This window comes from Triturus cristatus, chromosome 10 (genome assembly GCF_964204655.1).
Source record: "Triturus cristatus chromosome 10, aTriCri1.1, whole genome shotgun sequence".
Classification (NCBI taxonomy): domain Eukaryota; kingdom Metazoa; phylum Chordata; class Amphibia; order Caudata; family Salamandridae; genus Triturus; species Triturus cristatus.
Genome location: NC_140593.1, coordinates 1170373558 through 1170511652, shown reverse-complemented (window position 1 = coordinate 1170511652; position 138095 = coordinate 1170373558). Strand labels below are relative to the sequence as shown.

The 138095-nt window shown below is 41.7% G+C and overlaps 2 protein-coding genes across 2 annotated transcripts; both read left to right on the top strand.

The window, feature by feature from the left end:
- Positions 1–59461: 59461 nt before the first annotated feature.
- LOC146796881 (extracellular calcium-sensing receptor-like) lies at positions 59462–123338 on the top strand. Its single transcript, XM_085631415.1, has 6 exons — positions 59462–59691; positions 68213–68504; positions 82982–83818; positions 84036–84263; positions 111621–111744; positions 122428–123338. Exons 1-6 carry the CDS (start codon positions 59462–59464, stop codon positions 123336–123338), a joined length of 2622 nt encoding a protein of 873 aa, XP_085487541.1.
- LOC146796882 (NAD kinase-like) lies at positions 108533–109335 on the top strand (the record flags this gene model as incomplete). Its single annotated transcript, XM_085630069.1, has 1 exon — positions 108533–109335. A coding segment is annotated over one exon (795 nt), but the record flags the coding sequence as incomplete, so codon positions are not given.
- Positions 123339–138095: the final 14757 nt, after the last annotated feature.

Below are 138095 nucleotides of genomic sequence, written 5' to 3'. Positions count from 1 at the left end.
CTTGACTGGAGTATCCATTAGTCAGATAGAACTGATAAAGTTCACTTATTTAAAAAGAAATGTATTTACGATTACGTTTTGGGATATCTATGGGTGGTTAAGATGGATGAAAGAAATCTGAACTAGCAAAACAAAGAAAAGTATGTAATGCAGGAGTGTTGATTTATAAACATAACTGTAAATGTTTTCTAAGAGACCGGTTAGGATGAAGTTGGGAAAATACTCCTCAAAAATAGGCTTTATATGTTCTTGGATCCATGTCTTTGATGGAAGAGGAGTGTATAGAGTTTATCTAAAAAGAGGAATTATATTTCATAAATACTGTTTCTTGTTTGCTGCAACTATAGTCAATATATTCAAAGCTAATCTGACTAACTAGGGAGATGTGGGTGTGTTCAGTTATATAGGATGAATCAACTGTCATTCATGAATTTATCAATCATCTATTTAGCTTTCACATCATTCTGAAGACGGTCAATTCATTTGTATTCATCAAGACATTCTTTTACGGTTTCATTTCTATTGAATAGTTTACAAATGTTTAATAAAACATTTAAACAATACACAATAACAGTATCAAAACATAAAAGTGCACGATTAACAGGACAAGAAGATCTATTTGTCACAATTTGCAGATATAATTTTTCAATCTTGAAAGGATTTTTGTGACACAAACATCCGGGTTTTGTGCCATGCGACCACAAGATCATAATCAAATAGTTATCCATTGTACATTATCCATAACAATTATATATATATTAGAATATCCTTCAGATCAAACAATCTAGTTATTGCCAAGCAAGAATCCCTGATGAAGCAGTACAGGTGAAATGACCATATAAAGCACCCTCTAAAGACAAGCACATTCAGAGATGTTGCGCTGTTCAGTCTCATAACCCCAAACAATCATCAGATGGTAGACTGCATGTACAAAGCCTATTTAGCGAGTCACAATTTTTTTGCCATTCGCTATATTGGTTTTGCGACTTGCTATTTGGAAGGGGCGTTCCCTTCCAAATAGAGAGTCTCAGAACCATGTACACTCGCAATTACCACCTACTTCAAGTAGGTGGCAATGCATTTGCAAATGGGAAGGGGTCATCAGGGCAGTTCCACATATGGTGGTCTGCTGAGCCCAGCAGGCCACCATCCCTGGAAAGGGCTGGCATTCCCAATGGGCTCGCAAATTATGAGAGGCTCATTAATATTCATGAGCCTCGCAATTTGCGACCCCAGTGGGAATTGCAAACAGTGTTAAACACAGTGTTGTACATTTCATTTAGCGCCTCGCAATTTGGGACTCACAATTTGTTGCAAATTGCGAGACGCTAAATGAAATGGTCGTACATCTGGACACCCGGTGTCCTACCTAAATGTTGTGGAGACTACACTTCATTAAATAACAATGACTACAAATGATCACTCTGGACATCCTTGACAACACACGTAAGGGGAGGCATTGGTCGGTCATGTGCTTCAGATTTAGGCAATCACAATGCTGCTGTAGTTCTGTGAGCAGGTAATGATAGTGGTAAAAGAAGAGGTGAAAATGGCTGGGGCACAACATTTTTTTAAAATCTGCAAATTTCTGTTGTTCTTTTCATTCTTCGGATCGTGACTATTGATGGGATGCATATTTCACCAATTAGAAGTGTTCTTGGAAGCTTCTAAGTGCAGAACCCGATGGGAAAAAATAGGGATGTATGGACTAAACAATGCAACTTCATCTATCGTGTTGTGGGCCCTACTAAATATTTTACCCTGTCAAGAACAGCAGAGGGGCTGCATTTTGCAGTTAATGGCATCCAAATCAGTTGTGTTTGTCCACCATCTTTAAGCTAAACCTTTAGAAAACCTGTGACTGAATTTAAAACCCTCAAATGAACTGCAAAAATGTGTGGCTGAGTGACACATGCTACTAATAGAACCAAAAGGAGCCAATGACCGACAATTGCACTGGTTACTACCAAGAGGATATGATAGCCACAAGTCCAGGAAGCGATGTTGTTGGGTTCTCACATCATAACTGATATAACATTAAACCAGCTACATGAGCCTGTGCTACATGGGAGGTGGATAATTAGCATATTAAAAATTGCTTGGACAGGAGTAGGTGGCATCCAATGCATTTTTTTTATTGAAATTGTGACAACCTGCAGGCCATCATTAACTATCCAGATGTTAATGCAATCTTAGAAGAATTTGCTACCAGCGCCAGGACACCTCTGGGTAACCGTGTGCTTTATAAGCTGGATTAACATAACATAACACAACATATTATTGCTCATTGCCTTACGGGGCACTCCTGTTCTCAGCATGTGTACCTGGGAAAGGAAATTTCTTCCCAAGAAGTATGAATAGATTAGGTTAAGTATGGGAAGTTTAAGGTACACCCTATAGAAATAAAAAGTGTAAGAAGTAATAGTACCCTAATGTTATATAACATAGACCACTCTATATTGCCCTGTTATGCCACACTTTTGTTTCATTTTAATGGGTGGTTGTTACTAAAGATCCGGTAGAAGGAATGAAAAGGCCGTGGAAGTTAAGTTCAATTCTAATGCATTCAACATACCAGTAGTTAATGTACAGGGTCTAGTGGTACCCTAATATTGATAAATTCACTTGATACTTACAACAGTCAATTGGAAAGCCCAACAAGCTTGTGTGCTTCAGTGGGATTTGCGATAAATAATCGACATTTCTCGTGGTGGGTAGTTGGGCTAGGTTGCTTCAACACCCCACTTCCTTTAAAGCTGCACTGAACTCTTCCTCCTACCTAACCCAATATATGAACACAGTGCAGCAGTTTTGCCAATTTTGATAGGCCATAGGAGTGAACACTAAGGGGAATAAGCCACAGATTGAGCAGGAAAAAGAAGAGACCATGATGAAAGATAGTGGGAGACAAGAAATGAAGAAGAAGGAAATGGAGAGTGAAGAGAAAAGGAAGAGAAAGAAAAGGAAGGCGTGAAAAGAGGTCATGAGAGAGACAGAGTGAAGATTGAATGAGAGTTGCAGACAATTAAGTAGAGGAAACAATAGCATGAAAACAGAGTGGTGCAAATGAGAGCTGGAAATTGGGAGAGGTAGAAATAAAATTGTCAAATTGGCGTCGTTACTTAACAGAGAATGATACAATAACAAAATGAGGAAAGAGGGGAGAGACATTGTAAAAAATGGTAAAGCTGATACCAGAATAAGTAACAAGGAAGCAAAGAGACAAGTGGGGTAAATGGAAGGAACATCATAAGGTGAATGAGGAAAATAAAACATGGAATGTAAGACAGTGAGACTGGGACACTGAGTGTGGAAGAACTGGCAGACCATGACACCTAGAAGCATAAAAGACTTGGAAAAGGAAAGGTAAAAATGGCAGGAAGGAGAAAATATTTTAATTTTGATTTTCATCCTAGATTATACGTTAGTATCTCTTTCGCTCTTGTATCAAGTGGCATCTTTCAGAATAGAAATGGCAAACAAAGCGATAATAGAAATTAGTTTTCCAAACCACTTCCATCAAAAAGACTCATCTATCCCTGGAGAACACACAACAGTCAATTATAGAAAGTTGATATGGTCAAAATACACACAATTAGGAATAAATATATAGCAGAAACTATAGCAAACAACTGCTTTGGTGAAGATTTATTAAATCCAATAGTAAAATGGTCAAACTTCACCCAAAAAATAACTAACGATCATTAAATTACCAGGACTGTAAGGTTAACCCAGAACACTTTCAACTCGGATGAACAGAGAAAAATTAAAATATCGTCACAATGTTGTGTAATCAAATTTAAGTGTAATCAATTTCTAGAAAATCAAGAGTTTCGCAGAAGTTTTAATGCCATTAATAAAAATTACAGAAAGACGGTGTGGAAAGAAAAATCAGGGGAAAAACTAACTTTTTAGGTGCAGGTTCTATTCCTCTGTAAGAAAAAAAAACCACAAGATTATTCAGGCAATTAATTAACGGCTTAAATCAACCGCCATCCTGAATAACAAGCTGTATCTCAGTGAAGAAAACTGGGAAAAATTTGGGACAGATCATTTTAAACTCACTGCTAAACCAACTATACAGCACCTTAATGAGAAATGAGTACAGTCGTCTTCACAAAATTCGGCTCTTCATCAAGTTTTGGGGGTTCAAAAATAAAGTAATACAAAGAAGTATGAATGATTGGGCCCCTGGCCGACTGGGCTGCCACAAGCTCTTTTTAAATCTAATGTAGTATTCTGGTCAAGTATGTTATCCCAGGTATACAATGATGTACTACAGCAAGAGATAATTCCAGACTCATGGAGGGGATCAATACATGTTTTTTTAAACTTTATTTACCATTTTATCATAAAACAAACAGCATTCTGGTACATGTCTACGATGCATCATTTGTAAAAGACACAGTATAACATATATTATACCTTCTATTCTCCTTAATAATACACTTTGTCAAGCTCCATATACATCTGGACCCCTCCTTTACTCATGTTATCTGTCTTACATTTCTTATTCGGCCAATCACGAGAAATAGGGGAAAACCCTCAACCCACTCCAGGAGGAACTATCCAAGGCAGTGACTGCAAAGAGGAGGTCAGTCCAGTCTCTAACAAATAATTTTTCAAATAACCCCATATATCATTGGGCCTGGATGTCACTGGCAATGTGGTGGCAAATAGGTCACTATTTGTGTTGCAATAAATAGGACTATTTAACCATGCCTTAGTATTAGGAATACACTTGCTCCCCCAAACTAAAGCTATTTCCCTTTTGGCTAATAGTAGTGCAATAGAAGTGTAACAGCGGAGCTGCTTAAGGATGTTCCGAACGTACCCCAGAAGGTCTACCTGCGGGGTGGGATGAAGGTCCAGCCTGGTCATCCGTCCCAGGACCACATAGACTGCCCTCCAATAGTTGACCACTTTCACACTATTCCAGGTCATGTGGACAAAGTCCGCGTAGTGCACCCCACATTTGTGGCACACATGCGGTCTCGAGGGATCTATGGAGTTAAATTTTACCGGCGACATATATGCCCTCCACAGAAACTTAAAGTGAAGCAGCTTATGTCTACTATTCAGAGAGACCTCTTTAATCTGTGAGCAGCAAAAGGACCAATTAGAGTAGCCCCGGGCGTAGTGGGCGTAGTGGGGCTACACAGAGGTCAACAGAGTTGCAAACAAACTCCGTGGAACTCCGCTACGCCACGTGCCGCCCCACCCTCTATATTAACAATGAATTTACAAGACACCGCATGCCAGGTAAGTGGTTTTAATTTAATTTTAAGTCATGTAAATTAATTGTTAATATAGGGGGCGTGGAGGCTGGGGCTGGCCTTCTCCGCTCTGCTCCGGAGTGTGGAGAGATTTGCCTTCTCCGCATTTTCCACGGAATGCGAGGAGGCAAATCTCTGCACACTCCGAGGGTGGAGCGGAGGTCTCCGCCCAGGGTTAAATGAGAGTCCTCGATAGGGTCTCCCAGATGTCGTTCCCATACAGCCTGGATTTTGGCATCCCTAGCCGGCATCAGTGTCAAAGATGTTTTGTACAGTTTAGAAACTAGGTGAGCCCCCTGTGTACTAGTAATCAAAGTTTTCAGAGGCAAATATGACTGGTTCTAGGGGAAATTCGGCAAGTAGCGTTCTCAGTGCACAGCGTAGTCGGTTGAGTTTAAATTTATCCATGAAGGATGCTTCGCTGAACCTCTCATCTTCTGCACTATGAAATATATGTCCACCTGGAAAAAGGTGTCCAGAGAGTATGCAGTGAATGTCTTCTGAACTATCGTTTCTTCAGTGACCCATGTTTTTTTGGCAATTGGGATAGCCATACGATGAATATGATGTTCGCCCCTGGTCACTAGCGCCAACTTCCGCCAAGCCCAGATAGTTGTAGATACAGTTTGTATATCAATAGGGTTCTCTGGGAAATCCCTTGGGTAGCACAGTGTTAAGAGGAGTCGGGCTCACAAGGTCCGCTTCAAGTTTGGAGTAAGGTATGCACGCATCGGGATGATACCAGGAGTACGCAAAACTGCACTGTGCCACTAAATAAAAGATTTGAAAGTTTGGGACCCCCAGACCCCTTCTTTCGTATGGTAAGGTCAAAGTATCTCAGCTTACTCTTGCCCTCTTCCTGCCCCACGCAAGTTTAATAAGAGGGGATCGATAATGAACCCAATTTCTAAGGAAGGAAATAATCAGCAACCAAAAAACTATCGCCTACTTACCCTGCAAGATGTTGAGGCCAAATATTTTGCCAATTTGCTTCTTAGTGAACTGCTGGGATGGTCAAATGATAATAATGCCCCCCCCCCCTCCCATCCAGACAGGATTTTCCAAAGGCCAAGGTACGGAAACCAACCTACTGGCGGTATCATTAATAACGGACAAATTGAAAAACACAAACCAGGCACTATGTTTGTGCTATGTGTATTATAGGATTGCTTTCGACTCAATGAGTCAAAATCTCTTATGGCACAAGTTATCTCTCTGGGGTATCTTTCCCCCTCTTTTAAATGCAATACAGCTGTTATGCGCAGATACTTGGGTGAGGGTAAGAATAGGAGATGGATCTAGGCTGTCAAGGAAAATTGAGACACATCAGGGCCTAAAGCAGAGTTGTATCCTCGCTCCTTACCTATTTAATGTATTTCAACTGACCTCACGACTGAACTGGATAAAGTTAAATCCCACCCTCCAAAACTGGGTTCAAAGCCCATATCAAAACTTCTATATGCTGATGACAATATATTACTTAGCCAAACATGAATTGTCCTGCAGCAACTCATAGATCGACTTTTTATATATTCCGCAATAAACGGTCTGACGGTTAACCGAAAGAAAACTAAGATCATGGAAGTGAGCAGAAAAAAAGAAGCATAAATGGTTCATAGGAAAAAAGCTATTGGAGCAAATTACAACATATAGATACTTGGGAGTACTATTTGATGATTGAGCTACTTTTAAACAGTAATAGATGGACTTTAAGAGAAAAACTTTCTCCTTGACCCAGGCATTGCAGATCCTTAAAAGAAGTATGGATGGTCCCAGCTATGCACCACACCACATACGGTAGTTAAGTACTTCGTGGCAGGTACACAGTTCTTTTCAACCTGATCTCCTCCAAAGTATTTAGATCTCTGCTCCACCTACCCATGAAAACATCACGAGCCCAGATAAGACTGGAGTTTGGACTCATAAATCAAATAATAGCAAAAAAGGGGACATATGTGAAAACCTGGAACGGAATAAGAAAAGCCTATAGGAAAATCACTTATGCCAAGCTTTGTGGCAGGAGGTGCAAAGGAACAAAAAAGCTCCAGCCCATATTAATTTAAATGCAGCAATAAAAGAACTGAGTATTCAATCAATATGGGCAAATACCCTGCCACCAACTGCTTAAAAAAAAAAAATTAATAAAACTGTAAATTCAGTATCTGTTTTAAATATTAAAGAGAAATTTGTCAGCAGAGCCCATGCCTGGTCCTTGATCAATGAATGCAAAATTCTCAAAACCTAACCGTACCTAGAAGCTAGCTGGTCAAGAAAACTGGAATTTGATTTTATGCACATTTGTTTTGGCAGAACCCTAGGTGAATAAGATATCTACAAAAACACTGTAGACTGTGTAACAAGGGGGTGGAGAACATTATTCCCGTTATATGTGTATGCCTGCGACAGACAAATGGAAGAGGAATAATGCTGAAAACCGTTTTAATGAGCGGGGAATCCGCACTTGAAGGCAGGCTGTCATTGCATGTCTAAGATTTACAGATCCAATGATCAACTGTCGATAAACAAACTTTTTAAATAGTGCTGGAAAAAAGCTATTAGATACAGCTGAGCATTGGTCGGCACATGAGATTGTATAAAATATGTGAAGTTTATCCTCCCATATTTTGATTTGTTATAACCTTCTGTCTTATATTTATATAACACTGCTAATAACATTGCACTTTTAATATAGCACAGCAGATATGCACTTCGGGTATACAAAATAGTTACTGCTAGGTATCCGGAACAGTTACAAAATAGGTATTTTCTTCTATATGTAAAGCCGTCCACATTTTACAAACAGTATATGCTTTTATGAAAGCTTCCTTCTTTTTTATATTTTGTAAAATAATATTTGATGAAATATGTCTGATGTATAATCTTTTTTAATTCATTTTTCTTATTTATGAGAAGTGTAAGGTGTATGCTATTGTTTAAAATACCTATGCATAAATAAATAAAACTTGAAAAAAAATGTAGGCCCTTTAAGATAGATAATACGTGAGGATAAATGAAAGGGAAAAACAAACATGAAAGAAATGAAGAGATGGAAATTGTCAAGGAGGGTATGAGAAGTAGGAGGAAAAATGGAGAGAAAAAATGCAGGAGTTAGACAGTGTTGATGTAAGTTGCAGGAGAAAGCATAGAGGACTGGAGGCATAAGTGGAGAGTCATGGGCAAGAGTCATCCCTGGATGTAGAGAAGGAGGAGAGCGAAGGTATTGAAAGGAACAATAGAACTAAGGAAAGAGGTACAGGGAGGGGACATAGGTCAGTGGGGATACTATATTGGAATGAAACAATAGGGAAGGGAAGGGGGAAGGAATGAAGGAAAGCAGAGATGTAGGAGGAATGGATGGACCAGAAAGAGAAGGAAGAGAGCAAGAAATAAAGATAGAATGGATAGCTAAAGATTCATGATGCAGGAAAAAACTGTAAAATACTGACATCTAGATTTTGTTTTTACGTATAATGTACTAATATGATCTTCACTCCTCTTTTTTTGCCTATTCTGATCCAGTGCATTATCTATGGTATATGTACACCCTTATATTGGAGGAAAGCTAGTCAACAGTGTAAATACCAAACCTCCTTGTTTAGGGTGTCTCAAATCCATATATTTAACAGTAAGTATTTTCTAATTAGATGGGAGACTGCTCTAAAAAATTTCAATAAGTAAAGATAAACTTAGCTATACTAGCCAGGTTCCTTGTTTAATAATATACAGGGTGATGTGGGTCTTTATATAACCCCCAATAGCATGTATGAAATATATGGCAACACTGATAGCTTTTGTACAGATGTATTGTCGGTGTTTCTAATTTGTTATAATTGAATGTACATATGCAATTGATCAGATTTTAGAAACTAAAGGTTTAGGAATAAATCTTTAAAATTAGTCTAAATCTGAGTAATGTTTAGAAGGATACTAAAAATAATTGATCTGAAATGTTATATGAATTGGTCTGTCCACACCCCACATTTCTTAATTTTAAACTAATGGTGGGTCGGTATTGACAGCACAATAAAGTACTAGTCATGATTGTGACCATCAGGCGTGCAACGGCCATAGGGCTCAAAGGTTTTCAGCTCCCCCCGTCGTGTGTGTCAGCCCGGCCTGAGAAAATTGCCTCTAGTTGCGCCATTGGGTGACCATCTTGGTGTGGATATCTTTTTCAGCATCATACAGATGGTGGATACAAATTGCATGTGCCTGTCATGGAGACCAGTGCTTACTGCAAAATGATGGAGGTGTAATTTTCAGCTCATACTACCCAGTCATTTAAGGAAGGGGTTGGACAGTCAGATGAAGAGTGGACCACCAAGGGATCAGATCAGGTGATTAGTTAAAATGCATTTCTCCGGACCTATAGAGGGAAATATGGTATACAAGTGGTCATCTGCTGAATGATACTCTTTAAGTCACTGTGCATGCACAGGTCGCCCTTAAAGAAGCTAACACCTGCATCCTTCTCTGACAACTCTGTAGGTGCTTTGACGCAAACATTTTCATTACTCATTTTTCTTATCAATAATTATTATTTACATTACATAAGTCCCAAAATGAAGTAAACTAAACACATCTTGGACATATGTAAGGTCTCTATTTGATATCACAACCCTTGGCTGATTAATGAATTGACTCACAGCTACCAAACTCAGCAAAAATGGCAAATGTATTAGCGAGTTGCTAAAGTAAAAGCTACATATATTCAATCAAAATTGAGCCAGTCTTGTCAAAAGATAGTAGTTGTTCAAATTGTTCAAATTGTTCCTTGGTATGGCAGTATTACATGTGAGGCCTTCATGAACACATACAACTGATTTTTGTGCATGATACAGTCATTTAATATAATGAAAAGTTGATATTTCTGGACAACATATATCTCTTTTCCATGAAAATGGTAAACATTAAAGGCATCTAAGTGGAAGCAAAATGTATGTTCAACAAGTATTGCAGACAGAAGAGGGAAAATTGAAAGCGAAGAAACATGTTCCTTATTATGAAAATCCCTGCAGGACAGATTTTGCACTTGAAATGTTTCCCATTTAACCCCTTGCCTGCTCATGACGGAACCACTCCGTCATGAGCCACGGGCGCCGTGTGCTCATGACGGAGTGGTTCCGTCATGCTGCGGCCGTTGGCGGCCGCTCCGCCCACGCGGCACTGATTCCCCCCGCCTGTGTGGGCGAACAATGCAAGTGGGCGGAGTCGTGACGGAACCACTCCGTCATGAGCACAGCGCGCCCGTGGCTCTTGACGGAGTGGTTCCGTCACGAGCATGGCGGCGCCGCTAACACCCCGAACCCCCCCAGCGCCGCGGCAAAATTTGTGCCGCGGCGAAGGGGTTAAAAAATGTTTGAATGTTTGCGTTATACATCTAATGATGCCACATATGGTGAAAGGTATGTCCTGGGCCACAAGTTCATATGAGACAAGCTCTCCTTCACCAATGCACGTCCCTAGCGCCAAGACACTCGTTTCGAGTAGCCGTGTGCTCTACCAATGCAATCATTAAATAATTCATTCACGTATAACCCATTGATATGCACACATGTTTACATCCCCAAACATATGGCAGCCCTGTCGTAGTGCCCTTAGTCAAAGTGTTTTGCTCAAAGCAAAGTATATGGCTTTATGGACATTAGGTTTTAAGTCAATGCCGCTGGTCAAAACGAATGGACCCGATGCCACTGTACCTATGCTAACTACTTTGCATCACTGCACTTTACACCACTATGCTCTACAACTTTCTACTATATGCTGCTGCACTTTATGCCACTACATGCTACATCACGCTACACTATTGTGCTCTACATTACTGCACTCTATGCCACTCTGTTCTACTCTGCACCACTTTACTCTACATCACTGCTCTCTGACCCCCTTTACTTTACACCACTCTACTCTGCAACACTTCACACAACTGCAGTCTATGCCACTGCACTCTATGCCACTGCATTCTACGACACAGTACTCAATGACACTGCACTCTATGACACTGCACACTGGCACTCTACTCTGCATGACTGACCTCTAGGCTACTACACAACTTTCACTGCACTCTACACCACTGCATTCTACAACACTGTACTTACACGCTAATCTGCATGACTGCACTCTATGGCACTGCTTGCCACTGCGCTCTGCACCACTCTACTGAACTCTATGCCACTCTACTCTATGTCACTGTGCTGCAGATCGGAGCATATAAATTCTCCCTTCTTCCACGGACAGAGTAATTCCACAGTCATACGCACATACACTCATCATACGCTAGGGCCCATCACACTAATATTCATTCTATTACTCTATCCACACTGAATATACAAGAGAAATCCTAAATCAATCTGCATCTAAACTGAGGTCAATGCGACCTAATTGATCAGTCTTGAGTCATGATTTAAACATTAAGAACACATTTGGAAATTCAATAAATGACAAAGAAATAACCACCCGACACTGTAATTCAAACAAAAGGTTATTTTTATCTAATTAGTTCAAAAAGAACGTCAATCAATAGCAAAATCATTATTCTCATATTTACCTATTCTAGCTAAATGTCATATTAGGGTCAGGACAGGTCTCTCAGTAAAGTCTCCCGAGTCGCCGTCCTCTCAATCAGCGTCGATCCTCTCGAGCATAGGTTCAGGAAGAAGTGGCCTTAGACCCTCTCTAGTCTAACAATATTTATAGTAAAACTTACACATTAAAAGTTACAAACCGTTGAGCCGTTGAGCAGAGCTCTCGAATATCACAAAAATAAAAACACGGAAGAAGGAAGCACAAACTAAAAAATGTAACATCCATGAATGCTCTTCCTCGGAATCATAGTGAAGCCACCGCAAGTTTATCAAAGTTCATTGTGGCTTTTATTCTCTCCCAAGGCTAACTGGTGTCATCTGGCGTCAAGCCCGGAGCTGCTGTCCTCACAGAAACTTTTAATACAGACAGAGGTCGAGGTCAGGATTTCAACCATATTCAGCGAGGCCTCTCTTCGTATTTCATCTACTCAAATGCAGGCTGTAAATATCGGCCATATTTGACTAGGCCATAATGGACAATCTTAATCAAAAGAAACACAAAACAACGTTACTACATCGTAATGATTATACAGTGTTAATTCCCACTAATACCCTTATGTGTATGTAATTATCTAGCCATCTGCAACATAAAAAAGCATTAAAAGCGTATTATTTCAAAGCGCAAACACATAACAAATAGCACTTTAGCAAAACATATTTAATCAATTTGCTCACCAACTTAGTTCACGTATTAATAAAGCAACACAAATGCATCCCCACGTGTACTTCTTCATTAGTAAAGTTGATTAGTCAGAAACTTCAACAAAATTAATATCTAGTAATTAATTATTAGTAATTTTAAGTATGACATTTAAAAATATAAGCTGACGTTCGGGTTTTAACAGAAAACCCTGCTCCAGCAATCCCCCCTTTGGTGATATATTATCACCACAAAAACCAACCCAAAAAAAAAAAATTCGTCCCCATTTCTTAGGAGAAATTCAAATGTCTTTTTGAACAACATTACACACCAGTCTCTCTTTCATCATCTCTTTTCGATTCTAGGTAAACACTCTCCCAAAATTCTTCTAATTCTATTTCTTGTGGGTCTCTCTTTGACCTCTTTTGTTTCTTTTCAGTATTTTCTCTTATTATTTTCTTTTTCCCTCCCCTGTTTTTACAACACAAACACCCTAATCTCAGTATCAATAAAGCAACAATCACACATGTCAAAGGAAACAATATCTTACCAAATATGGTACTACCTATCTTAGCAATAAAGTTCTTAACAGCAATCATCTTATTAGCCATTTTAGTCCAGATACTTTCAGCTTCCAGTGGTACTAATTCTTTATGCAAATCAGTAATATTTTTGATATAGATCTTTAGATCTCTGCTTTCGTCCGGAATGTAAGTGCAACAATGTTGAACCTTCAGCATTCCACAGACTCCACCCTCTTTGGCCAATAGAATATCAAGGGCAAGTCGATTTTGCATAGACATGGCGCGTAAGGCAACCATCTCCGTATTTACCAAAAGAAACCCTCCAGCGGTGCTTGTCGATAAGTGATCCACCACTGTTGACAGCTTCCGAATTCCATATGCATTTAATGAAATTCCCACTGCTGGAATTAAAGCTCCAAAAATATCTCCTACAATTTCTGACCAAGTTTCTCTCTTAAAGCGTGTTAGTGGATTAATTTGTTCTGCATCTTCTATCTTATCTATATTAAAAATCTTAGGGAAGACCAGGCCAACATAACATGTGCCATATCAATGGTCAGGCAACCTGTAATAAGCCTTATTCCCACAAATATAATACACTCCCAGGAAAACTGGATCTTCTCCTCCCTTGAATCCCCATCCTGTTGCAATAAAGTATGTATCATGACACTCACTAGTCCCAACAAAATAATTATCATATTGGGATTTCCTCCTGGTAATGCATAGTTTACCCTTCTGTGGTGCATCTAAAACCAAAGTTGGACTGGCCCCTCCTTCAATTCCTTTCCCATCTCAATGTCCCACACTGTCTCACTCATTTTATATTCCCCTGCCTTTTCATGCATGCTCACTCTCCTTTTCTCTACCATGTCTAGGAAAGCCTTTTCTTCTTCTTTCAAACCGCAAGTTAAATTGTTTCTAAAAATATAATCTAATGTTAATTCTTCTGTTTCAATAAAAATCTCACCAAAAATGTTAGCTTCTTTCGCAGGATTCAGTTTTTTATTCATAGGCAATTGCCCAAAAATGTTATCCTTATTAGACATCTCATAATCTATCTTTCCTAACAAATAAAAAACACTACTTAACACACTACATGAAATCCCATACGTAGCTGGAAGATGGTGATAAGTAACTCCCTCTGAAACGGATGCAGGCAATTGCATACAGACGTAGCAATCCCTTACTTCCATTGTCTTTACGTATTCGTACAACAACTTTGAAAAAACATTGCTTGAAAAATCATTAATCGACCTATCCTTATGTATGTATATGTTACTAATTCTAGTTGGCACTATTTTCTGCGAACTCTTCCCTATGTTAGTCATATTCTCAGTGTGTATTCCAAAAGTGTCTATTGTAACCCTAAAAGTAACTAGTAAAGCAAGTACACTCCATAGTAGCATTAATAATCCTGTACAGCAGCAGCACATTCTACACCATCTTTTCAAGAAGGTACATCTACTTTGATTATTTTCTGTGTTAGCCATCTTATTACTCTGGCAGTGTCTTTTGACTTAGCCTCACCTACTCCACTACTGAATTTCTAGAACTCTAGATTATTTCAAACAACTAATTTTAGATTTTCTTCTTTTCACTCTTCTCCAAGTGACTCCTTCAATTCACTCAATTTGGATTTTCATCACTTTTCACTTCTTCTTCAGCAACATCAAACTGTATCAGATCTTCAATATCCTGAGCATCTGACTCTTCTCCAATGTCAGTCAAGATAACCTTCAGGATTCCAACAGTTTTCTCCTCCTCAACCACTTCTCGTAAGTTCCCCTCTGGATTTCCTTGACTTTCTGCCTCTTCTTCTTCAGACAGTGCCACGTACGTCCATTCCGGTGACCTATACTTCTGGTTAGGCTTTCTGATTCTCTTGATCTCCTCTGGTTCCTTTGATACCTTTTGTTTTTTACCCTTTGCTTGATTCTGACTCGACACCTCGTTCACCTGTTCAGCTTTCGATGAATTTGCTCGTGTCAGTCGGTACCTCAGCCTCTTTATCTTGTTAGGCCAAAGATCTCCTTTTACACTCCTTTTCGGTCTCACTTCTTTATTATTTCTTTCTCCGATCCAAGTTCTCTTTCTCAGAACTCGTCCCTCTGATTTGCCATTCTCACTCTCATCTGATTCTGTCTCATTTGCCTCTTGTTCATCAACAATTTTCTTTTGCTCCACAGACTTTTTCTCCACCGATTGAGATTTCCCTACTACTATTCCTCCTCGGGTCTCCGACACGCAATCTTCTTGCTGTCTACTTGTCCCTTCACCTAGCTTATCAGGAATGTTCCCTACACCTCCTCGGGGGTCTTCTGCAATCTGTCCCTCTCTATCTTCTTCTGACCCTACTTCTTCAGGAGTAATCTCAAGTGGATTCTCAATCTCTTCATCTGACTCAGGTGTAGTCTCTGTGGAATTAATCTTTTCTACTCTTTCTTTTTCACCACTTGTTGAAACTTCAGGAACTTTTCCAGAATCTGAACTTTCTCCTGAGGCTCTCAATGTTCCTCTTGAAGCCTCCCTTGGTAAGAAAAAAGAATCGCCTGACTCACTTTCTCCTTCCCCCCTTTCAGGATTCGTTTTTCTTCTCACTGGTTCAGTATCTGCATCATCACTGGAATCTGACTCTTCAAAATACTCTTTACCAGTCCCATCCTTTGGATTCGGAACTCTCAGAGTATGACTTGCATGCACCCAGTTTTTCACACCAGCACACTTTACAGCAGTTGTCGTAGTCAGAATGACTTGTCTTGGCCTTCCCCACCTTGGAACCAAGCAATTTCTTCTTCTGTGCACTTTTATTCTCACCCAGTCCCCTGGACTTAGATCATGGGCTTGCTTCTTTTCAAGTATGGTGGCGTCTTCTCCAACCTGGTGAAACACAGAATGAACTGCGTCAGGCAGGCCTTTACAGTAATCCAAAATCATGTCATCAGTTATTGTCATCAATTTGTTGACAGGCACGAATGCATGTCTCATTGCTCGTCCCATCAATATTTCATGTGGACTCAACCCTGTAGTTCTATCTGGAGTAGATCTAATAGTCATTAGCACTAGAGGCAAAACATCAGGCCATTTCCTTCCAGTGGATAAATACATCTTACCAATTCTGTTTTTGATTGTGCCATTCATCTGCTCAACAACACCAGAAGCCTCTGGTCTGTATGCACAATGTAGCTTCTGCTGTATGCTCAATGCTTCACAAATTAAACCCATGAGCTCATTATAGAAGTGTCCACCTCTATCAGACTCAATTGTCACTGGGAACCCGTACCTAGGAATCAACTCTCTTAACAGTAACTTTGCCACTGTTATTCCATCATTTCTCCTAGTCGGATAGGCTTCCACCCACCTTGAAAACAAACAGACTACCACTAGAACATACCTCAATCTATTGACCTGAGGCATTTCAATGAAATCTATTTGCATTCTGGTAAAAGGACCTCCTTCTCTGCCTATTGTTCCTAGACTCACAACTGTCTTCTTTCCAGTATTGAATTGCTGACAAATCAAACATCTCTGACAGATGCTCTCTGCAATCAGCCTGAACTTTGCATTGTACCAGGTTTGTTTAAAGGACCTAATCATAGCGTCCCTCCCCAGATGTCCCTGGCCATGATACATTCTTGCCATTGTTGACAACATTGAGTTAGGAATAACTGGTCTCTATAGATCCAAACATGATCTTTCTCTCTTGGGGCACATCCTGCCTTGATCCAATCTCTCATTTCCTCATCTCCTGCTTCATCCTGCAACTGTTTCACCTCATCCCATGTTTCCAGGACATTAGTAAACATCACAGAACAAAAAGACATTTCCCTTTCTCTTCCCCGGTTAATCGAATGATTGTTCTTTGCACAATACTGTGCTATGTCATTTGCAAAGTGATTACCAAGAGTAACAAAATCATCTCCTTGTCCATGAGCAGCACATTTTACAACTGCTAGTTCTTTAGGCAGCTGTATCGCCTCAAGCAACTTCCCAATCACTTCGGCATTCTTTATAGGAGTCCCACTCGACGTCAAGAAACCTCTCTGCAGCCAAAGTTGGCCAAAATCATGAACCACTCCAAATCCATACTGACTATCAGTCATCACAGTCACTCTCAAATTCTTCCCAATCTTACAAGCTTTTGTCAATGCCACCAATTACGCTACTTGAGCAGATCTAACTCCCTTCAAAGGCGAAGCTTCCATAACTTCTGAAACCTTGCACACCGCATATGCTGCACTTAGCACACCATCATCAGTTCTCAGACATGATCCATCCACAAACAACACATGATCACTCTCAGGTAGTGGCAGATCTCTTATGTCTGGTCTGGGTTTTGTGCAGTAGTCAAGCACATCCAAACAATCATGGTCAACATCATCTCCCACATTGACATTTTCAGCATCTGGCAACAGAGTTGCTGGATTCACATTCACACATCTCTCAAGGGTTACATTTGATGCTCCCAGAATGATTTTCTCATATTTAGTCAGCCGACTATGTGACATATATTGAGTTCTGTTTCTTGTCAAAAGAATAGCCACATCATGAGGTACGAACACCCTTACAGGATATCCCATTATTATACCCTCACTCTGTTCCAAGCTTCTGCATGTAGCAGCTACTGCTTTCAGGCAACCTGGCAAACCCACAGCTACTAGGTCAAGTGTTGATGAGAAGTACGCAATCGGCCTTCTCAGTCGTCCATGTTTCTGGATTAACACCGAAAGTGCACATCCATTTCTCTCACTGCAGTACAATTCAAACTCCTTCTCATAGTCTGGCATTCCCAAAGCAGGAGCTTCACACATTCTGCTCTTCAATTCTTCAAATGCTGCCATTTGTTCTGCACTCAGTTCCAATGGGTCTCTTACCTCACTTTTAGTCAATTTAATCAATGGCTTTGCTATCAGGGAGAAATTACTTATCCACTGACGACAATAACCCACCATCCCTAGAAACATCCTCACTTCTCTCTGGGTCATTGGGGCTCTCATTCCTCTGATAATTTTGATTCTGTCATTGGTCACTTTTCTCAGACCTTTTTCAATATTGTGTCCAAGATAATGCACCTCTTTCTTGCAAAATTGCAATTTGGCTGGAGATACCTTTAACCCTCCATCTGCCAGATGATTCAGTAAAGCTATGGTATCTACTTCACAAGCTTCACGTGTCTTCGATGCCACAAGTAGGTCATCGATATACTGTACTAATACTGAGCTTTCAGGCATGATCAAACTCTCCAAAGACTTCTTTACCAACTGATTGAATATTGATGGACTCTCTGTATACCCCTGTGGGATACGGCACCATGCCAAAATATGCTGTCCAAACCGAAATGCAAAAATCGGCTGGCTGTCATGATGCAATGGAATTGAAAAGAAAGCATGACACAAATCAATCACCGTGTACCATTCAGCATCATGAGGAATCTGATACAAAATCACTGATGGATTTGGCACAATGGGACAACATGCTACCACAATTTTGTTAATCTTTCTCAAATCTTGTACGATCCTGATCTTCCCATTAGGTTTCTTCAGCCCCATTATCGGTGAATTACATGGGCTACTCAGTAACTCTCTCAAAACACCTTGCTGAATCATCTTATCTATGATAGGTGTTATCCCTTCAATTATTTCTGGTGTCAATCTGTACTGTGGGATATTAGGATAAATGATTCCCTCTTTCACTGTAATCTTTACTGGATCTACATTATTCATCAATCCCACATCTTCTCCAGTAAAATCCCAAACCGCTGCCTTTACTGTATTCCTCAACTCTTGAGGCAAATCATCTGGATTAAATACAGCATATGTTCCAACAATTTCACTCTCTCTATTATCTAGAGTCATCCTGTACAAAACATCCTCATCTGGTGTCTCAAAAGCTATTCCATCAGGAGTACAAAAAATTGTGCAATTCATCTTACACAATAAATCCCTACCTAACAAATTCACTGGACTGGTGTCACAGACTACAAATATGTGCATATCTGAAAATGTTCCTATTCTTACCCTTACTGGTTCGGTAAGACGAGTCTTAATCTGTGTATTAGCTACACCAACCACTTGGATTGCTTCGTCCGAGAGAGGAAGATTTCTTATATCCGCTGACCTGACAGTTGATCTCGTCGCTCCTGTGTCTACCCAAAAAGTAACACTTTCCCCATTTATTTTCCCATCTACAAATGGTCCTGCCTGGTCTATTTCTAGAGTTGCTCCAAGTATGCACTCTTCCTCCTCTCTTCGGCACCGTCAGTAGTCCCCTTCAGACTCACTCCCCTCATTCTTTAACCAGTACTGTTGTACCGGGTTTGAACGTCTCGGTTTGTTTACCTGCTCATCATTGTAGAATCCTGAGTCCTGGTTATATTTCTGGGACCCTCTATTCTGCGGCAAGGGCGGTTTTGGCTCTTGACTCTGCTGTCTGACAACCTTCTGCTGTTGCTGCTGATGATTACACCCCTCGTTCTGCACCTGTTGATTCAATGATTTATTCTCATTAGTCACAAATGGTGCATTCGTACACTCGGATCTCCAATGCCCCAATTGTCCACAGTTGTGACATGGTAACTTCTTTTTGGCCTCTTCTAAATTCCCCTTTCCTTTTCCTGTGCCATATCTGGGCCTATTTCCTGGATTATTTGCCTGTTCCACCATCTGTGCTTCTTGTCTTTCTGCAACTTTCACCTGTGCCCACATTGCTTTCTCTTTCAGCTTTCTCTGTTTTGCCTCAATTTCATCACTGAGGTATTTCGTATGTCTCAAGATTTCATCAATCTTTTTACTCTGCCAATCAACTGTGTGCTCTCGAATCCTTTCACTGATTTCAGGTCTCAAGCCACATACGAATCTGTATACAAAATGACTCAAATCCTTATCACCCAGGTGTTCATCTCCACTAAACTGTTTAAAAGCCAGTATCAGCCTTTCATAGAAAGCATAAACTGATTATTTTGCTTCCTGATGTGTTCGATCTATCTTAACCCAGTCTGTCTCTTTAGGGGGTACCTTATTTTTCAGAAACACAATAACCTGCTTGTACTTCTTCATTACCTCCGGGTCTGGAGCTCCTGTTTTCAGATCTCTTGGGTATTCCTTAGCAGGCCAATCTACAACTATTTTACACTCTGCCCACAAGTCTGCTGGAACAATTATATCAAACAGACTATTTAGGTCAATCCACAGCACTTTTGACAATTTCACAACCTGTCTACCTGCCTATACCACTCGACGGGCTTTTCTCTCAGTCGAGGGAAATCATTCGTAAATGACAAAATATCCTGTCTAGTCCATGGGACATGTACATATCCTCCTCCAGGAATCTCTCTCATAGGATAGGCATCCACTGTTTTTTCCTTTTCTCTCATTGGAAATGCTGAATAAGTCCTGTCCACTGAATCTTCCCTTTTCTTGTACCACCTATCCTTCCACTTTTCCACATCACCCCATTTTCGCAATAAGGAAATCATTTCCTTAATCTGCCCTGTTCTGCCAACATCATTTAGATTCTCGATGTCCTTGTCAGAAAAATACACCCTGTAAGGCTTCTGCCAGGCTTTTACCTTATCCATGTCAACTCCTAGTTCACTCGCTATTCCTTTTAACCTGTCATGTGTACTCTTAGCCCTCCAGGTGATACACATGAATAACAACTCTCCATCATGATGATTTTTCAACATTTCTGTAGGAATTGTTCCCGCAATAAGCTCCTCTAATTCTATGCGCAACCTAGCTACATCAACTGCCTGTGAATCTTTATCCTTCTTTTGAAGAACCTTCAACCAATCATTCAAATCTTCAGCAGTTATTTCTGTAGACCTTTTCACTGCACCCACTTGTTCTGCCATCCTCTGTGGTTCCAATATTGATCCTTCTAAACAACCAGTATTCAATCCTGAATTAAGCTGTACATTTAACTCTCCACTACATGTATCATGTCTCAATTGTCTCAAATTATTTTCTTCTGTCCTTATTCCTGACTCTCCCAAAGAACAAGAACCAACCAAACCATTTCCTACATAGGGAACTGTCAAACCATTTTCACCCATTCTTTGCTTATCAAAAATAGGCATAACCGGACCTATGGTTACAGGCACTGTAACAGCTTCTAGATTCTTTGTTAGCTCTCTAATTTTCTCAGTCAACTCAGATGTCGTTCTGGCTAATTCTCTTGTTTTCTCATCCCCAATTTGATTTTCTCTCTCTCGCTCTTTCTCTCTCTCCCTTTCCGTAAAAGAGCTACCACTTTTCAAATCAGGTGTCGCAATTTCTGTTTTAACAATTCGCAAAGTATCTCTTATGGGAGTAGTAACTGGTGTTCTCTCTTCTGGTTCTGGTCTATATGGAGGTGGTCTCTTGTAAATCATGTCATCCAAGACTTCATCCTCATAATCATTAGCCCCATACCTTCTCAATTCTGCATCAGGCACCTTTTCCGTACCCTTTCTCCCTTCCGTCTCTTCAACAGTTCTCATAGGATATAGTCCCTCTGACATACTAGCATCTCGCCATCTCCTCATTCGATCATGATGAGTTTCACGATCATATTTCCTCCCAAAAATATACCTATAATTACCTCCACTCCTCTGCTTTTCTCGCTCATGCACTTCATCTTCCCATTCTACCAGCGCCTCAAACTGTGTCGGCCTTGGTCTAGGCTCTAGACACATCATCTTTTCCCGTAAATTTCTCAACACGGCCAGATTAAATGAACCATGTTCCGGGAACGCTAAAACACCATCTTCTTTAGTGTACTTAACCCAATTGTCTAACCAAATACAGGTATGATACCCATATTTCGCAACCATAAAGGATGCAGGAGTCCTTGTCGGAGGTAGCAATTCACCTTCTCTAGTTATTATGTTCTTATCCTTGTCGAACCACTTTTTAATTTTACCGAACAAGGATTTTTTCTTCTTTTCCTCCGTTTGGTAATACATTTTTGCGTTTACCACAACCCTCTAGTCCCTTCCGCAACTGTACGATCTTTTGTCCAATAACAGCGCGACTCACACTAACGCACCAATCCTGAAGCGTCTACGTCACCCTGTACTCCTTCCAATCCCTGCGCGGCTCACACCAACGCACCAATCACAGCGCGAGCACTGTTTTAATCCACTGCCCAATCACAGAGCAGTCTTGTCTGACGTCAGTAGTCGCTGCAGTCGCTTCTACTCTGTCTCCTGTCACTCGTCTACCCCTCCTTTACAAAGTCTTCTCAGTAGACTTCGTTTCAGATTCTACAAAATCTATTAGTTACAACATATAAACATCTCCATTGTCTGCTTCGCTAACCAAAGAATAATAAAGAAAGGTCTTCCTCACAAGAATCCCGCTTCTCTCGAGAACAGCGCTTACCTCTGCTCCACTACGGAATTATTACTTTCGTTGACACAGTAGCACATCCCTCTACTCTGCCCTTCTATCATGCATCCATTAACTGCTTCCTCCAGGAATGCTCCAAAGAGTCTCACAATCAACTAAATGCTCATACATTCACGCACTTTCACACCAGAAAATATAGCACATCCTCACAGAATCCTGCCTTTCCCGAGAACAGCGAACAGTCTGTCCCACTACAGAATTATAATACACGTTAACCAAGCTGCGCTTACCTCTGCCCAGTCCTTCAAACAAGCTCAGAGAATACCTATTACTTCTCCGGCAGTAAGCTTTAACGGCAAACCTTACGGATCCCTGGGACTTAAGACCAGAGTTTCAAAGATAACCTTCGCTATCATACACACTCCTTTTATACTGAAAATATATCTCTAATAGTAACACACAGCGATGTCACTGATTCCGAAACCAGACAATGCGACGCGCAACTTCAATTGTCACACGCTTTTCCCTGCATACGTACAGGGCCAACAATCCCGTTTTTCCCGAGAGCAGCACTCACTTCCCTCTGCCCTACTACGGAACCGTCACCAGCTCCCCACGTTCCAGAAGCCGTACACACTACATAAAACTCAATACGACGACCTCAACATATAGTGTTAGTACATATATCAACATCAATCAATAAACCAATGAATCCAAAGCCTATGTACAAGCAATCTATCAGATCAAGACAATAATCAAACCATCATACTGCTACCAGGAAACTGCTGCAGATCGGAGCATATGAATTCTCCCTTCTTCCACGGACAGAGTAATTCCACAGCCATACGCACATACACTCATCATACGCTAGGGCCCATCACACTAATATTCATTCTATTACTCTATCCACACTGAATATACGAGAGAAATCCTAAATCAATCTGCATCTAAACTGAGGTCAATGCGACCTAATTGATCAGTCTTGAGTCATGATTTAAACATTAAGAACACATTTGGAAATTCAATAAATGACAAAGAAATAACCACCCGACACTGTAATTCAAACAAAAGGTTATTTTTATCTAATTAGTTCAAAATGAAAGTCAATCAATAGCAAAATCATTATTCTCATATTTACCTATTCTAGCTAAATGTCATATTAGGGTCAGGACAGGTCTCTCAGTAAAGTCTCCCGAGTCGCCGTCCTCTCAATCAGCGTCGATCCTCTCGAGCATAGGTTCAGGAAGAAGTGGCCTTAGACCCTCTCTAGTCTAACAATATTTATAGTAAAACTTACACATTAAAAGTTACAAACAAACTCTAAACGTCCGTTGAGCCGTTGAGCAGAGCGAGCAGGGAAGGATGTTGACTCGCAACATTTAGAAAAACCCTCCGCTCTCGAATATCTCAAAAATAAAAACACGGAAGAAGGAAGCACAAACTAAAAAATTTAACATCCATGAATGCTCTTCCTCGGAATCATAGTGAAGCCACCGCAAGTTTATCAAAGTTCATTGTGGCTTTTATTCTCTCCCAAGGATAACTGGTGTCATCTGGCGTCAAGCCCGGAGCTGCTGTCCTCACAGAAACTTTTAATACAGACAGAGGTCAGGATTTCAACCATATTCAGCAAGGCATCTCTTCGTATTTCATCTACTCAAATGCAGGCTGTAAATATCGGCCATATTTGACTAGGCCATAATGGACAATCTTAATCAAAAGAAACACAAAACAACGTTACTACATCGTAATGATTATACAGTGTTATTTCCCACTAATACCCTTATGTGTATGTAATTATCTAGCCATCTGCAACATAAAAAAGCATTGAAAGTGTATTATTTCAAAGCGTAAACACATAACACATTAGCCACACATATTTAATTAATTTGCTCACCAACTTAGTTCACGTATTAATAAAGCAACACAAATGCATCCCCACGTGTAATTCTTCATTAGTAAAGTTGATTAGTCAGAAACTTCAACAAAATTAATATCTAGTAATTAATTATTAGTAATTTTAATTATGACATTTAAAAATATAAGCTGACGTTCGGGTTTTAACAGAAAACCCTGCTCCAGCAATTGCACTACTTTACTCTATGCCAATGTACTTTACATCACTCTACTATGCATGACTCCACTCAATGACACTGCTGTCTACCCTGCACCACTCCACTCTATTCTGCACTACTCAATTCAATGCCACTTCACTCTATGTCACTCTACTCTGCAACACTGCTCCCCCACCACTGAACTCAATGCCACTCTACTCTGCATCGTTGCGCTCTATGTCACTTTACTCTGCAACACTGTACGCAATTGCACTCTACACCAATTCACTTTACGCCACTCTACTCTAAATCAATGCACTCTATGCCACTCCACTCTACACCATTGCACTCTATAACACTCTACTCTACAGCTCTGTACTCTCTGCCACTGAACTCTGTCACTCTACTCTGCACCACTTTACTCTACATCATTGTAATCTACTCTGCACCATTTTACGCCACTCTACTTCACTCTATAGTTAATGTTATATAGTTATTATTGTAACATTTATCTCTGTACTTTATCTCTGTACTGCTTATTGCATTATTGTGTCTCATAGCCTGTCATTGTATTGTTATTGTAGCTTGTCTGTTTCTGTTGCCTGCCGTTTTTCTCGCCGCAGCTCACCCACCGCCGCTTGTTTTTTGTCCCACCCTGCCCTCCCGCTACCTGCCTCCAATAGGCCCTACCCACTGCCCAGGACCCACTTAATGGATAGTGTAGTGCGGTTCCACTGCAGTGAGCGAAAGGCTAGCCCTTCTGTGGCTGTCTGTCCCTGGACAGCGCCATACACCAAGAACCATGGCTCTCCCGCCACTCGAAGCTACACTGCTGCTGAACTCTGAGCCCTGGACCCCACATGAATAGATGCTGCCGCACCTCACCACGATCCATGGTAAAACCTCACACTTGCTGGCACTGCCTCGTCCACCACAACCAGCCAAGAACATCTCCACTGCCTCATGCTCAACGCATGATCCCTCTGCAAGCATACCACCCAGATCTGGCACACCATCATCTCCCTCACCCCCAACATCATCTTCCTCATGAGACCTGGCTCAACCCCACATCTTTGTCTGACATTGCCTCAGCAACACCTGAAGGATACAAGATAACAGATTAAGACCTCACCAACAAACATGGAGGTGGAATCACCATCATCCACAAGGAAACCATCCACAGATGACATCATCAACATCATGGAACATCTCAACTTCCAACTCCACACTAACTGCAAAACCACCATCAGAGACACCAACATCTACAGACCTCGAGGACCTCGCCCCAGGTTTTGCGATACTATTTCCGATTAAATCACCTCACTAGCCATCGACTCCAAGCACTACATCTCTCTTGGAGAGCCCAACTTCTACCTCGATGACCCTGACGACTCCAACAACGCCAACATCCTTAATTGTATGAACCCCCTCGGCCTCAGTGAACTAGTCACCAACCCCACGCGCTCAACTCCTCCCACCCGAACATTTCAACCAACCTAGGACAGGGATGGCAAGAACTTCTTTGACTGGATCATTGACTGCCCCAAGAGAGTCATCACCATCAAGTGCGCAAAACTTAATAGACCCAAACAGGCCAGCTGGCACACCGCACTTGAAAAAAGGTGGCATACCAGGAAAGTCACCACAGACCATACCTCCTTGAAAACATCATTCAAACAATACCACCAATTTCTAAAAATGATGAAAGCAATACACACTTGCCTACCGCATTGAGGCCAGTTCCAAAAGCAGCAACATCGGCAGAGAGCTCTCCAACCTCTCCAACCCCGAAAATGTCAACACCCTCTCCCAGGAACTCTGTAAGACCCTGTCAGACTGCTTCCATGGCAAGATAGCAAGCATCTGCGACAACTTTGAGCCCTAACTCACCACCACTGACATCCTCAGCATCATCGCTCTGACAGATACAAACCTGACCACCTACTAACAACCTGAGACCAGCTCACCACTCAAAACACTACTGGCATTATAAATTCTGTCCACTCAGGCACACACAGACTCCTATTCGCACCTCATTTTCAACCTAGGCTGTATTTTGATCAGCAACAAACTCACCACCATCTTCAAGACATCCATGGCCCCCTTCCCCAATGAATTGAAACACGCTGAAGTCAAATCCCTTGCCAAGTAACCATCCACCGACCCCAGCAAACTCAAGAACTTCCGTTCCATCTCTCTGTGCCTCTTTCCTGCCAAAGTCCTCGAAATAGCAATCAACCGCCAACTCGCAAAATACTTGGAGAACATTAATCATTTGAAATCTCCCAGTTTAGATTCCACACCAAATGTAGACCCAAAACCGCCCTCATCGCTGCCACTGACTACATCAGAACCCTTCTTGGCTGAGGAAAAATGGAGGCCCTGACCCTCCTCGACCTTTCAGCTGCATTTTACACCAAAGCCCACTAAACCCTTTACAAGAGGCCTCACCACATCGGAATTCGAAATGCCCTGTCATGGATTGCTTCCTGCCTCTCCAGAAACCTCAGAGAATCCACCTTCCTTCCTTCACCTCCTAATACTAGAGCATCAACTGCAGTGTCCCTCAAGGCTCATCCCTCAGCCCCAGCCTGTTTAACACTTGCATGACACCCCTGGCCAACATTGTTAGAACCCATGGACTGAACATCATTTCCTACGTTAATGACACCCAGTTCATCTCTCACTATAAGAAAAGCCCACCACTACTAGGGTAAACTTCAGCAGGTGCATGACGAGCATCACTAACTAGGGGAAAGACAACCTCCTGAAACTCGACACAGACAAAACTGAAGTATTGATCTTCAGGAACAACACCTCTCCATAGAAAGACTCTTAGTGGCCTTCCATACTAGGACCCGCAAACACGCCAACACACCATGCCCGTAACCTCAGCATCATCCTGGACAGCAAGCTCAATGTGAAAAACTAGATCAGCAATCTCCCATGCCTGCTTCCTCACTCTTTGCATGCTCCACAAGATCTTCAAGTGGCTCCCGATCAATGGCAGACGAACCATCACCCAAGCCCTAGTCACCAGCAGGCTGGACTAAAGCAACACTCTCTAAGTAGGAATAAATGAGCACCTCCTTAGGAGACTACAGATCACACAGATTTGCAGCAGACAGACTTATCCTTGACCTCTCCAAACAGACCCACATCACCCTACCTCAGGAAACACCACTGGCTCGCCATTCAGAAGAGATGTCACTTCAAGATGCTCATCCATACCTACAAGGCATTGCACAACCAAGGGCCAGCTTACATCAACCACCACCTGAACTTCCACCAACCCTCCAATGACCTAAACTCTACCTTCTTTTACCTGGCTCACACCCCACGCATATGTCGAAGCTACAGCAGTGGTTGTTTTTTTCACTCCTATGCAGAAAGACCCTGGAACGATCTCCCTCTACACCTCGGAACCTCACCCTCTCTGCCGGAATTCAAGAAAGGACTCAAGACCTGGCTGTTTGGCTGAGCATCCACAGCCAGATCCTCAGTACCTGGATACCCTAATCAGTGATCAGCCGCGCTCTACAAGTCTTGTTTGATTGATTGATTGATTGATTGATTGACAGTTGCCTCTAATATCTATTTTGTTGGGTCTGTGTATTTGGATCCCCATGTAACTAACAGTAGCTTCACATACTTGTACCAACACAATAAACATATTTTCAAGGTATGTCTATGTGGAGATAGAAATAGTAAATCTATACTCTCCTATATGACTATATATATATAGCGGGATGAATGCCGTCGTCACCGGGATGAAAGACAGTTGCCTCAAACTCAACACGGACAGGAACAAAGTCCTCATCCAGGGACCCACCTCCTCAAGTTGGGACGACTCCTGGTGGCCCACGGCACTAGGAACCTCCAACCCCTATGGACCATGCACAAAACCTCAGCATCATACTGAGCTCCTCACTCACAATGAAGCATCAGATTAATGCCAAACCTCATCATGCTACCACACGCTTTGTCTACTTTGAAAGACATTCAGATGGATCCCCACCAAATCCAGAAAGACCGTCACCCACTCACTCATCAGCAGCATACTCAACTACGGCTACACAGGGGTGGGCGGAATTTGCGTAATCGCGTTACGCAAATCTCCGCGAAACGGTAAAAAATCTCCGCGAACATGCAGAAAGTTCCGCGAACACGCGGAATTGCTTGTTCGCGATACTTTTTTCCTGTTCGCGATCGCTGTTTGCGTGCTCGGGGTGAAATATCTCGCGAACACGCATATTGAGAACGCGAACAAGCAAAAATTTCGCGAAGTTGCGGAACGTAGATTTTTTTGCAATTTCGCGTTCTCCGCGGAACGCGAAATTACCCAAATTTCGCAAATTCCGCGAACGGAACGGAATTTACCGCCCAGGCCTACACACTCTACGCCGGAGTCACCCTGAAGCGCATCAGGGAACTACAGAACATTCAAAATACTGAAGCCAAATCACCAGAACTCCACTGGCTTCCAGTCAACAAAAGAATCACTATCACTTTCAAGCTTCTCACACACAACTGCAAAGCCCTCCACAACACAGGACCAGCATATCTGAACCACTGCCTCTCATTCCACATACCCACCAAACATGTCTGCACCCCTCATCCGGCCTTGGCCACTATCCCACGGATCTGTAAGACCCGAACCGGATAAATATCCCTCTCCCAGCTCGCATCCCAAGACCCGAATACCCGGCTCCTCCAACTCAGGAAATCCCTGTTGCTGACCCAATTCAGGAAGGATCTAAAGGCCTTGCTTTTCGACAGAACCCCAGCACCCATACGGGTCAGTAACCCCCCCACCCCACCTTCAGCACCTTGGGACCGTCATGGTTGAGTAGCTGTGCTTTACAAACCCTGATTGATTGATATGCACTTACCTTTCAATATTTCTCCCTCAATATTCTTCTATCTCAATATTGTTGGTGTTAATATTCAGTAATACAATCTAACAGAGACAGTACTCCACCTCAAGAGGTACCCAGAATCAATTGGATCTATACAAGACATTGTGGGAAAGATCTGAGTCTTGTTCCGCTTTATCTTAATATCTAAGAGGGAACCAAAACTCATAGTTCCACAAATCACTGGCAGTAGATGGATTGCAGAGTGTTTATCTTTCAACAGTTTTTTTCTTTCTATTAAACATATGCCATTACCTATAACTCCCTCGTCTGCAAGGAGCATCATCTTCTAATGGTAAAGGTTTATGCATACCAAAACTTCCCCCCTCCTCTCTGACCCAACCTCCAGTCAACTATTCTACTCTACAATAACATTCCAGGGCTTTTTAGCTGGTATCGATAAGTTTGCCTCTGTTCAATTTATATCAGGGTATATAGATTGTGTCTACTGAACATAACTCTGTATGATCTGCAGTATCTCTGCTGGGATACATTTAAGTACCCTCATATATAGGGGGCAGTGCATATGTGCAATCTCTATCAAGGTACCCCAAATGGTATCATATGCCTTCATACACCTATCTATTGAGAGCACTATTTTCTTCAGAGCTACTAGTTCCCACAGCTTGTGAAATTATATCTGCATCATTAAAGTTGTGATCTTTACCCACGTGCTCTCCATGCCACTGGAATCAAGCTATCCTGGCCGAAGAGGGGTGAATAGATAGACCTCTGAGGCGGAAGCCGGAGGTGTAATTTGCTCGTTTTTATAAAACTTTGTGTGAAACTGTGATTATTTGTATTTTAATTCTCTGCACCTACCTGAGCTAGTTGTAGACATTTCCCGCCAGCAGGCACCTACTAACAGCGGATTCTAGCGCTGTAGAAAGGGTAAACATCGGACGCCATCGCTGGTAACGCGAGGCCACGCCCACTCGCTAGGCCACGCCCCCTCCTACCCTATGAAAGCGCTGATTGGAGAGCGCGACACATTGGAATAGATAGACCTCTGAGGCGGAAGCCGGAGGTGTAATTTGCTCGTTTTTATAAAACTTTGTGTGAAACTGTGATTATTTGTATTTTAATTCTCTGCACCTACCTGAGCTAGTTGTAGACATTTCCCGCCAGCAGGCACCTACTAACAGCGGATTCTAGCGCTGTAGAAAGGGTAAACATCGGACGCCATCGCTGGTAACGCGAGGCCACGCCCACTCGCTAGGCCACGCCCCCTCCTACCCTATGAAAGCGCTGATTGGAGAGCGCGACACATTGGAATAGATAGACCTCTGAGGCGGAAGCCGGAGGTGTAATTTGCTCGTTTTTATAAAACTTTGTGTGAAACTGTGATTATTTGTATTTTAATTCTCTGCACCTACCTGAGCTAGTTGTAGACATTTCCCGCCAGCAGGCACCTACTAACAGCGGATTCTAGCGCTGTAGAAAGGGTAAACATCGGACGCCATCGCTGGTAACGCGAGGCCACGCCCATATCCTCTTTCCATAAATGTGCGTCCCACGTAAGCGCAGCGGAAGAGCGCAGCGGAAGAGCGCAGCGGGAGCGCCGTTTGCGCGCCGAAGGCGCGCCAAAGGCAAGCCCGTCTGCGCCCGTCCGCGGCCGGACGGGGCGCGGGGCTTCGGACCCTGTCACCTTCAAGTCCCAAGAGAGGCGGTATGATAGACAGGTATTGCTGGATCTATGCCCTAATACTGCACTCCCCTGCAAACACTCTATGGAGGCTATATCGCTACATGGTTGCAACATATGTCCCTTCACTCCTGATAATAATTGCCTCACCACTTCTAACACGAAAGGGCTGCTAAAAGCGGCATTATTGAATTGCAGATCCCTTAGGAAGCATTGTAATCAAATCTATCATCTCCTTGAGGATGAAGAACTCAATATCTTGTTTCTCACTGAGACCTGGTTAGATGAGCATTCTGACCCTGTCATAATTGAGGCCTTGCCACCGGGATACTCCCTCTCCAGACTTGATAGGAAGGATGGTAGAGGTGGGGGTATCGCTATAGCAACTAGGGCACCTTTAGAATGCTCCCTATCTCCTCTTTCGATAGATCATAGTGAAGCAGGCTCCTTTACCATCTTAATAGGGCCGAAATATTCCCTCTCGGGTATCCTTATATACCGACCCCCAGGAAGACTCTATGACTTTACATCTAGCCTTATGGAGGCTACAACTCACCTAGCACTGAGAAAATCCAGATTGCTAGTGTTGGGAGACATGAATGTCCACTTTGACAACCCCCTTGACAATGAGGCAGCTGACATAAAGTCTGATCTGCTCTCTTTACAGCTAGAGCTTAAAAACCAGGACCCAACTCACCAATTAGGACATTTGCTGGACCCCATTTTTGGGAACTGGACTGGAGTACTCCCTCTGGCCCCTCTACCGATACCCTGGTCTGACCATTTCGTGATTCCGATGCAAATACAGATCCCTGCTACCGAACTCAGCTCTGATACTGCTTATCGCTATCAATGTAGAAAATGGAAAAATTTCTCCCTTGACTCTTTTATTAAGAAATTTGATAACGCTGGACCTCCTGGAGGGTCTGATTGTGAAACAGCTTATAGTCAGCTACAAAAATGCATCACAACTGCTTTAGATAGCACTGCCCCGATTCGTATGCTGACTAACATCAAGAGAGCCAATAAAGCTAATCCGTGGTTCACTCACGAACTACGTCTAGCCAAATCCGCTTGTAAAAAACTTGAGCGGACATGGCGTATCAATTTTTGCCCAAAAACTAAAACCCTTTACAAAGAAGCGCAAAAAAACTATTATAGAATGATCCGAGCCTCCCAAGCATCCCACTATAACATTCGCATTATAGAAGCAGAGAATTCCTCGAAGGAGCTTTTTAAGATCTTTAAAGAAATCTCTGTAACTGCCTCTAATAATATTTCCCTTAATGATTCAGTTGATACTTGCAATAAGATCGCTAAGTATTTTTCCGGCAAGATCACTGACATCTATGCCAACTTTTCGGGCAACATAAAACCAGGACATGACTTTGCTGAGAGTGATGATGCCGCTCCCACAGATTTATGCCTGCGTAATTTCACGGTCCCTTCCCTGGAAATCTTTGTAAAAATCTGCCAAAGTATTAAATCTGGTTCCCCTCGGGATCCGGCTCCTCCCAAAATAATAGCTGCTAGTCTGGCTGTTTTGGAGCCCCACCTTAGGCACGTGCTACAAATTTCCTTTTCTACAGCCTGTCTGCCTGAAGACTGGAAAAAAGCAATCGTACTTCCAATAAAGAAAAAGCCCAATGTGAGTCAGGATACCCTAGACAATTTAAGACCTATATCTCTGCTACCTTACCTAGCCAAAGTCGCAGAGAAAATAGCAAATATTCAACTCATGGCCTATCTCGAATCCCAAAATGCTTTACACAGCTCTCAGTCTGGTTTTAGATCAGGCTATTCAACAGAGACAGCGCTCCTGAGAGCGACTGAAACTCTACGGGAAGGCGCAGATGAGGGTAAGACCATGGCACTCATTATGCTGGACCTCAGTGCTGCGTTTGACACTGTAGCACACTTCATCTTGCTACAGTGTCTAAACAAAGCTGGGGTCACCGGGAAGGCACTGGGCTGGCTGAAAGCTTTCCTAACCAACCGGAGCTTTCAGGTTCAGAGAGGCAATTTTCTCTCGGACAGCATAGCGTTAGAACAGGGGGTACCTCAGGGCTCTGCCCTGAGTCCCACCCTGTTCAACCTGTATATGGCCCCACTGGCAGGGGTGGTCCAATCGTACGGCGTAGAGCTAGTCTCTTACGCCGACGATACTCAACTGCTGATCTCCCTGTCCCAAGTTCCCTCCTTGGCTGCTGAAAATTTTAAAACCTGCATGAGCAATCTTGCAGATTGGATGACCCAACATTGCCTCAAACTTAACGGCTCGAAGACTGAGGTGTTGATAATTGGAGGCAAGGACACTAGCTGGACCAAGGAGTGGTGGCCATCCTATCTGGGGCCTCTTCCTACTCCCGGCAGAGAAGCAAAGAATTTAGGTGTCTGGGTGGATACCAAACTCTCCTTTGACAGCCATGTAAATAAAATTGTAGGGAAGTGCTTTGGGGTCATGAAAACTCTCAACCGTACCCTGGACCTTCTCCCTTTGGAGGCCAGGCGTACCTTGACTCAGGCCCTAGTAACCTCTCGCATGGACTATGGCAATGTACTTCTTCTTGGTACTTCGGAAAAGAACATCAGGAGACTGCAGGTACTACAAAACTCGGCAGCACGGCTAGTATTGAGATTACCCAGAAGAGTTGCTTCTAAATCCACCTTGGCAACCCTTCATTGGCTGCCCATCAGGAAGAGAATTCTTTTTAAAGCCCTTCTTTTATGCTTTAGAATTATCTCTCACAGTGCACCGTCCTACTTGTCTGACCTAGCTGTCCCATACGAGCCTAACAGAGCACTTCGCTCGATGGGAAAGGGCCTCCTCATGATCCCCCGTATAAAAAAATCCAGAATGGGAGGTCGATCTTTTCGTTCCCTGGCAGCAACCAAATGGAACACCCTTCCCATCAATATTAGGTTAGCAAAAAATGAAGCCACCTTCAGGAAACTTCTAAAAACACACCTATTTGCCCTTTAGGCTCTTCCCCTCCTCTGATCTCTGACTCTATTCCTCAGCGCGGGGATACGCCGGTAGGCGTCACCATGCGCTCTACAAACCCCTTTATTATTATTATTATTATTAAACCCCGAAACCGGTCCTAGGATGCTTGTTTCCAGTCCAGGGAGGACCTGGCTTGGCAGTTTGGGCTGGACTGTACCCATGAGGCACAGGGTCAAGACTAATTTGCATATGGCTGGGTTCAAACTGGAACGGCATGGTGAGCAAAAAAATGAAGGATTTAGGCCCAGATCTCTGTACTGGGGTGAATGTATGACATTGTTCTGCATTCTGTCGATCAACTGTTGTTTACCCACAGCAGGTTGTTCAGGATATTGTCTGCAGACACAGATAGAATTGATCTCCTGTTAATGAAGCATGCAAGTGGTTCCATGGTGATTGCAAAAAAGGCAGGGATGATAGGGGACTTCCCTGTCTATTGTGCAAGGAAATTGCGAATTTATACAACATTTGATTATTAACTTTTACTTGGCTAGTGATGACGTATATGCAGATCCACCATTTTCATTACATAATGTCCTAGTCCTAATCTTAGAAGGCTGACCACATGAACCCCCCATGCAAAGCAGTTTTTGAGAAATTGGGGTGTTGGTTGAGTGGAGTGTTAGCCAGGTTCAAGCAACAGCCACAATCCCTGTTATGGTGAGTGACAAAAGTCAGCAAATAAACCTGTGCTTAACGCTCTTGTAACTTGGCACAAAAGTAGTCAGGCTTAACTTAGAGGCAATGTGTAGTGTATTTATGTAGCACACAAACAGTAATGAAGTGAAAACAAAGCACAAAAAAATCCCACACAAATTCAGAAAAATTTAGTCTAATATAATAAAATATTTGACACAAAAATTACAATAATCCAATTAGTTGATTTATGCATTTTTAAAGGTTATGGTAAAAAATGGCTCCTAAAAGATCATAGCGCTACCCCCTCATCACGTTAACCTACCCCACTGAGACACCCCAGGCCATCCAAGCAGATTGCTGGCTCTGTTAGAAGTGGAGCTGCTGTATTAGTTCCCTCATGAAATGAATCCACATAACGAGCATGGTTCTTGTTACCTGTCCAAGATGATCCAAATATCCAAGTCAAGCAAGGGGACAAATATGTGCTTACAGTGGACAGTTTTCTGATGTATGACATTAAAACTAGCCATGTCTTCATGACCCTAAGTTAGCAATGTCGCCCTACACATGGATTGACTTGCAAACAATGAATTTAAAAACGTTAAGAGATTTAGTTCCTCTCTCATTTCACATGCTTTACTTAATCTAGCATTCCCCAAGAGTTAGCTATTTTATAATTTGGTTGTTTATCTGTATTTTTTTCTGTGCATATTTTGAGGCTTGAGACATTCCAGGTGATTATAAGGGGCTTTGGTTAAACGTGCTGAAGCCAAACAAAGCGAGTGTCAGTGGGTTGGCCTCTCTGTATAGCAACCAAAACAATGTTTATATATTCAGTTTGTAACTGAAATTCGGTGGATATGTGTGTGAAGGGGGTACACAGATGTCAAAATATTTGCAAGGCAAAAGTAAGAGAAATTAAAGTGCCTACATTTGAGGGAGTGCAGTGCATGTTGGGGCGGTGAAGTGACAGAGATGTGAGGAAGTGCATTTGGGGAAGAGTGAAAAGAGGTTGCTGAAGAGGAAAGACAGGTGGTTGAAGATGTGCAGATGGACAACATGTGCAGAAAAAAGTGGATACATATCTAACATAAAGCACACATAACTGAAAGCCGAACTTCCTTCCACAGTCCTCAATGGCATTTAATTCATAGACTCACAGTTTCAGAATTGAAACATTTCCAAAGTTAATTATTTATAACAAATTATTGTTTCTCATTCATCTGCAACAGCTAACACCCATTGACAAAGCCAATCATACTGGCAGGCTTCAGGTGTATGTCAGTTGTGTCATTTATCTTCTCAGAGAGAAACCAAAATACAGATCAAATGGCACACTATGGGAATCACAAACATTTATTTGACATGTTCCTTTAAGAAGAGCCCCCACTTTTTTCATCCCACTTAAACACCTGTGTACACATATTTCTATATGACTAGTTACAGCCAGCAGCTCTGGGTGCTTCATGAAGTCTGGTTAAATCATATTTTTCCAAAGTTAATGCTGCATGCAGTGCAAGACACTGGGCAAGCATGCATTGTAAAGGCCTATCCTTGTCATGTTCCACAATTTACACATTACAGTAACTGTTGAACATATGAATGCAGGATGATATGGGGCAGTTTTTAATATGTTTGTCCATTGGACTTGTTGATATCGCTCGCTATATAAAAGTCATGCCCTGCAATTAAGGCCCACCACTTTCAAATGTCACCAGCCACAATATGGTTCGGTTGGGTGTTTTGTCTCTGTTACCCAGTATAGCAAGTGTCTTGAATGGAGCCCAGCATCAATTCTTGAAATGGAATTGCGTACAGCAGAGTAATGCAAATATATGCCTTCATTTCGTTTTTCACTGTTTTGGAATTTGGCTATCAGCTGGTAATCCTCTGAAAGTCCTTTTGCAGGTCCAGAAAGTGAACTGAAGAGTGATACTGAGGGTTCAAATGTGATACCTGGTGCCTTCTTTGAAGTATGAGATGTTTCTGGAGATTTTCTGCTGAATTGGTTGAAATGTCCTGCCTCCCCGGGCCAGGTTCCAATCTAACTGGAGGCACAATGAGGTAGTGTGAACTCCTGTGTTTGAAGGCAGCCTATTTATTTGCAAATGAGCGATGCCCAGCTCCTCCCCACATCCTTCTTGTGATGGACTATCAAGGCACACATAATACCTCTATTTTATGGCTGTCTGGGAGGAATATACAAAGCCCAACTGCCACCTACACCCAGTCATGTGACCCAGGACCAGGCTGCATGCGCAAAACAGTGAGGACAGGAAAATGGAAACTTTCTAAAGTGGCATTTATAAAATTGTGACTTAAAATCTAACTATACCATTAAAGAGGCTATGATACAATTTGTTAGACACCAAACCTAAATGTCCTATTTGCGCCCAATCAAAGTTAGCACTAATGAAATGTAATAAGGCAACACAATTTTATCCTATGGGAGAGGAAGACCTCACAATAGTGACAATCAAATTTAGGAGTTTTTCAATACCAGGACATGTAAAACTTAAAAGTACTTGTCTAACCTTATAATTACAATGTACCCTTCCATATGTGCTTGATAGGGTTTACCTTAGGGGTGACGTATATGCAACAGAAGGGGAGTTTAAGGCCCAGGAAGAGGCTTCTTTTGCTAAGTCGAATTGGCAGTTTAATACTGCATTCAGGCTGCAATGGCAGACCTGGGACAATGGGCTACTTAAGTGGGTGACACAATAGGTGCTGCTGGCCCACTATTAGCAAATAATTTGTGGGTCCTGGGTAAATGGTATAGCACTTTACTAGGGACTTAGTAGTAAATTAAATGTGCCAATCTGGTGTAAGCCAATTTTACGATAATGTAGGGAGGGAGCACAAGCACTTTAGCACTGGTTGCCATTGACAAAGTGCACAGAGTCTTAAAGCCAGTAAAAACAAGTTCAGTAAAACAGGAGGATGAAGGCAAACATTTTGAGGGAAGACCACCCTAAGGCTGACAGGTCTAACACTGCCACTAAATCTAGTCTAATCTGATATACTAATGCAAATAGTATGTGGCTATTATGGGAGATAATCTACTTGTAATAAATTTGGTCATATTTGGAAGCACCAGTCCTTGTTTCAGGTGTGTGAGTTGACTTGCCACAACCCAACCTGAGCATTGTTATTTTGCTCATTATACATTGGTGGCAGAGCTGGAGTGTGTAGGTCATTATAGGCATAAAAGAATTCGGTGGCATGGCTCTCTGATTCCAGGGACTTTTTGGTGGTCTTGCCATCTTGCAGAATTTGGGGCATATTTACAAGCCCCTAGCCCTGATGGAGCTTCACTTTTTTTGATGTTCCAGTGGTGCACAATGCTTCACTATATTTTCAAGGCCCCCAAAGCCATCCTGCTTGGCTTTACATGCCCCCCTTTCATGCATTACTCTGCATGAAAGGGGCATTCCATTGGTGGTGTTGTGGGTGTTACCACGCAACAACCATGGATTCTTATACATTGCCAAATTTACAAGGTTTTGTAAACCTGGGAATGCATCAATTATTGTTTTGTGCAGGAAGGTGTCCCTTCCTACACAAAAATAATCATCCCTGCAATGCAGGCACCCTTGCACCACGGTGCAAGGGTGCCTGCATTGGCGCTAGGCAGCCAACTGTGCATTTGCGCAGAGGAAAGCACTGTATTGCGTCATATTGCTGTAAATACAATGCAACCCTACACTTAACTCATGATGTTACACGTCGTAGCAAGGTGGCTTGCAGCACTGCGCTGTGTCATTTTTGAGTAAATATGCCCCTTTATTTCTTCTACTTAAGTACAGAACATCGGGCCATGCTGTTGTCATTATCAAGCTATGGTATTGATTACGCCAACTTGCACCCCTTATATTTCCTACTAGGTTGGCGCCAATGGTCTTTTATTTACCTACCAAAAGTGATTGAGGGAGCAAAACAATTCAGGATTATACTTTCAATATGTACATGCCTTAAAGGACCACAGACTCCAAACTTCAGTTTTGTTGATTTATTATAAGGCCAAAAACAATTGGATGTAGACACAGCGGAGAATCAAAGTATATACATACAAAAAAATTAATACAGAGCTGAGTCTACGAATATAGGTTATTCAACACAAAAGGCATATTATGATGAACTCCAAAATCAGAATACAACAAAGAATAGATGCGGAGTCCAGATCTTTTTTTCATTAGGAAGAAACAAAAACTTTCCCTACACTGTTCTAAAATGTGAATCCTACCTAATTCCCTTCCATCATTTCCCAAAGGTGTCAGCACGTGTCGACTTAAGAAGTACTCACGTCAAATGGGTCAAATAGCTTAAGGCTTTGGAGCGCGCTCTAAGATGCTCCTTCTCCTCTGAAAGCTAGCAGAAGTCTGGTTTCACTGTCCCTGCGCATCATACAAAAAAAATGGTGTTCAATTGGCAATACGTCATCATAAAATTTCCATTTCAACTTTGTCTGCATGGTAATTTTCCAGGAGCTCTTTTAATTAAATCTTCTTTGTTCGAATGGCCTTGGTTTCTAGATATGCTAGACACGAAAGGCGTCCTCCCATCTTGCTTCCCAGCCATCTTCAAAGACATTCCAAGTATCTTCTTCAATCTGAAAATAACGAGTTTGCATTCCTGCACCCACAGTAGGATGAAAACACTCTATTTTTCAAACACAACAGGCATTTCATTATTTATTTCTCGAGAGGCCAAGGAGATGTGAAACTAAAAACAATCTGTGATTTCAGGGCCTAGACTCGGGCAACTTACACGAAACACAGTTACATTATATGAATACAATATCATCTTGTACCTTATACATTCAGGACTTACGATGCATATATGGTCCTACTTAAGTGTATTCACTACGATTAATGTGTAAATGGTTCAACTAAATACATTTGACTAATCATAAAACACTGCAAATGATAAAATACACAAGTACGTCTTAATCATGAGTATAGTGCACCCATACAATAAAGAGTGCTGAAAGCGCTCTATCAGTATGGTGAGAACATCTAAGTATTGCGCATAAAGGAAAATGGTTGAATTGGTTCATTCAGCACATAATTTACTGTAGCACCTAGCATATATTTCAACAATTACTCCAGAATTGGTCATCATTTCACCTTGTTCATTCTAAAAAACTATTACTGTGGTTTGCTTATCGGTGTCTCAGACAACCTTCACCATATTTCCTCAGAAAGGCTTCCTACCTGTCCTCTAATTCATTAAATTCTGCAATCATATTTCCGTGTCTAATTCTTTTATTCTGACTTCTTGCCAGTTCAGTTGATCATGTATAAATTTAAGTCTTCCCATAGGGTAGTAGGTTTATGCACTGTGCACGTATTCAAATCAATATGTTCTTGTATTGCTAGTGATATTTTATTCTTGGGGTGGACTGAAAGTTTTGTTCTGCCCACAGAATTGGCGGAATTTTGGTCACTCTGCACTACTCTTTAATGTGACGTTCTGGCCAAATTCAGCCATTCACCAATTTTTCTCACGCGAGGCTCCAGAAAATTCGAGCTGGTGAGTGTAAGCCAGATTTGGCATCTCTTAGAGGGATTTTTGAATGCGAGTGGTAACTGCTGGTCGCAGTCTAAGGGCTGCCTCTCGAGTAGATTAGCTGTCACTCAAGTGGATTTTCTACTCGAGGAACAGCAATATCAACTTGAATTGCGCAAAATCATGCCCAACTCATGGTGTCATTTGCACTGCTCGCACTACCGGCGCTAAATTGAAGTGCATGCTGCATATTTTCCGCCTATTGGTGGAATTCTGCAGAATCTTGCAGAGTTTATATGTAACTCTGCATAATTATATGTAACTCCACGAGTTCTGCCACTCCTAGCTTGAACATCATATCACTTTGAGGCTCTGAGGGGAGTCTCTATAGTTTTATAACTCTTGATTTAAAAATGTGTTTAATGTGCAGCCATATAAGTAAGTGATCACATTGTGTTCAGGGTGAATGTTCGGCCTCCATTACCCAGTATAGCAGGTGTCTTGAATGGAGCCAAAATCTATTGCACTATTTCACTTTTTTTACACATGCACTGGAGAAGTTTTGGATCTGATATGAACTATCTAGAGACAGATAGTGGACCAGGTTGTAGTCCTTCCACAAATTATGTTTTGTGTATTTAACCTCCTACTATAAAAGATGCATTGTATAATGTATTTTTAACCACTCTATTTAGGTCTGCTGTGCCATTGACTACTATAATGCTCTAAAATGCTCCTAATTCAACAGACTTTTGTTTAATATTAGCCACTGAGCATGTATAGCAGCTGTATGATTAAAAATATACCGAACCTCCCATCTGCAGGCCAATTGTGGTGGTCTGTCTGGTGATAGGTGTGCTTCTCTTGCAACACTGTCATGTCAATATTGTGCCTTTAAAAGTAGGCCAAACCTTCCCTGTGTATTTAGTTGTTTAATCCTCTCGCATTCTAGGTTAATAAGGTGGCTTTTTTCTCAGGTTGTACAGGGGTCAAGTCAACAGTGTGTGGTGTGTTCATCATTAATATAATATGAGTGGTGTTCATCTGCCTCAATATCTGTCTTTGTCTGCATAAACAAAGAAATTCCTTCTAAAGAAATTCACTGACACACACTGATCTTAAACCAATCAGTGATATGTAACGAAATGAACAAAACATAAACTCTGGTTAGAACATCCAGTACTAAGTCATGGAGCAAAATCGATGGCCCATCTGTTTCTGTATGGTCTAAGCCGCGGTATAATAATAGGATATATCTCATTCTGATGAAAAGCAACAAAGTCTGTGGTAGATCAACTTCACATATCTGCAGTCACAGGTAGTACCAGTTTTTTGTTTATGTATGTGCCCACAGGAGAATCCTGGAGTTAGACAGATATCCATGGTGATCTACACATGTCTAATTTCATATTTAGTATGAGATTGTCTGTCTCAGTAGTTTATCAAAACAGCATTCTGGGCCCTCCTGGCCTCAATGTGCTTTAATTTTGTTAAGTCATTGTTACTGTATTTTGATGCTACTCTGTGGCCGGGTCTTGCCATGTGAATACTCCAATCATGTGAGCGGCGCTTTCCTCCATCCCAGCTTTCATGGTACTTGAAGGATTGCATCGCTTCTTCTGGAGTCCCAAATTGTGTTATCCTCGCTCTGTCCCTCAACCTAGAGGGATATACCATCACATTTTGGACCTTGTGTGCATGAAGTTTGTTCTTGATTCTGACAAAGGCTTTGCTTGATGCCTGCATGGTTGGGATGGGGAAAGAGGATACCTTGGTTCCATTGCATTGAATTTCTCCTTTCTCACTAACATTTGCTGGATGGTGCTGCAATCTCGACAGTTTAGCAATGTAGCTGTCACATGTTGCAGTGGGGTGTCTTGATGGTATCTGGGCACAAAGGACAAGTGTGCTCTTTCAGCCATGAACATTAAGGAGAGATTGTCTTTTGCAAAAATATCAGCAATAATATATCTCCAATATAATTCTTCATTTTGCCCTCCATCGTTAATGTTGCAAACCATACAATACAGAGATTGTTCTGCTGTGGTCGTGACTCTAGGCGGGAGATTTACTAAGATTTTGCGCCGTGTTTGCATCACAAAAGTGATGCAAATCTGTGCAAAATCGCTGCTTCACAATACTTTGCGCCATGGGGGCGTACCAAGTGTGGAGCATGGGCGTTCCCATGCAACTACCTAAGGTTTCTCACGCTAAACCCAATTTACTAGGAGATTGGATTTAGCGTGAGAAAACTGCACCCTTTTCAAGTAGGCTCACGGAAGGAGAAATGCTTTTATTTCTCCTTCCTTTTCCGACTTTGCATGTGTGCTGCACTGTGCAGCACGCATTCAAAGTGGGAAAAGCTTTCCATCATGTGTAGGCATAGTATTGTGTACAAGAAGGGTACCACTCCTGTACAAAACCTATGCTAGACTAATGCACACCCTAGCGCTAAGGTGTGTGCATGGCACAGAGCCGCTGATATCAGTTCCGGCGCAAGGGAAAGGGGAGGAGTGAGCCATATCTCTGAAGATATGGCTCTCTCCTGCTCCCTCCCTGTCACGCAACGCAGTGCAGCCTCTCGAGGGGACTGCTCTGCATTGCATTACTTTTTTGTTAATCTCCCCCTAAGTCTCATTCTTGCTGTGAACTAGTTCACAGGTCATGTCATCTGTAGTATTATCAATTAGCACCCATCTCCAGGAGAATCATAAATATTTTAATTTCCCAGCAATGGTTGTTAATATTGAAAACATCTAAATACTGAGACATAGTTGTTCAGCCCTGTGTCTCTTATCTGTTGTCAAAATAATTTTCTATGCTCATATTACCATGCCTATCCTGCTTAAATATACTTTCTCTGCTATGTCCACACTCCAAAATTAGATGAATGCTAGTTCACAAAATAAATCCCTTATTGCCTTCTTTAAGTTTTTTTTTTGTTGTTTAACGATTTTATTTGCATTTGAAACCACCACAAGAGCACCAATCGGTTTAACATCAAGTAAAACATTTCTCCAAATACATTATAAACCACAAATAACAGTTGATCAGTTGTCCCCTTCAGGAATAAAACAGATGGATTTTTAGCAGCTGTACAAAAATCAAAAACAGTCCAGTACACAATAATGCAGTGCATTGGAGATCCCAAAAAGAGAAAAAAGCACGGGTGCAGCAGACAGTACTTACAGAAATGAATCATGGAAAACCTCCATAATATTACTATCTACAAGAGGTAGTTTCATCTACAACCTCAATATCAGATGTATACCACAACATCCCAAGCATGTTTACCAAGTTAATGCCGCTAGCGCAACAGAGAATCATAACCCCACCCCAGTCACCTTGTCTGTGGATAGAACCCAACCACATGGTCATCAGCCAGACCCTCAATTCATTGTGTAACAGAGACCCAAATCCGAGCCCCCCAATTCTGTAATTTTCATCTTTTACACTCATAAAGAATGGTCTCCATATAGTAAATAGCCAGAAATCTGGATCTCTATTCAAAAAGTGTGGGGAGGATCAGGATTCAACCACCTGTGGCAATACACATTTGTGCAACTGCCATAGCAATGAAAATCATATACCCATCTCCACCCCTAATACCCCCAATGTAGCATTGGTTTTGATCCGGCACCCAGAAACTTGTTCTAAAAATGTATCAATCTCTTGATAAAGAGATCGCCATAACAGCATGAATAGAACATATGTACTATTTCGCAGTCCAGAGCCAAATCGATGAAAACAATTGTTTTCTCTCCTACCCCACTTAAATAATTTCAATGGGGCATAGTACAGATCAAAAATCGTTTTAAAGTGTTGGCTCTTTTTACTCCGGCTGTTAAGAGTACTTTGCTACCTATATCCAGTGATTCTTGCAATACCGGCCCCTCCACTCCCAAACTCTTCTCCCATTTGACATTTTGAAACTCCAAATAATCCGGCAATTCCTGTACCAATAAATCATAGAGGGCACTGATCTTAACCCTCTTATCGATTGCCTCTATGATAGGGATCTTAGTCATCGACCCTGAGATCCTATACAACTTACTATTGTAGTCCCGGATCTAGAGATATTTAAAAAGAAATTATTTAGTAAGCCCAGAACTTGTAAACCTGTGTTGTCAAGAGGATACTGGAGTAGAGATAAAACTGCCCAGCCGATTCGCCAACATTTTTTCATATATTTTGGCATCACAGTTAATTGACCCTGGATTCAATGGGGGTTTATTATAGCCTTATAGCCCGCCGTAGCGGGCTATACCGGCTATTAAAGGCCCGCTGCAGCGTTAAAGGCCCGAGCCGAAGGCGAGGGACTTTAACAAAAGCAGCGGGACTTTAATAGCGGTATAGCCCTGCTACGAAGGGTTATAAGGCTATTAGAACATTCTGCCACTAGAGGGCAGAATGTTCTAACAAATTAAACAAAGGCTTCTCAAAGCTCGAGGAGATTTAAATCCCCTCGAGCTTCGAGAGGCTTTTGTAAAACATTGGAATGTTGCACTGCGGGCCTTTACCGGCCCGTAGAAGCACGGAGCACTCCATTGTCTACAATGGAGTGCTCCACATTCCAATGTTCTAATTTTTTCTTAAAATACGACTATATGCGTTGCCCCCCTTGAAGCTTGTGTCTCCCCTGCCTGTGCAAAGGGAGGTAGCAATAGGGATAGAGGCAATTGAAGATGAGCAGGGATCTAAACATGATTTACCCATTGAAATTGTGAAAGTTTTTAAAGATTTTTATGAGTAACTGTATAAATAGGAAGGGTGCCTTTGGGGGGAGGCTGTATTGAGGTCTTACAATTAATTGACAAGGCCAAACTTAGCCCAACGAATGGGATCATTTTAGAGCAGAAACTTTCTGGAGATGAAATCATAGCAGCACTTAGCTCATTAGCTGCTGGGAAGGATATGGGCCCGATAATATTCCTCTGGAACTGTATAAGGTATTCTGTAAAGAATTTGTAGAAGATATGATGTCGGTTTAGTGTGTTTTAAAGGGAGATATTTACCAGTCAGCGATGTCTCAACTCTCAGATGAGAGACCACTTTGACAAATGTTAATAAAGAAGAATACACATAGATATTCTAGCCAGGTTATATGTTCATTATATACAGGGTACTATTAGCCTAATTGCAACTGGCTGCTAGATTCCTGAACTACATGGCACAACTGATAATGTTTATGGTTTTTGTAGAGATTTTGGATTTTTTAATGAATGATCCCACACAACAATGGCAGACACTTGGAACCGCACCTCCCACGGCAGCTATATGTTTTAAAAAAGATCAGAATTATTTGACTAAATATGAGCAATATGTCGAAAGATGAGCACCTAAAATTGTTAAACCCACATATGGCATGAATCAGAGTGTCCAATTCCCCACATTAAACCAGAGGGGGCTCAGTATGGACAGGAAAACAAAGTACAGGTTATCATGGTGATCGTCAAGGTGTGGATATCCTCAACATCGCACAGCTGGTGGCTGAGAATTACATGCGCCTCCCATGGAGACCAGCACTGATTGCTGTTCACAAAGGTGTAATTTCCAGTCATTAAAGGAAGGGGATGGACTGTCAGATGAAGAGTGGACCACCAAGGGATCAGAACAGATGATTAGACACATTCTGTTTCTCTTGAGCTAAATGGTATAAAAGAGGTCATCTGGTGAATAATACTGTTTCAGTCGCTGTACATGCATAGGTCAATCTTAAAGAAACTAACACCTATATCCTTCTCTGACAACTTGGTACGTGCTTTGACCCGAATATTTCCATTACTCATTGTTCCTATCAATAAGTGTTTTCTGAATGAAAAGCAGTGTGGATAATGGATCTGAAAACTGGTTTGGCTTTTACATTCTTACTTATGTGGGCTACTTTTAGGTGTTTGACACCTCAGGCAAAATGCGCACAATGGCATGTTGGGGAAGTGTAAAAAGTTTCAAAGAAGGGAAAAAGGGTTAAGAAAAGCATTGACAAAGCCAATGGGTCTGGAATTCGTAAGTGGATGTGCTCCTTTGTTACTTGTTACCTGAGTATGTCTTTGTGCAGTGGGTGAAACATCACGGTTGCCGTGTTGTAGTTTTGCTTATTTTTTAAAAGCAGAGCTACAAGTCCCATAATGCCAAGAACCACACCAGACTGTACAAGCTACTTACACTTGACATAGATAAACTTTAAAATCTGTGTTTGATATCACCACCCTTGTTTGGGTAATTGAATCCTGGCTACGATGCTGGCAGCTACTAAAGATGACACAGGTAGGAAATGTGATCTATTTTGTAAAAAAACATATTTTCATTGGGAATTTAGCCTGACTATTAAACATTAATAGTGGTTCAAACTGTTCCCTGCATTGCTGTCTCTGCATCAGTGGTGATAGTGTTTATCATATGGCAGACACCCACGGTGTGATGATGCCCACCATTAGACTACTGCAGCTCCAACTATACTGATAATTCTTGACATTTTGTGGGCATATATTTTATGAGATGGCAATACATGGACATCTCGCACAGAATTTATCGATGTGTGGCAGCAAGCTGGCTCTTTTGTTTACCTGCCATCCCTTCAGAAACATTTCAGTTATATACAAGGTGTTTTTTTATGCTATATTAAATGATTTTGTGTTTTTGGTGCTATATTAAATGGCCCCCTTTCCAATTTTGTACTGTAAACCTGGCGCAAAGTGTTATGGTGGTACTTCCTTTCCAACACAAATCCGGCTTTGAAAGGTTGTGTAACGTAATACACACTAGCGGTATGAGCTACCTTGGTCAAGGGGACATACCATAGGTTTTACATTGGCATTCTCATGCAACCACCCATGGGTTTTGACACAAATCCCTATCTACCAGCGTCAAGGGAATGCCCTCTTGACACAAAGTAGTACAAAGAAGCACAAAGCTGGGAAACCTTTGACTGCAAGTCCTGGTTTGGATGGATAAAAGATCACACCAAAGACTTTGCACTGTATCTGTGTAACTTCTTTTAATGCAAATCCAGTGTAAAGGTTTAGTAAATCCCTGTGGAATCCATGTGGAACTGTTTTCGATTACAGTATTGAGGTTGTCGCCACTGATAATCTTCAACCTCCAAAAACTTTCCAATTCTAATGTATATTTGATTTTAGCTATACGTGCCACTAAGTTGGGATGTTCTTGCAAAGTGTCTGTATAGCCCTGATTACTACCCATATAGCATTGAATTTGATTTTTGTTACCCCCCATTATTTGAACGATACACTCGGCATAAAAGAAAAGGCTGACTTCTAGCAGAGACTGAGAGCATAGTGAGGAATACCTGCAATCTCCATTTAGATATTGTTTTGTAGTCTCTGTGATTTCAGTGACCTGCACATTGGCCATCCTGTCCCCATGTTAAAACTCTGAGACATCAAATTCTAGTGCATTGTTACTATTGGCTATGTTTAGATGAACATTTTAAACACAATTTAAAAATGCTTGAGGTTGTTCCCAGAGAACCCTTACAATCTAAGAGTGCAATTGCTGGTCCTCCACCCCCTACTGGATTCTGAAGACCGAGCTAAGTTCAGGCATTCCATTTCTTTATTCAAAGCCTTCCTGAGAAGAAAAAACAAATGGTGGGCAGTGCAAATGTGTTCATGCATACAAGACCTACAGGGAGTGTTGAAAAAAAGCCTGTAAAGGGCAGAGTATAAATGCCTTATGGAACTATTGCTGCTCTGTTTGGTATGTCAGTTAATTTATGTGCATCTGCTTTGCCACGCACTCTTCAAGATTGAACAAAGTGCCATTTCAAAGGGAAAACAACAGTTCTATCACTCATCACAAACAAGTGAAAGCACTACTTTTAGAATAAAAAATGAAATTATATGGACCAGTATAATTATGTTTATTACTCTAATGTAATAAATTACTTGACCAACAAGATGTGACATAGGCCGCAGCACCGCTCCACACCTCTGCCTGACTCAAAGATGGCTGCTCTGAATGGTCACACATTGTAAGTTCACCCATTTCAAATTGAGTCGCTGATCAGATTTAGTGCTGAGAACTTTTCAGAGTGGCTCTGGCTCATAATTGCATTCCTGGAATCAGGGGTCCTGCACATGGAGATGGCAGCTGCAGCTTTCTATCTCCTCGTCTTTCATCCTTTGGTAGGCATTTGCAACAAGTGATATCAGAGGGTTGCAGCACTTTGACAGCCGTACACAGGGACATATGTACAAGGAAATGGTGCAATGCAGTGCTGCAGCAAATTTCACAGTGCTGGGCTGTGCCATTTCCAAAATGCAGGTATTCATAGTATTTACAGGAATATGGCACACCCCTGTGATTTCCCTAGCGCTGGTGCTGAAAATGGCTACCTAGCACCAACACAGACACCCTTGCCCCATAGTGCAAGGGTGCCTGCATTGCAGGGATGATTGGTTGTGTGCAGGAAGGTGTCCCTTCCTGCACATAAACAATCAATAATGACAATTTATACTTCTATGTGTGGTGCATATTGCAGCACACATAGAAGTAGCACATTGCCATTATTTAATGATTGTTTTTGTGCATGAAGGTCTCTTCGTGCACAAAAACAACCATTAACGGTGTTTTGCTCTTTCTAAGTGTGCAGCATACATAGAAAAAGCAAAAACAGGGAGAAATAACAGTATTTCATGTTGATGCAACAATCTAACACCTGTTTTTGCATCAAAGTTGCCTTTGATTTACAGATCCTTGTGAATCTGGGGCAGCGTCAAAAAGCAAGGGGTGTTGCAGTGGAACGGCCACAGTAGCATCCATTGCATGCCCCTGTCATGCAGATCCCTGTGTGAAAGGGTACTATATTTACAAAACAGTGTGAAGCCACTTTGTAAATATGGAGCAGGGCATTGTGCCACCGTAACATCAGTAAAAGTGACAGTCCAGTGGTGCAATCCCCTTGTACATATGCCCCAAAGACTTTCATTTCTTTCTTTGCACTTCTCCCCATCCTGCTCCATGGCTCCTTACTTGCCACTGACCTCGGATTTCCCCACAGTTTCAAAGACAATCCAGCTTCTTCCTTAGCTTCACCCCTACATATGGAGTTCACGAGGTAAGAATGGGAGAGAGAGAGATGTACAGTTCAGCACAGCACAATCATATAGTTTTGTTGAAAATATCCCAAAGCACTCACTCAAGTCCTCATCCCTCTGGTGCACACTGTGGAGCTGCTGGGGTTCTTTACCCAGCAAAATATTTTGGGCACACAGGGCCAGCTCTATTTTCATATGTTTTACCAAATCGTAATTTGCGATTCATAAGAAATCGCATTTTCAGATCTGGTAATTAAAATGCACTATCTTGTACAAGTTCTTAATAGCGATTTCGAAGGATTCGCTTTCCTAACATGCCAAATCGCTAAAAGTGATCTCTTCGCATTTGCAAATTGCGATCAGCACCCAGACCCGCACTCATGACATCACAATCAGGAAATACATTTGCGCACTGCCAATCAGAAGCCCAGGAGCATGCAGCGAGGACCTGTTTGTATTCCCAGCTACCTCTTATTGCCAAAATTACAACTTAGAAAGGGCAATCATTGAACGCTTTCAGAAACTGCAAGCAAAAGTTCTCTTGAGTTTAAAGAGGATTTTATTGAAGAACAAAAAAGTTACAGTACATTAGTAATATACGCTTGCGGGAAAAAATACATTGTAAGATAATTCAGAAAGATAAAAAAGTGTAGAAAGAAAAAGGGAGAGAAGAAAAGAATGAAAGAAAAAAGGGATATCATCAGAAACATATTACAACAATATATAATAAGTAAATGGCAGACTAAAGAAAAAATATAACTTCATAATACAGGAATTAATACTTTAAAAAGAGATAGGACAAATTGGCAAACTTCATACATTAATAATATCAGAACTATTAATAATAAAAAGAAGATCAAGGAGGTTTAGATACTTCTTCCCTGCAAGGATTATGTAAAGGAAGGGATTGGGCAGACCGGTTCAGGAAGGAGGTAATGGGTAACCATAATAAGTCCCTTTTAATCGCAAGGGAAATAGGGTGAACATAAGCTCTATCTAGTCTATGGTTATAGCAAACCCCATACCACCAGGCTTGATAAGAAATAAGGGAGGTATCCTTCCAAGCTTTCGTGATCTGTTGAAATGCCACAGCAAGAAGGAGATCAACAATGGAGGTATTAGCACTGGAGGAGGAACATATTTGTGAAAGACTACCAAGAAAAATATGAGAAAGAGAAAAGGGGAAATTGGTGGAAAAAATGGAATTAATTTGTTGCCATACTTTGCTCCAGAAAAGGTAAACAGCAGGACAAGTAAACAACATATGTTTAAGATCAGCCACTAAAGCCGAACAGGACCAACAGGTGGACGGGATAGAAGAATCAATGTGGTGTAGTTTGTATGGGGTGATTAAAAGTCTATTGTATATAAAAAATAAAGTTTGAGTTGTATCTGCCGCTCTAGACGATTTCCTTATTTTGATCCAAATGTTATCCCAGGTAGTAAGAGGAAAACAATCATCTAAATCTGATTCCCAAGCACACTCCACAGCAGATTTCACTCGATGAGCAGACGGATCTCGCAATTTTTTGTAAATTTGAGAAGCAGATGGAGAAGAGTGTAAAAATGGTAAGGAAATGAGAGAAGAATTATATTGAATGGAAGTACCCGTAAGAGCATCAAAAGTAGCTTGAGCCGCCGTTCTTAATAGAATATATTTGGGATAAGAAGAGAGTGGGAGAGAGAAACGGTCTTGAAGAACAGAAAAGGGGATAAAAGAACCATCATGAAAAAGCTGATGAGTCCATTTAAGACCAAGAGATAACCAGTCATTCCAAAAAATAGATCTATTTTTAATTTTGATAGAAGAATTATACCAAATAGGAGATTGTAAAAAACGAGCACGGTCATCCAGGTTGTGCAAAATAATAGGTTGAAAGTTCTTGCGAACATGTTGAAGGATGGGAAGAGAAAATTTCTTTGGAGCTTGCGATAATGAAACAAACTCTTCAAACGCAAAGGGATGAAAAAAGGAAGTTTCAACCTCTACCCACAAAGGACAAGAAGAGGGATCAGGAATATGATCAGAAAGGAAAGAGGCAGAGTGAGTGAGAAAAAAGGAAGTATGATATGAGGAAAAGTCAGGAAAATTAACACCACCTAAATGTTTAGGAGATTTAAGTTTAGAAAAAGACATTCTGGCAGTTTTGTTTTGCCATAAAAATTTAGATAATATGGAATAAATATTCTTGTAATAGAATTTGGGAATGTGAACTGGAAGATTCGATAAGAGAAATAAGACTAATGGTACCAACATCATCTTGATAGAATCTAATCTACCCCACCAAGATAAGAACAAGGGATGCCATTGTTTCGTAGATGCAGTAAGAGCTAATAGTAAATTTTTAAGGTTCAAAGCCACAGTATCTTTAATAGAAGGTGTAAACCAAAGGCCAAGATATTTGATTTTTTTTGGGCTCCAATTGAAGGAAGAAGCTAAGAAGTCAGCATGAAAACAGAATTTATTAAGAGGAAGGATTTCGCATTTGTCTACATTAAGCTTATAGCCAGACACTGATGCATAGTTCGAAACCTCTAATAGAAATGATGGGAGAGACGTATGAGGGTTCGAAAGAAATAACAAAATGTCATCTGCGTACGCAGAGATCTTTAACTGTGTAGAACCATAAGGGAAACCAGAAATTTCATCGTTCATACGAATCTTAGTTAAGAAGGGTTCTAATGCTAATATAAATAAGAGCGGAGAAAGCGGACAACCCTGCCGAACACCACGAAGAAGAGGAAAGGAGGAAGAGACAAGGCCATTGGCCAAAATAAAGGACCTAGGAGAAGAGTAGAGCATTGAGACATATGAAAGAAACTTAGGTCCAAAACCAAACCAAGAAAGGGAAGAAAAAATAAACTGCCAGTTGACTCTATCAAAAGCTTTCTCAGCGTCCAGTGCAATAGCTGCCAATGACGTCTTATGAGAATGAGATTTACTTAAGACATTAAAGAAAAGACGGGTATTGTCAGATAGGTGACGTCCTTTGATAAAACCACATTGTTCTTTGGCGATTAATTGTGGAAGAATTTTTTCTAAACGAAGTGCAAAGATCTTAACAAAAATTTTGTAATCTAAATTAATTAAAGAAATTGGCCTATAGTTCTTACAGAAGGTGTGATCTTTACCATCCTTGGGGAGAAGACAAATAAGGGCTTCCTGAAAGGTACCTTCAGATTTTTGAGATGCTATAAAGGATGAGAATAATTGATGAATTCTTGGAAGAAGTAAGGAGGAGAAATGGGAATAAAATTCTATAGTAAACCCATCGGGGCCAGGGGCCTTACCCCTCTTTAGAACTTGGATAGCCTCCAGAATATCTTTATGCGTGATATCAGCTTCTAAAGGGGAGAAATCAACCTCTAAAGAGGAAGGCGGAGCAATGGAGGATAAATATCGAGTAATTTCAGATAAGACAGGAGAGGACTCAGGAGTATATAAACGTTGATAAAAATCCGTAAATTCAGCTAAAATATCCTCGTCTTTATGGACCACAACGTTAGAGGAAGTGACAATGGATTCAATTTTAGTACGCTCCTTCTTAACTTTGAGGTATCTAGCTAAAAGATTACCGGCTTTATTTTGTGCGGTGTAGTATTTAGCACTAGACTTAAGTAAAAATAAATTGGCAGAGTCAGTAGAAATGTTATTAAAGGAAAGCTTAGCCTTAATAAGATCATCTAGGTCAGATTGTTTCTTAGAGATGTAAAAGGAATGTTCTAATTGTTTAATTTGTGTGTTAAGCAACTGAATAGATTGAGAGGCTTTACGACGCTTACGGGCAACAAAAGTAATAATGAAATCTCTAGAAGCGGCTTTAAAGGTATCCCAAATAAGAGAAGGAGTTAACTGAGGCGAGTCATTGTCCTCAAAAAATGAAGAGGCAAAATCCATAAAAGCTGGTGTAAACTGTGGATCCAATAAAAGTGAATTATTAAACCTCCATCTCCTAGTGCCTTTGACGGGGGGGGAGTAAATCCAGACTTAAAGAGACTGGAGCGTGGTCAGAAATTAAGATAGAACCTATGTCCGAGTGAGTAATGAGTTGAGTGAGGGCTTTGGAAATGAAAATATAATCCAATCGGGATTGGGAAGAGTGAGGAGGTGAGTAAAAAGTGTATTCTCTAAGAGTAGGGTGGCAAAGCCTCCAGGAATCAACAAGAGCTCTTTGGGAAATAGTGGAGGTAAATAAAGAATGCATGTGAGAGGGGGAGAACCTAGAGTCAGATCTTCTGTCTAAAAAGGGGTCTATAACCATATTACAGTCACCACCTAAAATCAGGTAATCATCAGTGTATTGCATAAGCAGGGAGAGAACATGGGGCCAAAAAACTTTATCCGGAACAGTGGGGGCATAGATATTGAGAATGGTCAGAGGAATTTTATTAATCAACAGAGAAACTGCCACCCATCTACCATCTGCATCATTATCTTGGTTGATAAGATGAACATCTAGCCTCTTATGGCATAAAATAGCGACACCATTGCGCTTCCCAGACCCAGGAGAGGCAAAAACATGACCAACCCAATTACGACGTAACTTAGGAATTTCAGTATCTTTAACATGAATTTCTTGTAATAAAACAATATCCCCTTTTAAATTTGCTACATGAGACAAAACTCTTTGGCGTTTAATAGGTGAACCAAGACCTTTAACATTCCAAGATAAAATATTCAAAGCCATCTACAGATAAGGGAGAAAATGCAAAGAAAAAGAAAGTAGAAAAGCATGAGTAGTTAAAACCTGGATAGTAATCATTACATTAGTAAGAGAAGGAAAAACAGAACATTGCAGGGAGAAAAAAGAATACCAACTGCAAGAAAGAAAAGAAGATACATAATTTAGTAAATACAACAGAAGAACCGCCATAAACACATTGTATTGAAAAGGCAAGAGAATCAAAAAATATAGAGAGAAAACGAAATTCAAACATGTGAAGAGAATAGGAATAAACGGGTGAAAAAGAGAAGTAAAAAATAGATTGAAGTAAATGTTTAAAAAGAGAGAGATAAAGAAAAAGAAAAGAAGTAAGAGTAAAGAGAAAAGGAGTGAAACAACGGTAGCAAAAGAAGATATGAGAAGCAAAAGAAGAAAATAGAATAAAGAGAAGAGAACAACAAAGCAAAATAAACCAATTCCATAGACAGAAGAGCGCACTAGCAAAAGACATACCACAAGAAAACAAGAAAGGATGAGGGTGTTGGAACCACATCAGGGAAATGGGACGCCGAACGGGAAACCTCAGGGCAACAACGACAGGGAGGACGTCATCCAGGAAAACTGAAGAGGATAACATACAGGGGCCCAAATATCCAAAACTAAGGAGAAAAAGACAAAATATATATGTTAACAATGTAGAACATTAGAGCCAAATACAGTAAAACAGCAAACAGTCTACATGAGAGAAACAGAGCCATTATAGTCTGGAAACATCCATAGAATCCTGACGACAAGTATTCAAGAATTGTTGGAGAACAGCCGGGTCTTCATAAGATGTAGTCTTGTTATTATATGTCACTTTAAAAAGGCACGGGTGAAAAAGGCCATATCTAGCATTAAGACTTCGAAGAGCAGGTCTCATTTCCAGGAACCTTTTCTGACGATCTGCAGTCACTTTGGCATAGTCCTGAGTAAAAAATAGATTAGAACCATGCCAAGAAATCTTTCCTTTCTGCTTGGCAGCCTGGAGCACCTTGAGCAGGTCAGTGTATTCCAGAAAATATAAGATAGTACCTCTAGGTCTCGCTGAAGAGGAGGAAGAGGCAGACATCCGGCCCAAACGGTGAGCGCGTTGAATGTTCAAAGGAGGGGATTCAGGAAGACCAAGAAGAGAAGGTAAAAATGACTGAAAAAATGAGATTGGATTAGAACCTTCAAGACCTTCAACCAAACCATAAATCCGTAGGTTGTTGCGCCAGTTGCGGTTTTCCAATTGTTCGACTTGTTGTTTAAGATGAACAATTTCTGTATGCAAAATGGGGACTTGATATATGGTCTCCTCAGACGCATCAACTCTTTGTTCAAGGGTCACCACTCTCTGGATGGTGTGAGACCAATTGTCTTCAAGGCTTTGTAAGCGCGAATTAGTTTCCTCCATATAAGGCTTCAGAGCACGGATTTCATCGAGGAGAAGCTCCATAGAGACTGAAGAGGGTGGATTAGTAGGAGAAGGAGGATTAATTTTTACCCGTTTGCCAGAAGGCGAAGCTGATGGTAGCTTGGAAAGTTGTTTGGGGCGAGTGTCCGCCGAAGAGGAGGCTTTAGGGTCAGAAGATTCCGGGGGAGCTTCATCCATATTATCTCATAGGACATTAAAGGGGTTGTTGTCAGCCAGTGGTGGGGAGATAGCTTGGTGAGCCCCACTACGGGCACCGCTACGAGCACCACGCGGCATTGCCATGAAGAGAAAGAAGACAAAGTCCCTTTTGGTGATGGTAGAGAAGGTCACAAGGAGAGACAGATCGTATAGCAATAATTGTCAAAATTAGAGGAATTCCGCAAAAAAGCGTTGATGAAAAGACAAAAAATTAAAAAAAAATGAAGAAAAAAGAGACTGCAGGAGGTACTCCAATAACTGCCGCAAAGAGGACCAGGAAATTATAACCCAGTTGAAGAAAAGCCTTTGTTCATATGTTATAGTAGAAATCTTGTAGCGAATGGCACTGATAATAAAGCACGAATGCGTCAGGAAAATATCATCACAGAAAACAAAATGGCGGTCGCTGTTCTGACTGACTGCATTTTTCGATATAAAATCACCTTAACGGCATGGAAACGCTCCGCGAATCATCACAGCGGTAGCTGAAGTATTCCGACGATTGAAATGTCGGTTTCCGCGGTCCAATACAGAGGAAAAGAAGCCTGGAGACTCCTCGCTGCCTACGCCGCCGCGGAGCTCCCGAAAACAGCGGCCATCACCAACGGCTCTGAAGCCACGCCCCCCAAGCAAAAGTTCTCTGATGGTGAGTTTGCTATATAGGTGGAGAAGTGTGTAGCAAACAATTAGCAGCTTTTTAGAGAAACATCTATAACTGTCCCTGAAGCCACCCAAAAATAATTATGGAGCCATATCCAAGAAAGGATGAATGCTGAGGGGGTAACTACATCCAGTATTGCTGAAATTCATAAGTAGTGGTACGGCCTTCATTCTCACAAGAAAGAAAAGCTGGCCAGCAGGAGGAAAGAATAAACTTGCACTAGAGGAGGAAATTCCACTCTGCCACCAACTACAATATTGGAGATCAAATATTGACACCTCTGAACCTCCTCAGCAGCACACAGGTTAGTTTTGAGATTTTTTTTTTGAGACAATACAAATAATGCACCTTAAAATATTTTTATTCAAAATGTCATGTAGTTCTTTCTAAACAGATAACATTTGAGTTGGCCTCATTTTACCAGTCAATTTCTTAAAATGTTTATATGTTCAACAAATTGCATTATGGGATTTGCAGTCCAATCAGTCTTTCAGTTTTTAGTAGTGAAATAGGCGGCACAGTTTAATATTGTGTTATAAGGGAATGCCTTTACTAAATAGAATTTCTTAAATCTTCAGTAGCATGATCCTAGAAAGACAAAATTACAATTAGTGAACCGTAGATTTAAGAATCTTTTACACCAACATATGTTGCTTTGTGTCATATTAAATCAAATACATTTTACTGAAAATGATATTACATTTTAAATACGCAGACAGAAGACAACAGTACCAAGAAACATGATATTTACAATATGGCTGATGTATAGGATCAGGAGTCTAACAACAATGACATGCCTCAGGCAGTGGTCTCACCAACACCAAAAATGTCTGAAACAACATTGCGTACAAGAAGATACATACCTATATCTATAGGAAAGGTATGTTCAACTGCACAACTTAAAACAAACCTTTATACCAGAGACTCAGAAGCCAAAGATTGTGGCCACAGGTTCCAACCAGACCTGGCACTACAGGTGCCACATCACCTAGATCCAAATAAGTCCAAATAGAGAAATCCATGTTAGCCATTCAAGCAAACAGTTGGATGGTATTAGTATGATTGCAAAAGGCACGGATGAAAGCATGCCTGCTATTTTTAATAGCATTGGCAATTTACGTGCAACAAGGAAGTCATTATGTGATTCTATTGTTGAGCAGACATAGCAACTATATATAAACCATCAACAGGTATTATATCAAATGCAAAAAATTGCAAAAGTAATGACACATTGGCAACTGGAACAGGGATACTTGGTCATTGCACCATACATATCCAGCAAGAATTGTTGCAAAAAAAAACATAGGACCTTCAGGCCCACTGTTGAGTCCACTGCTGGATCCGCAGAGGGACTCTAAGAGGACTGCCTGCTACTGTGACCTGCTATGCACTCTGCCAGACTGCTGCTGTACCTGGAAGGACTGCTTTGCTGCCTGTGTAGCCTGCTTTGAACCCTCGGTGGCCAGCCATGCTGTTGAGCCCTAAATCTTCAACTGTACCAAGGCTTGCCAGAAGTAACTCTAAGTGCTAGTTTGCTAGCATCCTGTCAGAGCCGCAGTGACATAAAAAGCTCCCACCATCTTGAACCCCACATAGACCCAGCCTGAGCAAGTCCTGAACTCCGAGAGGTGTCCCACCAGTCCTAGGCCCTTGGTTGTGGTGCTAAAGGAGGCAAGATTGTCAATCTCCAAAACTGAGGACAAAAAGTGCTCTAACAACCAGGAGGAAACTGGTACCAACCTGTTCGGATATTTGCCAGGGGTGCATCTCCGGTCAGATTGACTTCACAGCTTCTCCTGCCACGTTCTTCTCTGCAAAAGCAAATCCATTTCAGTAGTCCTTCGAAAAAGGGTTATCCGAACTCTTGGAACTTTCTTCAACCACAGTCCTCTGCTTCATACTGCAGAAGTTTTTGGACTTCCATTTTGGCGGCTAAGCCCGAATATTGAAATTTTCACTGCGACTTCGACCTAAGACCAGTCAACAATGAAGCTTCCTCCTCAGGCACTTCCTGCAGCCTTGCCCCACTGAACTTTACCTTCTCAGACATTTTTCTTCAAGAATTTTTCAAAGTCTGAAGGTAAACGCTGACTGGGCCCAATGAACTTCTTTTACCTGAACCACTCTCCAATGCAGTCAGCCTTAACTTTCGACTTTGACCCGGTCTCATGCAACTAAATGGCCTGGGTTGGCGATTTGATCTTTTAGGCGCTATATTTCTCTTAAAATTTAAAAAATCATAACTCCTGTTATAATAATTGGATTTCTGGCACTTTGGTGTCAAATATTTTATTTAAATATACTCTCCTACTATAAATAGTTTTGGGATTTTTCTTGTGTTGTGTTTTCACTTTATATCTGTTTGAGTGCTGCATAAATACTTTGCACATTGCCTCTAAGTTAAGCCGGATTGTTTTTGTGGCAGGCTCCCAGGGTTAGGCGCAGTTCAATTTATCGAATTGATGGATGCAGAGTGAGAAGCCACAGATGCTTGTTGCTAGGATCTTTCAAGGCATGGATTGTCATTGACATATATTGCGAATCACATCAATATGCAGTTTGTGGGCCCTCTGAGACTTTTCTCAATTGTCCTAGCAAACATGCCCAATGTCTAAAATCAGTTGTCCCGTGTCCATGTTGACGCACAACCCAAGTAGTTCTTCTCCCTCAGCCATTAGAGTTGCAAATAGCATTCAGAGCTCATACAACAACCAATGTAAGTGTCATTGACGAAACATGGAGTGTTTCATCGTTACAGGCTTCCATAATTAATGTAGGTGGGTAAAAGTCTATCTAGGTCTAGGTAGTTCTTCCATTGAAATGCTTAGATGGTGAAGCAGCCATACACAGCATTGGCCGGCAGGTCAGAGGTGACACACATGACACTGGACTGCTTTTCAGGGTGCTTATGGTATAACTTGAGATCGCTGCGTTAGGCAGTGTAATGGCAGTCTACACCATGGCAACCCTTACGCAAAGAACAAACACTGCAAAAAGCAAGGCCTATTGGGTTTCCTTAGGTTTTTTCAACATGTGATTGCCCTCTTTGAACAGCTGGGGGGTTCAGGTTATAGTTTCATCATGTATATAGCAGATTGAAACGTCTTGAGTTTTATTGTGTTTTTCTCCAGCTCCAATGACGCCCACGCGAGTATAACCAGTCGTTTTGATAGAAATGGTCATGAGATTAGCTTTAAGACCAGAACTTGCACTCACGCGCTGTCCTTTGCTCTGCTTTTCTAGTCTCCTCTGGTCCATGCTGTGAGAGGGTTTATCCTAGTGCTCATGAGCCCTCACCATGGCAACGGCACTGACGCTCATCACTATACTGACCCACCTGTGGGCGGCAGTACCCACCGCAGTTGCCTACCAGCCAGGCTGCCATGGACTATCGACGCCAAACATGGAGGCCTATTCCAGGGACGGGGATGTGGTGTTTGGGATTTTAGCCGCAGTCCATGAGGAGAATGTGTTTCCTGCCACCAACCTCTTGTTTACAGATCCTCCTGCTCCCAGGCGCTGTGAAAAGTAACTATGTTTTCATTCAGAGACCGTTCAATTATTTACAGGTGATGTTGGCGCCTATGAAGGATTGGAGATGTTAGAATGTCTTATTTTTTTTGTTAAATTTCTTGACGTGTTTTCAAAACGTGTATATCTAAGTTTACCAGATTTCTTGATTATACCACAGTAACGATTACAAGTGCAAGGAACTTGTGGGTTGCAAACTCAACAAATGCAATTTCTATTAGGAACACCCCACCAGCACCGTTAAGGTGGTACATTCCTGCCGGAGCCTCTAAATGATGTGAATGTTAAGAGAGCGAGTGTAAGGCTAGGGAGGTGGATCTGAGCCTGGTTGTGGCAGCAGCTGAAGCCTCGTGCGAATTTGCAAGCTGGTATTTAGGGCTGATAATATCGGGGCTTGTATTTCCACAGTGAGGATACCCAGGTGTGGGTCCACTGGGCCAGCAATTTAGTGGAGCATAACTTCACATCGGAATTCCTCTCTGCTTGACTCGTAATCATAGCTGAGGGGTGCAATCCTTCTGTTTGAGGTTGGTGCTTAATAACGTATAGTATTCTACTATTCTGGGAGTTGTAGTCCAGTCTAACTTCAGGTAATTCATTTGAACTGACAGACCTTAAGCAATGTTAAAGGCAAAATGAACACAGTTTTGTAACATTGCACCATTGAGTCCAGGGAGTCCTCTGGTAATATTATAACTTAAGGCATTATTTAGAGCTCAGCGGATGGGATACCCGCTTAGAAATGTGGCGGACGCCTGGTCCGCTGTATTACAGGTGCATTCTAGCTGACTTCACTTGTAATAGGGCACCCGGGATATCAGCCACATTTGTGGCAGAGTTTCCAGTCTACCAAACTCCAAATAAGGCCCTATGTTTTGCCAATGATTGCAGTAGTTTAGCAAGTGTATTACACTGTGGAGCAAACGTTACCCCATTTAACTTTGGAAGCACAATCACGCATTTTATTTGCCAGCAGCATTTCCAATATGTGCCCTATGTTCTGTTGCACATTAATGACAATATCCTGATGCCTATTTAGCATTGTGTCAAAGAGTGAAGGGATGTCACACGAGGAAGTCGACATATCCAAGGTAATAAGTATGTAATTATATTCCCATTTGAAGTCATGTATGTTTTTCTATTGTAAATCCTGTGCACATATCTAAAATTGGACGACTCGTCCTGGCATCCTATTAGTCAGCAATCGGTACAGTTCACACTGATCATTGGTAACATAGGGGCATATTTGTTAAAAAGTAATGAAGTGCAGGGCTGCGTTACAGGGATAGGGCAGGAATGCAGCATATTGATCCCACTACAGCACATTCCTGTTTGTTCTCTGTGCTGGCATATAAGGGCTGCTTAGCGCCAATGCAGAAACACTTGCACCACGGTGCAAGGGTGCCTCAGTTGCATACAGGGTTGTTTTGTGCAGGAAGGGGCACCTTCCTGCACAAAAATACAGGTGGGGGACCAGAGCAAGACCGGTCATTTCTCAAGCCAGACATTATACACCCATAAACATATAGCTGGTTCTGTAAAAGGACCCAATACCAGACTCCATTATTGTGTTACAGAATAAAACATTCTCTGGCTGTATTTATCATATCTTATAAACACTGAAAAAAAAATTCATTTTCATATAAGTTGCAATATTTTCAGAATAGCATCACATGGACATAACTAATACATAAAATTCCTAGCAAACACTTCATAACAAATTCATAGCAAGTGCTCCAAAGGAGTCATGGTTGACCACCCCTCAGGCCCAGTGTGGGAACAACCGATTCAATTGACTTGGATTCGGGAGGAAACCCTGTTGGTCCCTCAAAAAGGCGAACTCACCAGCCTCCTCAAGACAGAGGGAGATTGGGCCAGCATGACAGCTGGTCCCCCAAACAACCATGCTGGAGCCAAGCCGAAACAGGGATCCCCCCTGGCACCCATTGGGAGATGGGCATTGACAACCAGGCCATACCTTGGTCCACTGGTGCAGTCACCATCCCCCAGTATTCCCAGGGCCGTGTGATGGAGAACACTGGCCGGCTATGGAGAATCGCGGTAGCAGATGTCCTCAGCCTTCCATTAAAGACCGTAGTACCCCAGCCCTGGCTAGAGATAAAGGCTTAAAAAACGATTCCATCCTGAATTCGGCTGCACTTATATTCTTGATGCGAATGATGTCTACCTGTTTTAAGGCCAAACACGACGAAAAAAGGCACATCCCCCAGTGGCCTTAATATAGGGATAGGAGGGTGGGGTAAAGAAGAAATCCGGTGCCGAAAGGGTAGGGTGTGTGTCGGCAGTTATCAGGGGCAGCTAGCAGAAAAAGGACAATCAGGTAGCTTTGGTCATTAGTTAGGCTTGTGCTGCTGCCGCTGATGCTCGCCCAGGTGACCCCGCCGATCCCATGGCAACCAAACACTGTTGACCGTAGTAGACTGCCAACAATGCAAAACACCGTCATCTTTGGCCACTGCCCCTGACCTGTCCATTCCGGCTGGCACGTGTCTCCAGAGTCTAACTGTCTCCGGGGCATGTGAGCTTGTGCCTTGACCCCTTGTCCAATTCCCTGAGGCATATTCCTCTTTCTATGTGTGCTGCAGAATGTAAATCATTGTAAAAAATGAAAAAACAATGATATAGTAATTCTGTGTCTGGTGGCTTAGTGGACTAATGCTTCTGCTGTAGGTGCCTGAGTTTGACCCCATGGAAACAGGTTCAAATCCCAGCAGGTTCACTGAGCCTTTCATCATTCTGACGTCGATAAAATTAGTACAATTAAGTTTCGTAGCAATAAACATCTATTATTATGCATCACAAATACACATGTAAAAAGGTATTAAACCATAAAAATATATTTAAAAATAACTTACTAGTAGCAATGGCCCAGTTTTATAGTATGTACACTGCATTTTGTTGTACATGATGTAGTATTACAGCAGAACTACTTATTTACTACAAACACAATTCACAAAACTGGGGCTGGAAGTATCCACCTTCACCTCTTCTATCCTTTCTTTGGGGGAGATGCCCACACATGTAAGTTTACTCCTTAGGGGCCTATTACAATCCCATTCGGAATGCTTTTCATATGACTCAGATCGGGGGAGTCCGACTGAGCGATTTGGATGCTTCCGGATACGATTTGGTCAGACTTCAATGGGAACCTGTTTTCCGAACGAGAACACAGGCTTCCATTGAAGAATGGGATGGCTGGAGAAAATCGTGCACCCTGTGGTGGGCACCCTTTGGTACCTGGTAACTTGGATACCCCCACGGGCCAGATTCGGAAGGCCCCGGGTGAAGGGGGTCCTGCTATGTGCCCCAAAAGACAGATTCCAGCAGCCGGTTCATTCCGGAGAAACACATTCGGAACGGCTGTCCAAATAGGTCATCGCAATCACTTGTTTGGAAACCGAGTCCATAGAGCTGTACAAATCGGCTCAGAAAGACGTGGCCTGTCCCAATGCCTTTCGGAACCGATTCGGACAGCCCTAATGGTTTACAAGCATCTTTATTGGTCGTTAAGAACTGTGTACGATTCGTTTGGAAACAAGGCTCCCAAATCGGATTCGGCAAGCCCAAATCCATTTCGGAGCCCTTCCGAAAGTGATTGTAATCAGCCCCTTAGTTGTTAATGTGGGAGGGACAAAGGAAAGCAAGAGGAAAGATTTATTTTAAAAAAAAATTGATCCACTCAATCCCCCAATAAATACCACAATCCAAATTGAGTGCATTAACTCCAACTAGATTAACATTGGGGAAGTGTTGAATTTTGCAACCACTTTCATTTGAACAATTAAATATTTTAAACATTTTTATATTTAAAAACAACTTTCAATTTTATATATATATTTTGATTTAATTAAATGTGCATTTTTAATTTAAACTTTATATTTAATTTCTATTTTTACCTTTAATATATAACATTGAAGGGTAATTGTTTTAAAAAACATTTTCTTTTATTAAGGTTAATAAACTTCACATGCTCTCACAATAATAAACATAAATCAATATTTTATTCTAATAATTAAATCTGCTCAAACATAGATTAAATGTAATTAATTACAATGTATAGCAATAACTTAGTAAACCATTTTAATGTGTATTTTTTCATCAAATAACTTTAAAAGCATTACCTTCTAATCCTCAACTCCAATTTATTTTCAACTTCAATCAATTAATAAAATTAATTATTATGTAACTATAAATAATACAAATTTTAATGTTTACATTATTCAAAAATAAACATTAGTATCTTTTATATACTAGAGATTCCCTTCCTAATATTTCTATGATCCTAATAAACAAAACAACCAACTTAACTCTTTTTTAAATGTAACACACATATTAAAATAGTTAAAAAATATAACCAATACATGAGAAAATATTCATTAATTTAATAAAATACAAAAATTAGTATGCTTTATATTTAGAAACTTTAAAAAAGTGAATACATTCAAAATAGTAACAGATTACAAAATTACTGAAAAAACAGAAAGCATTATGCATAAGCCTAAAACAAACAATTATTAAACACACATACATTAAAAACATAGAAAAATGTGACAAAAAGTTATTAAAGACAACTATATGAAATGAAACATTATGGACATCATATTGCAGCAATTTAAAAACCAAAATTCTTTCCTTCCATAATATGCCCTAAGTATATTGAGCAGCGACATGTTTCAGCCATTGTTAAGGTGCAACACCTTTAGGGCTTTCTGACACTACAACGTGAACCTGGCTAATTGAAAAAGGACCTACGAATATAATGAGTCACTCAGTAATGTGTTGCCATTTAAAACCAATGAGACATTATAGCCTTATCGGGCTATATCGGCCAATAAAGGCCTTCTCCAGTGTTAAAGGCCCGGGCCTTTATTAGCCGAGAATAGCCCTCTTACAGTGGGGTATAACGCAGTTAGAAACATTCCACCCATCAAGTCAGGATGTTCTAACTAGTAAAAAAGAGGCATCACGGAGCATGAGGGGGTTGAAATCCCCTCAGACTCTGTGAGGCATTTGTTCACAGCTGTTGTTGTGAAAGACAAACTTTGGAATGTTGGAGCGCCGGGCTTTTACCAGCCATTAGAAGCCCAGAGCTACTCCATTATCTTCAATGGAGTTTTGAACAGTCCAATATTCTAGCATAGCCTTAGAGCCCTCCATACCGGGCTCTACCGGCTATTAGAAGCCCGGAGCTCTCCATTCTTTTCAATGGAGCTCCCAACATTCCAATGTTCTGATCTCTCTTAATAGGTTTATTTCTATAAAAAATAGTTATGTGGATAAGGTTGCGGGTGTTGAAAATATAATAACCTTTGTGTGGTGGCTATCAAAAATATGAGTTTTAGCAAATAGCTATACCCCGGCACTCTAAAGTTTTTATGATGGTAAAAGATGTGTATCACAGATTTTATCGAAACCAATTCAACAGTTCTTTGATGGAAACACTACGAGTATGAGGACTATAATAGCATATATAGATGAGGGCAGGGGCTGGTTGAAGAAATGTCCTTGTATTTAGAGTCTGCCAAGTTCTGTGTTCCTTCTCAGAAAACTCTCAAACACTCGATGCCCCTATTTTTCTTCTGGAAGTGGAGGTTGATTCAAATTCAGCCAATGGTCTTTTTTATATACATTGATGATAACAATTGAGCTAAACAATATTCATCTCAAATCATGGAATCAAACAAATATCATACTTTTTTGATGAAGAGGACGTGCCAAAAACATAATCACTCCTATTGCCCAATTCCTTTAATTAAAGAGGCACAAAGGTCAATTGACAGATTTTGGCTTCCTGGTTGGGCAGGATGATTTCCAGCATTGTCTCTCCCTGGCAGCATGGTCTGTCCCATAACTGGACACCACGGATAAAACAAACAGGGCAGTTACACTATTTGATGCTGCTGTTAAGTAGGGTGACACGTTGGATTGATCCTGCTCAAAACAGCAAAAGCATTTGAAAGAGCCTCCTATGGTACCTGTGGATTGTTATGGACCACAATTGACAGGATGGGATTTAGGTCTTGATTTATAAGGCATGTGCAAGCTCTCAATTACAATAGTGTGGCCACCATATGGATCAAGGGGCATGTTTCCCACTGTGCTGTTATTCGGAGGTATGCACCAGGAGTTTCCACGCTCATTCATATTATTTGAGCTTTATATAGAACCATATCCCTGAAGGCTAATAATATTTGCAATATTGAACCAATAAATGTAAATGGTTATTTACCCTAAATTGCGGCATATGCAGGCGATGTGGGATATTTTGTTCTTAAAGGTGTTTCTGCTATTATTCTATTGGAAAGGATGTCCCTCAATTTAAAACGTTTTCAGGATATCAATGAATTATGGGAAAAACCCAGATTAGTTGCTTCAAATTTTGTCAAATGGTTGATAATCAAGGGTTGAACATAATGGCTGATTCAAATATTGTCTTTCAGCAAAAGGATTAGACTCTACAAAGTTATGCTGCACCTGAGAAGTTGGCATTAAGATGTAGATCTTGTAAAACTGTATAGATTTTCTGCACAATTCATTACTTGTACAAAAGTAGATTCAGCAATTAGCAGTTTTCTATGGGGAAGGGCACTAGGGCACTAAAATATCTTTAAATCTCCTTGGAAGCAGATAGCTGGACCTTTGTAGATTTTAAGTTATATTATTGGGCAGCAATGGTGAAACAGATGGTAGTTTTATTACACAGTGCTCCTGGTTGTGGCCTAGGTGAAGATTCTGCTGGTTTTCTTTTTAGTTTTGTACTGAGGCAAGCTATTATTAGAGAGCTCATTTCAAGATATTAGAGACTTTATTCAGGGCCTAATTTTGAGTATGGTGGTCTACAGGACCACTGTACTCGTGGTGGCGGTGGTCCGACCACTGCTACACTGGGGGTTGCCCACAGTATTCAGAATGTAGTGGTCGGACCACCACGAGACCGCAGGCTTTGCCAGGATCAAGGATCCCGCTGGGTCGACAGTATGCACCTGGCATGCACATGCTGGTGGTGCAAGCCAAGGATATTACGAGCTGCCTTTTCATGGTGGTGAGCCCGCCCTGAAAAGGTTAGCGGAGAGGCAACCTGCCGGATCTGTGCCTAGTGGTGCACCCCTGTTCCTGCACGGTGTGGCATGCCACATTGTGCAGGAATGAGCGACAGGCACTGTCACGGCAGCAGGCTGCATGTCAGGCTTTCCTCTGAGCCTAACAGCCCACTGCCGTGAGACCTCAGCTGCACTGCCTGCCCGACCAGGATTCAACTCTGAGTCTTGCGGGTGGACTCACCATGGCTTTGGTGGTCCTCCTGTGGATGGAGTGATGGTGGTGGCACAGGAGGTGAGCCAAAGTTGTAATAAGGTCCTCAGCATTTTGAGTGCTTAGCATCATCACTTAGGATTTCCAAAGCTGACTAGCTCTACTCCACTTTGTCAATGGCATGAACTTCCTGCTATATTCCAGACTATAATTGTTAGAAATGGAGAACATTAGGAAGAGTCAGCCCTCACTGCTCTTTCAAGGGAGCTCAATGGTTTCCTTTTTACAGCCACAGAAGAAATGTAATTTATCAAAACAAGCGTATTTTGAAAATATTTGCAGCTTCATGATTACATCACGGTGGGGAGCTGTCTCAACCATAACTCAGGAAAGGTCCCACTTCTAGAGTTAATTTGTTGCTCTTAATGCTGGCATATAGATTCAAACTACATAAGTATGCTTCAGCCACATGATACAGATTCACAGGCTTCTTATAGGACTGAGAAAATGATGAAGCAATCTTTGCAGTGGAATCAACAATGTTTTTGCTTGCCAAAATATGGCATACAACTACTTTTGAATGTGTCATACACCAATTAGGTTAAATAAATGGGGATCTCCAAATCACTACCAATGTCTTAACAAAGAAGTTGACCAGATTCCAATGTTCACCTTATCACTTGTTCTAATACATTTTTGGGGAAAGTATTAAAATGCTAACTGACGTCTTATATTCAGACTCAGTTTTCAAGGAATGTTGCGGCTCCATAAGTTAATCCCTGCTGGGTATGCTCAATTGATTACTGTTGCAGTAGTAATAAAAGGCATGGCCGGGCTGAGGCTACAGATCAACACATCAACATTGAGTGATAACAGTTGGAGACTAGTCACTGCACATTAAAAGGTTGGTCGAGTTGGGCTATCTTCCAAAGAATGTGGGGACCGTTAATAAAATTGGTTAGGTCTTAAATAGGATGAATAAAGCAAATGCATTTTTATCATTTGTAACTTATTTATAAATTGAAAAAAACATGGTTTAATGTTGATATATTTCTTCTTAATCAATGTAATAACTGTCCTGTGATTTGTTCAAAATGAATTATTGTATTTATCTATGTCACTTTTTCACTTTCATAATGCAAGCACATTTTGAAAAGTTGGCTATGCCTCACACATTTCAAAACACTACATTGTAATAAAAATGAATTCACCGCTGTTTTCATATGCATTTTTGTGGTGTTTAAAGAATTCATATAGCCTTCTACCAAAGTGTCCTTGCCATGGTGTTTGCAATCAATGAAATCAATAGAAGTCCCAATTTCCTACCTAACATCACCCTGGGATTTCGGATTTATGACTCTTGTCATTCAGAGGTGGCAGCTATTGGGGCAACTCTTCAGCAGCTTTCAGGAGGGAAAGTGACAATCCCCAACTACCTCTGTCAATCGAACCCAAAGATGGCCGGCTTCATTGGAGATGGCCCATCAACTGGAGCCCTTCCTATGGCTAACATACTTGGCATCAACTTGTTTCCTCAGGTAAGAGATCAATCTATCATTGATAAAGGAACAATGAAATTGTGTATTTAAATATCATGAATGGTTTTTGCTTTTTGTAGCCCCCTTCTATAAATTCATAGGGCCTTATTTTGATTTTGGAAGTCCTCTAGCGGCACAGCCACTGTGCCGTCCGCTGGAGAACCGCCAAAGCTGTGGTTTGCCCATCTGCCAGGTTACAAGATAAATTCTGGTCAGGTGGGTGGTACTGCAGCAGTCTCATGATGGTGGGCTGATAAGGCTCATAGGAGAGCCTAACTTGCAGCCCGCCACCATGAGAGCGCAGACTGCACATTCCTGCACGGTGTGGCATATATACCACACCGTGCAGGAATTGGGGGTGCAAATCCAGGGGGGCACCACATGTGCCCCCCTGCATGAGCCCCAGGCTACAGCAGCACGGCAGCCATGTTAGGGCTCCCTTTGTTGCCACTTAGCCACTATTTTAATTGTGGGCTCACCACCATGGAAGGGGCCATGGACAGGTTACTCGTAATATGCTTTGCAGTGCTGCAGCGGCACTGCAGGCATATTGCAGCTCCCTGAATGCTGCGTGACCGCTGCGGGATCATGGATCCGCAGCGGTCCTGTGCTGGTCCGACCTCCCAAGTCAGAATACTGTGGACAGGCCTGCAGTGTGACAGTAGTTGGACCGCCACTGCGAGTACGGCGGTCATATGGATCGATGTAGGACCACCGTACTCGTAATAAGGCCCATAGACAACAAATTATAAAAAGTTTACACCTAACTATATCTGAAGAATAAGTTTAATGTGTTAGTTGTGCCCATCTTTCTAAAAAGTGTTTTTTGTACTCTTTACTTAAGACAGGGGTGAAGGTAACTCATCCTTTTATCAAAAGAACTGCTTGTGACTGGGACTGCTTTAATAGCTTTTTACTCTTTTCAAGTATTTTCTGCCTTTTATAAACCTCTATATGAGTATGGTGGATTTATGAGGGGAGATTTGTGTGCCGGACATAAAGGCCCTGATTACGAGTGCTGTGGTCATAAGGCTGCCGCATTCACACTGGCAGTGGTCAGTCTGGTGCATTACAACTCTAAAAGTCGTTGGAGCAGAGGACCACCAGCTGTTCTAAGGAACAGCTGGTGGGTGAGGGATTTCGTCCTGAAGGGATTCATCCCTCAGCTGGGTCTGTTGTGATTTCGTCAGTGCCTTTTTTGTCTTTGTCATTCTGTGTGCAGACAACTTAGACCCAAGGATTTTGTTGTATTCATTATATTGTTGAATTGGGGATGTAATCCTTTGCTGGTCTCTACAATCTTTCCCTAGGACCCTCCCTTCACTTTTCTTTTGTTAATGCGAGGTCTGTCATTGCCTGCTGTCTTCAACATGAAATTCTAGTGACTGCCTCCACCCATGGGCCATACATCTACAAAGGCAAGAAGAACAAATGATGAGCAGAATGCAGAACAATGTCATACATTCACCCCAGTATAGAGATCTGGGCCTAAATCCATCAATATTTTGGTCCCCATGCCATTCCAGTTTGAACCCCGCCATATGCAAATCAGTCTTGACCCTGCCCCCTATGTGAAGAGTCCAGCCCAAACTGCCAGGCCAGGGCCAGGTGAGGGGTGATGCGCCAAAACCAGTCCCAGGATGCTTGTTTCTGGTCCAGGGAGGACCTGGCTTGGCAGTTAGAGCTGAACTGTTTCCATAAGGAACAGGGTCAAGACTGATTTCCATATGGCTGGGTCCAAACTGGGGTGGCGTGGTGAGCAAAAGAATGTTGTATTAAACCCAGATCTTTGTGACTGCGGGTGAATGTTAGCCTTGTTTACCATTCCGTCCATCATCTGTTCCTTTTGCGTTTGTCACCCTAAGTGGGATGGGTATTGCCAGATGTGGGTCCTGTGCTCACTGCTCCACTGGATTCAAGCTATCTTGGCTGATGAGGGGTGATGCCTCAAAACCAGTCCCAGTATGCTTGTTTCCGGTCCAGGGAAGACCTGGCTTGGGTGTTCGGCCTGGACTGTTACCATGAGGAACAGGATCAAGACTGATTTTCATATGGCTGGGTACAAACTGGAGTGGTGTGGTGAGCAAAAGAATGATGGATTAAATCCAGATCTTTGTGACTGGGGGTGAATGTTTGCATTGTTCAAAATTCCATCCATCATCTGTTCCTTTTGCTTTTGTCGCCCTATATGGGAAGGGAATGCCCGGACATGGGTCCCGTGCTGCCCTGAAACAGGTCTCAGGATGATTGTTTCCGGTCCAGGGAGGGCCGGGCTTGGCAGTTTTGGATGGACTGTTCCAATAAGAAACAGGGTCAAGACTGATTTGCATATGCTGGGTCCAAACTGAGGTGGCGTGGTGAGCAAAAAACAATGGATTAAACCCAGATCTTTGTGACTGGGGGTAAATGTTTGCATTGTTCAGCATTCCGTCCATTCTCTGCTGTTTTTGTTTTTGTCGCCCTAAGTGGGAAAGGTTTGCCCAGACGTGGTTCCCATGCTCACTGCACCTCTGGATTCAAGCTAGCCTGGCCTAGCTGATGAGGGGTATTGCCCCGAAACTGGTCCCAGGATGCTTGTTTCTGGTCCATGGAGGACCTGGCTTGGCAGTTTGGGCTGGACTGTTACCATAGGGAGCAGGGTCAAGCTGATTTGCATATGGCTTGGTCCAAACTGGGGTTGCGTGGTGAGCAAAAGGACGATGGATTAAACCTGGATCTTTGGGAGTGGGCATAAATGTTTTGATTGTTCAGCATTCCATCTATCATCTGTTCCTTTTGTATACATCTACAAAGGCCACAAAATGCACATTTCAGTTGACTTCTCCCCCCCCCGCGTCTTGAGACCCTCACGGGTGAGTAGCGCGCTTTATAAACCCCTGATTGATTGATTGATTGAAAGAAACAAAGGATAAAAGAAGGCCTTTCTCGCCCTTACGCCTCTGCTGCATCAGTGAAACATTACATCTGGACTCTTAGAACCCGCACAAATGTGGTTTATAATTAATGGATGATCTCAAGGTGTCTATGATCCGAAGGAACTGCAACGCTTCCTCGATGGCATCCAAGACTCGACCATGGACACCACCGATGCTATCCTGGTCTGGCCTGATTTGTTCATGGACTGCACTATGCCTCAGGTCAAGAGTAATCCTCGGGGGGGCAGGGACCAGGATAGGCAGGCTAGATCTCAAAGAGACTTAATGGGTGTGAAAGGCTATATGGCGCTTCAAACAAGATTCCACAAAAAATTATTTAGAATAATTAGAAATCAACAGCGGTGCTATCAATATAGGGAACACCACCCAAAATCCCTAAAAGCTCAATCATAGATTGATATAAACAATTAATGTTATCGATGCACACGCTACAAGTTGGACCATGTATTAACAAAAGGAAAAATTAATCCAATAGAAACTTCAGTTCTTCTTGTTTATTCACAAAAGATTCTTCCACTCCCAAGGCGTTTTGTCATTTGAAGGAATTAACCCATACGAGTTCCTCAGAGCTGGAAGCAACACAAATATCAATTGTTGAAAATTGTAAAAATAATAAATAACAGACAAATACATGGCCCAAAATTTTGGACTAGTGAAGAGGAATCATAGGTGCCAAATAATAATAGTCATATACAAACAACTGCTCCGTGAATATACATGTATTATTAATACATGGTCTAACTTGTAGCACGTGCATCAATAACATTAATTGTTTATATCAATCTATGATTGATCTTTTAGGGATTTTGGGTGGTGTTCCCAATATTGATAGCACCGCTGTTGATTTCTAATTATTCTAAATAATTTTTTGTGGAATCTTGTTTGAAGCGCCATATAGCCTTTCACACCCATTAAGTATCAAAAGCAATTAGGTAGGGCAGCACAACAAGCACAGTATAATTGTACAATGAGTGACAATTTAGATAGAGATAGACTAGTGGCGGAACTTTTTGATAATTTGTGCAGAGGGAGTACGGTTACACAGGCAGTTCACAATACTAATCAGCCAAAAAATGAAGGACTGCGCGATAAGTTTATTAAACTTGAAAGACTCAAACGATCAGAGATGTCGAAGTGGTGGGATGGTGCCACACTAAAACAGTACATGAAACTTAATAGAATCCCTAGGGGCCTTCGTTCTCAGATCATCCCGACATATGATGATCTGGACGAGATCCTCCTTGTAATGTGGGAGAAAGAACTCACTTCAAGTTCCATGAAACTAATGGAAATTCTAATTGAAAATGCTGATAGGAAGGTACAGAAATTACAGGCTGAAATCGCACAATTAGAAGGGGCGATTGCGTCTCTGAATTTGCCAGAAGTGACAGCTAAGAACTATGAAATCCTTAAGGGGGTACTTTTAAATAATCAAAATGACATTAAACAACGTAAGGCACGGAAGTTGAAGAGAGATGAGGTGGATTATAATAGTGGTAGAGTCTTTACCTTTTCTAAAAAATACGACTACCTTATCCTGGTAGATAAGATTAAACAGATTCCACAACCACAATCTACTAGTTCAAGCAATTGGATGAATTTTTCCTTTTGTTAATACATGGTCTAACTTGTAGCGCGTGCATCAATAACATTAATTGTTTAGATCTCAAAGAGGCAAGGATAAAGAGATCTGAGCAGCAGTGGACTTCACACAAGGCATGGGCATTGACAAATACCACTCCCGATTGATCGCTCTGTGTGTTTGCCCGCTGCCAGCAGATGAGTATGGCCTGCATGTTGCTCTTTACTGTACTTTAACGTTTTTTACTGTGCGTTCATGTGCTTCCTTGTGCCTCCTTACATTTCCAGAGTTGAATAAACATTTTATTATTGCACTGAAATGTTGAAAGTCGTCTGTATACTCTGTACCCTGTGTAGCATGCAGGGTTGCAGTTAAATCTTTTGATATGTTTGCTGGTACTGAAGTTGTTTTAGTTGCTATCTCGCTCCATGTTCTCTTAACACCCAACCTGGCTCATAGAATGCTCTAACTGATGCATCTCTGGCCCACCACTTGCACTCACGGCTCCCACTGACCCCCCCAGCCAGTATATTGGTCTTTGAGAAAGACACTTTTTTAGGATCAGGGATTGGCAAACTCAATTATCACTGCCTCGCCCCCAGGGGGGGGAGGGTTGTTCTGCCCAACTCTGCAGCAAGCCCCAGAGTATGAATCTATCCTGGTCACCCCCGCTGGTCCCTGAGTCCAGCTAATGCCACAAGTTTGAACCTGCAGGCTACACATTTTCATTGGCCCTGGGCCTATGACTCTTCGGCACAGCCAGTTTTCTTCCAGTTCACTTAGGGCACACCTACTAGATATCATCATTCCTATTCCCCATCATAGCCCCCCATTCTGCACACCTAGAGCACGTGTCGTATAGACACACACACACCGTCTCACTACACATGCATGGTACGAGATCTCCCTTCTTTCCCGTTTCACCAGCCCTCTTCACTCAGCTCCCTCCTGCCTCCCGGAGTCACGGCCTCTCTCCTACACAACTATAAGAAACCTTGGGTTTGATTTTGACGAGAATCTCTTTCTGTCTTATCAGGCACGTAAACTGGCCTCTACTTGCTTGCCTTATTGAAGTCCTGATGGGAAAAATGTTCTCTCCTTATTCATAAGGTACCTACTAGGGTCCAGGCAGAAATTTTGAGCAGGTCGGATTATGGAAACCTTTTTTTAGATTCCCCTGAATACCTGCTCAAAGGCATATACATTTTGCAGACTACAGCAGCAAGATTAGCTTTGGAACTGTCCTGTTATTCTTCTGTGGTGCACAGACAGAATGTCGAGTTTGAAATGTCAATATACAGAAATATCGAGTTGGAAATATCATGATGCAGAAATATCAACAGCAAGAATATCGTGGTCAAGAATATCGACTTGGAGGTAAGAAATAACGTTTTTGAAAATATCGAAGTCATTAATATCCTTTGCAAAAATATAGGGGCCGATTACAATGGTGGGCGGATCAAGGGGGTGATTGGGACCTCCCACCTGTATGGCGGCAGTCCCGCATATGCAATTACGATGCGACCGCCACCATGGTGGTTGCATCGTGCATGTTTACCATACCATCCAGGAGAGATTGGATCTGTAGCATCAGCTCACTGTGCTCTTCCCATGCATTCTTTATGAGCCACAGTAGCATTTTCTTAGAGCATTCATTGGTGTTGGACATCCAATCTTTCAAAAGCTGTGGTTTAGGGCTGTTTAACGTCGGTATAATTCGTATTTTCAGTCCCCTGGGAATCCTGTTTACCTCCAGGTGATTTTGGAGGGACGTCACCTCCCACCACTGGCTTACGTCTCAGCCTTTCCAAAATATTACCCATCTGTTTATGGCTGTAAATCGGTCATTCTGGGTTGGTCGTGCTTCCGCTTGCAGGACTTTTACCATTGTCTGTTCCTTTTCTAAAAATGGTGTTTGCCGAGGCCTCCCGGCCTTTCAAGAACTCAGATGCCATCTGTGTTTTACATTGTTCCCTCGATCCGTGGACCATGTTAACAGTGAGCAAAGGCGCCCTCTCAGCAGCTACTTGGGCGTACACTGACAAACGGGATACAATGTATCCTGTTGCGTATTAAACTCTCGGGAAACAGGCACTCACCAGTTCAAGTGTGCCGGCTCCTTCTTGTTTAATACAAAGTTAAGTACGGGATCCTTGAGGTCAACCGTTGGCAGGCATTCAATTTGGGAAAATCCAGAAGGAAATTTGATGTAATGGAAATGCCCATCCAGTCAAGTCGGGGCACGCCAGGGGACGCCACCACTCAATATTGCACCAAAATCCCCCACACTCGCTCCGGCGGGGAAAGACGAGCCACTCCAATTTGCTCAGGTAAGTAGATTTATTAGTTAGATGGCACCAAAAAGACACGTTTCGGCCATCAAGCAGCCTTGGTCACATGACCTATTCCTGAATCCAGGAAGTGATATGCATTTCAGAATTTGCCCATTGCAGCGTGCTGAGTAGATAGTGAAAACAGACTGTGTCGTGACATTTGCAAGCATGTTAGCTTTTATCCCCTAAAGATAATTAAAGTCAACTAATCAACAATTCCTTCATTGCATTTGTAATGTGATAAAAAGAGTAAAACACAATTGCGGTGACACTGTGTGAGTAACATTCTAGGTAAAGTGAAGGAAGGCTCATTGAATTTGATTGAAACCAGGAAGGGTCTCAAGTTATGTGGATGACTGTCTGATCGGTAGAGAGACTAAACTAGTTGCCCTTTTGACCCATGATGCATCATTGTGTCATAACTGCAGTAACGGTATAGTACGTGTGTAAATTTTCACCCGTGTTGCCAGGTCCTTGATTCTTGTCATATCATTACCATCAAGTTATGTGATGTTTTCTGACTATAAATATAGTGAGGTTGGGGCGTGGGGATTTATTGTAAAGTGACGAGTATTCGCCACTGGGTAGGGTATAGTTGGGATTGTGTTTCCATAGGAAATGCATTTTTGTGATTCTAATAACTTTTGAAACGATTTGAAGAATCTCCCCGAAAATTTCTCAAAAACTGCTCTTACTTGCCTACTTTGGACTTGAAAAGTTTTGGGGTCATTGTCAAGAGTGGGCTGAGAAAAAAGGTGATTCCCAAAACACATTCCTTTCATTCATTTTCCCATAGGATTTTTAGACAGAGCTACAGACTATATTGCTAAACAAATTTACACCAAATTTGTCTGGAAAGCTTGATCTAGGTCCAGAAAGAGCACTTTTTTGGTTTTGATTTAAATATGTTCATTAGTTTATGAACAATTAGTGAAAAAATATTTTGTATATATAAGGACGCGGAGGCTCCGCAGATCTCGACAGATCTCAAAGTGAGATCTGAGTGTCTGCCACCACCTCAACCAGGAAGTGGTGGCTGCCATCTTAGGACTCTGGACTCAGTCACAAGTCTTAAAAACATACTAAAAAATCACAAGGGGGCAGGCTAAGAATATCCTGACCAACTATTCTGGTTGTGGGGTCCCAGAGGACCCAAACATGTTTTTTTTAATTTTGACACAAATTCACTGATGTTCCTTGAGTTCATGGCAAAAATAAGCTTGTTCTCCCGTTCTTTTTTTTTCACGTCACTTGGGTGGGCCAGGTCCTGGAGGAATGCATATTTATAATTTGGGGAGGGGGGTACACGTGGCCCTCTTACCCTAGCTGATTTTGGCCCTGAGAACCCTATCCTCCAGGGGCCTGGCCACAAAGTAGATGGGGAGGGGGCCCGCTGCCCGGTCTCCAGGATCATTTTGTCCCCAAGGGGCCCCATCCCCTGGGGCCTGACCATGCAGTAAAGGGGGAGGGGGACATGTAGCCCCCTCACTGGCCTAGTTCAGACCTGAGGACCCTACCTCCCAGGTCCTGGCAGCCTCCTCAAGGGAGAGGAGGGCAGCATGGCCCCGCTCTCTGAGCCAATAAAGGCCATGGGGACCCCATTGCCCAGGGCCGGCTCATGCTATGTTCCGGGGTACCCACCTCCAGGACATAGCAGCAGTTTGCTCTTGCTTGGGGAGAGCAATTTCAAATCTCCTGCCAAGTGAGAGCAAACACCAAGGTCACTCCCATTTGCTGGGAGCAGACTTTTCATCTATTTGCCTGCCTGCAGTGAAGTGGGCAGGGAAACAGATAAAAGGATTACTCCCTTCAAAAGGGAGCAGCATTTTTGGCTGCTCTCTGTCGGCTGCAGCAATGCCAGCTCACACTCAATGAGGGGAGCCTGCTTGGGCTGCAGGTGCCTTGGAGGTTCCCTCTGCAGCCCCCAACCATAGTGTGGTGGGTGCCCTGGGTGGGGGAATGGGGTCCCCAGGGCCAAAATCACCCTGGGTTGGGAGGCAGCATGCCCCACTACTTCGTAATTATAGTGCCAGACCCCGGGATGTGCCTTTGGGGGGTTGGCCACAAGGTCTAGCTGCAGGCCTTGTGGCCAAGCCCCCAATGCAAACTGCCAATGACCATACACAGCGTGGGTTTGGCTGCATTTGGGAGATGGCCAAAGGTTAGGCCTTGTGGCCAATCCCAGCCATGCATGACCGAACGCCCTGTGGGGTTGGCTGCATGCAGGGGTTAGATGCAGGGTGCACGCCACGCTTGGTTGGATTGACGTATGGTAATTAAATATTACTTTACATTAAGAAAAACCTAGAAATTAGTTGTCCGCGGTGCGACTCACCTGCGGCGGATCTTATACACATGTTCGCTTCTTGCCCACGCTTCGAAAACCTGCTAGACTCTATTGTGAAGTTTTTTGACTTGTCACTAAGGCTGAAGTTACGTTAACCCCCGCCATGATCTTGCTCGGAGTTAGTAGTGGTGACGTGCAAGATCCTTCTTATCAATTTTTCTTTCTGACTATGGCCGTAGTGCGGATTAGCGTCGCTTATGCCTGGCTGGATCCTTTGCCACCAACATTCCAGCAGTGGTTGTCGCGATTACTTTCAATGTTTACTTTGGAAAGAGCTATATATGAGAGCAAAAAGGCGAGACTGCTGGGTCGGTGTATCTGGGCTCCTCTAGCAAGATAGAAGGAGTCACAAAAGCTAATTAATTTTCGTTTGCATGGTGAGAGGGACCAGAGAAAGTATCTGGTGTGATATTAGACAGCAAATGTTTTAAATGCCATAGGTCGGTGCATGTCAGATTTACGGGAGAGTCCTGCTTAGCCTAACTCTTGGATTATTTTATGGAATGAACGCATTATTGCTCATTATTGGTCATTTCTTATTGATTGTTAATTGAAATAGGAGGTTTTGAATGCTCATCTCCTTTACGAATGTAATTTGTTAAAAATCTGGATGTAATCTCACTGCATAAACATTGTTTTTTGAGTTTGTGCTGATCTCCGAAAACTTAAAATCTGAATAAAAAGAGTTTAAAAACAAAAAAAACTAGAAATTCACTGAAAATCCAAAGGTTAAAGTAACATTATAGTTAGGTGAAATGTTCAGTTTTAAACTGTAAAAACCACTGAAATTCACCAGGTAGAATTAACTCAAGTAACTAAAACTTGGGCCCTAAAGTTACTATAACTCACCATGCACTGCTAATTAGTGTACAAATGACATCACTCATGACATATTCCTTGAGATCGTTGATAACATCACTGTACATGGCAGGCACTAGTTATAGTTACTTTAGGGCAAGAGCTATAGCTTCACAATTTTAATTGCTTACTTGTCATATTTGTATTCCTACGACTTTGGATTTGGCATTAGAAATTGTAGGCCTGGCATACTTGGTGTGGTTTCCCCTGACTTTTTGCCTCTACCTCCTGCATTTCTTTGACTGTGTATTGGATCGGGTTTCGCTGGTCTAGATGCTTTGGGCACTTTTCCACTGCTGATCAGTGTCAAAGTACAAGGGCTCCCTGTATAAATTATCACTTTGATTGGTTATGCATAATGGGCATATTTGATTTACTGCTAAGTCACTAGTAAATTGCACTGAGCGTGTCAGGGAGTGCAAATCAAATGCTAATGGTGCGATTGCAGCACTGGTTGTGCCACCCACATGAATAGCACTACAAATATAACTCAGACCTGCATCCATAGTTGTAAACTGCCATGTTGTCCTGGCAAGTGCACCCACTTGCCAGGCCCTAATCTTTCCCTTCATTACATGTAGGGCACCCCAAAAGTAGGCCCAAGGTACACCTATGGGCAGGGTGCAGTGTATGTGAAAGGTAGGACATGTACTGATGTGTGATACATGTCCTCCTCGTTAAATACTGTGTAATTCGTTTTTCACTGATGAAAGGCTATCTGTCCCAAAGGCTCTCATTGGGGTTGCACTGTAACATCTTATATGTGTAACTTCCAATTTAATCAAGATAGAGAAATGGAGTTTAGGCTCTCTGGACTCAGAATGTAATAACACACCTTTTAGTAAAGGTGTTTTTTAAATCCTGTGTTTGAAAGTGCCATTTTAGAAAGTGCACACTTTCTTGTTTAACCATCCTGTGTGCCTCTGCCTGTTGTGTATTCACTGCCTGGGTTTGGAGTGACAGGAGCTGTGGATGTGCATTCACTCTAGACACTTACAAGTGGGGGGGTGGAGGTGTGCCCTGCCTTGCCTGGGGGACTCATCCCTAGGTAGAATAGACCTGGTCTCCATTTAGAGTGGTGGGAGGGGTTTTCACTAGCACCTGAATAGGCTTTCCACAATGCTCTCTCCACCTCCTGCGGTCATGCTGGACCAAGGAGGCCAGTACTGTTTGGGACTGGGTTTAGAGACCCTTGTCACAAAGAGAACAATGATAGAATGGGGTATAAGTATTGGACCTAAAACCCCAAGACTTCAGACTCACTTATGGAAACAAAACTCCACTGCCAAGAAGAAGAGTGGAAGGACTGCGTGAGGAGCACTGGCTTTTTTTCTGTTTGAGGAGTAGGTTGGCCTTCAGTTGCTGCTTCTGTCAGTGGTGGAGAACAAGGACTGACTCTTTATGCCCTACTGTGGTATCCTGCTTAGGAAGAAATCGCCAAGGGCCTGTATGTGTTGGCCTCCTGTTTTGAAAGACTCAGGGACATCAAAGTCTTCCTGCCATGAGTTTTTTTCATTGAACCTTTCTGTACTTACTGGAAGTCCTTGGTGTGGGGAGAAATTCATTGGGCTTTAGACCCTACAAAGCTCCTGTGTCAAATAGGGAGGCCCTCTTGGGCTCCCTGTATTGCTACTCGCCATGGGCACTGCCCACTGCACCACCGTGGGCCCGAGTTTGGGGGCAGAGCCCCAATCCCCTGTTGCACGAGAGATTAGGAAAAGACAAGAGAGGCCACTAACAGCAAAGTGAGTGCCGCCGGAGTGCCTGGCATTGACTAGCAACCATGCATGCAGGGCCAACATGGGACCAGTGGCTGGAAGAAGGACCGTGGCCTACCAAAGCCCCACCCCACCAAGGCACCACGCCGGCTGCCCCAATGACTCCGCAGCGAGGGACGGCTGTTCAGGAGAAGCGAGGATGCTCTCAGAAGAGGCGTGAGCCGCAAATACACCAGAACTGCCCAGGAGAAGTGGGGACTCTCTCAGAAAAGGAGAAAACTGCAGCCACACCGGAGTGCTGTGCGACCACAAGACTGAGGGGGAAACCCTTTGCCTATCCTCCAGGGTAGCCGGTTTGGACGCACAACAAGCGACCCGCGAAACCCAGCCAAGTGAGTACCCTCCCCCTCTTCTTTCACTGAAAGTCACTGTGGTGCCGCCTTAGCACCAGCAGCCACTGTTCCTTGCATCTAGTAAAAGGGGCATTTCTGAAACAGTTACAACATGGCTGGTTGTGGCGTGCAGGCGTTGCTGCAACCTGGGCTGCGAAACCAGATTCCTTGGTGTATCGGCACGGCCTGCATTTTTAGGTCGGCCTATTTCCTGAAGGGTCAATGCAATGCCTATTTGCTAATGCCTATTTCCTAATGGTCCATGACATGTGTGGGTTATGAATATCCGGGCTATGCCTATTTGCTAATACCTATTTCCTAATGGTTTATTACATCTATAATACCTAAGTATTCATGATATCGCACTATTCAAGCTTATGACAATTGCCTAGTTGGCAAACTGCTTCTGATTTATGTGATTGTGGTCTAATGTGTTTTACCTATAATACAAAGTGCTATTTGTATATAAGCCTTGTGTGGAGTCTCTTTTGTGGTGTGTCTAGGGCGTCACTGGTGTGTGTACGTGTTGCACAAATGTTTTACACATTGCCTCTGGGATAACCCTGACTGCTCTGCCAAGCTACCAAGGGAGTGAGTAGGTGTTACCCTGACTAGAGTGGCTTAGGTGCATACCCTAGCCAACCAGAAACCCCATTTCTAACAGTTATTTATACATGTGCATTAATTGATTGTATACATGTGCATAAATTGATTGCATTGTTTCTACAGACATGCAGGGGTTTACGATAGTCTTGCTCCTATGTTCCTCGGATATGATCTTCAGCATTAGTGGAAAATAATTTCCATGTTTTTCATGCCAAGTCTTGCATAGATTGTGACATATTGCAAATGTCGATAAAATGAAAGAAATTAATTTATGCCATATTATCATCACATCACGATGTAACATGTAATATGTTGTTTATATCCATGAACCATATTCGTTACATTGAAAGCGAATGAAGGTTTCCTTTCAACAAAGTCTACGGGTCACTGAAAGACATCGTTTTCATGCCAATAAACTGGTGCAAGTATTGGTGTGTTTCTTCATCAGTCTTTGAATGGTATTGGTAAAATGTTTGTATATACACATATATACACACACATAACTATGTATATAGCCACAAGTTCTTGCTCACCACACGGTGCCGTTCGCAAGTTTTTTCAGCACTGCTCACCTCACACTACTGCAGCTAAATTGGTGGAACTCTGTGGAATCTTGCAGAGTTTTTATGAAATTCTGCTGAATTTTGTGGAGTGAAACTCCATGAGTTCTGCTCACCCCTAATGTTTAACCTTCCAAGCATACTCTGGGATTTACTTCTCTATGTTCATAAATCATCAGTTACTTAGCCTGGCAGTGCACACAGCTTTGCACATGACCGTTTTCTCAGGCCAGTTTTTATGTTTCAATATGATAAATTTTCAGTGTACATCAAACACATGTAGAACACTCCTACACAAATCAAGTGTTTCCATTTGTGAAGTAAGTACATTTTGCCCATTTGTAAATCATGCATCTCGAAATGGTGAGAGTAAATTTGGAAGTCAATTATCATTTAGTGAATCCTTTACATCAAATTATTTAAAAGACTATTATAGAATGAGGAAACGTTTCTCCATACGGTGTGGAGCTGCGTGGCTCTGCAACCCTTCTGGCATAGGGAATTGGCCTGCCTTAAAGAGGTGCTGGCCTGGGACCTCCCGCACGATTCTCGACTGCTTTTACTTCACAGTACTGAAGAAATAGGTGGGAACCGATATAAGCAACACTTTCTCTTTCTCACCCTTACAATTGCCAAAGGGGATATTGCCCAGTTATGGAAGGGTACTTCCCCACCGACAATAGGAAAGTGGCAAAGAGAACTAGACAATTGCATGGGTGCAGAGAGGGCAGTTTTTTAAGCGAGGGGCTGCCCCCAAAAACATAGAAAATTTGGTCTCGGTGGGCCGCATACCGGGGCATCGATCTTCCCCCTCTCCCATCACAATCCCCATAACAATAGCCCTATGGGAGGTTTGCTGACCATAATGTACAATGTATTGTTTCATCTCTTTGGGTATGCAATGGTATTGAAATTTGTATGCCAATGTGGGTGGGATGGGAGGGTCTACGTGTCGTTTTCAGTGTTTGTTTGTGTGTTATGTATACAAATTGTACCCAATGACATTTCCACGTCTGATAACCATTTTAATATATTGTCTTCATGTGGATTATGTCGGGCATTTGCCCATGTGGTATTCTCAAAATCCAATAAAATATGTTTAAAAAAAAAAAAGACTATTATAAACTGTTGTTCATGCTTAACAGATAAGTTATGTTGCATCGCTCCCCATCCTGAGTGACAAAGTGCAATTCCCATCTTTCCTGCGGACAGTAGCAAGCTCCTCTTTCCAGGCGGATGCTTTGGTGCAATTACTGCTCCACTTTGGTTGGACCTGGATAGGAATTGTGACTGCCAACAATGACCTGGGCCTCTATAGCAGCCAGATGCTCATGAAAGCAGCAGCACAAAATAAGATCTGCATAGACTTTTTTGAGACTCTTCCAACACAAATCAACAAGGAGTCCTTAGCCCGCGTCATTGGAATTGTGCAAAAATCCACAGCTAAAGTGATTGTATGTTACACCTATGTAGTGCACATCACTCCAATCTTAAAAGAGATTTCTCTACAAGGTATCACTTCAAAGTTTTGGATTGGGGTTACAACCTGGGTTCCTTCAACTGTATTTAGCAGGCGGGACTTGTGGGGAACTTTGAATGGCACACTGGGGCTGGCAGTGTACAGTGCAGAGTTACCAGGCTTCAATGAATTCTTCTACAACATCCACCCATTGAAAGACTCTGAGGATATTTTTATGAGGGCCTTCTGGGAGCAGGTATTCAATTGTAAATTTGTGGAATCATTTAGTGCAATGAAAACAGAGAACATGACCAATGGGGAGACACTCTGCACTGGGACAGAAAAGCTACAATCCCTTGATGCTTCTGTTTATGAGATACATTATTTCAGATTCCCTTTCTCTGCCTACATTGCCATCTATGCTTTGGCCCAAGCACTGGAGGATCTGCTTCTTTGTAAACACCAAGAAGGTCCTTTTGATAACAGATCATGTGCAGATCCTAAGGATTTTCAACCATGGCAGGTTAGAACCCAAGCTCATTGTGTGCATGTTGTTTTCCTTATATTTCATAAAAAATATTGTCAGTAGTGATATGACTTTAAATGAAAAGTAAACATAATTTAATAATCTATTCAATGAAGCTAAACATGACCTTTAAAAGGGAAAAGCAAATAAATTAATATATTTTCAATATTCTTCTCTATCCGTTTTAAAATTACTTTTTATGGTTTGTGTGCAGATGTTGCACTATGTGAAAAATGTTCACATTACAGCCTCTTCTGGGAGCCAATTCTTCTTCGATACATCTGGAGAGTTCCCAGCATTACTGGATTTATTATATTGGCACATGACATCCAATGCCACCACAAAATATGTGAAAGTGGGGACGTACAATGCCAGTGCTCCTGTGGACTTTAAGCTGGTCATTGATGAAAGATACATCTTTTGGGGTGGAAAACACATTCAGGTGAGAAAGAGACTTATTGTTTGCTCAAAAACAGTAGTAAGGAGCTGGCCCTGGCATACTGGTGTGGAAATGTAACAATTCCTGCAGCACAGCAGGGCTTACCATAATATTAATTTAATATTCAGTTTGCTGGTTCACTGAAGAACAGTTAAAGCAGTAGTTGGAATGGACAATTTAAAATCCCAGTTTGATGCAGCTAACTGTGGTAGAGACCTACAGAGAGAGAGAAAGAGAGAGTGGCAGAATGTCATGAAGCGGAATGTATGGTCTGGGTTACATGCTCAGTACACTACTGGCATATTAGAGAGCTCAGGCATATGAGCATTTACCAGTAGTCTCAGACACCAAGACAGCTGCAATGAGACAGGTTGTTGCTGATGCTTATTACGTATTCTTTTTACTAGAGATTCATATCTGCTTACTGTCATTCATTTATCAGATGAGCATTGTTGAAATGTGGGTTGCTGGTTGAGGGCGTGAAATACTACTCAAGCAGCAGCCAAAAGTCCCTGTCAGGGTGAAACACAAGCAGCCCAAAATTAACCTGATGTTTAATCCTCCGGTAGTTTGGCACAAAAGCAGTCAGGTTTAACTTCAAACAATAATAAAATGAAAACACTGTATATGAAAAATCTCACACAATTTAGGAAAATAGAGCAAAACTTAATAAATGATTTGCGACCAAAAGAACAAAAAAACAATCAGTAGAACAGCAGACATGCAAAATAGTGCCTAAAAGCACAAATAGCCACTGCCGGGTGTCTGGTTGCAAAGTCAAAAGATGGTATGGAGCAAGGTCGGAAATAGGGGCCAAGTTAGGCCAGTTGAACAAGAGTTCCTTAAATCCTAGTTTCAGAGTATTGCGAGGTCCAGCATCACAGATTCATATTGCAACCAAAGTTATGCAACGTCATGGTATGAAGATGTGTCACGCAGTGGTAGTTCTAAGGTGCTGCGAGCCTGAGATGGGAGGTCCTGCGTCATCATCGAGGATACTGCCGATGAGGGGCTTGCAATGTGAAGTCCTGCATTGAAGATGAGATGCGCACCAGCTGTTTCTGAAGAAGTTGTGGGGCTTGTGATCCAGAGTTCTGCATCATCGTTGAGGATGCCTGCATCATCGTTGAGGATGCCATCGACGAAGAGCTTTCAATTTACAACAGACTAAGTACCGGTGATAGGTGCAAGATAGGTGAAGGCTGTTCTGTCTCTGAGGCTTTTGGTAAGAAGGCCGAACAACTCAACCTTGGAGTCACACTGAGGTTCCTGGGTTCTAAAAGCAGGTCCAGTCCTTCACTCAGGTAGCAGGGCAGCAGGTATCAGGACAGTAGGGCAACAGAGTAGCAGTTCTACTGACAGAGAAGCACAGCAGCCCTTCTGAGGCTTCCACAGGTCCAGAGGCATACTGAAGAGTTGGATCTAACGATACAATATTTATTCCTGTTACCAACTTTGACGTAGGAGAAGGTTCTGGAGGTTTCTACCCCCAGAGGTATTTGGAACTTTCTGCCTCCCTGCCCGGCCGCCAGCTTGTCTGGGATCACAAAATACTAGTGTCAAACCCTTTGTGACTGTGCACAGGTGGAGTCTTTTTCATGTGCAAGTGTGGTAGGTGCCATCTCCTCCCCCTCAACATGTAAGAGAAAGCCTATCCTGCCAACACTTAGAGCCCCCAACTGTCTGCTAAACCTAGCCATGTGACCCAGGATACAGGCAGTAGCCACCAAATGGTTAGGACAAGAAAATGCCAATTTTCTAAAATTGGCATTTTCAGAACCGTGACTTAAATTCTCACTTCAACATTAAAGAACATTTTTAATTGAATTTCTTTAGACATCAAACTCGGCCTGTCTACCTGCTCCCTATTGATAGCTATTACCAGTGATCCCTGTAAGGCGCGCACTGTAACTTCCCCGAGCGCGCAAACTGAATTGCGAAGCGCGCATATTTCACAAATCATGCAATAGACGGTTTGCAGCTGCTTCTAATAACGTGAAGCTGCATGAAAACATGGTCACTTGCATGTTGGAGAACTGAGACAATATAGTGTGAAGAAGCAGTTCACTGTGGAAGAGGCAGGGGCGGGGGAGAGGGCCTGCAGAGGGTCACACGCATTGCTGGCCATACTCGATTGACTGGGACTGCAGAAAGAAACTTTGATTGTTGTGGGGGCTGGTGTCGTTGTGATGTGATCGCAAGAGGTGTGAGGAAGATGGGAGGAGGGCAAGGGGTTGACGGGGTGCTAACAATTAATTACTGAGGTAGGGCTGTCACAAGGTGTTATGTTATGTTATGTTACAGCTATTTGTAGAGCGCAACTGCTACCCAAAGGTGTCCTGGTGCTGGAAGAAGGCCTAAAGAGGAATCGAGCCAGATGGAGAAATACGCAGGATCAATTAGTGAAGAGCCAAGTTTTTAGTGTCTTCCTAAATGCGAGAAGATTGGTCATGCTTCTTAGGGATAAAGGGAGAGCATTCCAGGCTCTTGCTGCGTTGACTGTGAAGCTTCTGCCACCCCAGTTGGCCTTCTTCAACCTGGGTACTGTCGACAATTTGGCGTCAGGAGATCGTGCGGTTCTATTAGGGGTGTACCAGTGGAGTCGCTGTTTTAAGAATTCAGGCCCGGTTCCATGAAGGGATTTAAAAACCAATCACAAGGCCTTGAATTGGATACGTTTCCTCACTGGCAGCCAATGCAGAGCTTTGATTTGGACAGAGATGGAATCAGTCCTAGGTCTACATGTGAGTAGTCTAGCAGCTGCGTTCTGCAGAATCTGTAATTTGTTTAGGGATCCTTCATGTATCTTCAGATAGAGACTTTTGTAATGATCCAATCTCGGCATAATCAGTGCAGTGACAACTGTTTGTTGTACCGCTTTTGGGAGTAGTGGCATAATTTTTTTGCCTGGTTTAAGGATGTAGGTGGTAGTAGAGACTACTTTATTTACCTGGTGCCTACAGCTCAATTTGTCATCTATCCGAACTCCCAATTTTTGCACACATGCCGCTTTGCTGATATAGGCGATGGCTACAGGGATTTACAACGGTTATGTGGGGAGAGCACTCCAATGCTGAACTGATTCTGTCTATAGTTCTGCGTTTTATAGAACAACGGTGCTACAGTTATGTAGGAGTTTGTCCTCTCCTACTGTGCTAAAGACCAGATATTGACAGGGTGAGAACCTGTGTATAACTGTGCACTGTTCACAAAGTGTCTACTCTGACACTATATAATTTTTGAAATCATAGTGTGTTTTAATTTTCAACAAAGAAACAAGACATTATCTGGAACTTTCCACATTATTTGGGTGTAAAACAGCAAGTAAAGATATTGCGGTTTGTACCAAAACAAATTCATATCATGTATGCATGAAGAACACAATCTCATACAAGAGTCATGTGTGACATTAATTCAATTACATGTTATAAACATCTGATAATACGACAAGATTACAACACAACAACATTTTTTAATGCCCAATGCATTTCGGAACCAGCCGGTTCCTTCGTCAGGGGCCAGTCTGAAAAATAGAAAATAAACCATTTTGCTTGTGAGTACATTGTGCTTGGGGCTCAATCTCTAGCAATCTAAGTGTGAACAAACATGTCTCAAAGAGTTACCTGTTCGTGTGTGTAATTTTACTATGCTCTGAAAGAGATAAAAATGTGACCATGTCAGCAACAACTGGGGCTATGGGGTATACGTGAGTGATGGCAGTAGAAAACTGCCAAATTCACGCTTACCTGTTTATGAGAAAACTCGTGATTCTGAAAATGTAAAAGACAGGCTGTGTAGAGTAAATGAAGCTAACAGAACCTGGGATAAAAAAAGTATACACAAGTGTATTGTTTCTCAAGGAGATAGAAATCTTACCTCTGCCGAAATACTTTTAGAAGCTGAGTGGGGAATAAGTGAAAAATAGACAAACGTGCCATATTAAATGAATGGAGTTAGCGGGAGATGCGAATTGTGCAGTCTACACAACTATCGAGCGTTTCCAAAAGGTAAAAGTCTTACCTTTAGAGAGATGTTTTAAGAAGCTGCGAAGAGAGTAGAGAAAGCAAGATTTTAAACAAACGCGTGACTGAAATTAACGGGTACATCGGCCACCGGCAGTGCTAGTGACGGAAGCCTTACCTGAAGGGTAGTTTGGCGGAAAAGAGTAACCGACGATTCTCCTCAATAGATAGGCGGGTGCAAAAAGTCAAGTCGCGGATGCTATTTCAAGATAGAAACCGGAACACGAACCGGAAGTACTCAAGATAGACAGCGGACTATTGGGAGCAGATGCAACCAACTTGGTGTTTAAAATTAGACGGACGCACGGAAGCGCCATCTTGGAACGGAGACGATCGACTTCGAAAGGATGTGAAAATACACAAAGGTCATAAAATGCTATCGTAAGAGAAATGTAAATTTTAATGAAGGAGAAAAAGTATTCGGAAAGAAAAATGTTTAATCGTTTACGGCAGTAAACACGCAGTCGGGGAAGCAAGCAGAACGTCTCAGGAGCTGAGATTCCTGCCTGGAGTATGTAAAAAATATACACAGTTAGGGCTAGGAGTGAGAAACCAAAGTGTACGAAGTGCTTCGAATGCAGCCTCTTTTAGTTGAGAATAAGCCTCATGTTAGACAAGAGGAACATATGGGGAATGTAGGTGCAAAGCGGAGACATGTGTGAAAATCTGGACATAAGGATAGATAGGTCACCGAGGGAAACGAAAGAGTGACAAGTGGTTTAAGAAATAGTGTGCTGGTAGGTGATGTGTGTGTGTCATTGTATTGGTGTTCTAGTTGTGCTGAAGTGCTTGTCACTTGCATGAGAAATATAAAGCCACCTAGGGCTTCTCGGTCTAGTCAGTTAGCTCGTAGTTAAATAAAACATGACATGTCTAACCTGTCATTGAGACCGGTCGGTGCCATGGTATCCAGAAGTTTGATCCAGATGATCTCCCTTTGTAGGAGTCTAAGGTGGGTATTGACTCCTTGTTGTTGCTCCACATGTTCGATTATTTGGAATCTAAGTTGTGAAATTGAATGGCATGCTTCGTGCCAGTGGGTCGCCAGAGGTGAGTTTTTGCTCTGAGTTCTGATGCGACTTTTGTGTTCTGTAAGTCGTGTTTTCATTTTCCGTTCGGTTTTGCCAATATACAGTTTGCCACACGGGCATTTGATCCCGTAGATTACATTTGTGGTGTTGCAGTCACTGGTGTGTCTAAGCAAAACATCCTTGCCCGTGGTGGGGTGTTTTAAAATATTACCTGGGATGATGTTGTTACAATGCGAACAGTTTTGACATTTCAAAGTTCCTTTTTTAATGCTGGTGGTGTGGGGTTTCTTCGTGGAAGATATTAGTTCTCGAAGATTTTGACCTCGGGTGTAGGCATGCAGAGGCAATTCTCGAAAGATGTTATTGAAATCGGTTTCGTTGGCGAGTAGTTCCCAGCGTTTGTTAATGATTCTTTTAATTGCAGAGGAACTGGTCGAGCATTTAGATAAGAACACTATGTTTGATTTGTTGGTTTTCCTGATTGATGTGAGTAGTTCTCCACGTGATTTTGCCATCGCTCTTTGTGCACATGTCTCAATAATAGTGAGAGGGTACCCCCGTTCCTGATATTTTTCTTTGTATTCACTTATTTTAGTTGTGCTGTCGGATGTGTCTGAGCAGATACGTTTAATCCGAATGAACTGGGAGTAAGGTAGATTGTTGATGAGGTTATTGGGGTGGAAGCTGGAAAATTGTAGCGCGTTATTGCGATCTGTTGGTTTAGTATAGACTGTCGTGGTCAGTCCATGTCCATCTGGGTTTTTGATGATGGTGACGTCAAGGTATTGGATAGACTGTGTGTCAATTTTGTGAGTGAATTGAATCCTGGGGTTGTGGGAATTTAGAGTGGTTATCATTTGTTCGAGAAGTTGCTGTGAGTTAGTCCAAACCAAAAAGATGTCATCGATGTATCGACAGTATGTGTAGATGTTCGACCACCACTGGGGAATGTCCATGATGTATTCCTGTTTGAACATCGCCATGAAGATATTTGCGTACGATGGGGCCCCCGGAAAACCCATAGAGGTTCCCGAGAGTTGAGCATAAAATCTTTCATTCCATTTGAAGTAGCTGTGATGAAGGCAAAAATGTAGTAGCTGTAAAATGAAAACTTTCTCTGTGTCAATGTCTTCGCGTTGGAGAAGGGCCCATTCAACTGCCTCCATACCTGAAGAATGAGGAATAGAGGTGTAGAGAGCCACCACGTCACAGGCAGAAGTGGTGACTCTGATTAATGTATTTTTAACTGCCATGCATCAATTATTTTAAGGCCTGGTAAAAGTGTTAAGTTTAAAATGCTCTTTTGAGGAGCATGGCGTGTGCAACACATGCATTTTGACGTTTTACATAGTTGTCCTCTTAAAGGTCAAATTTGCAAGTACACATTTTCTAAGCCAATATAAACTGTAAAACCCAGGCACGCTTTTACTTTTATTACTTATTATGAGACCTTCGGCCTTCAATATGTGCAGTAGGTTTGTTCCTTGCTCTTTATTAATACCAGGCTTTTTCGATCCTCTTTGAAACCACCCTCAAGGCTCCCACCACACACTGGAACATTTACCTCACTTCCTCGGAAGTGGCAACACATCTCCATAGCAATGCCTATATAATCAGGCCCTTAGCAGCTAATCACACCCTTACTCCTTTTGTTGTTGTCTGTCTGAGAAACCCAGAAATCTTAGTGGTGCGTCAGACCTACATTTAATACCCGTGGACTTCTTGTTCCCCTTTGTAAGCACTGTCCTGTCAGCCTGAAGTGCGCACATTCTTCCAGAACTCAACAGGGCGAGGGTCTGTGGTAATAGTAAATGTGTTGTTGCCAATTGGGCACGGTGAACGCCTGCCTATTTTACTAACCAGCCTTAGGAGAAGGGGCCCTGGAGGAAAACAAAGTGCCTGTGAGCCAATACAGAAGTTCAACCATGTTTGGTCGGGGTGGAAGTTTCAATAAATAGAAACATTAGCTCACAGATTCCAAGTGTTTTAAGCTCTTCAGAGCATGGCTCGTCATGTTTTTTTTGTTTTGTGTATTAATGCCCATGATTAATTGTTTTGAGTTTTATTTTTACTAAGCCCTCAAATACTAGTGGGTGTCTTGGCAGTAGTCCCAATAAGGCAGAGAGTAACTTTGGAGTGTAAACAGATAATTTCTGAGCAGCTTACAAAAAGTAGGCAAATGGGGTGATGAATGGATAGAAGGTAAAAGGAGAAGTAGACTATTTCAGGTTAGGGCAGTGGCTGTGGAGAGAGCATGGCTGCCTATGCATGATTTTTTTGGAAGAGGAACCATCACAAAAAGAGTTAGAAGAACCTGAGAGGTGAACAGGCTCTAATCAGAAACAGCATTTAGTAGTACTTTAGTGATACAACAATAGTACTACACAATGCTATTCACAAACCTCCTAGTGTAAATCTCCACCTCGCCTATCTTTTCTGTGCGGGAGATCCTTACTTATCTAAGTTTACTACTAAGTTGTACATTTTAGAGAGGTCAGGAGAGTGGCTCGAAAAAGGGGATGCTTACTGTTAAATGGGAGGGGTTTAGGGAGGAGTAAGGAGGGTTTGGGGTGGCCTGGGAAGGGGTTTCAGGAAAGACATATATAGCAAAAGTACGGAGGCCCAAATACCTGAGAAGGTAGGATTTGATTTTCTAAAGACACCCAGGGTATTTGAATTGTAGTACCTGACATGTAAGTGCTACAAATGTTTTAGGTCATTTGGCAAATGCAGAAAGTGCTAGGATTGTGTGGTTTGTGTCACTGTGCATCGTCTTAAGGCCATCATGGTCCTATATATTTATACAGACATACCCTTATATCAATGACCTAACTCAGGATGTACATTAATTTTATTGCATGGGATTACTCTGAGATCGAGACCTACTACCACTACTTTAAATAAGCCTTGAACTCTCAATGTAGATACGTTTGGAGAAGCAAGTGTACAAGAGCAGTAACTTGCTTACCCTGTTGCAGCTCAGTAATACCTAAGGTCCTATGACACTCCTGTTAGGAGACAAAACCCATCATTGTTACGGCTGAGTAAACACCGACTGCCATTCGGCAAAGGCATCAGATTGAGTCACATGGATTAGCTCTGCAGAGGTCTCCATCTGTCAAGAGGGAAGAGTACTCAGCCCTTGTCGATGGCCCTTTATTTCTTAGCTTTCCTTGCAGGGGAGTGGTAATCAGATGTTGGCTATAGTTTTGAGAGCAGGAGAAGTGGCTTGAAAAGTAATATTTCGTTAAGGCTCCCTGCCCTCCTCTATGATATCATGGGCAGAATCTTCCATTCAGAATCTGTCCCAAACTTCACACTGCGCATTATACATCAAAAGGTTTGTCATGTTCATATATGGCTGTAACAGACCCTCCCCAAATTAATCACTCTCTAAGATTTGGCTTAGTCCTTTGTTTTTATCACTTTTTTATCACTGGGTTCTTTGATCATGCTTTCCTTAATAATTCAGAACCTAAAATTTTATGACAATTCAATTGTGATGCAATGGACTAGTGACACATTTCTTGTGACTTTATGCCACTTACTGTATAATTTCATGCAAGTTATTCTAAAGGATCGGATCTGGCTCAACCCTCCCTATGAAAAACAGATGTAAGAGTTTTTTACAACCAGGATCAGTGACATTTAAAGTACATGTCCAACTTCTTAAATACACTGCACCCTGCGCTCTGAGTTGTGTATGACCTACCCTAGTGTTTCCATATGCAGTAAAAAGTGTGGATTGGACCTGGCAGGAAATTCAGACGGCAGGTCAAAATAACAGTTTAAAACTGCAATGGCAGGTCTGTGACATGCTTAAAGGGCGGCTTAGATGGCTGTCACAATGAGTACTGCAGGCCCACTATTAGCATTTGATTTACAGGCACTGGGTACCACTTCAAAAGGGACTTACATGTAAATTAAATGTGGCAATTGGTTGTGAGCCAATTGCACTTAATCACTGATTATCAGTGTGTGGTGATGTCTCTGCTAACACATTCCATATTCCAGAACTATATGCCTGGAATGTGGAATGTGCTGTGGGGGTTTGTGGCGGACAGTTCGACATGTGTCAGTTGTTGCCAGACTGCAGACACTGTGGCCAATAAACTACTTTACATGAGCGAGACACGACTCCAGAATTTTCACTGAGTTTGTGTCAATATAATTTGGCAACGATTTGGCCACAGTGAGGAACCCATGTATTTTTAGAGGCGGTCCAGCCTGCATTCCTGGTAGAATGCAAACAAAATAAATACAACATGGAACACGATGATCAGGCCTGTCTGGGGAATGTTTGTGGATGTGTTGTATTAACTTTAGAGGGAACATTTCACAAGCTGGGCATGGAGCGAAAGTGTTTGGAGAATTTGGGTGAAAAATTGGAGTCACAAGCGGTCGCACTGTGGTCTGTCTGCGTGCTGCCCGTGAGGCTCACAGCAACTGTTGGAGCGTGACATTGTAGAAGCGGGGTTTGAGCACCTACTGATTAAACGGCTGATTTTTCACAAGCGCTTGGCACCCTGAGCAACGTTCTGGCATGCTAGTCCCCGTCATCACTTCACTGTCTTTTTCTCACATGATGTTATGGCATATGCAGCATGCTAGCGTAAGCAAGCTCTACTGAGATGCACGGCACGTCGGTGGTCATAATGGTTTGGGGTGGACCACGCATTTATCAACAGATTCCTATACCCTTACATACCAGATTACCTTCAAAAGAAGTCCATCTTGCTACATCTGTGATGCGCACACATTTTGTGCGTATTTCAGTGAATGAAAGTCAACGAATCCATGACACGCACATGCAGTCGAGCGTTTTCAAAAGAAATTTGGGTACATTTAATGCATTCGGAGTTACACATCTGTGATTTGCACACAAATGCTGTGCGGTCAGTGAATCTTCAAGTAGAGTAACCGTGTTTGGTGTTTTAGAAACAGTTTCCCTCAGTTCTGGACAATTTTACATCTGTTTTGTTTGGGGAAAAGGAAAGTTTATTTTGGTATCTATCACATTATATGTACACATTAAACTAGGTATATCGGTTTTGCCTTAGGCCATTTAGAAGTTACTACCTATGTGTCCCTCCATGAAAAGTGTTAATGCTCCACCCCCTTTCCTGCAATCACCGGGTCACCCATCCATTCCATGGAAAAATTGGTACAGGGCTTTTACTAAATACTTGGGAGCCATTGGGGAACATAGGTATTGCCCAGAACGGAAAAAGGTTTTGTTGGAACATAATCTGGGTTTTGAGAGACAGTCTGATAATAAGCATCTGCCACCTTTTCAATTTCAAGAGGATGATGAAGAGATCGATGAGTATGTGTTGGCCGTAAAAAACTGGGAAAATAATTTGATGTACAACCCAGCTTAATAGTTAATAGACACAAACGTTTTACAAGAGAGCATCAGCAGGAATGATTTATTGACACGTATGTAGCAGTGTTACTTAGCTGCAAAAACGGTTCATTTGTGAGAACTTTTAAAGAAGAACAAAACTTTTTAGTGGGGTAACTTGTGCCAAGATGAATTTCAAAATGGCATTGTTTCTGCAGGAATTTTAGCACCATTTGATCTTTCCAAATAAGGTATTATCACTGTAGATGCCAGCACTGATGGTTTGGGTGCCACCATTGCTCAACTCGAAGGAACCTCTGAAATGATGGTGGGGTTTGCATACAACAAAAAAGTATTTTCAGTCATTGAAAAGGAATTGTTGGGTTGTTGTTGGGTGGTGGAATTCTTCAAATATTTCATTTGGGGAAGAAAGTTTACTCTCCGGATTGATCACAAAGCATTAGTCAGCATTCTTGGGGGTACAGTTATCAAGGATTTTATAACCAGGTTGGCCAGGTTAGCTTCAAATCTGTTACAGTACAATTTCAATGTGAAGTACATCCCAGGTGGAAAACCACAAGGGCAGACTATTTATTTAGTTCTCCTCTCAGTGTTTCTAAGTATCCAGAAAATGGGGAGGAAGACAATGAGGATTCTTCAATTGCAAGCATTGATGTGTGTTAGGAAATTTGTTATGGGGGCATGGCCTCAAGAGAAAGTAGTGCCCATTGGTTTGAGAGATAAGATCATTTTTTTGTTTTCATGAGGGACATTTGGAGGAGACGATCACCAAGAGAAAGATTAGAGACAGTTATTGGTTGCCTGGGATGGATGCTGCAATCATAGCAAGTGTTCGTGCATGTGTCATGTGTGCTACCAGTGATAAAAGTCTCAAAACTTAAGCTGGGCCCCTCTAACCTGTCTGTCTTCATGAGAGTGTATGGTCTAAACTGGCAATTAATTTTATTGGTCCTTTCACTTCCTTGCCAAGTAAGTTTAGGTTCGCCATTATTGTTGTAGATTATTATAGCAATTGGTGGGAAATCAAGTTCATAGAGGAACCCAAAACATCAGGTGTCATTACATTTTTGAAAAATTTGTTTTTAAAGGAGGGTTGTCCGAAGGAGATTATTTCTAACAATTGAGTCCAGTTTGTGTCAAGAGAAAGGAAAGTTTTCTTGGACAGCAATGCCATAAGACACAAACGCATAGACTTGTTTCACCCCCAGGCTAACGGACTCATAGAAAATGAAGGGTACTCTGCTGGAGTGCATACAGTGGGCCTAACAAAACAAGGTGGAGTTGTGCCAAGCTGTGGAGAATATGTTTTGGTCCCACTGGTCTTGTCCGAATGCTGTTTCTGGTTTGACTCCTTTAAAAATCATGAGGGGGCGTGTGCCTGCGTCAAGTTTATGTCCTGCATGGTTGAGAGAGTATCAAAAGAAAAATGATCAGATGATAGGTGTGGATAAAATGGTTAGACCTAAAGTTGAACATTTTCAAGCCAAAATGAAAAGCCAGTATGATGCCGAGCACAGAGTCAAAGCTAACCGTTAGACCATTTGTGTGAGCCATTGGGTGTGCATGAAAGATCCCACTAATGTTGGCAAAGGGAAATCTAAGTTCAGGGCACCCGTTAGAGTGCAAGTAGTCACTAGGGGCATGAATGGTGGAACAGGAGCAGGGTAGTGAAGGTGAACAATGACAATGCATCCCCTGAACGTAAGGATAATGCGGGTCCCTCAGGCGATAAGTCTGATGCTGGGGGCTCAAGTTTGAAAACTTGCAGAGGTAATACACCTATTGGGGTTACTCAATCTTACAAACAAAGGAGTAGTTTATGTACTACATCTATATCCATATTAACATTGTCAAGATAGTTATGACTATACTCAAAGTCCTATTGGTGGTTCTAATGAAGCAATGTTGCAGTTCCTTCCTAGGGTTTTCTGGGTATCATAGCTTTTTTGTCTCTTGGAAGCTGTTAAAAAAGAAGCAAGAAAAGAATGAATATTACGAGCCTCTGGTCTTGTAATGAAAACATTGTTATTGTTATAAAAATTGAGATTATAATTTTTTTCTAGTGGCCAATAATCATGTCCTCCAAAAAGTAGTTTCTGTGGCTCACTGCTAGGGCAAAATTTCATTTTGTTGCACAGGAGGGCATGAGAAAGATCGTTTTTGTTTGGTTTGTTGGGCTACTTTTATTTTGTGAGCCAGAGATCATGCTAAGGAAACGTATGTAGATTAAGATGTATTCTGTTTTTTATGTAGTTGTTTATAGGTTTCCATTAGCATGTGACCATAAAGGGGTCTTTCAGTAATTGTAGTAAATATGAAACTTTACATATGCAGTCTGGTATATTTGTTGGGGGTTCCTTGTTACTTTTATTCGGATTGTTCTACATATGAATGTCAAAATGAATGAAAGGCAATCATTGATATTTATTATTAAACTTGAGATCATTTTTTTTCTAGTTGCCTAGGGGGTGATAAGGATGGCAGGCGGACTTAGTCTGCCCGCCATCCCCGCAGTGTTGGGACCGGCCGCCAGACATGCGGCGGTCCTGCACCGCGAATTAGGATGCAACTGCCACCCTGGCGGTCGCATTCCGCAATTTAACATTGCGGCGGGTGCTGCTTACATCAGCACCCGCCGCAATGCCAAATTACCATGTTGTGCATTTCCATGCAACAGGCCCTCAAAGCAAATCCCTGCAAGCCTTTCCATGGCGCTGATGCCACTATAGAAAAGGCCTTTACAACCCAGCATCCTAATATGCTAGGCACCGCCACCATATTGGTGGCCCAAGTCTGTCCGGCTGGCAATCGGAACGATTGTCGACCGGCAGAAAAGCGGTGGACGGACTTTACATCCGCCGCGGTACCCACTACCATTGTAATCTGGCGGTGGGTAAATCAGGTTTTGATGGCGGGCAGATCGCCACCACCGGGCCGGCGGTGGCGATCTGCCCACCATCGTACTCAGCCCCCAAGTATCATGTCCTCCAAATAGTGGTTTGTATGGATTACTGCTAGGTCATCATTTAAAATTTGTTGCACAGGGGTTCATAAGAAAGCTGGTTTTTGTTTGGCTTGTTGAGCCAGTTGTATTTTGTGAGTTTGGGAACATGCAAAGACAAACCTATGTAGATTAAGATGTATATTATTTGTTATGTATTTGTTTATACGTTTCCAGTAGCATGTGACCATAAATGGGTATTTCAGTTGTTTATGTAGTAAATCTGAAACTTTACATAGGCAGTCTAGTTTATGTTTTGGGCTTCCTTGCTACTTTTAGTAGTATTGTGCTACAAGTTATCACACAATTTAAAAACCTTATAACTTTAAAAAAAACTCACTTTACTTGATTGCTGTACCCCACAGAATCATCTGTGCACCCTAATATCGAATGCTGCCTAATTTAAGCAAAATCTGTCTGGCAATTTTTGAGCTATGCGAAATGCAAAGTCTAAATAAAATGCATTGGATTTCAATTCTGTCTTGGGTCCCCCCTTCTTTCTTTGCACTTTCTTGACCAGACGCTGCAAATCTTTGAGGCCTCCAACAATGAAACGAGTGCAACAGGTCTGCAAAGTTTCACAGACATTCATTAAACAGATGCAAAGCTATTAAGGGACAACATTCCAAAAAATCCCCATCTCAGGTGACTGTAAACTATAACTAAAGAGTGGCTACTCTGCATCATATGTATGTATATATGTATATATAACAACATTGAAAACTTGCAGATGTTTATATATAAATGTCTTGTCTGCAGAAGCAAAATACATTTCCTCTGTATATTTTTTTACTTGCTGCAAAACAGTTTTAACCTTTCTACAAACCAGAAAATATGCAAGGCAAACTCTTTTATTTCCCTATTGCAAGTGTATACAATTACTACCTGTCAGAAGTAAAAATAGTCTATTTAATTCAGCACAGTAGTAAAATGTTAGTGTACAATTGTGCTTTACCCTGTAAATGTACAGTGAAAATATAGGGGCTTATTATCAAGCACCTTGCCCCACTGGAGCATCACTTTTTTGCATGCTGTGGTGGCACACAATGTTTCACCATATTTACAAGGCCAGGCAAAGCCACCCATTACTCTGTGTGTAAGGGGCATTCCATTGGTGCTGCTGTGGGTGTTCCCAAGCAACACCTTAAGTCTGTGCATTCCCAAATTTACAAGGTTTCATAAACCTGGGAATGCATCAGATTTCTACGCCTTCCTAACACAAACAAATCATGCCTGCAACGCAGGCACCCTTATACCATAGTTCAAAGATGCCGGCGTTTGCGCCTGGCAGCCCATTGTGCACCAGTGCAGGGGAGAAGGACAGGAATGCTCCATATCTTATAGATACGGCGCATTCCAGATTTTTTTTTTGATGCAGGGCAGTGCAGCAGGATTTCTTGTGGTGTTGCTCTGCCCCAAAACCTCATAAATGGGGCACTAAGGGGCTGATTATGATGATGCCCAGAAAGACTCCTACCATTGGTTGGAGCCTTTCAGGGCCGCATCTCAGTTTAATTTCCGACTGCCACCTTACAATGCTGGCGGTCGGAAAATAAACTGGCTGATCATTCCGGCTGGCTTCTGATGGGCTCAAGGAGCCCATCGGCCAGTCAGAGGCCAGACCGTAAACCCAAAAGGTGGTCTTTCTGCCCTTGAGAATACCATACTCAGTCTCTGGCAGGCTTTGCAGGTTGGGCTTTCCGAAATGGAAAGGCTGTCGGAGAGCGAGTATGGGGGCCTTATTATGTGTGAGATATTAAAGTCAACTCCATAGATTCAAGTAAAATGGCATATGGGTAAGTCCTGTCTCACAGTCACAGTTCTTCATTTTAATAGCGTTATGATATTTTCTTATTGTGTACCAACTGAGCCCTCGTAATATATGGATAAGAGCAAACGTGTCCAGGAGATATCAAGATTGTACATTAAGGCTTGGTGGTGAGGGGTAGCTTGGTCTTTGATAGTGTTTGGAGAGATTAGGAGAGAGGTTGGGGAAAGCTTAACCCTGCAATCTTGTTCACTGTAGGTAGCGCAATTAATTCTGGGGATGATGTTAAAGTAAAATAAATGTCAGAAAAGAGTCCTATTCCTATCTTTTATAAGATGTGTGTGATGAAAGTGAAAATAGGTTAGGTCAATTTGCTTAGGCGATGTTTCCATTCACTTATGAGCTAATCTTCCAAGCTGAAGAAGACGGCTGCAGTCAGATGTTTGCTGAAAAAAATCAGATGTAAGACTGTGGAGAGATTTCCCTTCTGCTACATTGTCAATGCCTGGCATATGAAAGCTGCCCAAGGGATAATGACAGTAGCCTCGTGCTGACCTACAAAGACAAAGGGATCTGGGCCATGACAATGGAGACTGCGTGAGCAGCAACTCTTAGAAAGCGAGGACACAGTGTTCTCCTGGAAGAGAACAAATGAACCAGTAGCAAATTATTATTTTTAGGGCTTTACAAACTCACCCCTGTTACTGTGAAGTGGAGAAGCCCTGCATATTGAGGGAATTTGGAGGTGCTGCAAAATAACCTCTGGAACCAGTTGCAATTGGGCATTCTACTGTGGTTCTCACTGGAAATCACTGGCCTGGTATATAAGATGCGGTTTTTAAATATCAGAAGCAATGAAATAATCAAATCTTTCTTAAAGATGGGACTTGGAAAATGTTCAGGTCATGATGTTTAGGATATGGTGCCAAAGGTGACAGAAACACATTCACTAGCTACATTTTCCAAATGTATCAAGTTCAGAGCATTGAAACACGAAATTCAAGGCTACTGCAGGAGGGTGAAAAAGAAGTAATCAGACTTTTGAAGTCCTGCTTCTATATATTATCCAGTCTTCCCCAAAGGCAAAAATATATTTATCTAATTAGACGAAGACACTTTGCACTTTTTAGGAGCACATTCCTAAATTACATAAGGACTGCAACCTCTTTCCCATTTGCTTAAAATTCTGTATTTCTTCATTGGTGAACAGAATTGTGGCTAAGCACTTGTTTATGTCCACAACCATCAAGTTGTAAAAGCAACAAATTTGGAATGAAGCTGAATGGTTGCCCATTAAAAGTTAGTAGTGTGCCTTAAGATTGCATCTTCGGCAGTCAATTGCCACAGTCGGCGTAGGAACCCATGAGTGAGAGCACGTGGTCTATTGGTCCAATGATCTCTTTGTGTACTATAAACAAGACTTGGGTTCAGGAACCCGACAGCAAAGTAAAAGGTATGAGAAAGGTGCATCTTGCAATGGAAAGAGTGGGTGGTGTGCAACCCACTCTATTTCAAAGGCATCCAGAGATGTGCCTGGAGAAGTCTTACCAAAGGCACTCAACTCCCAAATTCTCCTTTGATGGAATGGGCAGTGGCTCTATCATGAATTTTGACAGATATCAATTTTAACAGTCCAGGGCCGGTTGCCTTATTATCTGCTAACCTTGGTGTTAGATCTTGCATTTGAATGCAGGTAGGGCGGGACGGAAGCAAGATGGCTGTCTGTAGAGACCGTAGCTGAGACGCAGAGAGCTCGAGAGCCCGTCCCTAGAGGCATTGGAGAAGTAGTGGATGGCGTACCATTGAGATGCTGGAGGAGAGGCTGAATTAAAGGACAATTATTTTAAGAACACGATGGCAGCGACGGAACATCGAGTGGAATACCTGAAGGCATCAGGCAGGATCGACACTGCGCTGTTTGATCTGACGGGGCTGGCGGGATTTTACCTGCGGGTGCTAGAGGTAGCGGAGTCTCTAATTGTTTGGACCCGCCTCCTCCTGTTGAGTGTGGAGAAGGAGAATCTGAGTTGTGCCTGCAGTGCGGAGAGTTCGCGTCAGCGAAGGAAACAAGGCGGGGCTATGGCTCCCTAAGTGCCCCCTAAAGCGGTGCAGATGATCAGCAAGCTAAAAACTTCCCGATCGGCCATGGAGACAGAGGAGTCGACCTCACCGGCAACACCGAGGCGGGTGCGCCGAGGACAGCTGCAGCCGTTGGAGGTCGTCGATAAGGTGGCGGAAAAAAAAGGCAGAGGTGGGGGGGAGCAAGGCTCGTCAGCCCCATCGGTCCGTCGTTGATATGCTGAGGGGGCGAACCGGTGCTGGGGCTGGAGTCGGTGCTGGAAATTCCGAATTTGAAGGAGATATGCGAGTGGACATACGAGCAGAGACTGGGTTGGCTCCGGTAGAGACCGACTTGGCGACTACAGCCCATGGTGTGGTGAGCAGTTCTAAAAGTCCTATTGTAACTAAATGCATTAAACAAAGGGGAAACGGTCTAGAAGTGACCACTATAACTGATTCTATAACTGATCCTATCAGATCACCTGGCTCTATAATCAATCATAGCCTCGCTGAACCCATATTTGAATTACCAGTTTATCCTGTAATTGAGGTAGCTGATGTGGCAAGCATAGCAGGCAGAGCGGGGCAGAAAAATTTAATTACGCTGGACACGGCTTTGGAAAATGGTACCCCCCGATTTGAGGGGGATGCAGGGATCTTAAATGGACAAAGTGCTGCCTCTATGGTGACGATAGTGAGACCTGGCCCCATTGTACAGCGGGGGGGGCCCTCCGGTGTACAAGTCACATGAGCAGGACAAGGATCATGGGGAAAAAGTACACTGCGAAATTTTCTTTTCTCTTTCGGATGATGGAGAATGGTCAGATACGCAGTCGGGCATCCCATCTATTGCCAGCAGCAGTCAAGAGGAGAGCAATGACAGCGAGGGATCGGGGAAAACTCGTGAAGGCGGAACTAGCCTAAAGACTATAAGGAGGCTGAAAAAGAGAGCTGGTGAAGAGGAGCTGGATTGGGACTATAGTTCCCCAACGCAACTTACAGGTCTTAATAGGGAGATCCCGGGTGCCAGCCCTACACCCCCATCGTTAGATGCCATTTTGCAAGCTATAACAATACTCAGGGAGGAGACACGCATGGGGGGCGCAAAGTGCAGACTGCCCTAAGAAAGTTTCAGGGTGTGGCAAGAAAATTGTCTAAAACATGCAGTGCAATAGGGGCACGTGTGACGGAGATGGAGTCACGAATTGTCACAGCAGAGGCAGAGAAATCTTCTACACTGACCACAACTGAATCCCATGAAGCTCTGAGGGTTTGTCTGGGCAAGATTGATATATTTTAATTCTTGGAGGAACAAATTCCAATTCAAAAACAGGTTGATCCAGAGGTGAAAAAGTCCTTTATTTACACTCTCAACTTAGGAGTGTGTATGAAGGATAAAGAGAGAGGTGGCACAGCCAACACGTGTTTCGCCCCCTACATGGCCTATAGGCCTGGGGCTTCTTCAGGGCTGTACAATAAGGGTTAATAAAGCCATTTGCAAGTATGCAGATACATATAATAGTATGTATTAAGAGAATCAGAAAGAACATACAGGTCTGTCAAGATGTGAAAGTGCGTTGGCAGGAGAGAGAAAGGCGAGAAGGTGGATGAACAGGGTGATAGACGTTACAGGACAGAGAGTATGTAGTTGACAGCGGAGAGTTAGTTAGAGAACGAATAGTGCATTGAAAGAGAAAGAAAGAAGGGGGGTTTGAGATGTAGAGATCATGTGGGGGTTAGTGAGGGAGATGCAGTATGAGTCGATATGTACAAATTTAGATACAGTGTGTGGCATATTTTAGAATAAAACACAATAATGGTCATAACATATGTCCATATTTTAGAACAATGAAAAAGAGCAATACGTGATTATAAGTGACCAAAACCGGGGACATGAAGAGTTGCATAGGTCACGGTCATTTAGGTATATGAAGAGAAACATTGTTATATACAGTTGGTATGTCGGTAAGGGCCATAAGCAGAGATTGAACACGTGGTTGTTACAAGTTTCAGGGTAATTGGAATGTGATACACGTAAACGGAACGGAGAGAGTAAGAAGTTCGACAAGTCATGGAACATATAGGTGGAGTAACGGAAAAACAATGCGTACACAAAACATTTAAGGCAAGCATAACATTATAAAAGGAATGTAAGTAAGTAAAGGTCAATACCGGATCACGGGCAGCAGGGTGATGAGTTTGTAAAGGGTTATCACGAGAGAAAAGATCACAATTAGTCTTAATAATAGGTCTGGTTGTTGAACATGCAGTGCAAGTCAGGCGATATCTAGATGCTCGATGAAACAGTGACTTAGCTTGTAGGCAAGTAGTGGTAATCTGCGGTCGTGTGAAGGCGAGTGACGTGGTTGATAGGCCATATCATGCTAGATAGTGATTTCATTCGTCGGTTTGTATCAGGTTTGCAGACAATTTCGGAGTGGGAGGTAGAGAGTATATCAGGGTGGCCTGACTGCTGTATCTATGTGAAATATGTGTCTTCCCCTTAATCTGGGTTTATTTTTTTATTTTTTATTTTTTACTAACTTTCATGGGTTATGGAGTTTTATTGGGAAACAACATCTCGTTCTTTGGGGACTGATAAGTATGGCTTACGAGAGGGGTATAGGAAATGGGCTATATTTTTGGATGGGCTCTTGAATTTGTGCTCAGCGACCATCATACACAGACTATGTCTGTGCTTCACCAAATGGGTGGGGGGACTGGGAGAGGGTGGGGGAGGAGTGGGTGAGTGGGGTGGGGGGACTGGGAGAGGTGGGACTGGTGATGGGGAAAAATTGTTAAAGAAAGCACATCTCAAAGAGGACGATATGGGGAAAAAAAAAATTACGTTTTGGGAGAAAATGAAGAATGATATAGCGAACATCAGTAGCTATATGACACTGTATACCAAATTTGGGAAGAAATGGAAAAGCAGTAAGTTGGGACAAACCAATGTGAAATTATGGGGAGAGTAACGATTTGTACAATCAATGTAGCTGGGACGAATGATAGGACCAAGAGAGAGCGTCTGCTTAATTATATTAGATTGTTTGACTATGATATAGTATGTCTCCAGGAGACGCACATCCCAAGGGCCAGTAGAAGCCTTATTGACACTCTGGGCTATAAGACCGTGGTTTGCTCGACACAGACCTCTAAGATTAGAGGGGTGGCTATCCTGATGAAATCTGCGTTGGGCTCGGTTAAAAGAAAAGCAGCCGATCATATGGACAGATGGGCTTTGGTTGAAATAGAGGCTGGTGTCACAATAGGCACTATATACGCATCTAATCAAGATGATCCAGCGGTATTGGAGGCGCTGGAAATAGAACTAGCGGTCTGGCCAACCCCTGTAATATTATGTGGAGATTTTAACATATCCATAGATCCGGTTAATGATCCTTTACACGGGTCAGGTAAGACATGTTACGGGGGTAGGAAGCCGAAAGTCTTTAGTGCATTAACATGCTTAAAAGAAACCCATGGTCTTGAGGACGTATGGAAAATTAAGAAGCCCCAGGATGCTGGCTATACCTACTTCTCTTATCCTCACAGCAAGTATGTGAGGATCGACTATTTTTTTATCTCTAGAAGCTTGGTTAGGGATGCAGTTATTAAAAAGCTCCCGAAGGTGATATCTGATCACAATCCTCTGACTATTACGCTGGAACTACATGGGCATATAAAAAAAGAAGTAGATGGTCGTTCGATAAAAGACTTTTGGTTAACCCTAAGTATGCCGACCATATTAAAGCATGGGCGTTAGAATTCTTTAATCTTAATAGATTTAGCGCTAGTCTTAACATGGTTTGGGATTCTTTTAAAGCCACACTTCAGGGGGAGACTGTGAGCTTTGTAGCAGCGGAAAGAAAAGCTCAAGCAGATAGAAAGGAGGCACTAATGCGCCAACTTATACAGGCTGAGGAAAAACATATAAGGGAGATAGTAGATGGAAGAACGATACCTGAAACACACCAGCAAATAACTACTCTAAAAGCTGAAGTTAATAGCTACTTGGCTAAAGAAGCGGCAGAGAAATCCTATTTAATAGGAAATAAAGCTTTTGAAAATGGAGAGGCTGTAGTAAGAAGATTGGCTCTTATTACTCGGCAGAGACAGACCCAGAACTTAATTAGTAATATCAAGCAGGCATAATTTCAGACGCGGGGGATTGTTAATGAATTTCAAAAATATTATCAGAGTCTTTATAAGGGTAAGGATGAGGTGGAAAAACCACAAGAAGTCGAAGTATTGTTGAACAAAATAGCTGAGACAGACTTAGTGGGGAAATTAGGGGAAAGTGAGAGAGCGGAACTCGAAAAAGAAATAACTTACGAAGAAGTAGATTCGGCACTGAAAGAATTATCTGCAGGTAAGGCCCCCGGCTCAGATAGATTACCACTGGAGATTTATAGATTATTGAACGAAGTTACTACCCCCCTAATGCTGGATCTGTTTTTGGGCATACAGTATAATGGGGTCCCTCCAGATTCATGGAAAGAAACGGATATTATAGTTTTCCCTAAAAAGGGAAAGCCTGCTGACGCCCCGTCTTCATATCGCCCAAGATCTCTGATAAATTCAGATAATAAAGTGTATTCAAAGATCTTGGCCAATCGGTTGGGGAGGATCATGGGGACCTTGGTCTCACCCTGGCAGCATGGGTTTGTCCCTGGAAGGGATAAGACGGACCATGTTCGCAGGGCAATTACGCTATTTGACATCATGGCGGCAGGGGGAAGACCGATGGCCATGATCCTCCTCGATGCGGAAAAGGCATTTGACAGGGTGTCTTGGGCGTTTCTCTGGGAGGTACTTCGATTTAAAGGTTTTGGCCCCAATATCATCAGAACCATAAGAGCTATGTATGTCAAACCTACAGCACGGATCCAACTTATGGGTTTGGATTCAGGGGACATCTATATCTCCAGAGGAACGAGGCAGGGGTGTCCCTGTTCCCCTATACTTTTTGCCCTGTATTTGGAACCACTGCTGACAAAGTTGATGGCTAGTGAGAAAATGATTCCAGTTAGAACGGGGGAATCAGAAAGTAAGATACTCGCGTATGCGGATGATGTAGCTGTAATTACGAGCCGCCCTACCGAAGCCATACAAGAGATAGAGCAGCTATCAGAAGAATTTGGAGCACTATCAGGCTATGCATTGAATAAAGGGAAAACGATTATTGTGTGTACACAAAATTTAATATCTAATGATATTAGGAGAACCGATAATGCAATGTATCTAGGTGTTTGCATTTGCGCCAACGTTAAAGATATTATGGAATTAAATTACAAGCCCTTAGTCGATTCTATTGGAAAGGATCTTCGGCGGGTTAATAACCTACATCTAACACTTATAGGGCGTGGTAATTACATAAATAATGAATGTACTTCCCAAGCTGCTCTATCTTTTCCGTTCCATATCATTAGCAATTGATGAATTAATTATAAAGCGGATCGAGGCTATAATATCAGGGTTTATGTGGCAGTATGGAAAAATAAGGCGCTCCTTACAATATTTGTCGCTACCTTTAGATAGAGGTGGCTTATTAGTACCAAACATTAGGCTTTGTTACTATGCTGCTTTTTTGCAACAGATGGTACCACTATACTCATCCTCTAGTACTGATATTTCGAATATAGGCGTTAGAATACCATCAACCTTTGAGTTATCAATGGGAGAATCATAAAGGAAGCTTTGTCTAAGATATACGGAGCGAGGGTTTTATAAACGCACAAAGTTACAGACAATTCAGGGAGTTTGGAAACTTTGGAAATATGTGACCAAAATGAGATTCCCAAAATTATTAGGTATACCCCATTATGGGATACGCCAATGCTTTCTATATTATCAGGAGACTTAGTTAGTAAAAGGTGGGGGGAAAAAGGTATAAATACATTTGCGGATATTTGTGACCAACATGAAGTTATATCTTTTCCAGAACTTCAACAGAGGTGTAGCCTACCAGGTGGACATTATTTAAAGTAACTTCAAATAATGAGTTTTATAACAAGAAACTGATCAGTGGTGAGGGTTGGTGACAAAATACCATTATTAGAAACACTGAGTAAGAAAGAAATAAGCAGGATCGATATACTTTGTAAGTGTTTATTGGAAAAAGTTCCGGATGATTTAAACAAGAATGAGGCAGTCTGGGCCAGTAAATTAAATAATCCGGACGTGGATATTGATAAGTCTCTTGCCCTATCTAGGCATATTTTATTAAGTACTAATTTGAAGGCGCAACTATATAAAACGGTCTATAATCTATACTATACCCCGGCAAAGTTGCATAGCTGGGGAATGAGAATTGATGATAAATGTCCTAGATGTGGGGAAGGGTCGGCTGACCTTAAACATATGCTTTATGACTGTAACAAGCTGGCAGTTTTATTGAAGGAGATTTTAAGGTTTTATTGCAAATTATTTGGGCAGCATCCGGTGATGACACCAACCCTAATGATTTTAGGATATGATTGTTCCCTGGTCCTGGTTAGAAAACAAGCGTATACCCTATTTATAGGGGCAGCAGTATATTGGATTCTCTTAACTGCACGCTGGAAAGATGCGGAACCCCCAAATGTTCAGATGCGGCTGTCTAGACTGTTGGGAATATACAATCAGGAAAAGGCCCTGTATGCTTGTAGAGGGGTACGCTGCAAGGCACGGGGGAGGGAGGTTTGGGTATATATCTCAGAATGGTATAGTGAAAGATTGGGGATTGGTTGAGCAATAGAATGGATGCTAGAGTATCCCCTTGCTGCTATGTACAAGTATGCATGTATTTTAGATTTGAATTATTTGTTTCTAAGTTTGTGGTAAGAATATATACATCAATGAACTGAATGACCTGCTGTATCTCTGTTGCTCTAATTTTAGGGGTTTTTCCCAATATGTCATTCTTTTCCCTTCTCTTTTGCACAGTATCTTTATGAATTGCGTATTTGTACCTTAGCGCATTTGCACATTTGTACTTTGCACCTCTGTATTTTGTACATTTGCACCTTTGCACCTATAAATTTTTGACTTTATCATCTGCCTCGGAGGAGATGGGACCTTACTCTATGCATCTTCCCTTTTCCAAAATAATGTGCCTCCAGTAATGGCCTTCCACCTTGGATCCATAGGGTTTCTGACTCCTTTTAACTTTGACAACTTCCAGCCCCAAGTTACTCAGGTTATCGAAGGCAATGCAGCACTTGTTCTTCAGAGCAGGTTAAAAGTTAAAGTGGTGAAGGAGTCCAGGGATAACAAGTCATTGATCCAGAACGGACTGGGCATGGTCAATTTCATCGAGCGGGAACCTTGTAAGATAACAAAATATCAGGTCCTCAATGAAGTTGTGGTGGATCGGGGACCCTCTTCATATCTGTCCAACGTTGATGTCTTCTTGGATGGACATCTGATTACCACAGTTCAAGGGGACGGAGTCATAGTATCCACACCAACTGGGAGCACAGCATACGCAGCTGCTGCAGGGGCCTCTATGATTCATCCGAATGTTCCTGCAATCATGATCACCCCAATCTGCCCTCATTCTCTGTCTTTCCGGCCCATAGTTGTCCCTGCCGTTGTAGAATTGAAGATCATGCTTTCTTCGGATGCTAGGAATGCAGCTTGGGTGTCTTTCGATGGGCGGAAGAGACAGCAAATATCCTACGGTGACAGTATCAGCATCACTACCTCCTGTTACCCTCTACCTTCGATTTGTTTCCGGGACCCTGTGAACGACTGGTTCAACAGCCTCGCTGAGTGTTTGCACTGGAATGTTCGCAAGAAGCAGAACCATTTCTCTGTTGACGAAGAAGAATTCTAAGCCCTTTTTGGACGGCAAGCTTCCTTTGAGGCCTGCAGAGGCACAATAAGTGCAGTAGCCCATTCAACATGCACATGATAGAACCCTTATGTTGGTTACAGAATAGGGTAGGGATTTATAATCCCTGCTTTAGCGGCCATCCTCTATGATGAGCTACAACTGGATAGCTGGGACAACAATTTGAGCCTAGATCTTTTGAAGCCCAACACCGCCCAACAAAATCGCCCACACATATTGGCATACATGGGTTTACACTAGTTTGTACCAGATATGTAGTAACCAAGAACCGACCAATGTAAATTCACTGTAAAAATGTACTGTTTGTGGTGGCATCATCGTTAGTAAGGGCACCAGGGATTGTTTTTTTTTAGCAGTGAGTGTTGAAGGTCTAAATCAGTCAAAACTTGCATGATTCAAGAATGTGCCCAGATGATCTTTAACGTGATTTCATAAAGTAAACAGCGTTGAGTTTTCCTGGGTGTTCTAGAACTGTGTCTTCCAAATACCAGTCTGTTTCGGACTCTTGCACATGACACTTATATTGGCACAGCATGATCCATAGAATGAAGTAAGGTGAGTGCCAGCTTTGAGAGGTAGGAAGCCGTTTACACTTAGTAGTGACTTTAAATTAAAATAAAATAATGGTTGGATGGGGGGTAAAAGTATTGTATGTTATTTCTATCATAGTATGTCAGTCAGTCAGTGATACTTTATTCGATAAAAAATGTCATCATAAAAGTAATATACATGCTACAAAATACCATATAAATCATCAATAAAATTTGTACAACAAAAGACACATAAAAATTCTCAGTACAGAAAATACAAGTTAAGATTCATCAGTTTTACTCTGTCATAATATTTTTATTGTATACGCTATCGCCAATATTCTAATGGCTATAGCCCTTCCCCAAATTAATAAAAACCTTTTCTACAAAAAAAAAAAGGAAAAAAAAATAATGAATGCAGGTAGAGCTGAAAGAGGAGGTTAAGTTGGCCAACCCAAACATAGTTGGCCACAATATTGACAATCCCCTGACTGTAGACAGGGTGTGTCTATAGTGAAGCAGTAGTTATTCGCACAAGCTGGGTGCTTAGGTGGTGCATTAAAATGCCGAATGGTTATGTTTGTTGGTGGGATTCGAGTTTTGAGAGGTTGCCCAGGCAGGAGATGAACTAATAAGTACAATAACCAATATGAGAGATTGACTACTTTGTATTGTTTTTGCATTTGAATCTCCATGCGTACACATATGCACATTGCTCTGAGGAATGCCTTGTGACAAGCTAACAAGTGCGAGCCAGGGATTTTTCAAAGAAAAGTATTTAACTAATAGAAGCCAGATTGTCTGTTTACATCAAGATGTGATTTCTCCCTCACAAACTTAACAAAGACAGTTTCCTATCTGTTTGACCGATCATAGACCAGTTTGAGGTAGTTAATGATACACTGCATATATATCTACTTGGCGGACCTTCTTAAAACGTAGTGGGGTAGCTTGAGCAACATATTTAATTGAATGGTCTTGTAATATACAATACAATCTTTAATGTAGATTTGTAATGTGGCAAATAGCCCTCAGTGTTTAATTTAAGAAAAAATAAAAGTCAAAGGTTTTTATACAAGCCCACTGCCAGTACTGCAGAATGACAGGTTGCTGAAAATACCAAGTTAGCAGTGTCTGGATTTCACCACATGCCTCGTTATTCCTCTTGCACTTTTCATCCCACTCTTGTGGACAATCTATTTATCTTAACGGGCATTTCACCAGTGGCCTGGGGCAACTGGAAGCCAATTATGGAAGTGCCAGGGCCACCTTACTCGCTCTTTGCAGCTGAGAGAGTGATCATGAGAGAGTGAGAGAATGAGTCAGAGAGAGAGAATTAATCAGATAGAGAGAAGGGGGAGAGAGAGAGAGAAAGAGAGAGAGAGAGAGTTGTTGCACTATTTACATTCATTGTAGCTTCCCAGTTTAAAAAAAAAAGAGTATTGGAAAAGTCGATTCGCATTCAGAATTATCATTAACCATTCTCTAATTCTTACTAATATATTGGCAGAACAACATATCCAACTTCCCTGGTTTGACTGTTTTACAGTGGTAATTCTCTGGTTGCCAATGGGTGCTGTCTTACTGTTGGTATCTTTCACATTTATTTTTAATAGCATGATTGCCACATGTTTGCAATAGGGTCTTAGATCACATTGGAGCTATACAGTGTTAATAGTGATGGCAAGACACATCGTGAAAAATATTGTGGAAATTGATTTTTTTTAACGTTTGTTACATTTTAGGTCCCTCTGTCAGTCTGCAGTGAAAGTTGCGCTGCAGGGTACAGAAAGTCGGCCATCATAGGACGCCCCACTTGCTGCTTCCATTGCGTGCCCTGTCCTGATGGGAGCATTGCCAATCAAACAGGTGTGATCAGTTGTTTCCTTGCAAGAAAGACATTTCCACTATTTGACATATAAATCTCAACTATTTCCCTAACCAGGAACGTATATAATTTTCCCACCCTAAAATACTGAACTTTTCTGGCACCTCAGAATGAATATTGATTAGTAGCGGGAACAATATGGAAAAATGAGTGGATGCATATGTTTAAGCTAAGCGATCATATTCTACAAAGGGAGCAAAATTGGTAGTGATGCAATTTGATATCTAATTGACATACTAACTAATAAGCAACATTGAATAAGCTCTCAATGAAGGTATACTAAGTGGTTAAGATTCCTTATTGGGATTAGAATGAAGCGGTAACAATTGTGATATACAACCCATGTAACCTGTGAGATATATATATATTCCTGTATTCACATGAAGGAGTTCTTGTTGGGCAGCTCAGCCTCTCAGTTTTCTGGGGATGGTAAAATTAATAAATAAAATTGATTTGGGCAAGATTATCATCCATTATCAAGACACAATGCAATATTTCCCCGGATGATGGTGCTCCAAGTCAGATCAGAGATTCTTACAGCCACCAATACCAAGATTAAACCAGGTAACATTTACCATTTGATCAACAACCAACTTGAAATCTCCAAAAACAGCACCCATCCTGGTAGAGTAACTGGTTGGAAGGTCAGTCCTTATCTTGGGGAATCTGCTTTATTAAACTCAGACATCGGTACCATTTTGAGCTATTCAACAGGAACCATTTCAGCTTTGCTTAAGAGTCAGCGGATATCCATTCAATTATTTTCAGCTGTTTGAATCCCTGCCTCTGGATTCCAGGATGAACCACAGGGGTCACTTCATAACTGATGTTCTGGGTACTCATATTCCTTAGTGCAAATAAGGATGAAGACACCTCATGTTGTATCGATGCCAACTGTTGTAGCAATCACATTGTCAAAGGCTTTGCAAGAAGACATGTGCACTCTCTTTGGACAGGTACACTTACTGAATGGATACTCATTGAAAAAATAAATGTCGTAATTGAACAAGAAGCATTGCACTGAAGACCAGACATATCACCAATGATGAGGAGGGTTTTAAAATGAACTATTCTTGTGGAGGATTCTATGAATGGCAGACATCCTAGAATTCTACTCAAGACTATCCTTGTCATTTTAGATAACAAAACCAAAGTGACTACATCAATGTCTATGCAATATTATCGTAATAGTGTGTGCTCCTTATGAAATTGTAAGTAGATTGTGTTTATAAAATCATATATCCCTTTCTCAAGGTGTAGATTTATAAACCTGGCACATAGCCCCTATGTCTTTCCCAAACCATCAAAGCTTTCATCAGATGAGATGTCTGTCTTTCATTGGAAAGTGGAATTCAGCCCACTGTCCTAACTCTGGCTGTTGCTTACCAATCAGGGAAAGGCTGTTTCAGAACATTGATTGTGTCTTACTATGAAAGAGGGATGATAAATGAGAATGATGTTTGAGAGATGATGATGAGAAAAATAGGCGATGGATCATTAGTGATGGATAAGATTTAGGAATGAGAAGCAAGGAGGCTGGATAATGGATGAGAGATAAGCAATAGTAGTGAAAAGCATAGATGATGGATGAGAAATAGGAATGAGAAGTAGGGATGATGGATGATGAATAGGGATGAGAATTGGGGTTCATAGATTAGAAGTAAGGATGATGAAAAACAAGTTGGGATAAGATTGATGAGAAGGAGGGACTAGAAACAGTAAAGATGAATGATAGATAAATAATATTAGCAATAGTGGCTAATGGATGAAAAATAATTATGTTTGATAAGGAAACGGGGTGAGCAGTAGGTTGATGCATGAGAAGTAGGGATGAGAAATAGGGATGACAAATGAGAAGTAGGGATGATGGATTTGTGAAAAGTAGGATGGTAGATGACATATGAGATCTAAGGATGATGGTTGAGAGATGAGAAGTGATGCAGCAAAGTACTCATTATCTGGCCTCATACTCCAAAAGCATAACATCCACTGGGAACACTATTGTTATATTCCATATTGGAACCCCAATATAGGCTAGGGTAACATCCCTACCTTTCCCCTATATCCATCCTTACATTACATACATAACGGGCTGCTAGGACTGACCCTTTACCTAGTTACAGTACTGCCTACAGAACGTGGGGTTTTCCCTGAACAATGGCCTCATACATTATGAATGAGGATCCTTGGATTCTTGGATACTCAGCAGGACCACCATCTCCTGCATAATTACTATGGACAAGGTTAATTCCCTTACTTTGTTAGTGCTTCAAATCATTTATATCTGTTACTGTCTGAAGATTGTTTCAGCACACCTATTTTACACTAGAATGATGAATGTTCAATAAATGCTTATTGAAATGTCCATATTGTTTGTTCTGTGTATCTCTCTGAGACAAAGTGAGCATGAGTGACTGAGTGAAAAGTATTACACTGTTTTCAGGATTCTGAGGGATCGGGTTGTCATGTTCGATAGTTGCCAAATAACTATTCTCTCCTTGATAAGAGGAGTTTCTAGTGGCACTGTGAGCTAACTGGCAAATAGGCCAACATACCCGGTGGGGGTGTCAGTCCGGACACCAAGCTGGCAGTATATGTTGTCTAGACGTGCAGATCCTATATAGGTTTTATAGGAACTAGACAACACTATTGGTTCCTTTTCCCCTGTAACCGATAGATAATGGCTATAGAGTGTGATAGTTACTTTTGGATGTGACTGTAGATTCTCTTCTTTTTCAGCATGATTACACGTATGCCAGATTCGCTTATCCTATCTTCAATGAACTTCTGTTTCATCAAAGAATCTTCTACCCATATATTTGTCAATAGTGCTTATGCACAAGCTCAGCCAGAATTACATAAGGTTGCAACTAGGTCTTAAAAAAAGTTATAAAATGACTGGTTGCTTGATTTGTATTCCAATGAAACAATACCCAGGACCTGTAAATCGGAAGTTGTTGAATCACAGTTGCAAACATTTCAAGGAACCATGTCACATATTTATTGGAGAAAATAATACTATTATTCAAGCAAGTGTATATACTTTGGTCATTAATAAAAAAAACTTATAAAGTCCACAGAGATGTGGTCCAAAAAGGAGAAGGCATGATTGCATAACCATTTGCAAACCAGAGACTGTCTGACTCAGAAACAAAATTACTGTGCCCTCAATATAGGTTCCATGTGTGCATATTAGAGAAATGTTCCCTCTAAAAAGTGCTCACATTCCGTTGATCTTTGTACTGAAGAGAAAATATGTTGATTCTACAGTTCATGTTCAGGATGTGTGTCTTTGCATCCACAATTTCCACTTACAGTGTAGTCTTTGATGGATAAATGTTAATGCTGATCTGTTGAGGAAGCATCTGAACTCTAAATAGAGATTGGGCACTTATGTTAACTGATCAAGTGCTCTCAGCATGACGTCTGAGATTATGTATATAAATAACATAATCAATCACCTCCATGATGTTGAAAAATCAGAGAAATATTTATCTGGCTCAAACAACTCTTGCACCTTGGCTTCTTTACCGAACTGATGTGTCTAGTGATAGCTTAATGATTTACCCTCACTAGAATTGGAGCACAAATCAATGATTGTTAAATTTTCAATCTTCCCAATAAAGACTTTAAATATTATTTAGCATTCTATGGATCAGCGCATTTGCTATAAAATGACAGAAAGACCAACTTGACAAACTCACAATTCTCCCCTACCCATTTAGAGGTGGGGACCTGCTGAGTTTCCTCCACAGGACCTCGGTCAAATTCATCAGCAGAAACCTGTGACCTGAGAACCTGACCACAGAATGATCTGGTGGTATTGGCAGCTGCCCCACGTTTTCAGTGAAGGGGGCTATCATTTGTGTACCCTATGTGGGACCATCCTTCAAGACATGGTGGTTTCCTGGAAGGGAAATCATCAATGACCCTGACATGCTCTGTACTCGTCAGGACATTATTATTTTATTCTACAAAAATAAAGTCCAACTTTGGAAATTACTTTGATAAGTGGGCACAGTAAAATATTATGATAAAGTCTTTGTGCCTTCAAAGGAGCCGCTGCAGTAACAACTCTAATTAGGGCACCAAGATCTCTGCAAGCCACATGGGGACCTCTAAATCGTATGGACAGGCCCCCATCAGGGGAATGGCGGCCATAGCCTTTGATGACCTGAAAGGCCAGTGGGGCACTAACTAGACTTTAAATAAGGCCCATTACCACCTAAAAATGGTTATCATTATCATTATGAATTAAGACTTCACATCAAATGTCAAGAATACAATTGTTATCACACACTGATAGTGGTATTGTCCTCCTTTTAGGTATCCCCAAAACCTCACATAAAAGCTATACTCCTCACAAGGCCATGTTTAATAACTCATGCAAAAAAACGTTGGGCTACCTTGCCAGCATAGAATCTAATTCTCTCCAAATTGTAAGGAATGCCAAGGGGATTCTTCTGAGTTTTTTCTAAACAGATAAAGATCTCTGTCCCAGTTAATAACCAGAGACACAATTGATTGTGGAAGGTTTCCAGAACATCACAGATAAGTTCTGTCTCAGCCTGGACTATTCTTCCACCATGCCACCTAATGGTCTCAAACAAGCCTTGCCATAAAATCCCCAAACAATAGGAAACCTGAATCTGGGATAAATTTGACTACTACTTTAGCTTCTAAAGGACACTTAAGTCTAACTTTTTCTTTACTAAGCTGTTCACATAGTACTGAAAGATCCTTATGTGTTTTCTCTTTCTGATTTCCATTTCTTTCAGGGTTTGCAAAACAACTCTCCTCCCCACATAATTGCTCGTAGTGCTTTTACTGTTTCCTGTAATGAGTTCTGCTCCCTATGGGGATTTCTGCTACAAAAAACAGTGGTCCTGAACCAATTATTGATACACCAGAGCAAGAGGCCCTCACCTAGTTATATCATTTACTTAATCACGAGCTGAATGAGAAAGTTTTTTTTTAAAGTAGCTCACAATATTAAATATAACATTCCAACATAAAAAGGCAACATCCAAAATCTAAATCACCAAACATTTATTTTCCTTTGAGGCAATTTAAATTTTCAATTTCTGTAATATACGACAACAGGTTGCTCCAGAGGGAACGTGCATAAAGCAAGAGTGCTAAAGAGTGAGTGGGTAAGAGAGAGAATTAGAGAACATAGTAATACAAAGATTTGTTGATTCACAAAAGGGGATCGGTCGTAATTCACCGTCCAAAAACAGAGCCTGGCCACGTTCACAAGTTACAAAATTACATTTATGTAATTAGAAAACCGAAACCAATTAGTGGTCTAGCACAAAAGAAAGTTGCGTGTCCCAGGCGATTGTTCCCCCCTCAATCGCCTAGGACACGCAACTTTCTTTTGACGATCCACCTGCCCTATTTAGAGTTGGATAGTCCGTCATGTTTTCACTGATGATGCCCTCATTGGCTCCACTGGTCAATGCCTTACACTGACTGACTGACAGACTTGAGTCTGTCATTACAAGTACTTTAGACCATCCATCCTATTCAGTATGGACAGTCAGGTGCAGTTTTTTTCTTTTGGGCTGGCAGTTAAAGCCCAGTCGTCTTGAACAGAAAAGAAAAAGTACCCTCACACCCTGGGAGAAAAAGTCCCACGTCTGGGCATTAGTTATTTTTTATTTACAAAAGCATATACCCCTTTTAGTTGCTAAATGGCTGTGTAAAATGTGGAAGCAGCTCAGTAAACAATCAGTGCATTCTTAGGAACCGGGCATGGCAATGGCTTCTCTGAAAGCATAGGGATGGCCACTGAGGGGTTTGATATATCTGAATACAGATTGCCCTTGCCTAAATTACCCCATTAGCCCAGAGATCCAGCACTTCTGGAGTTTCCCTTTATAAGTGAACTCTAGAAATTCTGAATTTTGCTTTTTTTAATTCAGGCTTGTTATAATTGCATGCTTCTGTCTCTTTCACATCTTTGTGAACTCTATGCCTGAACAAATCCTCTTGAACTCCTCTACTGCTCTAATAGCTTTTAGTCTTATTCAACCAATATGGAAACCAGCACATCTATTGTTCCCACCTCTAAGTCCCCTCTTTCTATTCCCAAATTCTGCTATTGAGACACCTTGATATTTACAAATAAACACCTGTGTCATTACCCTTTGTCACACCAATGTCATTCCTGGGAAAAAAGATGAATGCATCTCTGTGGAGATGCACCTCGAAACGTTGCATCTATATGACTCCTAGGTAGAATCTGTAGACTCTAATCATTTGTAACCTCTTTGGAGATGCATATCCATCACACTCAAGCTGTCATGGATGTGCCCTGTAGAAAGTTGGATAAAGCATTTGCATCGTCATTGGATCCCAAAGAGAGTTTGGGTAAATCACCTGTAACATTTTCAGAGCTGTGCAACCTGATCACACCTACAATGGTGGTAGTGTGTGGTTGTGAGATTTCTTGGATGCCAAGAGGCCTCACTGTATTTTGCACACAATAAATTACCTGAATCAACTAGTAATCAGAGAATTAATCTGTTTGAATCCTCAGTTGTACTACACCACTCCTGGGGAGACTCAGAGAATATTTAAGCTAAATCCGATCTCAGCTTTTGGCTTCGGAGGGGCCGATGGCCTTTGAAAAATTCTGAATTTGCACCACAACCATCTGTCTTGACATTCTCACACCCTCTCTCCATCCTTATCATTCTTATGCCTCCTACATTCTAGCAAACCCACTCCAGCATTTCATTTTCCATTCCCCTCTACCTTCTCACCTTTCTGCCTTACTGCATCTTGATATGTCATTTCCATCCACGTGGCCATCTGCTTCATCATTTCCTTTGCTCTTAGAGTTCATAACATCCTCCTATCCTGCAATCAACCCTCCGTTCCTCTCTAACCCAGTCCCAGTCCATACCAAATATTCCAAATATCCCTTCCACTCTAACCATGCAACACATCCTACACATTCTATTACTATTTCTATTCCATCCCCTATATCTATTCTAGACTGACTCCTACCATCCTCTGGCTTTCACTACCACACTGCTAAGTACTGTAACTGTTTGCCCAGGATATACTTCAGGTGACATTTTCTGTGACATTTCCTCCTAACGCCCACCCAGTCCACAAACCTAACCCTCCCCTATCTCAAGAGTTGCTATTACACAGGCTTGTCATGCTCATGCATACCTAACCTTTTAGGTTGCCTAATTTTATTGATTTCAACCCCTATAGCTGTTACACCTTTGAAGGCCCTGTCATTGTGCTGCAAAGCATATACCCTACGTTCAGCACACAGCCAAATCACTGCTTTTCATGCTCATCTCCCAATCCCAAACCTTACCCCGGGCACATTCTCCCTCACCCACTACCCACCCTTCTCCTCAACATTCTAACCACCTAGCCCACCCACCTAAAGTGACAAACCAAACTGTCCTCTCAAATCTTTGTCTCCTAATCAGCTCAATATCTAGGAAACATGGATGAATACAAGATTGTTTTACTGATTCTAAAATTGAACTACTTTTTATCACTGTGACTTAGATTGTGAATGATGGATCCCTGAGTATTCATGAAAAACTTCCACACAGCTGTATTATCTTTAACATACTGAACAGAAGGACTGGCATTTTCCCATCATTCTCAAATCTATGCTGTAATCAGTGTGCTAATCACAATTGGACAACATTTGTCACAACAATATTGCTGTTCGAGTGACCACAAGGATTGATTGATATAAAGTTGATTGAATCTATTGCAAGTTGTGCTTCCCTTGGGTGCAGCTATGCTATAACGAGGTAGACTCCATGCCATTTGGCAAATCAGTTCCATTCTTTTAGGTTGCACCTACACAGGCACAGGTCCTGAGTGGATCCTATAGCTAGTTGTCTAAATCAGTTGTAACTTCTTAGAAGCTTTGGCTTCCTTCACTACAAATGCATCACTCCATTGAGTACCAAATAGAATCTTGGCTAAATTGGCTTCAACCTCATTTGAGCTGCACAGTCCAGTGTCATTCCTGTGTTGCTCCTCCAATTAATGCAAATGCATTTAAATAAGTTGACTTCCCTGCTAAATCAACACTGTCCTTTTGGCAAATCTGTAAACCTCAAATGACCTGTCAAGATGTCTTATCTAGTTTGCACTTGCTTGGGTCATCATGAAAGGACCACATCAATGTTCACCCCCCACACTTAAAACCACAGCAATCAGTTTGAATTGGATTTGTCCCAGTAGAGTTAGATATCATGGCCAGGTTTTCCAGTCCTTTATGTAGCTGGAATGTGCAATGTGAGCAGGCACCATATTTGTTTTTCCCACTTAAAATTCACTTTTAGTTTTACTGAAATGAACACCCAAAATGGGGGCTTATTTCCGTAAAACAAAAAAACAGTAACCCTGGCACATACAGAGATTTCTTCCAGTGCATGAGAGTCATTGCTAGCTTTATCTGCCTGGGTACTTCCATGCCTCACACAGTGGATGTGGGCAGAGAAATTTAGTGATAGTAGCCCATCCTTAATAGTTTTTTGAGACTTTCTATGCAATGCAGTACACATCTTGTATATCATGAAAGTAACTCTTTTTGCTTAAGAAAACCTCCTAAAATTGGTTTAGTGTTTTAAAATGTGGGTTTCAGAGATCCACAATCAACCATATTTCTCTTTTTGGCATTTTGTTTTAGATGGTTCTGGGTCATCAAGTAGTAAGTGCAGAGAGGTATCAACAGTATATGAATGTTATTTCCAAAGATGAAATAAATTGGCCAACATGCCAACATGCCTTGATGAGAGAGGGATGGGTGTTATACAGGATGAAAGCAGTGATAGAGACAAACAGTGCAGCACATTTTTAGGAAAGTGAGGACGAGGTGAAAGACTGAATCCAGATGATCTATGTGCATTTTATAAGAAAGAAGATCAGTCCAAAGACTTTAATTGATTCCCAATGTCTCAGAGCTGTATAATTCATGAGAGATTATGATTTGACTGTCAAAAGCAGCCTAAAAGTCTAGATACAACTTTATTTTCAATCCACATGATCTTTGAGGACATTCTAGATGACAGCAATAAAGATTCATTCCTTGTAGATGTGAGAGGGTAGCCTGAGCATCGACTATGAGATTCTTGCCATGTAATTGTTAAGCTGGGTGAACAATTATTTCAATCACTTTTCAATGGTTAGCATTTTGATCTGAGATCTTGGGATTGTTTGGGTTGTGCATGGACTGCTTTATGCGATACTTGCTATAGAAGATCTGATAGTCCTTAGGTAGACCTCCTAAGGAAGGAAGTGATGAGAATGTTTTAAACATGTAAGAGGACCATGTGAAATGACTGAAAGTGCTTCTACTGACATGGATGGAGACTTCTAAAACAAAATGCATGCCAAATGGACTGTTGTTAGACCTGATATCCTGGGCATTGTTTACCACTAACTTTTTGGCTTCAACCCTCCTGTTGGTTGACTTTGTTTTGGTTGGACTCTGTGTCCTTCACCCCTGTAAATCCCTAGTAAAGTGGCACAACCTGTACCAGGGCCTGTAAAGTAAATGCTACAAGTGGACATGCAGCACTAATTTTGCCACCCACTTTAAACATGTCTCAGTCCTGCCAGGGCAGCCTGCTTGGGTGCAGTTTAAAAGTGCCATGTCGCCCTAGCAAAATAAACCTTTTGTCAGGCCCAACCTTCCTTTTTAATACATTTAAGTCACCCCTAGCTCAGGCCCTAGATAGCCCATAGGACATGATGCAATGTATTTAAAAAGTAGGACAAGTGCGGACTACCGGGTTTAGGTAAATTCTATCCTCTGTTCTGAGGGATAGATATCTTATGGCACTACAGGGAGACTAGGGTGTGTGGTCCCCACTCAATCATCTTTTGAAAAGTTCCGGAGTTTAAATAACCGGGGGAATTTGCTGTAGATTTGTTCTTTATGGTGAAGGTTAGGCTTATAATACCAGCAGTGGGCCCAGCTGCTCAGAGTCTGGGTAACCGTTTTGGGTGTTTATCCACAACCAGTGTGCACTTTTCATGTCGTATCGATCCTGGTGCTCCTTCTCCTTCAAAAAACCTGTGCAATAGTGTCTCCGTATTAGGTTTTCATAATTCTCCTTATGAAAAACATTTTTTGCTGTTATTGTATATCCTTGTTTCAAATGTTTTATTCTAATTGACAATTTGTTCTTATGGGATGTATATGTGTCATAACATAAGGAATAAGCTGATTTCAAATGTACTTTGGATATACTGTGCCTAGTATGAAATATTTTTATTGTACATTAGAGTCATTGTTTTTTTAGAATTGTAAGGCAATTCAGATTTTTAAATGAACATTGTGGTACCTATAATAGGAATTGGTTTTTAAGATGTTATTAATAAAGACTCTGCCACTACATTCTTGGGCTTGGTGTTTCAGTTGAGTGTTCTTAGTATATGTGCACTCCCCGCTGCTTGGGGCCTTTGAATGTGATTGAAGTTTTGTTTGTGTAAATCCGAGTTTGTTTTTCTCCCCAAGGGACAAACATTTCTTTCTCACTATAAAGTAGTGCCTTGGTGCCTCTGGCTGGTGGGGCCTCCTCTCTTTCTTACTCAGTATATACCAACTGTGACATGTGATCCATCAATAAAATGTTGTAAAATGTATCATCTCTGATATTCTTCAGATTCCATTGACTGCATAAAGTGCCTAGAGGACCACTGGTCAAACATCAAAAGAGACAGATGCATGCCGAAGGATATTGACTTCCTGCTCTATGAGGATCCACTTGGTTTCATTTTAGCTGTGGTCGCCATCTTCCTCTTCTTCAATGCTTTTTTCACATTGGGTATTTTCATAAAATATCGGCAGACCCCACTTGTGAAAGCCAACAACCTACAGCTCAGTTACATTCTTCTTGTTGCCCTCATGATGTGCTTCCTCTGTTCCTTGATTTTCATTGGGCGACCCACGAGAGTGACATGCATGCTCCGTCAGGTGATCTTTGGCATATCCTTCTCATTTTGTGTTTCATGTGTGATGGCTAAAACTATCACAGTACTCCTTGTCTTCAAGGCCACAAGGCCCAACAGTAGCTTAAGACAGTGGGTAGGCTCCAGAACGTCCTACCTCATTGTGCTGTCCTGCTCCTTCATAGAGTTTGCCATCGGAGTTATCTGGCTAGGGACATCACCACCATTCCCAGAACTTAACAACAGTGCTGGCAATTGGAAGATTATAGCTGAATGTAATGAGGGCTCCATCCTGATGTTCTATTGCATTTTGGCCTTTATGGGACTTTTGGCTTGTGTAACTTTTTTGATTGCATTTTTGGCTCGGAATTTGCCAAATAGCTTTAATGAAGCAAAGTTCATCACATTCAGCATGTTGGTGTTTGTCAGTGTGTGGCTCTCTTTTATTCCAGCCTATCTCAGCACAAAAGGAAAATACCTGGTGGCTGTAGAGATTTTTGCAATTTTGTCCTCTGGTGCTGGTGTTCTCTACTGCATATTTGCTCCAAAGATTTACATAATCTTTCTGAGACCAGAGATGAATACAAGAGAGTATTTGGTTAAAAAAGATGTTCACAATAACTAGAAAAAATGAGTGAATGAAGAAATATAAATTGCAAATCAAATTCCGATAACTACATTGAAAACCTTGACTACATGAAACTTGATGCTTAAATTCTATTCTTGGTGCTTGAATTGGTTTAATGCTTGGAAATTCAATTTTTTTAAATATCTAATACAGTCCTAGATTTTCTGCTTGGCTTATGTCTTTTCACCTAAAATGAATGTTGTTTGCTTTGACTAACTTTAATTCTCAATCATCAGTACTTTGATTATATGACCATTGGTTCTTTACAATTTCTTTGTAGAGCTACTTATGCTCCACATATCAACTTCTCCAAAGTCCTTGATTTGATGTTGTCACAGATGTTGTTTTATTAACACAATTTTCAGGTAAACATACAACAACTAAATCCATTGTTGTTAGACAGCTGAATAGGCACCAGTAGTAAAATAAAGCATTGTTTTCCACAATCTTGTTCAGGTTCTCTGTGAGTGAACAACATTGCCCAACAATTTAAATAGCAATGAAAACTTAGGGCCTGATTTATTTTCTGCCAAATGGAGTATTCTCTTTTGGCCTGATGGAGAACTTTACATCTGCCAGGCCGAGACTACTCCACCCACCAGATGTATAAATGATTGCCTACCTGGCGGTAATTTATAAAGGCATTGGCAGGAACTGCCGTCACAGCAGTTCCTGTCAATACATGTTACTGTTTGCTATGGAACTGCATCAGAGGGATGCAGCACTGTAGCAAACAGTATTTCTTTCTCTTTTCAAAACGAAAACCCTGAAAATGGGTTTTCTTTTTGAAAATAAAAAAAGTAATCCTACCCTAACCATAAGAGGCTTCTCCCATGGTGGGAGGAGCATTACAATGTTTGTACTGTTCTTACCAACAGGTTTTACCTGGCGGTAAGGAACAGTAAATAATTACTACTTGTCTGCTCATTTAAATTCCGCCAGGCGGACATGTAGCCATTTCTCCTATGGCCCTGATTCCCCAGGGCCATCACAGGGGATTATTCATAGAGGAAGCAGAGTAGTCTTGGCTGTGATTTACACTATGGTTTATCTGCTTGTAAATGCAGTGGGTGGACCACTGTATTGGCGGGTAAAAATCAGACCATTAGCTTTTTAAAGCCGTTTAACCGGAGCAACAAACATAAACTGCAAAGACACTGTCAAAGATGGGTGTTAGATATTTGTGGATCCATGCCTGAGGCAAGATGTAAGGTGTTCAGTTTATCTGATATATGAAGACCACTTTTAACTGCAAATTGTTTCATACTTGTTCAGACCTGTTCATACTTGTTGTCACCATAGATGATAAATTCAGTAGGTACCAGATTGACACATCAGATATTCATGTATTATATGTCTTCCTTAAATGGGTTGTCTGACTTACAAAATATTAACGCAACTTTTATCTATCTGTAATGATGTTTATATATTACTTTTTGTTCATGAAAAGGATGTATAGTATGTTCACCGTCTGTTAAACATTCTTTGAAATCAATTTAATAAATTACCAGCATTGAGACCAATAACCTTCTTTTGCTGGATTTTCCATATTGTGCAATCAGGGACCTTCCTCTGACTGACCTCTCAAGCAAGAGGCCCCATGGGACAGGTCAGGTTTACTGGGTTGTGCTTGTGTCCTGCACCAATATGTAATAGGTCACATTGCCTAGGTTTTTCTTGTGTTCTGTACCAATAAGTAATACGTTGGGAACTTGGGTAGACCCCTGAGTAGTGGTGCATTGTAAGAAATAGGAGTTTTAGTTGAGGGGTGGTAGTATCCATCTCAACTATTAACCACAGTCGTTGTCAGGGTTAACCACAAAAGTCATTTAATAAACTATTCCACCACAGTAGTACGCTTCTACAGCCTCCCAGGACCACTGTTGAGGCACTGTGAGACTTACAGTGTGGAGGCCAATAGAGGGTCCCGTATACGTCCAATTGCCGCTGGTCAGCTGAACACTTGCAGGAAAAGGCCTCTTGTAGCTTTTCATGTCCCTCTAGCTCTATTAGAAGGTTAGCCTTAAGACCCTTTGAGTTCATGTCTTTATCCTTGGGACAAGAGAGAGAGCAGGTCTAGTTCTCCACTGCTCTCATCAGGTTGCAGACATCTGGATCAGTCCTCTCCTGATCCTCCTTAGGTTTGGGAGTGTTCTGAAGTGGGTGCCTAGAGATGCCACATTTATGTCTGGCACAGGGTTGTGAGTCAGAATGCCCACTGGAGAGCCCCCCAACCAATTATTGAATATTCCGCATCTAACTACCTACTTTGGGTATTTTCAAGATAGCCAAAGTGTTCAGTTACACTAAAAATGGACTCTGTAGGCTGGGTCTGTTAGCTGTGTGTGGGGAGCAGACTAAGGCTATCCTGATTTCCTTCCATTTTGAACACTAAAATCTTAGGAAGTCCCTGTGCCCACAACAAACTCAGAAATAAAATCATGGTAAAATCAAAGCTGAGCTTTCAGGAACCAGATAATGGATACACACTATGGGCCTGATTATGATGTCGGTCGGAGTTGCCTCCGGCCAAAATCTCTGCAGTTTCAGAGCTGACCAACCTAGGGTCTGCGGTCTGAAAATGCAATCTCAATTTCCCTATGGTAGCTTGTGGTTGAACCGGAAACCGCCCGCAGCACTAGCTCCCATAGAGAAATGGTAGTTTATGTAAATCCCTCCATGGTGCCTGCCACACAGTGCAGGGATTTTCAGGGGGGCACCATAAGTGCACCCCAAGCCATCAACCGGAGGCTGCAAAGGACAAGAGGCTCTGCTAGGGGCCCCCAAAATTTCTTTCCATCAGGCTTTCTATGTCAGAAAGCCCAACATCATAATCTCGAAGGGGAAAAATGCCGTCCGTTCAGAATTATGTATGGCTTTTGACTGGCTGACAGGCTCCTTGAGCCCATTGGAAGCCAGTCGGTTTGACCGGCTGGTATAACTTCGACCACCTTTTTAAAATAAGTTGGTTGGAGTTTAAACCAGGATGTCGTTCAGAAAGCCTCTGACCAGAGGTCAGAGGCTTTCCGACTGACATCCAAATGAGGCCCAAAGTGTTTTGCCATTGTGTTTCCCTCCTTCGAAATGCATCCCGTAAGTTATGTATAGACCCCACAGACCTGTCAAACAGGATGTAACAATGTAATGTCCAAAGAGGTCCACTGTGGTTGGAGCATGACTGGCTTGAAAGACAACAGAAGTGCCCTGCCCAAGTGTCAGCTAAAATTTGCCTATGAGAGGGGAGACCTCTTTCAAGACTGTCCCAAGTGTCATCTGAAAAGCACCAGCAGATCGCGGTAATTAAGGATGTGAGCTTAAGGCAGGTCTTCACACTTTAATGGCAAAGACACTCTTCCCCGCCGCCCATCCGTATTCTATCAATCAAAGACACTCCATATTCTATAAGGCTCCTATCGTTCATCTCTGCCCATTCAGATTAACCTACTGCGTTCCTTGGAGCAGTTCACACCAGTTCACGCCTCACCAAAGGGCAGCCATAAGCTGCCAATTGACTGAATATTTACAGAAAGACCACCAGAGTCTTTAGGCAGCCAAAAGGAAACTTTTCTAATGCACCTTTTCTGTAACAATTAGACAGAATTCTACTTTACCAATGAATTGAATTTGACTAACTATTAAACGTCGTCATGTATATGTTTCTCTAGCTCATAGTTGGGTATACTATTGATTAAACATAATATTGTATTCCAGTGCTTTCCCATGGAACAGCCAGCCTTACTACAGTGAAAATAGCTTTGAGGTGCTAGTGACTGCAAAGACGTATTTAACATTAACCTTTACATGTCCTATTTTTAAATATCATGCTCTCTGCCTTAATGGGCAGTAAAAGGTACTTAGGCATTACTTATAATTTTAAAGGCGGGATTAACATGTTGACAGGTTGACTTTGCAGTTAAAACCTGTACCTCTGTGCTACATATGGCAGGTCTGCAGTCATGTTTGTCCTGTCACTGCATTGGGTGGTACGATATGTGCTGCAGCCCAATGGTAATAATTACCATATAGGCTCTGGGTACTTGGTATACTATATACTAGGGACTTGTAGGTAAGTTAAATATGCCTAACAGGGGTATGGCAGTTTCATCATATTGAAAGGAAGAGCACAAGCACTTTACCACTTGTTAGCAAGGGTAAAGTCTACAGAGCTCTATAGCCAGCAAAAATAGGGTTCAGCCAACAGGCAAAAACAAATCCAGGTGCTCCTGCAGAAATCCCACATTTTCAACATCCACGATGTGAGAAATGGTATTATAATGGTCAGAAAATATAAGGAAAGCAAGCTTCTCTTCTAGGAGAGGTAGGGCTGAAATGACCTGCCAATAGTTTTGCTTTCTCACTGTGTAAGTGTTGTTATATATGTTGAGAATCTTAGGTTAGTACTGCAGGCCCCCTTAATGTTTATTGGAAGTGTAGTTAAATTGGTAGGTAGGTTTATTATTGATGTCTGCTACAGTGAAGGTGTATGTCAATTTGGGTCTGTAAATTCTTTGAAGAAGCCAAATGTGTTTCATTGGAAGTGAAAGTTGATTTATTAAGTGGGAGTCAGTGGGGGAGACGTTTGAAGAAAGAGCGTAATGGAAAGAAGAGGTCAGAAATAGCTGAGTTGCTCTTTGGCTTCTGGAGGGCACCCAACTGTACCAATTTTTATCATTGCAGACGTGCTGCCTTGGTGTGTTTTCTTTACAACAACCACCGTCAGTAACCAAGAAATAGCTACTTGCAAAACGTGCGCTCTGTAGAATGTGTAGCGCATGGCTCATTCAGTTTGAAAAAATGGTACTCACTATATATATGTTTTTTTCAATCCATCATTAATTATACAATTATTTTTAAATATTGACTCTTCTAAGTGGATATCTCGTTGAATATGGTTGAACATTCATGAACCATAAGCTCCAATGCATTTCGGATCACTTGGACTCTTTGTCAGGACAAAACTATAAGCAAATAATATAACATACACCATAATTCAACTTTAAAACTGTTGTAATTGACGGAAAACTCACACATCATGTACTTCACCCCACAGACTAATACCAATACATTTGATGTGACTCCAAAGCAACAAGCTCGCTGAAATCTGAGAAGTGAAAAGCCTGCTGGACCCAGAGATGTAATATGACTGAAAAAAGCACAGCCAAAGCCAGTGATTCGGTCACTGAGTGCACCAGTAGCGAATCTAAAATTAGGACTGTGTGCAAACTGAAAAGAAACACCTCAGTGATCTAAATCAATATCACTACCATGGTGTAACCAAGTTAATTTCGGCTCGAAAAGTACAGTGTGAGCGGCAAACAAACAATCAAATATTCTGTTTAAAAGCTCACCTGTTGAAATTTATCCCATAAACTCCAGCATTAAACAAGCCTGCAAGCATTTCCCTGGAACTGACAACAGCAAACAATTCTTCCAAAGGGAGATAGTGTAGACAAAACATTTGAATACCGTGCATCCCATGGGGTTGAATGAGCAATTGGAAATGGCATATAACATATATAATTGCCGATGGATCAATTCATGATATATATATGCATATATCATATTCAAATTGGAGTAGAAGAAAGTTTTTTTTCCAAATGAACTTGAATAAAAATATAGTGAGCATAATGTTTTTAAATTGAATTAACAATATAGATATGTGTTTGACAGTGCACATTGGCATTCGTTCCGAGTTTTGGAACCTGCAATTTCTTGCCTTGTCTGAACATGCCAATGCCAACGAACCCATTGTAGGGGTGCTCCAGATCTTACCTGTCAAAATGATGCTGAAGTTCTGCGAGATGAAGAGGCTTGTGATAGAAGGGCATGGTAATGGAAAACAGAGAGTAAGAGGGAGGGGGAGCTCCAGATGATTCTACCAAAAGTAGTAAGAAATGCATTCATTTAAATTGTTTGTTTCTCTTTTTGGGTCACAACTGGTGATGTGACATAATATTCATGTAATTCCGGAGACTTCTGGGTGCAGGACCTTGTAGGAACAGGATTAGGGAGACATGACACGATTGGAGACAGGTATACAACAGGGCTAAATGGCCCCAAAGAAGGGTTTGGGCAGCCCAACTTGATGTCCCACTCTGCCAAGAGCACCAATCGATCACCACTTTAAAGCGACCAAGGTCTGTTGCAAATAAATAACTCTCCTACCTATTAAAATGTAATAATTTGCATATTGTTTCTGACAAGTATCTTACTACAACATCTGTATTTTTAATGTGCAAGCTAGTCCTTCGGAAAAAGTGGCTGAATGATTGATTATAACCTCCCCATCCCCATTACATGCTTCAAACATATGGCTTCATGGTATACATGGTACCAATGGAGAGCAATAAGAACCAAGGATGGAGCAAAAACATTGGACACTACCAAGGTGGTAGGCTGTACTATGCATGGTGGATTTTATTGTTGGTTTCTCAAACTGATAAAGGGTTTACTGTCATGCTAGTTACCTGAGTTTGTGATGTATAGCATGTTTTTAATTAACCTATTACTAATTCATTGGAGAGGAACAAATAACAGCCTCTGTATTTATGTAATTGAAATTATAAATATTGATATGGAACTAACTTGTCATCTTTTATCCTGAATATGCTTCCTCCAAATGGCATTTTAATGCATGATTTCAGCATGTTTTTGTATCTTTCCTAACACCCCAGGATAGTTATACAAAACGAATTGCAGTACTATAAATGTTAGCTACTCAAATATAGTTGTTCCATGTTGCAAAAAAGGTTGTTTTTTATATTCTTGTATTTGGGACATGTAGCATGAGTAAGGCTTTTTCCATGCTGTTTAGGATTTTTTTTACATTTGTATTAGCAATATAATTGGCTAAAGGTGAATTTATCAACATTGTTTCCTAGAATATGACTTAACTGATTTAACTAAATAATGTGGTAAAATTGGAAAGATCATTAAAAAGTATTAAGGAAAATAGTTAGATGGTATATTTTTTACAGAAATACTCATGAAACATATTGAAGTTAATTACGTCAGTAAATCTTTCTTTGAACTAGTGGTTCATAGTTGACCAAAAGCTAATATTATGCATTTCCTATCTACCTTAATATAACTTTCAAAGTTAAGCTTTTTGAGTGTAGGTCAGAGGACCATGGCAAATGGATGAGTGCCAATGAGGAATGTATTATTTGTTTCAGTTTTTTTCTTTGTTCTCTACCTTTAGAATCTCCTATAGTGTGCTTGAATTTTCTAAGATAGCAATTTAGATATAGTCATCCAGTGCCACATCACATGTGCTACAATCTCCAAGAAAATGATGCTTATTGAATTTCCACATCTTGGTAGATGTACACTGAAAACATCATTTAGTCGCTTCTTTCAGGCAGTGGCTACGAACTTAACGATTTGTGGGGAAAAGCAAGAGAAGCAATCTAACTTTAACATTAAATCCAGTCTGACATAAATAAAAAGATAAGTATCGGAGAACTCACAGAGTGATCTTACAGATATAATACCTAGACTGATAAAGGAGATACTAGTGTTGTGATGAATAGATCAGATTACAAAAAAGTGATAATATCACAACTGAATAATCAGGAATGCAGTTTGATGTCAGGCTATCATCTGATGACAGGAATTAGTAATATGATCATGTACAAAATTGGGTTAGTGGTTAAGGGCGTAAAACTCCACTCAGGTAACAAGCACAATCCTTGGTATGGTGAACCACAAATTGTCACAAAATTATCCTGTGCTTAACCCTCTGGTAGCTCGTCACAAAGAAATTAACTTTGAGCCAATGTGTAAAGTATTTGTGCAACAGTTTAAACAGTAATGAAGTGAAAACACCACACAAAAATGATACTTTACCAAGTGATAAAAATGGGGTAATTCTTAATAAATAAAACAAGTCCAAAATGACAAAAATCAATTCAGTCGCACAGGAGATTTGCAATTTGAAAGATTTTAGAGAAAATAATGTCAAAACACACAAAGCACCAACTATGGAAATCTGGTCACTCCAGACTAGTAAAAAGTCAAAAGATCGCGCTTAATACGATGAAGCACAGGCTGGCTACATAGATCCAGTTAGACCCACTGAACAGAGTACCTTAAATCCAATGTTGCGGAGGGCAGCGTGAATCAGTGCAAAAGATGCGTCGTGCAGCTAAAGTGATGCGTCAGTTCCAAGCTACAGTGAGGTTGCGAATGCTAGGTCCTGCATCATCGTTGTGGATCCCATTGATGAGGGCTTACAATGCAAAGTCCGACATTGAGTATGCATCATGCAGCTGCAGTTCCAATGATGCAAGGGACTGCAATGCAATGGGGGTCTTTGCGGTGGTAGAGATCCATGCAACTGTGGTGATGTTCCGGTACTGCTTAGGGTTGCGCCGCACAGCAGAGAAGATGAGTAATTTTGGCGGATACACAGAGGCTAGCAAGAACCTTAGGCCCACTTCCAAGGGTCCAAGATTGGGGAGGCACCACTTGGCAGAGTAGACTCACAGAATGGCAGAGTCTAGGTGCAGGTGCAGGTTTGTTGGAAGCCTGTTTTGTCCCTGATATTTCAGATCAGGAGGCCAGCCAACTGGCCATCGGAGTCTCTCTGGTGTTCCTGTGTTCAAGAAGCAGGTCCAATCTTTCTTCTTCAGGCAGCAAGAGAGCACCCCAGTTCTTTCAGCAGCAGGGCAGCAGAGCAGCAGGGCATTCCTTCCAGCATCAGGGCACATGTTCTTCTGAGTCTTCCACAAAAATAATTTGAGGTCTGAGAGTGCTACCTTTTATTCCCAGTGCCAGCATTTGTGTGGGGGAAACACCTAGCCACTTCCCTGCCCTTTCTGTGTTTTGCTCCTAAACGTCTGGGCGGGGGGGGGGGGAAGACTAGTGTCAGGATCCTTTGCATGGGCAGGAGACAAAGCCCTTTGAAGTGTAAGTGAGACTGGGTACAGCTGCTCCCAATCATCCTATCAAGATGGGCCAAACCTAATCGCCTATTGTGTCACTGTCTGAAAGCAGTGCACATCCCACAGCAGGAAAGCCATTCACAGTCATGGGACCCAGAAAATGCAGAATGCCACACTAGTGCAGAAAATCAAAGTTTCTAAAAGTGGCTTTTTCAGAATTGTGATTTAAAATTAAACTTCACCATGAAAGAGGATTTTAATTTACAATGTATTTGAATGTAAACATAATGTACCTATCTGCTCCTAAACCTAAGTTATCATTTATCAGGTGTAACAAGGCAACCCAATATTGTGCTATGGGAGAGATAGGTCTGCAAAGATGAAAAATGACTTTAGGAGTTTTTCAATATCAGGACATGTAAAACCTAAACCCACATGTCCAACTTTTTAAATATCCTAGATGTCCTAAGAGCTTTTAAGACGTACCTTAGGGTTGACTTATAAGCATTAAAAAGGAAGGTTTAGGCCTGGCAAAATGTTTATTTTACCTGGTTGAAATGTCAGTTTAAAACTGCACTACTGGATGCAGTGGTGGTCCTGAGACATGTTTTATAGTGCCACTTTAGTGGGTGACATAATGAGTTCTACAGGCCCACTAGTAACATTTAATGTACAGGCCCTAAGGGCATGTATTAACATTTACCAGGGACTTACAAGTAATTTAAATGTGTCAATTAGTTGTGGGCCAATTTTACAGAGAGAGCACAAGCACTTTAGCACTGGTTACCAGTGGTAAAGTGTAAAGAGTACTAAAGCCAACAAAAATGATTTCAGCAAAACAGGAGGGGTGATGCTATCATTTTTGGAGAACAACCACTCAAGGGGGTCAGGTCTACATATCAACACACAATTGACAGATTGGTTTGAACTGACCCTGCTAAATGATAATGAATGTAACTATTTGACCTTTTACAGACCAGGATATCCCTGCATTTATACTCTACCTAAGATTCACAAGGGGCCACCCTTCTCACCTGGGTGAGCTATAATTTTGGGCATCAATTCACCCAAGGAGATAATTTCACAGTAGGTAGATTAGTTATTATACCATATGTTATGTATTTAATGTCCTGCATTGGAGACACGCAGCATATACTGAGTATAAAAATAAACATAATTTGGGAAGAGTACATTTGATTTATATTTCTTTGGTGTGCCTTTATAAACCAATAAAAAATACAGGTGTGGCATAATCTCCTCCACATTCTTTCTGAATAAATGCCCTGCTAATTATAACTATACCACATTATATATCTACTTACTGTAGCTACATTGATGAATTCAACTTGAAAGAGACTTGTACACATGTAGCTGAGCCTGAAATCCATACTGATGTAAATCACTTGGAGAGAAGAGTATACAGGAATAGAAGTTTCAAACAGAGGACACCATTCTTGACACTAATCGGGGAATCAGGCAATCAATCACGTTTAACAAGGATGACATCTATGATATCCTTCTCACCATAACCCACCTCACATCTAAAAAAAATCAGTTTTCATATCAAATCTGCCAAGACAAAGCCCCTAATCACACTACTCTCTGTGTTACTACAAGTCACAAGAAACACAATAATCATCTTCCCATGTTCCTTTTGCAAATCTCAATAGCAAGTGATATATGCACTCAAATCAACTGTCCTATGACACACCGCCCTCCAGAATATATAGCAAATGATACAACAAGGACTGAGAGGCCACTGTGACTTATTACCATTCTCTACTGGGGCCATCAATAGCAAACATGGAGCCATTGATCAGTCCCACTTTTTTCTCTTTCAACTTCAATAGGCACACTAAGTTTAATATCCAGTTGGTATATGATGCTAACTTACAATTCACCTTCTTGAGGCCATGGCACAATGCAATCATTTGAAAGACTGTAAAATCGCATCACAAATACAAAAATCACTAGGTATCTTTGACCCACTAGGTAAGTTTCCCACACACTGCTATACTATGCACCACATCTAAAACATACACTAACCACTCATGACTCTTTCTAACCCGCAAAGGTGAGAAAGGATACCCTCAAGTTACACATCTCACAACAAACTTGCAGAGGTAAAGGGCGGGTTTAAATAGGGCAGATGTTCAAACTTCTTGCACCTATAAAAAATGCCATTAAGAGTTGTAACAATAAATGATGGGTCCTCCCTGCAGAGTATGATCAGAGGACACTTAGTCTCCTACATCTCACATATATTCATTGGTCTTGGGCTGAAGGGCAGTGGACCCCCTAAAGGTGTTGCCTCTCCCACACCACAGGGGCTGCATGGGCCTGTGTTACACCCCTGTTCAGCCGCGAAATAAAACGAATTTCGTAACGCGCGCTGCATCGCAAAATGCAATGCAGCGCGCGCTACGAAATTCGTTTTATTTATTTAATTGTTTACTTACCTCCAATTATCCATATTCCGGTTTTTAGTACCCCCACCCTGCCCCTCCCCCGCCCCGCCTCTCTGCCCCACGGAACTCCCTCCACGGGCCGCGGCTCGGCTGATGCTATTGTTGATTGCTTTTTATGTCTTAAGTAGAGCCCCTCAGTTGTCTTATCTTTTAGTGGCAATGATAGTTATTCTTATTCTTATTAATACAATTTGATATCGCATACAAATAACCCCTACAGGGGTATCTCAGCACTCGGTCAACTCAAACCTGAGTATGAGATCTAGAACAGTACTGTTGTTAATACTTTCCTGAAATTGTTGTAGTCAGGGCAAGTTCGAAGATAGAAAGGCAAACTGTTCCATATGGCAGGAGCCGCATAAGAAAAGGTTCTGCCACCACATCTAGAATGTCAGATGTGTACATTTGCAAGCATCTCTTAATCATTGGAATGCAGATTCCTAGTGGGAAGATAGCGCTTGATTTTCTGACAAAGATTTTGGGTTCCTTTTCCCTGAAGTGCTTTATAGGTTCAGCAACAGATTTTGAAAGTAACTCTTTTCTTTACTGGCAACCAATGTAAAGATTGCAGAAATGGAGCTGAGGGCATTCTAGGAGGCTCATTATAGATCTGACGTGTGGCTGTGTTTTGCACAAACTTGAAGTTTGGCTATTAAAGACTCATTGACAAAAGCCAATAGCGCATTTTTGTAATGCAAGCGACTTACCATGAGAGCCTTTTCCGAGGTCTTTCAGGGAGTCAGAGGGAGAAACGGCAGGGCGTACTTTTGTAGCCGTAAAGTAGAAAAGCAAACGCCTGTGGTGGAAAGAACCTGCTCCCTCATATTGAGTTTCTGGTCAACCTTAATTCCAAGGTTTTTTGCTACCTTACTGGGAGAAGGGGCCTTGTCTAACTCTGGAGGCCCCCAGTCTGAAGACCACAGATCTTGGGCTTTCCCAAACAGAATATTTTGGTTTTATCTGGGTACAACTGGAGAAAGTTAGCTAACATGAAGCGAGCAATCGCCTTCATACCAGCCATAAAGTGAGCATTCACTTTGAACCTGTATGCTCAGATGACGGGCTGGGGTGCCACATAAATGTTCAACAAAGTAGGGCACAAACAGGAACCCTGCAGTACCCCTTTATCACCTTGCCTGGGTTTGGATTTAAAGTTTCCCAGTGAGATGCACTGCCTTCTATCTTTCAAGAAGTCCTGAACCCAGCCTAGAGCTGACCCCATAATCCCAATCTCTTGTAGTTTTAGGAGCAGCTTGGCATGGGACACTGTGTCAAATGCAGCAGATAGGTCTAAGAGCATGAGCATGGCTGGGATGTCTGCATCCAGTGAGCACCTAATGATAACAGTTATGGCAACCAAGGCTGATTCGGTGTTATGCTCAGCTCTAAAATCTGATTGTGAGGGGTACAAGATCTGGTTAGCTTCCAGATACTTACTCATCAGTTTGTTGAATATGCCTTAAAGCAGTTTACATAAGAGAAGGAGTAGAGAGATTGGTCTGCAATTCGAGAGGATTAATGGTTCCACATTTTTATTTTTTGAATTTGTATAATCTGTTCTGACTTCCATGCTGGAGGAATAGTACCTGATTCTATCAAAGTGTTGAATAACAGACTTACAGCAGGGGCAAGCTGACTGGCCAATATGGCTATAATGCTGGGCAGACACGATCTGTTGGAGATCCAGATTTAACTCTTTCAAGCACCTGATGAATTTGCTCCAAGGTAAAGTTTTGGAAATTATCCAGCCTATAGTCTCTTGACTTAGTAAAAAGGCTGTCATTAAGCACTGCAGTGAATTGGGGTGGAGTAGTAGGAAATGCTTGATACATTAAGTTGATCTACTCCTCAAAGTAATCTATAAGAGTGCTGCAAAGTTACTGTGATGCTAAAAGTGGCTGGGTCCAGCAGGAGGATGGATAAAATCCTTAAGAGTTTTGAACAATTCTTTAGAGGAATTACCCACTAGATCAATTTGCTTACTGATATACAGTTTATGCACCTTTTTGACATTTCAATGGTATGCAGTGAGAGCCACCTCAAAAGCATCATTGTAATCTGTGCCATAGATTTGACGCCAGTGTCTCTCTAATTTCCAGCTAAGAGATGTACCAAGGTATAAGAATAGTATTAGACAGGGTTCTTAAAGGAGCAGCACTATCAAAGGTGGAATTCAAAGTCAAAAACTTGGTTGAAAGAGTTTGGTGAGACATGATGCCATTGCCTTATAGTTCTCTTATTACTGTAATGATTCAGGGCAGGTTTTTCCTGAGAGGGATTTTGAAAACAGATCAGTGCATGGTCAGTCCACTTTAAAAGACGGGGTGGCTCACAGTATAATGTACTGATGTTCGAAAAGATCAAATCTAAAGTGTGGCCAACTGAGTGTGTGGGGCCTATAACTTTCTGATAAAGGCTTATCGCATCTAGGTCAACGGAGAACTGGGACATACCAGAATCCGAGGGCTCATCGAAGTGGTAAATCTCCTAATAATAAGAATTGTTGGGCCGATAGCACGTGGTACAATTATATCAGTAAGATGCTGGCTGAACACTTTTTTTGGCCCTGGGGGCAGTAAAGTAGGGCATCTTAAATGATTATTTGGGGAAAGTTCTAGTTTCAAAATACACATTTCTACCCAATCTGTATTTAGTGTTTTGATCAGTGTGACTCTAAAAGAGTCTCTAAAAGAATCACTACACCGCCTCCAGATCTCCTATCGATTTTAATCATGTGATAGTTCTGTGGGAGAGCCTGTGTGAGAGCTAAGACTTAGCGATGTTTCCATCAAGAAGCCAACATCAGGCATAAGGGAAGAAAGAAGATCCCAGAATTTGATGGATGGCTTCGGTAGAGATCTTGCATTACATAAAAAACTCTTAATCCCATATGTGGGAGGCTGGGATTAAGAGGACTGAGCTGACGTAATGTGCCTGTTACTAGCGTAGTGATAGCTTTTTACCTTATGTTGTTGGAAACGTAGGGCTTACAACTAAATTTACATTTAGGACAACTCAAGGGTATCTCTAGTGTCAGTGTGACGCATTTTCTGCAGTTTTCCCCTATTTTAACAAGTGTAATAGAAGAGTACGTTTTATTGAGAAAACAAACCTTAGGGGGAAAGGAGCAGGGGGTCCTGGCTCCTAACGACATTCAGGCACGGCCGGGGGCAGATGGGCTTGCCTTTGGTGCACCAGTTGCCAACTTGCTCCATGTATCGGCTGCCCGCCTCCACTGCGCCCCACCCGTCTTTAAATTTTATATCTGGAGGTGTGGTAAACTAGACCGCTAACCTCCCTAATCGTGGCTTGCAGAGGGAAGTGGAGAACGTCAACAGCTGGCTTTCTCCTCTCAAACAGGAAAGCCCACGGTGGACCAAAAAGCCAAGTGATCTAGATGC

Excerpts from the sequence above, each read along its gene's own strand:
- LOC146796881 (XM_085631415.1), top strand. The coding sequence starts at position 59,462 with ATGGCAACGGCACTGACGCTCATCACTATACTGACCCACCTGTGGGCG. Across the intron at positions 59,692-68,212 it reads GCTCCCAGGCGCTGTGAAAA|AATTCATATAGCCTTCTACC; the intron begins GTAACTATGTTT and ends TGGTGTTTAAAG. Across the intron at positions 68,505-82,981 it reads GCATCAACTTGTTTCCTCAG|ATAAGTTATGTTGCATCGCT; the intron begins GTAAGAGATCAA and ends CATGCTTAACAG.